The sequence below is a fragment of the Heptranchias perlo genome, chromosome 12, assembly GCF_035084215.1.
Source record: "Heptranchias perlo isolate sHepPer1 chromosome 12, sHepPer1.hap1, whole genome shotgun sequence".
Classification (NCBI taxonomy): Eukaryota; Metazoa; Chordata; class Chondrichthyes; order Hexanchiformes; family Hexanchidae; genus Heptranchias; species Heptranchias perlo.
The window spans coordinates 7,132,263-7,276,441 of record NC_090336.1 but is presented as its reverse complement, the minus strand read 5'-3'; the positions used below and the strand labels follow the sequence as shown (position 1 = coordinate 7,276,441).

Here is a 144,179-nt window from a genome sequence, read left to right as displayed (position 1 = left end):
GTTGGGCGACTGATGGGCGGTGAGCTGGCCAGCTGCCCAATAGTCCTGACCTGTGGCCCGGTCCATTTTGAGGGTCAGGCTTCATTACGGTCGAGCCATAGGGATGCGGGCAGAAAACAAGAACCCCGGGGAATCCCGCCGACTCCAGGTCAGCACAATATCATTTCATATGGCCAGTCTCCCGGAAGATAGGGAGGGGGGGCAAATGCGTGTGGCATGGGCCCAGGTTATTTTCGTGGCACCTGGAGGAACACAGCTGCTCCTCCCAGCCCCACAACAATAAATTAAAACTTACATGCTGGTTTCCTTTTCAGCTGGACCGCCAACTAACACTGTATGGGGCGTGCACAGTAGTGCCCTAATATAGAAATCGGGATCTGATATACCTGATAGGACCCCGATTTGCACATTAAAAGGTCCTACTGCCTGACTCAGGCGGACGTGCTGCCCGTCCAGTGGTAGACTCTTTCAAAGTTGGCGTGTGATTGGAAGTGGATTGGAAGTGGGAACGGAGCAATAAGCTTTGTAAGAATACTGGGTTCCAATATCCCAACAAATATATCCCTAAGAACCAGACGAATTCATAACCCCCTCACTATGGAACCAACTCGTGTTTCCCGCCCAGTTTCAGGTTTAAGAATGAGTAATGCCTGAGTCAGCTCACCAGTTCGGATTAAATTCAAGATTTAGTTCAACCCTGGATTAGGATATCCAGAAGCTACTGAGTGAATAAATAAATACATTAACTCTTGCCAAATCATCAAAGACAGGGTCAGATCACTGGTCATGCAATATAAGACTATTTCTTGGTTATAAACTCACAGAAGTTAAAGTGAGGCACACAAACACAATAGATATTGAAGAGATGTAGTCAGGCTTATTGAGCAGTTTGAATAGCAAATCATTAATGGACGGAATTGCTTAACAAAGAGTATGGTTGACGTTACAAAGGCAATTCCATATCTCGCTGTAAATCAGCATTAACTGAAGCTGAGTATTAATTATAGTCTGAGATTACAAATTGGGGAGATTACTCTAAAAGTAACTCGTTAGTTAACATTGTCATGGGTGCTGTCTTTCGGATTAGACGTTAAACCAAGCCCTGTCTGACCTCTCAGTTGGAAGTAAAAGATTCCATGGCACTATTCGAAGAGCAGGGATGTTCTTCCGACGTCCTGCCCAATATTTATCCCTCAACCAACATCACTAAAACAGGTTATCTTGTCTTTATCTCATTGCTGTATGTGGAATCTTGATGTGCGGAAATTGTCTGCCATGTTTCCCTACATTACAACAGTGACTACACTTCAAAATACTTCATTGGCTGAAAAGCACTTTGGGATGTCCAGAGGTTGTGAAAGGCGCTATATAAATACAAGTCTTTCTTTCTTTTCGACAGCTGATGAGTTAACAGATTTGGAAAACCAGTCCATTGGATAGATTGTTGGCGAGATACTGGTGATTATCAATGTTTCAGAGCTTATACGACCTCGTCCTTATGAGTGGCATGGTTGAGTCAATCAATCTCCTTCTTTCCCTGGGATACAGGTGTTAATTTCTGGAATATCGAGTCGATGAGCCCCTTTTGGCAACAGGGTTATCAGTTCCATAAGACCATAAGAGATATGAGCAGGAGTAGGCCATTGGGCCCTTCGAACCTGCTCCGCCATTTAATTAGATCATGGCTGATCTGATTTTTACCTCAATTCCACTTTCCCGCCTTTTTCCCATATCATTTGACTCTCTTGCTGATCAAAAATTTGTCTAACTCAGCCTTGAATGTATTCAATGACTCAACCTCCACAGCTTTTTGGGGTAAAGAATTCTAAAGATTCACAACCCTCTGGGAGAAGAAATTCCTCCTCGTTTCTGTCTTAAACGGGCAATCCCTTATTCTGAGACTATGCCCCCTTGTTTTAGATTCCCCCATGAGGGGTAACATCCTTTCAGCATCTACCCTATCAAGTCCCCTCAGAATCTTATATGTTTCAATAAGATCTCCTCTCATTCTTCTAAACTCCAATAAGTATAGACCCAACCTGTTCAATCTTTCCTCATAAGACAACCCTTCCATACCAGAATCAAGCTGGTGAACCTTCTCTGAACTGCCTCCAATGCAAGTATATCCTTCCTTAAATAAGGGCAACAGAACTGTACGCAGTACTCCAGGTGTGATCTCACCAGCAACCTTTACAGTTGCAGCATGACTTCCCTGCTTTTATACTTCATTCCCCACAAATAAAGGCCAATATTCCGTTTGCCTTCCAGAATAGATACAGGCGTAGTGCTGGAGGATTGGAGGACTGCTAACGTTGTACCGTTGTTTAAAAAGGGAGCGAAGGATAGACCGAGTAATTACAAGCCAGTCAACCTAACCTCGTTGGTGGGCAAATTAATGGTATCAATTCTGAGGGACAGGATAATCTGTCACTTAGAAAGTCACGGACTGATCAAGGACAGTCAGCACAGATTTGTTAAGGGGACGTCATGTCTGACTAACTTGATTGAATTTTTTGAGGAGGTGACAAGGAGGATCGATGATGGTAGCGCAATTGATGTAGTCTACAAGGGTTTTAGCAAGGCTTTTGACAAGGTCCCACATGGCAGATTGGTCAAAAAAGTAAAGGTCCATGGGATCCAAAGGAATGTGGCAAATTGGATCCAAAATTGGCTGTGGCAAGAAGCAAAGGGTAATGGTCGACGGGTGTTTTTGCGACTGGAAGGCTGTTTCCAGTGGGGTGCCGCAGCGCTCGGTACTAGGTCCTTTGCTTTTTGTGGTATACATTAACGATTTGGACGTAAACATAGGAGGCATGATTAAGAAATTTGCGGATGACACAAAGGTAGGCTGTGTGGTTGATAGTGAGGAGGAAAGCTGTAGACTGCAGGAAAATATCAATGGACTGGTCAAATGGGCAGAAAAGTGACAAATGGAGTTCAATCTGGGGAAGTGTGAGATAATGCATTTCGGGAGAGCAAACAAGGCAAGGGAATGCACAATAAATGGGAGGATACTGAGAGGTGTAGAGGAAGTGAGAGATCTTGCCGTGCATGTCCACAGATCCTTGAAGGTAGCAGGACAGATAGATAAGGTGGCTAAGAAGGCATATGGAATGCTTTCCTTTATAAGCCGAGGCATAGAAAAGCAGGGATGTTATGCTGGAACTGTATAAAACACTAGTTAGGCCACAGCTTGAGTACTGCGCACAGTTCTGGTCACCACATTACAGGAGGGATGTAATTGCACCAGAAAGGGTGCAGAGGAGATTTACAAGGATGTTGCCAGGACTGGAGAATTTTAACTATGATGACAGATTGGATAGGCTGGGGTTGTTTTCCTTGGAACAGAGGAGGCTGAGGGGTGACTTGATTGAGGTGTACAAAATTATAAGGGGCCTATATAGAATGGACAGGAAGGACCTATTTCCCTTTGCGGAGGGGTCAATAACCAGGGAGCACAAATTTAAAGCAATTGGTAGAAGGATAAGAGCGGAAATGAGGAAAAAAATTTTTCACCCAGAGGTTTGGTGGGGGTCTGGAACTCACTGCCTGAGAGGGTGGGAGAGGCAGAAACCCTCAACTCATTTAAAAATACCTGGATGTGCACCTGAAGAGCCGTGACCTGCAGGGCTACGGACCAAATGCGTGAAAGTGGGATTAGGCTGGGTGGCTCATTTCTCAGCCGGCGCGGACACGATTGGCCAAATGGCCTCCTTCTGTGCTGTAAATTTTCTATGATTCTATTACCTGCTGCACCTGTAAGTTGACTTTTTGTGTTTCATATACGAGGACACCCAGATCCCTCTGTACCGCAGCATTTTGTAGTATTTCCCCATTCAAATGATATTTTGATTTTTTATTTTTCCTCCCAAAGTGGATGACTTCACATTTTCCCACATTATATTCCATCTACCAAATTTTTGCCCATTCGCTTAACCTGTCAATATCCCTTTGCAGACATTTTCTGTCCTCCTTGCAACTTGCTTTTCCATCTATCTTTGTATCATCAGCAAATTTGGCCATAATACACTCTGTTCCTTCATCCAAGTCATTGATATATATTGTAAACAGTTGAGGCCCCAGCACTGATCTCTGCGGCACCCCACTAGTTACAGATTGCCATTTTGAAAAGGCTCATCCTCAACTTACCGGCATTTCCTCAGCACTTCCTCACCTCCCCATTACTCACCCCACCACTACCATTCAACCCAATCCTCATACAATGCCATGGCTCTGTCTCACACTCACCCTCCGATGCATCTCTTTCACGGTCAGCCGCACCCAAACCAATGCATTCATCGGTTGGCCACGTCACCGTCACTCACTCACATGTCTGTACTTTCTCCCCTTATTGGAGAAGAGAGCGCAAAATCCACGGGAGAGGACGAGGATCGGAGGGGGGCCGTAACAAATCTTCACAGACACAGAGCAGGAGGCGCTGGAGCTGAGCTGAACCCTCGAGTGCCTGACCGTCAGGGACACCTGGACTGGCAACCCACAAACGGGTACGGTAGCATAGTGGTTATGTTACTGGACTAGTAATCCAGAGGCCTAGACTAAAATCCAGAGTCACTAGTATCAGTAATGATGGCCATGAAACTACCAGATTGTCGTAAAAACCCATCTGGTTCACTAATGTCCTTTAGGGAAGGAAACCTGCTGTCCTTACCTGGTCTGGCCTAAATGTGACTCCAGACCCACAGCAATGTGATTGATTCTTAATTGCCCTCTGAAATGGCCGAGCAAACCACTCAATTGTAAAATCTCGCTACGAAAAGTCATAATAAGAATAAAACCGGACGGACCACTAGGCACCAGACATGACAACGGCAAAACACCAAGCCCAGTCGACCCTGCAAGGTCCTCCTTACTAACATCTGGGGACTTGTGCCAAAATTGGGAGAGCTGTCCCACAGACTGGTCAAGCAACAGCCTGACATTGCCATACTCACAGAATCATATCTTTCAGCCAACGTCCCAGACTCTTCCATCACCATCCCTGGGTATGTCCTGTCCCACCGGCAGGACAGACCCACCAGAGGTGGCGGTACAGTGATATACAGTCAGGAGGGAGTGGTCCTGGGAGTCCTCAACATTGACTCTAGACCTCATGGCATCAGGTCAAACATGGGCAAGGAAACCTCCTGCTGATTACCACCGACCATCCTCCCTCAGCTGATGAATCAGTCCTCCTCCATGTTGAGCACCACTTGGAGGAAGCACTGAGGGTAGCAAGGGCACAGAATGTACTCTGGGTGGGGGACTTCAATGTCCATCACCAAGAGTGGCTCGGTAGCACCACTACTGACCGAGCTGGCCGAGTCCTGAAGGACATAGCTGCTAGACTGGGCCTGCGGCAGATGGTGAGCGAACCAACACGAGGGAAAAACTTACTTGACCTCGTCCTCACCAATCTACCTGTCGCAAATGCATCTGTCCATGACAGTATTGGTAGGAGTGACCACTGCACAGTCCTCGTGGAGATGAAGTCCCATCTTCGCACTGAGGACACCATCCAATGTGTTGTGTGGCACTACCACCGTGCTAAATGGGATAGATTCAGAACGGATCCAGCAGCTCAAAACTGGGCATCCATGAGGCACTGTGGGCCATCAGCAGCAGCAGAATTGTATTCCACCACAATCTCAATCTGTAACCTCATGGCCCGGCATATTCCTCACTCTACCATTACCAACAAGCCAGGGGATCAACCCTGGTTCAATGAGGAGTGTAGAAGAGCATGCCAGGAGCAGCACCAGGCGTACCTAAAAATGAGGTGCCAACCTGGTGAAGCTACAACTCAGGACTACATGCATGCTATAGACAGAGCTAAGCGATTCCACAACCAACGGATCAGATCAAAGCTCTGCAGTCCTGTCGCGAATGGTGGTGGACAATTTAACAACTAATGGGAGGAGGAGGCTCTGCAAACATCCCCATCCTCAATGATGGCGGAGTCCAACACGTGAGTGCAAAAGACAAGGCTGAAGCGTTTGCAACCATCTTCAGCCAGAAGTGCCGAGTGGATGATCCATCTCGGCCTCCTCCCGATATCCCCACCATCACAAAAGCCAGTCTTCGGCCAATTCGATTCACTCCACGTGATATCAAGAAACGGCTGAGAGCACTGGATACAGCAAAGGCTCTGGGCCCCGACAACATCCCAGCTGTCGTGCTGAAGACTTGTGCTCCAGAACTAGCTGCGCCTCTAGCCAAGCTGTTCCAGTGCAGCTACAACACTGGCATCTACCCGACAATGTGGAAAATTGCCCAGGTATGTCCTGTCCACAAAAACCAGGACAAATCCAATCCGGCCAATTACCGCCCCATCAGTCTACTCTCAATCATCAGCAAAGTGATGGAAGGTGTCATCGACAATGCTATCAAGCGGCACTTACTCACCAATAACCTGCTCACCGATGTTCAGTTTGGGTTCCGCCAGGACCACTCGGCTCCAGACCTCATTACAGCCTTGGTCCAAACATGGACAAAAGAGCTGAATTCCAGAGGTGAGGTGAGAGTGACTGCCCTTGACATCAAGGCAGCATTTGACCAAGTGTGGCACCAAGGAGCCCGAGTAAAATTGAAGTCAATGGGAATCAGGGGGAAAACTCTCCAGTGGCTGGAGTCATACCTAGCACAAAGGAAGATGGGAGTGGTTGTTGGAGGCCAATCATCTCAGCCCCAGGACATTGCTGCAGGAGTTCCTCAGGGCAGTGTCCTAGGCCCAACCATCTTCAGCTGCTTCATCAATGATCTTCCCTCCATCATAAGGTCAGAAATGGGGATGTTCGCTGATGACTGCACAGTGTTCAGTTCCATTCGCAACCCCTCAAATAATGAAGCAGTCCGAGCCCGCATGCAGCAAGACCTGGACAACATCCAGGCTTGGGCTCATAAATGGCAAGTAACATTCGCGCCAGATAAGTGCCAGGCAATGACCATCTCCAACAAGAGAGAGTCTAACCACCTCCCCTTGACATTCAACGGCATTACCATCGCCAAATCCCCCACCATCAACATCCTGGGGGTCACCATTGACCAGAAACTTAACTGGACCAGCCATATAAATACTGTGGCTACGAGAGCAGGTCAGAGGCTGGGTCTTCTGCAGCGAGTGACTCACCTCCTGACTCCCCAAAGCCTTTCCACCATCTACAAGGCACAAGTCAGGAGTGTGATGGAATACTCTCCACTTGCTTGGATGAGTGCAGCTCCAACAACACTCAAGAAGCTCGACACCATCCAAGATAAAGCAGCCCGCTTGATTGGCACCCCATCCACCACACTAAACATTCACTCCCTTCACCACCGGTGCACTGTGGCTGCAGTGTGTACCATCCACAGGATGCACTGCAGCAACTCGCCAAGGCTTCTTCGACAACAGCTCCCAAACCCGCGACCTCTACCACCGAGAAGGGCAAGAGCAGCAGGCGCATGGGAACAACACCACCTGCACATTCCCCTCCAAGTCACTCACCATCCCGACTTGGAAATATATCGCCGTTCCTTCATTGTCGCTGGGTCAAAATCCTGGAACTCCCTTCCTAACAGCACTGTGGGAGAACCGACACCACACGGACTGCAGCAGTTCAAGAAGGCGGCTCACCACCACCTTCTCGAGGGCAATTAGGGATGGGCAATAAATGCTGGCCTTGCCAGCGACGCCCACATCCCGTGAACGAATAAAAAAAAACGTCTGGTGACACAACTTTAACGTTCATCACAATATGAATTGATGTTAACATGCCTTGCCATCTTCAGCACCTCAGTATGCTCGTCACAACATGACACCTCTGTGATGATGCTTAATATTGCCTTCTGTTCTCTTACAGGGCCTTCAGCGACCGCTGTGACGGTAAAGGGTGATTCCTCAGAGGACTTGCCGGCTTCTGAGGGTGCACCATCACATCTTAGCGAGCCATCCACCAGCGCAGATCGTCACACCTCGTCATCCACCAGCGCAGAGAATCACACCTCGTTGGGTCCTAGTCCTCATTTAGTTGGGTTGGCACCTGGTGAGTTACCACACATGTGAGCACGAGCAGGCACTGGTGGCAGGGGCAGCTGTGGAGAGTCCGCGTCGGTGGGAGCTCTCCTCTTCAGGCTCTGCTCAGCTGGACCCAGATGCTGAAACCTGAGGGCCATCCATTAAAAGGAGAATGATCGAGGGACAGCAACACATTTGCGAGGTGCTGGAACAGTGCCACACGCACTCTCCACAATAGCGCAGAGGCTGGAGGAGTCCAACTCCTGCATGAGTGGAATGGTGGCTCAGGAATGGGAGGGAATCTCTGAGATACTGTCACAGGGACGTGTGCAACTCTCTGAGATAGTGTCGCTGGGACGTGAGGGCATCTCTGAGATAGTGTCAGAGGGACGTGAGCAACTCTCAGATACTGTCACGGGTAAGTACGGGAATGTCTGCGATGGAGAGAAGGCTAGCCTCCATTGAGCTTCAAGCACGGCTCACAAATGAGTCCATTCAGGCCCTGATAACAGCCGTTTGGACTCACAGTGAACAACATTCTGCCACCTTAAACAGGCAGGCAGATACACTAGCACTGGTCTTACAAGGCTTCACACATATACTCCATACTGTTACCCAGCATGTGTTTTGGCGTGATGTGGGCCTGGCCCCGGGAAGGAATGATGGCGAAAGAGGACATGGAAGTAGCGACGCCACTCAAAGCACTCCCATGTCTCACCCGTTGCATCCCCCTCAACCAGTACCCGCAATGCTGCCTCCTCTCCAGGTGGCCGAGTCAGCCCCTGCACAGGTGCAGGTGGAGCAGTCTTTGGAAGGCCCCTCACAGGCACCAAAACCCAGGCCCAAAGCATCTAAGTGGTTCGGGCATGATCAAGAGCAACCTGCCACTACCTCTGCTGCAGCCACAGGGGAAGCACCACGTAGAAGTAGTCGGAAGAGAAAGGCGAAGGTTTTGTAAGCACCAAGGGGATGCATAAGGGTGTTTCACGGTTGGTCGTTTATGTTTATTTATGTTTACTTTTTATTAAACTCACATTAAATATTATGATTGTCACCACTACTGCCAAGTCTTGGCCATTCTTGACTGGCTTTTGTAATAAAGTCCTTTCATGACGTTCACCATGAACGGTGACACTTGATGACACCCATTGGGTAATTTTACAGTGCGTGCATGTGTAGTTGCAGGATTGTTTTGTGCAGGGAGAGGTGGGGAGGGTGCTAGTGTGGGCACTGCTCTTTCCAGGTGGTGAGGACTGGACTCTTCACACTTTCTGATGTTAGGAGAACCGTTCACATATCAGTGACTCCCTGGCCTCACGAGCAGCCAGGTGAGCCGCAGCTCTGCCCATGGGTTGCTCCTGCTCCTCCTCCTCTTCCTCAATGTGGGAGGCAGATGTCAATGGGGCCTCCTCAAGCAGCACCCCTCTCTGTTGTGCCATCACACCACTATAATGTGTCTGTCTGGTGCGTATTGAAGCACTCCCCCAGAACGATCAAGGCATCTAAATCGCATTTTGAGCAGCCCTATAGCATGCTAGACCTTTGGCGAAGTGGCTATCGTTATATCGATGCTGTTGCTCGGTGATGGTGTTCCTCAGAGGTGTCATGAGCCACGTGTTCAGGGGGTAGCCCCTGTCCCTGAGGAGCCAGCCCTTAAGGGTGTTTGGTGCATGGAAGATGGGCAGGATGATAGATTCCTGGAGGATGAAGGAATCGTGGCAGCTGCCAGGGAATCTAGTGCACATGTGAAGGAATCTTTTGCGGTGGTCACAATCGAGCTGAGTGTTGATGGAAAGTTCTGGCTTGTGTGCAGGTGCTCGTATTGCTATATAGGTGCAATCGATTACACCCTGCACCTATGGGAAGCAAGCCACGGAGTGGAATCCCACTGCCCTCTCCGTCTAACTGAGGTTGTCCATGGGGAAGTTGACGTACTGCGAGGCCCTGCGAAACAAGCTGTCGGCGACCTGCCTTATGCACTTGTGTGCAGACAACTGAGAGACCCCGGCGATATCCCCGGTGGCACCCTGGAATGATCCAGAGGCAAAGAAGTTGAGGCCACTGGTGACTTTGACAGTGACAAGTGAGGAGATGCTGCTCGGCCCAGCCGGGAGCAGCTTGGCACGAAGGAGGCTGCAGATGTCTGTGACTACCTGGCGACTGACTCTGAGCCTCCGCATGCACTGCTCCCCAGAGAGATCCAGGAAGCTGAATCTCGGGCTGTAGACCCTGTGGCAAGGGTAGTGCCTCCTGCGACGTCGCTCTCTCTGTTGGTGCCCTCTGTGCTCTTGTGCAAGTGCCTGTGGCGGAGCACTGTGTTGTCAAGCTCCACGTGGTGCAGCACTGTGTTGTCGAGCTCCACGTGGTGGAGCACTGTGTTGTCGAGCTCCACGTGGCGTAGCACTGTGTTGGCGAGCTCCACGTGGCGGAGCACTGTGTTGTCGAGCTCCACGTGGCGGAGCACTGCGTTGTCGAGCTCCACGTGGCGGAGCACTGCGTTGTCGAGCTCCACGTGGCGGAGCACTGCGTTGTCGAGCTCCACGTGGCGGAGCACTGCGTTGTCGAGCTCCACGTGGCGGAGCACTGCGTTGGCGAGCTCCACGTGGCGGAACACTGTGTTGGCGAGCTCCACGTGGCGGAGCACTGTGTTGTCGAGCTCCACGTGATGGAGGTGAATGCAAGGCTGGTGATATTGCTCGACCTTGGATGTGGTGGTGAATGCAGCCGTGGCGCCCCTCATCCTGACGGTGTGAGTTTGAGGGGGTCCACAAAGTAGTTAAATATGTTTGAACAAAAGAGCTTTGAGTGGAAAGTAAGAATTTTGAGTGAAAACGCAAAGGTCTTGCAGCCAAAACTTTGTCTGACAGAACTGAGTGCCCTGCCCTGCAATAAGTGACCTTTTCTCCCCACCTGTCAAATAAGCATTTGAATGTCCCACTGGCTGCTGGCTGAAACTCGTCTGTTGTAACATGGAGTATTTCCCACAGCAAGGGAAACACGCTGGGGATCCTTCAAAATCGTACCCCTGCCAAAATGTGGAGAAAATTAAGTAGTTCAACTGCTTAAACTATCTGAGCAATTGTGTCAAGTATCATCCTGCTGGCTTTGACTGCCGGTGGGACTTCCGCATTCGGGAGGCCCGCGCACACCCAGACGCATCAGTGGGGAACACGGAAGTCTGCGAGTTGGAGCCGGGCTCTGAACCCAATCGGGATTTCCTCGACTTTCGGAGCCGCCCGCAATTTCCCGGGAAAATTGAGCCCTTTGTTTTCTGTTAGTTAGCCAATCCTCAATCCATGCCAGTATATTACCCCCAACACCATGAGCTCTTATCTTGTACAGTAATCTTTTATGTGGCACCTCATCGAATGCCTTTTGGAAATCCAAATATACTGCATCCATTGGTTCCCCTTTATCCACCTGCCCGTTACTTCCTCAAAGATCTCTAATAAATTTGTCAGACATGATTTCCCCTTCATTAAACCATGTTGACCCTCCTTGATCGTATTATGAGTCTCCAAATGTCCTGCTACTACTTCCTTAATAATGGATTCTAGTATTTTCCCAATGACAGATGTTAGGCTAACTGGTCTATAGTTACCTGCTTTCTGTCTCACTCCCTTCTTGAATCGGGGTGTTACATTTGCGGTTTTCCAATCCGCTGTGAACTTTCCAGAATCTGGTGAATTCTGGAAAATTACAACCAATGCATTCACTATCTCAGTAGCCACTTCCTTTAAGACCCTCGGATGCAAGCCATCAGGTCCAGGGAACTTGTCAGCCTTTAGACCCATTAGTTTACCGAGTACTTTTTCTCCAGTGATAGTGATTGTTTTTAGTTCCTCCCTCCCCTCTGCCCCTTGATTTTCTATTATAATTGGTATGTTATTAGTGTCTTCTACTGTGAAGACAGATACAAAATATCTGTCCAATGCCTCTGCCATTTCCTTGTTTTCCATTATTATTTCCCCAGTCTCATCCTCTAAGGGACCAATGTTTACCTTAGCTACCCTCTTCCTTTTCATAAACTTGTAGAAGCTTTTACTGTCAGTTTTTATATTTCTTACTAGTTTACTCTCATAATTTATTTTCTCCCTCTTTATTATTCTTTTAGTCATCCCTTGTTGGTTTTTAAAGTTTTCCCAATCTTTGGGCTCAGCAGTAATCTTTACCATGTTGTATGCTTTTTCTTTCAACCTAATACCATCCTTGACTTCCTTAAGTTAGCCATGGTTGGTTCACCCTTTTTGTGGCGTCTTTCCTCCTCACAGGGATATATTTTTGTTGCGAGTCATAAAATATCTTTTAAAATGTTTGCCACTGCTTATCCACCATCATACCATCTAATCTGTTTACCCAGTCCAAGTTAACCAATTCCGCCCTCATTCCTTTGTAATTGCCCTTATTTAAGTTTAATACAATAGTTTCAGACCCAAGATCCTCGCTCTCAAACTGGATGTGAAATTCTTTCATGTTATGATCACTGCTTCCCAAGGGATCCTTTACTTTGAGATCATTAATTAATCCTGTTTCTTTAACCATTACCAGATCCAAAATGGCCTGTTCCCTGGTTGGTTCCCCGACGTATTGGTCTGAGAAAGAGTCCCGAATACACTCTATGAATGCTTCTGCAGGGCTACTTTTGCCAATTTGATTTGTCCAATCTATGTGAAAGTTAAAATCGCCCATGATTATTGTATTACCTTTTTTACAAGCCCCCTTATTTCCTGATTTATATTTTGCCCTACAGTGTAGTTACTGTTAGGGGGCCTATATCCTACTCCCACCAGTGATTTCTTTCCCTTGTTATTTCTTACCTCCACCCAAATTGATTTGACATCTTGATCTTCTGAACCAAGGTCATTTCTCACTATTATACCAATTTCATCCTTTATTAACAGAGCTACCCCACCACCTTTACCTTTACCTTTTTTCCTATCCTTCTAAAATGTTAAATAACCCTGAATATTTAGCTCCCAACCTTGGTCACCTTGCAATCACGACTCTGTAATGGCCACGAGATCATACCCATTTGTTTCTATTCGTGCCGTCAATTCATCTATCTTATTATGAATTCAGAGCACATTCAGATAAAAAACCTTTAATTTTGTCTTGTTACCATTCTTTCCTACCCAGGCACCATTTGCTAGTGCACTCTTATGTTGGTACGCTCTGTCCCTTCCTGACACACTCTGTTTACCATTGGTCCCATCACTTTCCTGTACTACTTCCTTGTTTTTTCTCTTTATCAATCTAAACTTCGCCCCACCTGAGCCCTCCCCCACTCTATTTAGTTTAAAGCCTTCTCTACCATCCTAGTTATTCAGTTCACCAGAACACTGGTCCCAGCATGGTTCAGGTGAAGCCCGTCCTAATGGAACAGCTGCCACTTTCCCCAGTACTGGTGCTAGTGCCCCATAAATCGAAACTCACTTCTCCCACACCAATCTTTAAGCCATGCATTCATCTCTCTGATCTGATTTACCCTGTGCCAATTTGCTTGTGGCTCAGGTAGTAATCCGGAGATTATTATCTTTGAGGTTCTGTTTTTTAATTTAGTCCCTAGCCTCTCAAACTCCCTCAGCAGAACCTCTTTCTTAGTCCTACCTATGTCATTGGTACCTAGATGGACCACGACAACTGGATCCTCCCCCTCCCACTCCAAGTTCCTCTCCAGCCCTGAGGAGGTGTCCTTAACCCTGGCACCGGGTAGGCAACGCAGCCTTTGGACTCCCCCTCTTGGCTGCAGAGAACAGTGTCTATCCCTCTAACTATACTGTCGCCCACTACAACCACATTCCTTTTTACTCCCCCCACTTGAATGGCCCCCTGAATCATGGTGCCAAGAGCAGTTTGCTCGTCCTCCCTGCAGTCCCTGCACTCGTCCACAAGGACTGCAAGAACCTCATATCTATTGGACAAGTGCAGAGGCTGAGGCTCCTGCAGTGCGACCTCCTGGATCCCTGTACCTGCCTCATTCGCAGTCACACCCTCCTGTCCCTGACCACGTGCCAATTCTACAGTATTTAGTCTAAGGGGTGTGACTGCCTCCTGGATCGAAGTTTCCAAGTAACTTTCCCCCTCCCTGATGCATCGCAATGTCTGCAGCTCGGACTCCAGCTCCTCAGTTTGGAGCCGAAGTTCCTCGAGCTGCAGACACTTACCGCAGATGTAGTCACCCCGGACAAAACTGTCCAGTAGCTCCCACATATTGGAGCTGCAACGCACCTCCTGCCCTGTCATAAGTATTTTATTTATTTAATTGATTACTTCAATGCCAAACAAATTATTTTTAGGCTGAACCAAGTACTGTCCTTGTTTAATTTATTAAATTAAGTTTAATTTTTTTTAAATTTAGTTTTATGCTATAAGTTACTTAGCCCACAGTCCTAAGAAAGAAGAAAACAGAAGAGATACTCACCATCAATCACCTACCTGCCCTACCTGTGACGTCACACTGCAGTTTTGTTTTGCTGTTGCTGCGGCCCGCTCTCGGTGCGCCCCCCCTCCTCTCTCGGTGCGCCCCCCCTCCGCTCTCGGTGCGCCCCCCCCTCCGCTCTCGGTGCGCCCCCCTCCGCTCTCGGTGCGCCCCCCTCCGCTCTCGGTGCGCCCCCCTCCGCTCTCGGTGCGCCCCCCTCCGCTCTCGGTGCGCCCCCCTCCGCTCTCGGTGCGCCCCCCCTCCGCTCTCGGTGCGCCCCTCCTCCGCTCTCGGTGCGCCCCCCCTCCGCTCTCGGTGCGCCCCCCCTCCGCTCTCGGTGCGCCCCCCCCTCCGCTCTCGGTGCGCCCCCCTCCGCTCTCGGTGCGCCCCCCCTCCGCTCTCGGTGCGCCCCCCCTCCGCTCTCGGTGCGCCCCCCTCCTCTCTCGGTGCGCCCCCCCTCCGCTCTCGGTGCGCCCCCCCCCCTCCGCTCTCGGAGCGCCCCCCTCCGCTCTCGGTGCGCCCCCCCTCCGCTCTCGGTGCGCCCCCCCTCCGCTCTCGGTGCGCCCCCCCCTCCGCTCTCGGTGCGCCCCCCCTCCGCTCTCGGTGCGCCCCCCCTCCGCTCTCGGTGCGCCCCCCCTCCGCTCTCGGTGCGCCCCCCCTCCGCTCTCGGTGCGCCCCCCCTCCGCTCTCGGTGCGCCCCCCCCTCCGCTCTCGGTGCGCCCCCCCTCCGCTCTCGGTGCGCCCCCCTCCTCTCTCGATACGCTCCTCTTCCCTCTCGATACGCTCCCCTCCACTCTCGATATGATCCTCTTCCCTCTCGATACGCTCCCCTCCACTCTCGATACGCTCCTCTTCCCTCTCGGTACGCTCCCCTCCACTCTCGATACGCTCCCCTCCACTCTCGATACGCTCCTCTTCCCTCTCGGTACGCTCCCCTCCACTCTCGGTACGCTCCCCTCCACTCTCGATACGCTCCTCTTCCCTCTCGGTACGCTCCCCTCCACTCTCGATACGCTCCTCTTCCCTCTCGATACGCTCCTCTTCCCTCTCGGTACGCTCCCCTCCACTCTCGATACGCTCCTCTTCCCTCTCGGTACGCTCCCCTCCACTCTCGGTACGCTCCTCTTCCCTCTCGATACGCTCCCCTCCACTCTCGATACGCTCCTCTTCCCTCTCGGTACGCTCCCCTCCACTCTCGGTACGCTCCTCTTCCCTCTCGGTACGCTCCCCTCCACTCTCGATACGCTCCTCTTCCCTCTCGGTACGCTCCCCTCCACTCTCGATACGCTCCTCTTCCCTCTCGGTACGCTCCCCTCCACTCTCGATACGCTCCCCTCCACTCTCGGTACGCTCCCCTCCACTCTCGATACGCTCCTCTTCCCTCTCGGTACGCTCCCCTCCACTCTCGATACGCTCCTCTTCCCTCTCGATACGCTCCCCTCCACTCTCGATACGCTCCTCTTCCCTCTCGGTACGCTCCTCTTCCCTCTCGGTACGCTCCCCTCCACTCTCGATACGCTCCTCTTCCCTCTCGATACGCTCCCCTCCACTCTCGATACGCTCCTCTTCCCTCTCGATACGCTCCCCTCCACTCTCGGTACGCTCCCCTCCACTCTCGATACGCTCCTCTTCCCTCTCGATACGCTCCTCTTCCCTCTCGGTACGCTCCCCTCCACTCTCGATACGCTCCTCTTCCCTCTCGATACGCTCCCCTCCACTCTCGGTACGCTCCTCTTCCCTCTCGATACGCTCCTCTTCCCTCTCGATACGCTCCTCTTCCCTCTCGATACGCTCCTCTTCCCTCTCGGTACGCTCCCCTCCACTCTCGATACGCTCCTCTTCCCTCTCGGTACGCTCCCCTCTACTCTCGATACGCTCCTCTTCCCTCTCGGTACGCTCCCCTCCACTCTCGATATGCTCCTCTTCCCTCTCGATACGCTCCCCTCCACTCTCGGTACGCTCCTCTTCCCTCTCGGTACGCTCCCCTCCACTCTCGATACGCTCCTCTTCCCTCTCGGTACGCTCCCCTCCACTCTCGATACGCTCCTCTTCCCTCTCGATACGCTCCCCTCCACTCTCGGTACGCTCCTCTTCCCTCTCGGTACGCTCCCCTCCACTCTCGATACGCTCCTCTTCCCTCTCGATACGCTCCCCTCCACTCTCGATACGCTCCTCTTCCCTCTCGGTACGCTCCCCTCCACTCTCGATACGCTCCTCTTCCCTCTCGGTACGCTCCCCTCCACTCTCGGTACGCTCCTCTTCCCTCTCGGTACGCTCCCCTCCACTCTCGATACGCTCCTCTTCCCTCTCGATACGCTCCTCTTCCCTCTCGGTACGCTCCCCTCCACTCTCGGTACGCTCCCCTCCACTCTCGATACGCTCCCCTCCACTCTCGATACGCTCCTCTTCCCTCTCGGTACGCTCCCCTCCACTCTCGATACGCTCCTCTTCCCTCTCGATACGCTCCCCTCCACTCTCGGTACGCTCCTCTTCCCTCTCGGTACGCTCCTCTTCCCTCTCGGTACGCTCCCCTCCACTCTCGATACGCTCCTCTTCCCTCTCGGTACGCTCCCCTCCACTCTCGGTACGCTCCTCTTCCCTCTCGGTACGCTCCCCTCCACTCTCGATACGCTCCTCTTCCCTCTCGGTACGCTCCTCTTCCCTCTCGGTACGCTCCCCTCCACTCTCGATACGCTCCTCTTCCCTCTCGGTACGCTCCTCTTCCCTCTCGATACGCTCCCCTCCACTCTCGGTACGCTCCCCTCCACTCTCGATACGCTCCTCTTCCCTCTCGATACGCTCCCCTCCGCTCTCGGTACGCTCCTCTTCCCTCTCGGTACGCTCCCCTCCACTCTCGATACGATCCTCTTCCCTCTCGATACGCTCCCCTCCACTCTCGGTACGCTCCTCTTCCCTCTCGATACGCTCCCCTCCACTCTCGATACGCTCCTCTTCCCTCTCGGTACGCTCCCCTCCACTCTCGATACGCTCCTCTTCCCTCTCGATACGCTCCCCTCCACTCTCGATACGCTCCTCTTCCCTCTCGGTACGCTCCCCTCCACTCTCGATACGCTCCCCTCCACTCTCGATACGCTCCCCTCCACTCTCGATACGCTCCTCTTCCCTCTCGGTACGCTCCCCTCCACTCTCGATACGCTCCTCTTCCCTCTCGATACGCTCCCCTCCACTCTCGATACGCTCCTCTTCCCTCTCGGTACGCTCCCCTCCACTCTCGATACGCTCCTCTTCCCTCTCGGTACGCTCCCCTCCACTCTCGATACGCTCCTCTTCCCTCTCGATACGCTCCCCTCCACTCTCGGTACGCTCCTCTTCCCTCTCGGTACGCTCCCCTCCACTCTCGATACGCTCCTCTTCCCTCTCGGTACGCTCCCCTCCACTCTCGGTACGCTCCTCTTCCCTCTCGATACGCTCCCCTCCACTCTCGGTACGCTCCCCTCCGCTCTCGGTGCGCTCCTCTTCCCTCTCGTTACGCTCCCCTCCGCTCTCGGTATGCTCATCTCCGCTCTGCTGACTAATCAAATGCACCTTACCCCTTACTGCACCGAATCCCCATACTCACCAAATTCCCAATTATAGACTCTGTCGAAACCAGACTCTGTCGATAGCTGCTACTCCGTCCTCCCTCACTCCGTGCCCCCTCACTCTGTGCCCCCTCACTCCATTTGAATCTATGAGCCCTCCTTACATGATAGGGCCGATATCTCAGCTGGCTCCACTCTCACCTTTCTCGATCTCTGCCTTTATCTACCTGATATCGCCATTTAATTTGACTTTGATAATTTGCGATCTGTCCTGAATACTCTTGTAAAAGTGCCCTTTTTAAATCTGCTCGGTAAAAGTTGCTTAAAGGAGACGAGAGAACACAAAAGAGTCTCCTAACTAACAAAGAAAACAACATCTACTGAAGACTTCCCCCAACAAAGACAAAGAGCTTCTGTTTTTGCGACTCTATTCCATTACAGATTGTCACCAAGTGGAGGGTTGAAAAAGCCTTTGATTTTATATCTTAATTTGAAAGGGAAGTCTCCCTACATTCACTTCACCAATCAGGGTGAAACCTGTGCTGGAAGGTCTTGCCACACCCCATTATGCCAATCAAACCTGATAAATGTGGAGTCCTGTGGCTGTCATTGAGTCACTGGAGCATGGCATTCCTTGGAGAGGGGCAGACTTTGTGTCTTGTTATTAGAACCCCCTACTGATCCATTTCACATTTCTTGAGTTTTTTTCACAAAAATGGGGAAATGTGACATGTTTATTTTTCCAGGTTTTACAGCAACACCTTTACTGCTGTGAGGAATGTCTCGTATACGGTCATTTCTGGGGGCCATTACTTAGGACCTTTAATGGCTTTAATTGCTTTATGGCTTTTAGCTTAGAAGACTTTCATTGTTAAATTATTTGGGAACTTCCACGGTTAAGAGCCAGTGTGATGGTTCGAATTAACTTAGAAAGCTGTTAGTTTAATTATTTCCCTGACTTTCAGTTCCACAGCTGAACTGCATTTTAAGTGGGCCGCTTTCAAGCTGAACTCCATTTTAGGCATATTTTAGACAGTTTACAAGTCATTTCCCCGACTAATCATGAAGGCGCCCTCCAGGCAATTTATGGGATACTGTTCCTACAGCTTTTCCCCACCATTTTAGGGGCACTACCACCCTGTTTCCGCCCAGTGGTGCCAGTGAAAATATACCCCATTGATACCTTTCAAACAATGTGCCTAAGTTGCCACCTACTTGTGCTGATACAGAATGCTTAAGTAAGCATTAGAGTCCCACAGTAATGGCTTCCTCCTTCTGGGCTTGAGCCTTTTCTCAAGAAAAAGGTACAAAATGAGCACAAGGGCATAACTGTACATATTGTTATGTGATAATAACGGGGAGATCTCTACTGTATTTCTTACAGTTTTGAAAATAGGTATTTAAAATGGAAGCTGTCCTTCCTTAACTAACTTCAGAATGAAAGTTTGAAGGAAAATTCTCTGTATGCCCAGGCCAGGTTGACCGAGCTGAAAATTGGTCATATACAAGGGCTTTGTACTTCGTCAAATTAGGAATATAGGAACATCGGAACAGGAATAGGCCATTCAGCCCCTGGAATTTGTTCTGCCATTCAATGAGATCATGGCTGATCTGTATCCAAACTTCATCCACCTGCCTTGGCTCCATATCCCTTAATACCCTTGGCTAGCAAAATCTATTGATCTCAGATTTAAAATTATTAATTGAACTAGCATCTACTGCTCCTTGTGGGAGAGAATTCCACACTTCTACCACCCTTTGCATGAAGAAGTGTTTCCTAACTTCTCTCCAGAATGGCCTGGCTTCGATTCCAAGGTTATGTCCCCCTGCCCTAGACTCCCCCACCAGCAGAAAAAGTTTCTCTCGATCGACCCTATCAATTCCTTCCAAAATCCTAAAAACCTCAATCAAATCACCACTCAACCTTCTATACTCTAGGAAATATAAGCCTAGTTTATGTAATCTCGCCTCATAATTTAACCCTTGGAGCCCTGGTGACACTCTGGTGAATCTGCGCTACACTCCTTCCAAGGCCAATATATCCTATCTATGACGCGGTGCCCAGAACTGTACACAGTACTCCAGATGTGGTCTAACCAGGGCTTTGCATAGCTGTAACAAAACTTCAATCCCTTTATATTCCAGCCCTCTAGTTATAAAGGCTAACATTCCAGTAGTTTTTTGATTATTTTTTGTACCTAAGCACATTTTAGTGATCTGTGTATGTGTGTAAATCTGTTTGAACCTCCATTGTTCCTAGCTTTTCCCCATTTAAAAACGACTCAGATCGATCCTTTTTTGGTCCAAAATGGATGACCTCACACTTAAAGTAGTTGAAATCCATCTGCCACAGTTTTGTCCACTCACTTAATCTATCAATGTCTCTTTGTAATTTTATGCTCCCATCTATACTATTTACTATGCCACCAATTTTTGTTAACAATTTTACAACACCAAGTTATAGTCCAACGATTTTTATTTGAAATCTACAAGCTTTCGGAGGCTTCCTCCTTCCTCAGGTAAACGTCAGGAGCTCCTTGACGGTAACGTGTAGCGTGACATGAACCCAAGATCCCGGTTGAGGCCGTCCTCATGGGTGCTGAATGTCCCTGACTGCTGAAGTGTTCCCCGACTGGGAGGGAACCCTCCTGTCTGGCGATATTCCGCGCAACAATAATAAATATAGTGAATAGTTGAGGCCCTAGCACAGATTTTTGTGGGACACCATTAATCACTTCCTTCCAATTTAAGTATATACCCATTAACCCTACTCTCTGTCTTCTACTGCCTAACCAATCTCTAACCCTGCAAACCTTGGCGGGGTCAGCGAAGGAGTCCTGCGGTGAGCCTGATCCCAGCATAAATGCCGCGATCTCACTCCTGCAGATTTTTAAAAATAATTGTTTTTAATTTTTGTGTTAATTCCTTACGTTACTTAATCATTTGGCTTCTGCATGTTAATTAATGACTGACCAAGTAGTTTTAGCCTAAAAGCATTGGTCTTGCAGTGTGGTATTTTCTGCCCTTTTGTGGGTAGTATACCATTATCATAATTAGGGGATAATTGTTCAACTTAGGCATGCTTTGGATGTTTCAATCCAATTCAGTTTGTTTATGGAAACTGCCCATTCACCATGAACAGAAGACAAAGGTGTTGGGGAAAAGCCTGAACCATAACACACAATAAATGCTATGTTTCAAAGTGGAGCACAAACACAACATTGACCTTGATGAGAATGAAAATCTTCATCACATTGCATGCATGCAATTAACATTAACAAAGCAGGGTCATTGCTGTGCTTCCAACAAGGTGCAAGAAGAAATAATACACTTGTATGAAACTAAGATCGTGGTCCATATCGATACCAACGACATCGGTTAAAAAAAGGGATGAGGCCCTGCAAGCAGAATATAGGGAGTTAGGAAATAAATTAGAAAGCAGGACCTCGAAGGTAGTAATCTCAGGATTACTCCCAGTGCCACATGCTAGCAAGAGCAGAAATAGGAAAATAGACCAGATGAATGCGTGGCTTGAGAGATGGTGTCGGAGGGAGGGGTTTAAATTCCTGAGGCATTGGGACCGATTCTGGGAAAGGCGGGACCTGTACAAGCTGGACGGAGTTGCACCCAAGCAGAACCGGAACCAATATCCTCGTGGGGGCATCTGCTAGTTCTGTTGGGGAGGGTTTAAACTAGTATGGCAGGGGGATGGGAACCAAAGGGCAGGTACAGATAGGACAAATTCAGACCAGGAAACGGGAAGTAGAAAAGTAGTTAGTGACGTAGTTAGCGACTCAGAAAGGCAAAAGAAGCAAAGGTTAAATTGTGTTCAGCACAGGAATTTGGCAGGGTTAAAGGGTATATCCTTCAATGCAAGGAGTATTACAAACAAAGCAGATGAGCTAAGGGCACAGATACACACATGGCAGCATGATATCATTGCTATAATGGAAACCTGGCTTAAAGAGGGGGATAATTGGCAGCTCAATATTCCTGGATATCGAGTTTTCAGGCAGGATAGAGTGGGTGATAAAAAAGGAGGTGCATAGCATTATTGGTTAAAGAATCAATTACAGTTGTGAGAAGGGATGATATGCTAAATGGATCATCAATCGAGGCCATGAGCTAAGAAATAAAAAAGGGGCAGTCACACTACTAGGAGTGTACTATAGACTCCCGAATAGCGAAAGGGAGATAGAAGAACAAATATGCAGGCAAATTTCTGAGTACAAAAATAAGAGGGCAATAATAGGAGGGGACTTGAACTACCCTAACATCAACTGGGATTCAAACAGTATGAGGAGCACAGAGGGCGCAAAATTCTTGATCGGTGTGCAGGAGAACTTTTTTAGCCAGTGCGTGACAAGCCCAACAAGAGCGGATGCAATTCTAGATTTAATCCTGGGAAATGAAGATGGGCAAGTGGGTGAAGTGACAGTGGGTGACCATATTAGGGATAGTGACCACAATTCAGTTAGTTTTAACATTATTATGGAAAAGGACAGAGTTAAATCAAGAGAAATCAGTGGCAAGCCAGTGGGAGGCACTAAAAAGTGAAATTCTATGGGTACAATGCAGTCATGTCCCCTCAAAGAAAAAGGGTGGCACTGCCAAATTTAGAGCCCCCTGGTTGTCTAGAAGTATACAAGGCAAGATGGCAGAAGGCTGGAAATTATAGGCCAGTTAGCTTAACATCTGTGGTGGGTAAAATTTTGGAGTCTATTATTAAGGAGACAGTAACGGAACATTTAGATAAGCATAATTTAATAGGACAAAGTCAGCATGGCTTTATGAAGGGGAAGTCATGTCTGACAAATTTGCTTGAGTTCTTCGAGGATATAACGTATAGGGTGGATAAAGGGGAACCAGTGGACGTAGTGTATTTAGACTTCCAGAAGGCATTCGACAAGGTGCCACATAAAAGATTATTACTTAAGATAAAAAATCACGGGATTGGGGGTAATATTCTGGCATGGGTGGAGGATTGGTTATCAAACAGGAAGCAGAGAGTTGGGATAAATGGTTCATTTTCGGACTGGCAACCAGTAACCAGTGGTGTTCCACAGGGGTCGGTGCTGGGTCCCCAACTCTTTACAATCTATATTAACGATTTGGAGGAGGGGACCGAGTGCAACATATCAAAATTTGCAGATGATACAAAGATGGGAGGGAAAGTAGAGAGTGAGGAGGACATAAAAAACCTGCAAGGGGATATAGACAGGCTGGGTGAGTGGGCGGAGATTTGGCAGATGCAATATAATATTGGAAAATGTGAGGTTATGCACTTTGGCAGGAAAAATCAGAGAGCAAGTTATTTTCTTAATGGCGAGAGACTGGAAAGTACTGCAGTACAAAGGGATCTGGGGGTCCTAGTGCAAGAAAATCAAAAAGTTGGTATGCAGGTGCAGCAGGTGATCAAGAAAGCCAACGGAATGTTGGCTTTTATTGCTAGGGGGATAGAATATAAAAACAAGGAGGTATTGCTGCAGTTATATAAGGTATTGGTGAGACCGCACCTGGAATACTGCATACAGTTTTGGTCTCCATACTTAAGAAAAGACATACTTGCTCTCGAGGCAGTACAAAGAAGGTTCACTCGGTTAATCCCGGGGATGAGGGGGCGGACATATGAGGAGAGGTTGAGTAGATTGGGACTCTACTCATTGGAGTTCAGAAGAATGAGAGGTGATCTTATTGAAACATATAAGATTGTGAAGGGTCTTGATCGGGTGGATGCAGTAAGGATGTTCCCAAAGATGGGTGAAACTAGAACTAGGGGGCATAATCTTAGAATAAGGGGCTGCTCTTTCAAAACTGAGATGAGGAGAAACTTCTTCACTCAGAGGGTGGTAGGTCTGTGGAATTTGCTGGCCCAGGAAGCTGTGGAAGCTACATCATTAGATAAATTTAAAACAGAAATAGACAGTTTCCTAGAAGTAAAGGGAATTAGGGGTTATGGGGAGCGGGCAGGAAATTGGACATGAAGCTGAGTTCGGATCGGTCAATGCCCTGTGGGTGGCGGAGAGGGCCCAGGGGCTATGTGGCCGGGTCCTGCTCCGACTTCTTGTGTTCTTTAGATTTGTGGTTGGGATCAGATCAGCCATGATCTTATTGAATGGCGGAGCAGGCTCGAGGGGCCGATTGGCCTACTCCTGCTCCAATTTCTTATGTTCTTATGTTCTTAAGATAAAGCAGAAAAAGAAAGCTTATGACTGTCACAGAAAACTAAATACTGCAGAACGCCTAGAGGAGTATAGAAAGTACAGGGATGACATAAAAAAGGAAATAAGGAAAGCAAAGAGAGGGCATGAAAAAATATTAGCTAGTAAGATTAAAGAAAACCCAAAGATGTTTTATCAGTACATTAAGAACAAGAGGATAGCGAAGGAAAAGGTGGGACCTATCAAGGATGAAAGGATAACTTGTGTGTCAAAGCAGAGGATGTGGGTAGGGTTTTAAATGAATATTTTGTCTCCATATTCACAAAGGACAGGGATGATCCGGATGTAGTAGTTAGAGGAGAGGTGTGAAATATTGGATAAAGTAAACATTACGAGAGAGGAAGTACCAGAGGGACTGGAATCCTTGAAAGTTGATAAGTCACCAGGGCCAGATGGATTGTTTCCTAGCCTATTGAAGGAAGACAGGGAGGAAACAGCGGATGCTGTGAGGATCATTTTCCAATCCTCACTAGATACAGGGGCGGTACTGGAGGACTGGAAGACTGCAAACATGGTACCATTGTTTGAAAAGGGTACGAGGGAAAGGCCGAACAATTATAGGCCGGTCAGTCTTACCTCGGTGGTGGGCAAACTATTAGAATCAATACTGAGAGATAGGATAAACTGTCTCTCGGAAAGGCATGGTTTAATCAGGGATAGTCAGCACGGATTTGTTCAAGGAAGGTCATGCCTTACAAATCTGATTGAATTCTTTGAGGAAGTGACAAGGAGGATTGATGAGGGGAGTGCAGTGGATGTTGTCTACATGGAATTTAGTAAGGCATTGGACAAGGTCCTACATGGCAGACCGGTCAGAAAGGTAAAAACCCATGGGATAGAGGGAAATGTGGCAAATTGGATCCAAAATTGGCTCAGCAACAGGAAACAAAGGGTAAAAGTCGATGGATGTCTTGGCAAATGGAAATCCGTTTCCAGTGGTGTTTTTTTTTATTCGTTCATAGGATGTGGGCGTCGCTGGCAAGGCCGGCATTTATTGCCCATCCCAAATTGCCCTTGAGAAGGTGGTGGTGAGCCGCCTTCTTGAACCGCTGCAGTCCGTGTGGTGAAGGTTCTCCCACAGTGCTGTTAGGAAGGGAGTTCCAGGATTTTGACCCAGCGACGATGAAGGAACGGAGATATATTTCCAAATCGGGATGGTGTGTGACTTGGAGGGGAATGTGCAGATGGTGTTGTTCCGATGTGTCTGCCGCTCTTGTCCTTCTAGGTGGTAGAGGTCGCGGGTTTGGGAGGTGCTGTCGAAGAAGCCTTGGCGAGTTGCTGCAGTGCATCCTGTGGATGGTACACACTGCAGCCACAGTGCGCCGGTGGTGAAGGGGTGCCAATCAAGCGGGCTGCTTTGTCCTGGATGGTGTCGAGCTTCTTGAGTGTTGTTGGAGCTGCACTCATCCAGGCAAGTGGAGAATATTCCATCACACTCCTGACTTGTGCCTTGTAGATGGTGGAAAGGCTTTGGGGAGTCAGGAGGTGAGTCACTCGCCGTAGAATACCCAGCCTCTGACCTGCTCTTGTAGCCACAGTATTTATATGGCTGGTCCAGTTAAGTTTCTGGTCAATGGTGACCCCCAGGATGTTGATGGTGGGGGGTACGGCGATGGTAATGCCGTTGAATGTCAAGGGGAGGTGGTTAGACACTCTTTTGTTGGAGATGGTCATTGCCTGGCACTTGTCTGGCGCGAATGTTACTTGCCACTTATCAGCCCAAGCCTGGATGTTGTCCAGGTCTTGCTGCATGCGGGCTCGGACTGTTTCATTATCTGAGGTGTTGCGAATGGAACTGAACACTGAGCAATCATCAGCGAACATCCCCATTTCTGACTTTATGATGGAGGGAAGGTCATTGATGAAGCAGCTGAAGATGGTTGGGCCGAGGACACTGCCTTGAGGAACTCCTGCAGCAATGTCCTGGGGCTGAGATAATTGGCCTCCAACAACCACTACCATCTTCCCTTGTGCTAGGTATGACTCCAGCCACTGGAGAGTTTTCCCCCTGATTCCCATTGACTTCAATTTTACTCGGGCTCCTTGGTGCCACACTTGGTCAAATGCAACCTTGATATCAAGGGCAGTCACTCTCACCTCACCTCTGGAATTCAGCTCTTTGGTCCATGTTTGGACCAAGGCTGTAATGAGGTCTGGAGCTGAATGGTCCTGGCGGAACCCAAACTGAGCATCGGTGAGCAGGTTATTGGTGAGTAAGTGCTGCTTGATAGCACTGTCAATGACACCTTCCATCACTTTGCTGATGATTGAGAGTAGACTGATGGGGCGGTAATTGGCCGGATTGGATTTGTCCTGGTTTTTGTGGACAGGACATACCTGGGCAATTTTCCACATTGTCGGGTAGATGCCAGTGTTGTAGCTGTACTGGAACAGCTTGGCTAGAGGCGCAGCTAGTTCTGGAGCACAAGTCTTCCGCACTACAGCTGGCATGTTGTCGGGGCCCATAGCCTTTGCTGTATCCAGTGCACTCTGTCGTTTCTTGATATCACGTGGAGTGGATCGAATTGGCTGAAGACTGGCTTTTGTGATGGTGGGGATATCGGGAGGAGGCCGAGATGGATCATCCATTCGGCACTTCTGGCTGAAGATGGTTGCAAACGTTTCAGCCTTTTCTTTTGCACTCACGTGCTGGACTCCGCCATCATTGAGGATGGGGATGTTTACAGAACCTCCTCCTCCCGTTAGTTGTTTAATTGTCCACCACCATTCACGACTGGATATGGCAGGACTGCAGAGCTTTGATCTGATCCGTTGGTTGTAGAATCGCTTAGCTCTGTCTATAGCATGTTGCTTCCGCTGTTTAGCATGCATGTCGTCCTGAGTTGTCGCTTCACCAGGTTGGCACCTCATTTTTAGGTACGCCTGGTGCTGCTCCTGGCATACTCTTCTACAATCTTCATTGAACCAGGGTTGATCCCCTGGCTTGTTGGTAATGGTAGAGTGAGGAATATACCGGGCCATGAGGTTACAGATTGTGCTGGAATACAATTCTGCTGCTGCTGAAGGCCCACAGTGCCTCATGGATGCCCAGTTTTGAGCTGCTGATCTGTTCTGAATCTATCCCATTTAGCACGGTGGTAGTGCCACACAACACGTTGGATGGTGTCCTCAGTGCGAAGACGGGACTTCGTCTCCACGAGGACTGTGCGGTGGTCACTCCTACCAATACTATCATTGACAGATGCATTTGCGACAGGTAGATTGGTGAGGATGAGGCCAAGTAAGTTTTTCCCTCGTGTTGGTTCGCTCACCACCTGCCGCAGGCCCAGTCTGGCAGCTATGTCCTTCAGGACTCGGTCAGCTCGGTCAGTAGTGGTGCTACCGAGCCACTCTTGGTGATGGACATTGAAGTCCCCCACCCAGAGTACATCCTGTGCCCTTGCTACCCTCAGTGCTTCCTCCAAGTGGTGCTCAACATGGAGGAGGACTGATTCATCAGCTGAGAGAGGGCGCTAGGTGGTAATCAGCAGGAGGTTTCCTTGCCCATGTTTGACCTGATGCCATGAGATTTCATGGGGTCCAGAGTCAATGTTGAGGACTCCCAGGACCACTCCCTCTTGACTGTATACCACTGTACCGTCACCTCTGGTGGGTCTGTCCTGCCGGTAGGACAGGACATACCCAGGGATGGTGATGGAAGAGTCTGGGATGTTGGCTGAAAGGTATGATTCTGTGAGTATGGCTATGTCAGGCTGTTGCTTGATTAGTCTGTGGGACAACTCTCCCAATTTTGGCACAAGTGCCCAGATGTTAGTGAGGAGAACTTTGCAGGGTCGCCTGGGCTTGGTTTGCCTTTGTCGTGTCCGGTGCCTGGTGGTCTGATGCCGGGTAGTCCGTCCGGTTTTATTCTTATTGTGACTTTTTTTAGCCACATGGCTCAGTGTTGGGTCCCTTGCTGTTTGTGGTATATATTAATGATTTGGACTTGAATGTAGGGTGCATGATTGGCAAATTTGCAGACAACACAAAAATTGGCCGTGTAGTTGATAGTGAAGAGGATAACTGTCGAGTCCAAGAAGATATCAATGGGTTGGTGGAGTGAGCGGAAAAGTGGCAAATGGAGTTCAACTGGGAGAAGTGTGAGGTAATGCACTTGGGGAGGGCAAACAGTAAAAGGGAATACGCAGTCAACGGGAATATATTGAGAGGGGTAGAGGAAGTGAGAGACCTTGGTGTGCATGTGCACAGGTCCCTGAAGGTGGCAGTACAGGTAGATAAGGTTGTGAGGAAGGCATACGGAATGCTCTCCGTTATTAGCCGAGGTATAGAATACAAACGCAGGGATGTAATGATGGAACTGTATAAAACGCTGGAAAGGCCACAGCTGGAGTATTGTGCGCAGTTCTGGTCACCACATTACAGGAAGGACGTAATTGCTCTGGAGAGAGTGCAGAGAAGATTTACAAGAATGTTGCCAGGGCTTGAAAATTGCAGATACGAGAAGAGATTGGATAGGCTGGGGTTGTTTTCCTTGGAGCAGAGGAGGCTGAGGGGAGACTTGATTGAGGTGTACAAAATTATGAGGGGCCTAGATAGAGTAGACAGGAAGTACCTGTTTCCCGTAGCGGAAAGTTCAAGAACTAGAGGACATAGATTTAAGCTGATTGGCGGAAAGATTAGAGGGGACATGAGGAAAAACTTTTTTACCCAGAGGGTGGTGGGTGTATGGAATTCACTCCCCGAATTGGTGGTCGTGGCAAGGACCCTCAACTCTTTTTTAAAGTACCTGGACCTGCACCTAAAGTGCTGTAAGCTGCAGGACTATGGACCGGGTGCTGGAAGGTCGGATTAGAATGGGCACCTGGTTGTGCTGAATCTTTTCTATGGTTCTATGCTCAGGAAAACAAGGCTGACACCTGAAATGTCTTTGGATAAGCAGTTATACCAATGTTAGTCAATTGGTACTTATGCTCAAATATGGCAATATAAAGTAACTGACATTCATATATAGTTGTGTGTCATAATTGGTAGTGAATGGCTTCTCTTCTCACTCCCACACCGTTACCTCTGGAGTCTCCCAAGATCTATCCTTGGCCCCCTCCTATTTCTCATCTGCATGCTGCCCCTCAGCGACATCATCCAAAAACACGTCAGATTCCACGTGTACGCTAATAACGCCCAGCTCTACCTCCCAACCAACTCCTTCGACCCCTCCATTGTCTCTCATTTGTCACACTGCTTGTCTGACATTCAGTATTGGATAAGCAAAAATTTCCCCCAGCTAAATACTGGGAAGACCGAAGACATGGGGCTCGATTTTCCCGGGAAATTGCAGGTACGTTGGGGACAGGGGGGCTCCGAAAATCAGGGAAATCCCATTCGGGCTCGGAAGCCGGTTCCAACCCGCCGACTTCTGAGTTCTCCACGGATGCACCTGTGTGCGCACGGGTGTCCCGAATCCAGAACTCCCCCGGCAATTAAAGCATCCGGGATGATAATTAAAGAGCCAAATGTAGATCATTGAGGTACTTAAGGCACTTTACTTGTGACATATTAGGTAGTTGGCACAATTTTTAACTTACCTGGGTGGCTTGCCAATCGCTTCTGATTCACAGCTGGTGAAACCAGGCGTGAAGCACCGGATCAGGCAAAAAGAAACTAAATAAATTAAATAAAAAACCATTGCACGAAGTTAAAACACAAAATCAAACTACCTTTCCACCCTGCTCTGATGTCTCCCCCTCCGTTCTCCCCCTCTTAACCTGCCCGATGTCCCCCGATCTCCCCCTTTTCACCCCCCCGATGTCTGCCCGATCTCCCCCTCTTCACCCCCCCGATGTCTGCCCGATCTCCCCCTCTTCACCCCCCCGATGTCCCCCTGATCTTCCCCTCTCCCCCACCTGATCTTCCCCTCTCCCCCCCAACCTGATCTTCCCCTCTCCCCCCCAACCTGATCTTCCCCTCTCCCCCCGAACCTGATCTTCCCCTCTCCCCCCCCAACCTGATCTTCCCCTCTCCCCCCCAACCTGATCTTCCCCTCTCCCCCCCAACCTGATCTGACCCTCTCCCCCCCCAACCTGATCTTCCCCTCTCCACCCCCGATCTTCCCCTCTCCCCCCCACCCCGATCTTCCGTTCTAGCGCCAGATGACGTCTCGCTCTTTCTCTTTTTCTCTCCCCCCTCTCCTTGCATTGCAGCTCCTGACGGAGAGCACGTTACGATGCGATCGAGTTGGAAACAGTAAGTTTTGTTTGTTTGGGTTTGCTACGTGCACCTTCACCTCTGCCCCCCCCCCCCCCCCGCCACCACACCCGCTGTCAACCCGCCACCATTTCAAAATTGAGCCCACTGTTTTTGGTCCCCGCCGCAAACTCCATTTCCTAGCCACGACTCCATCCCTCTCCCTGATCACTGTCTGAGGCTGAACCAGGCCGTTCGCAAACTGGGCGTCCTATTTGACCGTGAGATGAGCTTCCAATCACATATCCGCTCCATCACCAAGGCCGCCTACTTCCACCTCCGTAACTTTGCCCGTCTCCGCCCTTGCCTCAGCTCATCTGCTGCTGAAACCCTCATCCATGCCTTTGTTATCTCTAGACTGGACTCCAATGTTCTCCTGGCTGGCCTTCCATCTTCCACCCTCCATAAACTTCAGCTCATCCAAAACTCTGCTGCCTGTATCCTAACTCGCACCAAGTCCCGTTCTCCCATCATCCCTGTGCTCACTGACCGACATCAGCTCCCTGTCCGGGAACTTCTCAATTTTAAAATTCTTATCCTTGTTTTCAAATCCCTCCATGGCCTCGCCTCTCCCTATCGCTGTAACCTGCTCCAGCCCTGCAAACCTCCGAGATTTCTGCGCTCCTCCAATTCTTGCTTTTTGCGCATCCTCGATTTTAATTGCTCCACCATTGGCAGCCGTGCCTTCAGCTGTCTAGGCCCTAAGCTCTGGAATTCCCAAATTCCCTCCCTAAACCTCTCCGCATCTCTACCTCTCTCTCCTCCTTTACGACGCTCCTTAAAACCTACATCTTTGACCAAGCTTTTGGTCATCTGTCCTAATACCTCCTGATGTGGCTCGGTATCAAATTTTGTTTGATAACGTTCCTGTGAAGCGCCTTGGGATGTTTTACTACATTAAAGGTGCTGTATAAATGCAAGTTGTTGTTGTGATTCTTATGATTTACCATGGCACTTTTCGTTAAATCATTCATTTTCTTTCACATGTCTCTCAAAGCATGGCAGGTTGTGGAGACCATTTTTACTTTCCACGTTATTGCCTTGGATGCCTGATGGACTTTCTGTTTAATAGTGAGTTGCCCTCTCAGCCCAGTTCTCCATTCCATGAATTCAGCCATGATAAACCGAAGGATCTCTTCAGTAAAGACAGCCTTTCTACGAATGGGATAAATATATACCCAGGATTCACAAGCATAGACTAAACTTCTATTAATTTGTTAATCCTAAATGGATCAACAAATTACTTTGAAGCAAAATAAAGAGGAAAGATAAACTTTATAAATCCTTTGCGGAGAAAGGTGAAGGGATCCACTGAGATGAATACAGGAACATGTTAAACAGGTCGTCAGAGCAAGAAAGAGGGACCTAGAAAATTACATAGCTGTAGACAGAAAATATAAGAGTAAGAAATTCTTTCAGGATTATAACAGTGAAAAGATAGTCAGAGAATAGATGAGAACACTCAAACATGCTAACATATCAAAACTTAGGTGGAAGTTAAAATAGACTAAGAGGGCTCCAAATACATAAATGCCCAAGATTAGGTGATATTTATTCCTGAGTAAGAAGAGATACAAAGTATGAGATTTGTGGGATATTGCTGGTTGTTACGATGGAATCAATGAACATTAGGTAGCTTCTGATAGATTGGATAGAGGCTCATGTGGTGCCCATTTACAAAGAGGGTACCGATTCAGGCACCTACAGATCCATTAGTCTTGATATTGAGTAAAAATTACCCCTATAATAGTAACCTGGTAAACAGCAGCCAACATGATATCAGAACAGAAAGATCTTTCCTGACCCGTCTCCTTGACTTTCTTGAGGAAGAGTACTGGTGAGGATAACGATACCTCGAAGGAGTGCAGTCCAGAGCAAATCCATGGCATCATGGGGCAAAGGACTGCACAGGGGGGGCACAGCAAAGTGTAGAAATGCAGTGGTCAAAGGGAATTCGATAGTCAGGGTGATAGACAGGTGTTTCTGCAACCGCTGACGTGAGTCCCGCATGGTGTGTTGCCTCCCTGGTGTAAGGGAAGATGACATAACTGAACGGGTGCAAAACGTTTTGTGGTTGGGGGTGGGAGTGGAAAATAAATGCACTGAGCATGGTAACTAAGGTTGGGGAGCTGCAGGCACAAATTGCCACATGAGGTATGATATAGTGACAATAACGGAGACTTGGATCAAACAAGGAGGATTGGGAACTTAATATTCCTAGCTACAAGATATTCAGGTATAATAGGGAAAGAAGAAAGGAGGGGGTGGCCGTATTAATCAAAGATACTGTTACAGCACTGGAAAGGGATGATGTGCTTGAGGATTCAAAGACAGAATCTATTTGGTTAGAATTAACAATACAGGAGCTATTACACTGCTGGGTGTGTACTGTAGGCAACCAAATAGTGGAGGCCATCAAATAGTGGGAAGGAGATAGAGGAGCAAATTTGCAGAAAGATGCAAAAACTTTAGAATTGTGATAATGGGGAACTTTAATTATCCTAATATAGACTGGGAAATAAGTGTAAAGGCCAAGAGGGGGATGAATTCTTGAAATGTATACAAGGGATCTTTCTTGATCAATATGTTTCCAGCCCAACGAAGAAGGAAGCAGTGCTGGATCTAGTTCTGGGGAATGAAGTGGGGCAAGTGGAGCATGTATCATTGGGGGAGCATTTGGGAAACAGTGATCATAATATCATTAGGTTTACAGTAGTTTTGGAAAAGGACAAGGAAAAATCAAATGTAAAAATGCTGTACTGGAGGAGGGCTAATTTCAGTGAGTTGAAAAGGGAGGATTGAAATCAAAGATTGGCAGGTGAAACAGTAAATGAGCAATGGGAGGATTTCAATGAGGAGAAAGTTCTGGTTCAGACTAGACACATTCCCACGAGGGTGAAAGGAAGGGTATCCAAAGACTAAAGATATAGATTAAAATGAAACTGAAAAAGGAGGCTTATGACAAATGTCAGGTTCATAATACAGTAGAGAACCAAGCTGAATACAGAAAGTACAGAAGAGAACTCAACATGGAAACGAGGGCCAAAGAGAGTGTATGAGAATAGATTAGCGGGTAACATAAAATTTTCTACAAACATATAAACAGTAATCAAAGGAAGGGTGGGGCCGATTAGAGAGCAGAAAGGCAATCTTCTTTTGGAGGCAGAGGGCATGGCTGAGGTACTAAATGAATACTTTGCATCTGTCTTCACTAACAAAGAGGATGTTGCCAATGTTACAGTAAAGGAGGAGGTACTAGAGAAATTGGATACAATGAAAATAGATAAAGAGGAGGTACTGAAAAGGTTGGCAGTGTTCAATGTAGAAAAGTCACCCAGTCTGTATGGGTTGCTGAGGGAAGTAAGGGTGGAAATTGCTGAGGCTCTGGACGCAATCTTCCAATACTCCTTAGATATATGGGAGTGGTGCCAGAGGATTGGAGGATTGCAAATGTTACATCCCTGTTCAAAAAAGGGGAGAGGGATAAACCTGGCAACTGCAGGCCAGTCAGCCTGATGGCAGTGGTGGATAAACTTTGAGAGACAATAATCAAGGATAAAATTAATTGGCACTTGGAAAAATGGGTTATTAAATGAAAGCTAACTTAGATTTATTAAAGGCAATTGTGGTTGACCAACTTGATTGAGTTTTTTGATGAAGTAACAGAAAGGATTGATGAGTGTAGTGCAGTTGATGTTGTGTATATGGATTTTCAAAAGGTGTTTGATAAAGTATCACATAATAGACTTGTTAGCAAAATTGAAGCCCATTGGTTTAAAGTTGCAGTGGCTGCATGAATACAAAAACTGGCTAAGGGACAGAAAGCAAAGAGTCGTGATGAACCGTTGTTTTTCAGACTGGAGGGAAGTATACAGTGATGTCCCCCAGGGGTTGGTGTTTAGGACCACTGCTCTTTTTGATGTATATTAATGACCTGGACTTGGGTATACAGGGCATAATTTCAAAGTTTACAGATGACACGAAACTTGGAGATGTAGTAAACAGTGAAGAGGATAGCAACAGACTTCAGGAAGACGTAGACAGACTGGTGAAATGGGCAGATACACAGCAGATGAAATTTAACACAAAATGTGAAGTGATTAATTTTGATAGAAAGAATGATGAGAGCTAATATAAACTAAACGATACAATTTTAAAAGGGGTACAGGAATAGAGAGACCTGGGGGTGTACATACCCAAATCCTTGAAGATGGCAGTACAAGTTGAGAAGGCTGTTCAAAAAAATCATGTGGGATCTTATTAATACAGGCAGAGTACAAAAGCAAGGAAGTTATGCTAAACCTTTATAAAACACTGGTTAGGCCTCAGCTGGAGTATTGTGGCCAATTCTGGGCACCACACTTTGGGGAGGATGTCAGGCCATGGAAAGGTTGCAGAGGAGATTTACTAGAATGGGATCAGGGATGTCGGACTTCAGTTACGTGGATAGACTGGAGAAGCTGGGATTGTTCTCCTTAGAGCAGAGAAGGATAAGGGGAGATTTGAAAGGTGTTCAAAATGATGAAAAGTTTTGTTCGAGTAAATAAGGACAAACTGTTTCCAGTGGCAGATGGATCGGTGACCAGAAGACACTGATTTAAGATGATTGGCAAAAGAACCAGAGGCGACATGAGGAAAATAACTTTTACGCAGCGAGTTGTTTTGATCTGGAATGCATTGCCTGAAAGTGTGACAGAAACAGATTCATTAGTAACTTTCAAAAGGGAATTGGATAAATACTTGAAGGGGAACATTTTTCAGGGCTATGGGGAAAGAGCTGGGGAGTGGGACTAATCAGACAGCTCATTTTATGATGTGCGTCCCAGGGGAATTAGGAAACAGCCTACGACAAAGTGTTCCTTAACTTCCATGTTCCACATTAAAGCCTACTATTTAAAAGATTAAAGGAGTGAGACTCAGGATAATACTTGGGAATGGATAAGAAATAGCTGACGGGCAGGAAACAGAAATTATATCAGGGTATGGGTGAGGGAAGTGCTGAATGGGATGCTGCAATGGAGTGCTGCAGGATTTGTTGTTTGGACTCCTATTGATTCCAAATTACATTAAAAACGTGGATTCAGAAGCTCAATGCAAACTGGCTAAATTCGTAGACGATACCAAATTAAGAGAGGCAGTTTAATTTGAAGCGGGAGTATGGCAACGACAAAATGTGATAAAATGTGTAAGTTGGCAGAAGAATGACAGATGAAATTTAAAGGATTGCAAATAGGAAGGAAAAAATGGGCAACATCAGTATCCCATGAATTGTGTTGAACTTGCCATGGATGAAGTCAAAAGAGACGTATAAACGTGATTTGCCTGCTATTCGCCCTGGCCAGTATAACTTGGTAGCTCTATTTCAGTAATGAACAAGAATGTTCCTTCTATGTCGCTCCACTCTGATCTGCAGCTTTATTTAAATGGAATACAAACTGTAACCCCACACCACTTAGTGGGCATTAGAAGGTCATAAGTACAGAAACAGTAACTGAACACTAACGAGGCGTTATTTACTTACTTATGTTTGTTCTTGTATTCAGTGCACCTTAACGGGGTGAGAACTAGTATACACAGCTGTTTCTGCCTGAAATAAACGGAGCACTTAAGACACTATAACCAGCAACAGTGCAAGTGGATAATGGTTCTCACTTTTTAGCTGATATAAGCGATGGCCTATTTCAAACATGCACATTTAAAGTGGCGGGAACTGTATAAGGGTTTTTGAAGATTTGTCGTTGAATCACTGTCCAGCTGCAATCAGCAAAGCAAATAGAATACTTGACTATATAATGAAATAATAGAGTACAAGTCAGAGGAAATCATGCTTAAATTGTATGGTACTATATCAAGTTCTTATCACCAAGATGCAAGGGGTAGTGTTAGGAGAAAAGCGATGTAACTGATCCCTAGGGAGAATTTTAAACCCCAAGAATGGGTGACTTGTGAAAATCATTGGTTTTTTCTAGTGCGACCGCAACCCGGCTCCAACACGCCCACTTCCAGGTTTAACGTGGGCACATTTGATTGCATGTGCGCAGCCAAAACACGGAAGTCACGTCCCCAATTACTGCCGGTGGGCGGGTACTTAACATGTCAATTAAGATTGTTGAGGTAGTTCAGGTAGGCATTTTTAAAATTAATTCTTAAACAGAAACAAATTTAACGCCTCCTGCATGGGTTTCCTGGGGCTTCTGAATCTCACCATTGAAACTGAGGCGAGATTCAGCTGAAGTTGATTTGGGCTTTCAAACCTGTGATTGATACATTTCAATAAAAGCTCAGGTATTGCAGCTTGTCTCTTAGTTTTCTCAGGCAAATGTTTGACTGAGAGTTCTTTGTTGAGACATTTTTAGCAAAATTTTAGAGCCCCTCAAACTGACAGCATCAGGATTGGGGGGTGTGCAATGGGTGTATTCCAGAGGACATCTGAGGAGGAGGAAAATGACCATCCACAGCAGCCATGTTGTTCTGTGTTGGGATCTGCAGGTGCACAACAAGGATTTGGAGAACAATAGAGAGGGGAGCAACAGAGGTGCCGAGGTCACAGGAGGCACAACCCACGTGAGAGGGTATACAGGCAGAGGTTGAGCTTCCTGGACCTCTCTGAGGAGCATTGCCTACGCAGGCTCAGCTTGAGTTAAGAACATAAGAACATAAGAAATAGGAGCAGGAGTCGGCCAATCGGCCCCTCGAGCCTGCTCCGCCATTCAATAAGATCATGGCTGATCTGATCCTAACCTCAAATCTAAATTCATGTCCAATTTCCTGCCCGCTCCCCGTAACCCCTGATTCCCTTTACTTCTAGGAAACTGTCTATTTCTGTTTTAAATCTATTTAATGATGTCGCTTCCACAGCTTCCTGGGGCAGCAAATTCCACAGACCTACCACCCTCTGAGTGAAGAAGTTTCCCCTCATCTCAGTTTTGAAAGAGCATCCCCTTATTCTAAGATTATACCCCCTAGTTCTAGTTTCACCCATCCTTGGGAACATCCTCACCGCATCCACCCGATCAAGACCCTTCACAATCTTATATGTTTCAATAAGATCGCCTCTCATTCTTCTGAACTCCAATGAGTAGAGTCCCAATCTACTCAACCTCTCCTCATATTTCCACCCCCTCATCCCCGGGATTAACCGAGTGAACCTTCTTTGTACTGCCTCGAGAGCAAGTATGTCTTTTCTTAAGTATGGACACCAAAACTGTATGCAGTATTCCAGGTGCGGTCTCACCAATACCTTATATAACTGCAGCAATACCTCCCTGTTTTTATATTCTATCCCTCCAGCAATAAAAGCCAACATTCCGTTGGCCTTCTTGATCACCTGCTGCACCTGCATACTAACTTTTTGATTTTCTTGCACTTCGGACCCCCAGATCCCTTTGTACTGCAGTACTTTCCAGTTTCACGCCATTAAGATAATAACTTGCTCTCTGATTTTTCCTGCCAAAGTGCATAACCTCACATTTTCCAATATTGTATTGCATCTGCGAAATCTCCGCCCACTCATCCAGCCTGTCTATATCCCCCTGTAGGTTGGCAGGTAGTCGCAGATATCTGCAGCCTCCTTAAGGAAGAGTTGCTCCCGCTGGACTTGATGGAAGTTGCAGTAAAAGTAACCACTGCCCTCAATTTCTTTGCCTCTGGGTCCTTCCAGGGCTCTGCTGGAGACATCTCCAGGGGTATGTCCCTCATCTGCACATAAGCGTATCAGACAGGTGACAGAAGGGATGTTTGCTGGAATGTCTGATTATGTAAACTTCACGTGCGACGACAACAGCCAGAACGAGCGGGCAGTGGGTTTTGCCTCTCTGGCTGGCTTCCCAATGTGAAGGGTTAGAAACTGACTTTTACCATTATCAGCCCTAACCTCCTCAGTATATTGATAATGTTATCAGCATACCACATGATCCTCAGCTAAAATGACAACTTTACTGTCACGCTGCCAAGTGCGGGCGGGACTCTTGACATTGTATAAATATACAGCTCGAACAAGGGTTCAGGGTCGAGGTCGAGATGTTGTACCAGAAGGGGCCAGATGGACTACGTGCTCTACCCAGAGGAGGAATGGGGTAATATCGTTTTGCTTCTCTGTAAATTACTGCTTAATATTGAAATATATTAGAACTCGCTTGTATTTGAAATAATGAACTGTTGCACCCAACGTGGTACCACTTCTGAATTCCTCCATCACGGGAGGGCGGGGCGGGGCAGGTGAAATGAGGTGCAGCTGGGAGGGGGTGGGAGAGGGGTGGGTCAGGTGGGTGGGGGAGGGGTCTGTCAGGTGGGTGGGGGAGGGGTGGGTCAGGTGGGGAGCGGTTGGTCAGGTGGAGGGGGGCGGTCAGCTGGATGGGGAGGGGTCTGTCAGCTGGATAGGGAGGGGTGGGTCACGTGGTGGGGGGGTCGGCCAGGTGGGTCACGTGGTGGGGGGGGGGTCAGCACTGATGAGCGAGTCGGTTGGGCGCGCGCTGAAAATGGATTTAAAGTGAGCGCGCGCGAGGGTGGAGGAGTCTGGCGGCGGCGGGAGGAGGAGGAGGAGGTCTACAGAACATATCACAGGCCGAGAGAGCCGACAAGGGGCGCTCAGAAAACACCAAAAGATCGCTGAAGGACGCAGCGAAAGTTTGAAGGAAGCTGGAGAAGAGAGCAGCGCGAGAGAGACTGGTAATGGAGCAAATGTTGTCGGTGACGGTGCATGAGGCGGACTCACTTTGAAAAGTATTTGCTGTTAACGGGTCTTCAGTACTTGGAAATAGGTGATATCTTGGAGATTTTCGGGTGACTGTTGACCCCTCAGCTTCCCCGCCGTTCTCCTCTGGTGATGTGGGGATCGTTCATTGAGTTTGATATCTGCGAACTTTGCTTCGCCCAAACCGCCGGTGACCATGGCGACCGCAGCCCTTCCGCGTCATCACTGACCTCACCCCGCATGGCGTCATCACTGACCTCACCCCGCATGGCGTCATCACTGACCTCACCCCGCATGGCGTCATCACTGACCTCACCCCGCATGGCGTCATCACTGACCTCACCCCGCATGGCGTCATCACTGACCTCACCCCGCATGGCGTCATCACTGACCTCACCCCGCATGGCGTCATCACTGACCTCACCCCGCATGGCGTCATCACTGACCTCACCCCGCATGGCGTCATCACTGACAATCAATCGCATGGCGTCATCGGCCGCGCGATGTTCGGCTCAAACCCGAACCCGAGCGGGACGGCGGCGGGTTCAAGAGTCTCTCCCGCGCCTCAATTACGCGCCCAACTCGTTCACTTTTCTTTCTTGATGATGGTAATCGCTGTCCTAGGTTTTGTCAAGCACACTTTTAAATTTTATTTATATTTGTCAAAGAATTAATCCAAATGAAATGTGATGTGCTCCAGGGTTTCTTTATCCCAGCTGATGTCCAGGGTTCTGTGCTGGGTTGTTCTATATTGGTGAAGGTTGGCATTGACCTTCCCATTTGCTGCTGATTGAGGCACCAGTGTTGACTCTTACCACTTGCAGGGCTAGGTTGGTGCAGCTGATGCTGAATCCTCTGCTCTCGTGGGAGCCTTATTATTGTTGATTGAAGTTGGCTGATGCTGTTTGAGAGAAATCATCCCACTCCCACCCCCATCCCCATCCAGCCCCAGTGAAGTTTGCAATCACAGTGACTTAACATTCTGATGCAAGGTCATCGACCTCAAATGTTACCTCTGTTTCTCTCTCCACAGATGCTGCCAGACCTTTGAGTGTTTCCAGCAGTTTCTGTTTCTGTTTTAGTGATTTGACAAAATTTTGTCTAAGAAAGAAAGGCGTTCCTCGGTGCTGGTCATGGTCATTCTTTAACAGCAAAGGAAGACAAAAAAGATAGTAAGTGCTGCAAAAAGGAATATGAAAAGAAACTTGAGGGATATTAAGGTTAACACAAAGTTTTTACAATTATATTGGAAGAAAAAAGGTAGTTGAGGGTAATGTGGGCCCTTTAAAAACAGATGTGAGTAATATTACAAATGAAAATAAGGAAATGGCAGACTTGTTGAATAATTACTTTGTCTCATTCTTCACAGTAAAGGAAAAGGATAATATACCTGACATTCCAGGGAAACGAATAATGAATCAAGGACTGGAATTTGCTAAAGTTAATGTAGACAGGGAAATAGTATTAGATAAAATAATGGCACTAAAGACTGACAAATCCCGAGGACCTGATGATTACCACCCCAGGGTTTTAAATGAATTAGGTAAGGAAATTATAGATGCTTTAGCCATAATCTTCCAAAGCTCTCTTGATTCAGGAATTGTTGTCTTTAGATTGGAAAATTGCAAATGTAACTCCGTTATTTAGGAAAGGTGAGAGAGAAACCAGGAAATTATAGACCTGTTAGCCGAACATCTGTTGTGGGGAAGTTATTTGAATCTATAATTAGAGAAATTTGAGCTGATTAGAGAGCCAACATGGATTTGACAGGGTAGATACTGAGGCTGTTGCACCTGGCTGGAGAGCCTAGAACTAGGGGGCATAGTCTCAGGATAAGGGGTTGGCCATTTAGGACTGAGATGAGGAGGAATTTCTTCACTCAGAAGGTTGTGAATCTTTAGAATTCTCTACCCCAGAGGGCTGTGGATGCTGAGCCGTTCAGAATATTCAATACTGAAATCGATAGATTTTTGGGCACTAAGAGAATTAAGGCATATCGGGATTGGGCGGGAAAGTGGAGTTGAGATAGATGATCAGCCATGATCTTATTGAATGGAGGAGCAGGCTCGAGGGGCCGTATGGCCTACTCCTGTTCCTAGCTCTTATTGTTATTAGAGATAGCAGGAGATCCTTTAATCATTTCTGTTTGGTCACCTTTATTTTCTGACTACGGTCAATCACAAGTTCAAAGGATGCTGTCAGTTTGCTGACAGCTATCACATTCTAGTACAACCAAGATGATTAAAGAAATGGAATCGCCTCAAATGTCACAATGTTAAGATATCAATTCACACTCATATTCAACAAAACTCCAAACATATCAATTCACTTGACATTAACTCCTTAATCCACTTCAAATCATTAAGCATTTAAGAAATTCAAAATGCTAATTTTTAGATGTGATAATCTCATGTCTGGAATTAGAGACTCTGACATTTACAATAACCAGAATTTCAACATGGCCACAATAAAAGTCTATTTTTCACAATTTAATAAGTTAGTTAACCTCTAACTCCAATTTAACTCAGCAATATCTTACACTAAACTGAATACAAAACAGATAAAATTACCAAAATAGCACGTGCTTACAAAAACCCATTAAATTACATAATCTTTCTTTGTGTTGTTCATGCACCTTTCCAAATGACTGTTAATATAACTGAAGAAAAAATTATCCTTCATAGCTAAACAAAAGCTTTGTAACATTACAGAAAAGGGAAAAACACATAACCAGCATTGAAAGGGGGCATAGCCAGCCACAGTGAAAGGAGAGCACTCACACAGACTTTTAAAGAGACACTATGCTGAAAACAAAAATCACTTTCTGTAGCTTGTAACGATCTACTTAACCCCATTCTATACATTTTCAAAATCTCAAGCTCACAGTCTGTATCCTCCCCTCTGGCCCCTCCATCTTTTTGTTCCACTTTTCTTCCTCATCTTTCAACCTACCCTTCAGAACATCAACTGTAGCTGAAACTACAAGACTCCAACTTTCTAATCATCCTCTTTAATTTTCTTCTCCTTTACCAGTTCCTTCATCTTCGTCTCCATCTCACAGAAAGCCTGACAGTTTTTAACTAATAAAGCATAAGTTCCTATTTTCTCCTGGACGTACTTCTTGGTTTTACCCACCAGAGTTTTTATTGGCTTTCCTCCCATCTTCCCACAACTATCAACCTTATCTGCCATGGCTAAACACACTCCCTATTTTTGTTCCTTCAAAATCATGAATCCGTGCGAGGATATAATCTCTCTCCATGTCAAACAACTCACCATGGAAACGCTCCTGGATTATTACATAGGCCTCTCACAACCCTAAACTCATAATCCCAACTTTACCAGTTTAACCAAAATATTTATACTCTTGAGCCCCATGTTGGAGAGCCAATATGTAAGTGATCTATTAAATGGTTCAGTCTTTAATCAAAAAGCCTAGAAGGTGTTTTATTCCAAAGTATAATAGCTTTGTTAAGAAGTTATAATAAGTGGCAAAGATGTTAAAATTCAAGAATATAATTAAATACCAATAAGATATTGGGATACAAACTGTCAAAACTTGTCACTGTACAAGGTGCATATCTCAAAAATCCATGATATTACTTGTGCATGTCCAGCCTCTTTCCGAGAATGTTCTAACAAATACGATTTTAATTCTCGGCTTATATATATTTTCAACACATTAGTTCTACGGGAGCTGTGAGCAAAGCTCTGTTTTGCTCCCTTCACGTTGACTGACTCCCATTGTCGCCATCAAGGACACCATGTTTATCTCATAGCATCCTGTATTCTTACTAAACTATGGCCAACTCCCTTTACCCATCTTATGCACACGAGATAAGAGTTAAGGAAGTGGTATCAGGGCACTTAGAAAATCATAATATGATTAGGCATATTTAACAAAGGTATTAGAGTTCTTTGTCTACCCTGCTCGTTACAGCCTCAAAGGGGAACCTGTGGTTGTAGTATATTGGATTTCTAAAAGGTGCCACATAAAAGGTTACTATGCAAAATAAGGGCTCATGGGGTTGGGGGTAATATATTAGCATGGATAGAGGATTGGTTAACGGACAGAAAACAGAGAGTAGGGATAAACGGGTCATTTTCAGGTGGGCAGGTGATAACTAGTGGGGTGCCACAAGGATCAGTGCTTGGTCCTCAGCTAATTACAACCTACATTAATGACTCAAATGAAGGGACTGAGTGTAATGTATCCAAGTTTGCTAACTTAAGAAAGTAAGCCGTGAGGAGGACACAAAGAATCTGCAAAGGGATGTAGACAGGTTAAGTGAGTGGGCAAGAAGGTGGCAAATGGAGTATAATGTGGGGAAATGTGAAGTTGTTCACTTTGGTAGGAAATAGAAAAGCAGAATATTTTTAAATGGTGAGAAACTATTAAATGTTGGTGTCCAGAGAGATCAGGGTGTTCTCGTACAAGAAACACAAAGTTAGCATATAGGTACAGCAAGCAACTAGGAAGACAAATGGAATGTTGGCCTTTATTGCAAGGGGGTCGAAGTACAAGAGTAAGGAAGAATTGCCAGAATTGTACAGGGCTTTAGTGAGGCCATACCTGGAGTACTATACACAGTTTTGGTCTCCTTTTCTAAGAAAGGACATACTTACCTTAGGGGTTTAATGAAGGTTCACTGGATTGATTCCTGGGATGAGAGGGTTGTCCTATGAGGAGAGGTTGAGTAAAATGGGCCTATATTCTCTGGAGTTTAGAAGAATGAGAGGTGATCTCATTGAAACATAAGATTCTGAGGGGGCTTGACAGGGGAGATGCTGAGGTTGTTTCCCCTGGCTGGAGAGTGTAGATCTTGGGCGCATGGTCACAGGATAAGGGGTCAGCCATTCAGGACTGAGATAAGGAGGAATTTCTTCACTGAAAGGATTGTGAATCTTTGGAATTCTCTACCCTAGAGGGCTGTGGATGCTGAGTCATTGAGTAAATTCAAGGCTGAGATTAATAGATTTTTGGACACGAGGGAAATCAAGGGATATTTGGATCAGGCGGGAAAGTGGAGTTGAGGTCGAAGATCAGCCATGATCTTATTAAATGGCGGTACAGACCCGAGGGGCCCTATGGCCTGCTCCTGCTCCTAAATCTTATGTTTTTATGACACAGGATGCTCATTACTCAAGGGTGCCTCATTTACACAAGGTGACCAAAAGCCTTTCAGGCAGTGCATTCCAGATCATTACAACTTGCTGTGTAATTTTCTTTTTCCTCATGTTGCCTTTGGTTCTTTTGCCAATTACCTTAAATCTGTGTCCTCTGGTTCTTGACCCTTCTACCTTATTTACTCAATCAAAACCCTTCATGATTTTGAACACCTATCAAATCTCCTCTTCTCCTTCTCTGCTCTAAAGAGAACAACCCCAGGTTCTCCATTCTCTCCATGTAACTGAAGTCCCTCATCCCTGGCACCATTCTAGTCAATCTCTTCTGCACATCTAAGGCCTTGACAGCCTAAAGTATGGTGCCCAGAATTGGATGCAATATTCCAGCTGAGGCCTAACCAGAGTTCATAGATGAATAATTCGTTCATACTGAATCTACAAGTTGATAGTAAAGGAAGGAATCTTTTTTACTTTTTTTGTAGTTTCGAAAGAAATCAAGGGAGGGGAGAAGAGGGGTTTCCATCTTAAATTTTTCAAGAGAAAGACTACTCAGGCAGCTTGCTCACTGACTAGCTGGAATGGAACCTCAAGGATATCTACTTTCACTTCGTCATTCAGCCAAGTCACTGAAGGCTACTAAGATTCATCATCTGGGGAAAATTGGGAGGGAGACACTTTCATCCAGTCCAGAACCTCATACTCTACACATTTTTTGAGAGAGACATTCTTTCCTTTTGACCTTTCCTCTGCCCTCTCCCATTCATAAGTTGCAGCAGAAAGGCAATTTATCTACAGTTGCGGAATCTACACATGTGGTACTGAAATTCCTGGAGCTGCAGTCTGCTGCCGTAAATCCAATGGGTCAAAACTTACAGCACCCTGGCATTGACCCTGTCTCAATTTGTGGGGACAGGGTCATTTCCACAGTTGGGGTTTGGTGACCTGTGCCTGTAGAGGCATAGTGGAAGCATCTGCCCTGAGCTGGCAGAAGTCAGAGCAGCATGCTGCTGCTTCAACAGCAATGGGTAAAAATCCCTGGCCCATGGGTCCCTGACCTATATTAAGGGCAGCAGAATTTCGGAATTCCTGTAAACATGTCAAGTTACTACAACTTGATGGAAAAAGGCTATTTACTGAGAAGATGGTTGTGCAGTGTTATACAAAGGTGGTAATTTTTACCTAAATCACAGGTAGGAAAACCGTGCCATCAGGGGGCAATGCCAGTTTTGCACCCCATCTAATATTACTATCCATTGACTTCATTGGAGAGTAAAATCGGGCAGGGCATAAATCCAGCATTGCACCCGGACCCGTAGATTAAAATTACCGCTCAAATATGGTTGTGTTTTTGTTCTGCATACCACTCAGGCTATCTCTTCACACTGCAGTATATTGATTCTCTCTGGTTTTCTTCAAAAATTATTTTTACATTTCCCATTTCTTGTTTTGATATTAATTAATGTGAAGTCTTGACTAACTGTTTCATTGCTGGCTACTGCAGCACTCTGGTAGACACTTGAGTGTGTGAAGTCCAAGTTGTTGATTGATGCATGGTCCAGATCGATGGCTTTGAATACATTTGGCAATGTACAGTGTCCATCCTTAATGCAGCAAAAAGCATCAAGTTTGGCAAAAAATGCAATTATGGGCTTTGTCTGTATCTAGGTGCTTGTCTTTAAAGCATGGCACTTTGTGCTCTGTCTGCCTATGGTTCCTGATCCATATCTACTGGTATATGTTCAAGATGCTTCAGGAGAGATTGATGAGAAAATAAGCCTTCAGTCATGAGTGTCTTCCTACCAGTCCCATCTTGATCCAGACAAGTGCCACCACAAGCTTGGTAATTGCCAGTACTAGTAGGTCTGAAGCAACCCTTGGGCTCCATCCTGACAGTAGTAGGTGACCTGAGTTTTTATTCATTAAGGCTCTGCCCAAAAAGAAATGGAAAAAATGGTGGTAGCTTTTACTTTCCAGCCATTCTGCTGCATTAGAGTTAATGTGGCAATGTTCAGGTGTTCAGACCTCCTTTGAACGGTCCTGAAGTTAGTTGATTTAAAAATTTCCTCCAACTAAATATTGGGAAGACTGAAGCTATTACCTAGGTCCCCACCACAAATTCTATTCCCTAGCCACCGACTGCATCCCTCTCCCTGGCCACTGTCTGAGGCTGAACCAAACCGTTTGCAACCTTGGCATCCTATATGACTCTACTATAGGTCCTCTAATAGTAGCAATACCATTGGACAGAGTATTAATCGAGAAATAATAGGAGCTTGTAACAAAGGTAATGTAATAATCATGGGGGCTTTAATCTACATATAGACTGGACAAATCAAATTGGCAAAAGTAGCCTTGAAGACAAGTTCATGGAATGCATTCGACAGTTTCCTAGAACGATACATCATGGAACCAACCAGGGAACAGGCTATTTTAGATCTTGTACTGTGTAATGGGACAGGGCTAATTAGTAATCTCTCAGTAAAGGATTCCCTGGGAAAAAGTGATCATAATATGATAGAATTTCACATTGAGTTTGAGTGACTTACTTAAGTTAGAAACTAGGGTCTTAAACTTAAATAAAGCCAATTACATAGGCATGAGGGGTGAGTTGGCAAAGGTAGACTGGGAAATTAGATTAAAGGGTATGACGGTAGATAAGCAACGGCAAACATTTAATTAAATATTTCAACATTCTCAAAGAATATATATTCCATTGAGAAATAAAAATTCCACGGGTAAAATGATTTATCCGTGGCTAACTAAAGAAGTTAAGGATAGTATTAGATTAAAAGAAGAGGCTTATAATGTTGCCAAGAAGAGTAGTAAGCCTGAGGATTGGGAGAGTTTTAGAAACCAGCAAAGGATGACCAAAACATTGATTTTAAAAAGGGAGAAAATAGAATACAAAAGTAAACTAGCAAGAAATATAAAAACTGATTGATTGTAACAGCTTTCACAAGTATGTAAAAAGAGAGAATAGCAAAAGTAAATGTTGGTCCCTTGGAGGCTGAGACAGGAAAAATTAGAGTGGGGAATAAAGAAATGGCAGAGACTTTAAACAAATATTTTGTGTCTGTCTTCACAGTAGAAGACACAAAAAGCTTACCAGAAATAGTGGGGAACCAAGGGGCTAATGAGAGTGAGGAACTTAAAGTAATTAATATCGGTAGAGAAAAAGTACTGGAGAAATTAATGGGACTAAAAGCTGATAAATCCTCTGGACCTGATGGCCTACATCCTAGGGTTCTAAAAGAGGCGGCTGCAGAGATAGTGGATGCATTGGTTATGATCTTTCAAAATTCCTTAGATACTAGAACAGTCCCAGCAGATTGGAAGGTAGCAAATGTAACCCCGCTATTTAAGAAAGGAGGGAGAGAAAAAAACAGGGAACTACAGGCCAGTTAGCCTGACATCAGTCGTCAGGAAAATGCTGGAATCCATTAGTAAGGAAGTGGTAACAGGGCACTTAGAAAATCATAATATGATTAGGCAGAGTCAACATGGTTTTATGAAAGGGAAATCGTGTTTTCCAAATCTATTGGCGTTTTTTGAGGATGTAACTAGCAGGGTAGATAAAGGGGAACCAGTGGATGTAGTATATTTGGATTTTCAAATGGCATTTGATAAGGTGCCACAAAAGGTTGTGACACAAGATAAGGGCTCATGGGGTTGAGGGTAATATATTAGCATGGATGGAGGATTGGTTAAAGGGCAGAAAACCGAGTAGGGATAAACGGGTCATTTTCAGGTTGGCAGGTGATAACTAGTGGGGTGCCACAAGGATCAGTGTTTGGGCCTCAGCTATTTACAATCTATATTAATGACTTATGATGAAGAGACCAAGTGTAATGTATCCAAGTTTGCTGACGATACAAAGGTAGGTGGGAAAGTGAGCTGTGAGGAGGACACAAAGTCTGCAAAGGGATATAGACAGGTTAAGGGAGTGGGCAAGAAGGTGGTAAATGAAATGTAATGTAGGGAAAGTGAGGTTATTCACTTTAGTAGGAAGAATAGAAAAACAAAATAATATGTTTTAAATGATGAGAAACTATTAAATGCTGGTCAAAAGCAAAATACCACGGATGCTGGAAATCTGAAATAAAAACAGAAAATGCTGGAGAAGCTCAGCAAGTCAGGCAGCATCTGTGGAGAAAGAAAGTGTTAATGTTTCAGGTCGAAGACCTTTCCTTAGAACTGGAAGATGTTAAGCGTTAGTTTTTGAGCAAGTACAGAGCCAGGGAAAGGAGGGAGGGGAGGAAAGAACAAAAGTGAAGGTCTGTGATGGGGTAGAGTGTAATCAAGCTAGCTGTGGGAATTGTTGGGCTTATAATGGATGTTGGTTGACAGCCTATCCCCAGAAATGGAGATGAAGAGTCGGAGATGGACCATGCGAAGGTGAGGGAAAGGTGGAAATTTGAAGCAAAGTTGACGAAATTTTCCAGTTTGGGGCGAGAGTAGGAAACTACACCAATACAGCCATCAATGTACGGGGCGGGGGGGGGGGAAATAGGTGCGGGAGGGGACCTGAGTAGGACTGGAACAAGGAGTGTTCCACGTATCCCACAAAAAGGCAGGGATAGATGGGACCCATGTGAGTTCCCATAGCGACACCTTTTATTTGGAGGAAGTGAGTGGAGTCAAAGGAGAACTCTTTCCTTCCCTTCCTTGACTTCTCTATCTCCATTTCTGGGGATTGGCTGTCAACCAATATCTATTATGAGCCCACTGACACCCATAGCTACCTTGATTACACTTCCTCCCACCCCGCTTCCTGTAAGGACTTTATTCCCTTCTCCCAGTTTCTCCAGCTCCGTCGCATCTGTTCTGACGATACCACCTTCCACACCAGTGTTTCCGATATGTCTTCCTTTTTCCTCAACCGAGTATTCCCCTCCACTGTAGTTGACGGGGCCCTCGACTGTGTCTGCCCTATTTCTTGCACTTCTGCCCTCACCCCTTCCGTTCCCTCCCAGAACCATGATAGGGTCCCCCTTGTCCTCGCCTTCCACCCCACCAGCCTCCACATTCAACGAATCATCCTCCGCAATTTCCGTCACCTCCAGCGCGATCCCACCACCAAACACATCCTCCTCTCTCCTTTCAACATTCCGAAGGGACTGCTCCCTCCGCGACACCCTGGTCCACTCTTCCAACACCCACTCTCCTCCCCACGGCACCTTCCCGTGCGAGCGCAGGAGATACAACACCTGCCCCTTCACCTCCTCCCTTCCCACCATCCAGGGCCCCAAACACTCCTTCCAGGTGAAACAGCAGTTTACTTGTACTTTCAATTTAGTATACTGTATCCGCTGCACACAATGTGGTCTCCTCTACACTGGGGAGACCAAACGCAGACTGGGTGATTGCTTTGCTGAGCACCTCCGTTCTGTCTGCAAGCATGACCCTGACCTGCCGGTCGCTTGCCATTTTAATTCCCCTTCTCACTCCTATCCTGACCTCTCTGTCCTCAGTCTCTTATTCTGCTCCAATGAAGCTCAACGGAAGTTCGAGGAACAGCACCTTTATCTTTCGTTTGGACACTTTACAACCTTCCGGACTCAACATTGATTTCAGTAAATTCAGATCAAAACCACTGCTCCCATTTTTTCGATCAGCTGGTGCTGGTAATAGTTCTGATGCTGCCATTTACAGTTACTTCTGATCAATCTTTTGTTTCTTAACCTCTCCCGTTACCATCATCCCTTTTGACATTTAATCACTTGTGCCCTTTACTCCATCACAGACCTTCCCTTTTCTGTCCTCCCCGCCGCCCCCCCCCCCCCCCACCCCCAACCCTGGCTCTGTACTTGCTCAAAAACTTTAACTCTTTCAAATCTTCCAGTTCTGATGAAAGGACTTCAACCTGAAACATTGGGCCCGATATTCGGAGGGAGAGGGGTTGCCAGTTGGGGGGTGGGTCAACTGGGCTCGTGGGTAACCCACCCAGTAAAATTGGTGTGTTCCCCATGCGATTGTAAGTAAATTGAAGCCACTTACTTTGGCGTCCGGGTTTCGCGCTGTAAAGCGGGCAGACTGCGTACCCGCATTATAGGCTGTCAGCTGGAGGAGCCCTATTTACTGATCAGCCCTATGACTGATGCTTGCAGAAAGGAGCCAAAATTACAGCATGGAGCAGTGCAGGGGGAAGCTGCTCCCAGGTTTAATGATGCCTTATTCCAGATCCTACTGGATGGGGTGAGGAGGACAGAGATCTTCTCTCCAGCAGACGGGAGGAAGTGGCCTGCCTTTGCCACCACGAAGGCCTGGCTCGAGGTGGCAGAGGAGGTCACCAGCACCATCAATATATCACGCACCTGCATACAGTGGAGGAGGCGCTTCAATGATCTAAGTCGGTCAGCGGAAGTGAGTACACTTACTCATTCCCCTACACTCCGTCTGCCACATCACCGCCCCCACCCCACATGTCCTTCTGCACTGCCAACACTACTCTATCACATCACTCCTCACACCCACTCAAAACTCATCCTCATCTTACCTGCACTTACTCACCTCGCCAGTACTCATCCCGCCACTACCACTCAACCCAATCCTCATACAATCTCATGGCTTTATCTCATACTCACCCTATTATGCATCTCTTTCACGGTTAGCCTCACCCAACCTGCCACTACCTGTGCTGCAGCCACAGGGCATGCATCACATATGTGCAGTAGGAAGCGTAAGGCAAACGTGTCGTGAGCATGGAGGGGATGCACAAGGGTGTATGAGGGTTTGTAATGGTTTTTACTTATCTGATTTCTGATCAACTCACATTACATATTATATTGTCACCACTACAGCCACGTCTTGGCCATTCTTGACAGGCTTGTGCAATAATGCTCTTTCATGAGGTTCTCCATGAACACCCTTGATGCCACCCATTGGGTCACCCTACAGTGGGTGTATGTGTAGTTGCACGACTACTTTGTGCAGGTGCCTGTTGCGCAGCGCTGTGGTGTGTAGCTCCACGTGGCGGAGTTGGACGGCATGCCTGGTGATGTTGGTCGTCCTCCAATGGAGTGATGAATGCAGCAATGGAATCCCGCCCCCCCCCCCCCCCCAATCCTGTCGGTGTGAGGGGGTCCACAAAGTAGGTAAATGTGTTTGGACATCAGAGTTTAGGGTATGATTTAATAATTTGGAGCGTGGCGACAATGGTGTGGCAGGCAAAACTTTGTCTGAGGTGACAGAGTGCCCTGCTGCAATGAATGAGGGTTTACCCCGCACCTGCTAAATGGACCTTTGCAGCTGCCACTGGCTGCAACACGTCAGTTTAAACAGGGAGTGTTTTCCCCAGCATGAGAAACACACTCTGGGTAGTCCAAAATCCTCCTAAAATCTCCAACTAACGTGGTCTGTAAACGACCTCAAGTACCCAGATAATGATCTTAAGTGGGATCCCACCGGCTTTGATTGCCGGTGGGAGTCCTGCATGCGGGGGCTGCACGTGCACCGATTTGCGTCATTGGGGAATCTGGAAGTGGGCGGGTTGGAGTTGGGCTCCGGACCCGCTCCGGGAATCCCCAATTTTAGGAGCCCCCCCGCCACGAATGCACCCGCTTGGCCATCCGAAAATTGACCCCATTAATTCTGTTTCTTTCTCCACAGATGCTGCCTGTACTTGCTGAGCTTCTCCAGCATTTTCTGTTTTTATTAAATCTCTGTATTCAGAGGGATTTGGGTGTCATCGTAAAAGAAACAAGAAGTTAGCATGCAGGTATAGCAAGCAATTAGGAAGGCAAATGGAATGTTGGCCTTTATTGCAAGGTGGTTGGAGTACAAGAATAAGGAAGAGTTACTACAATTGTACAGGGCTTTGGTGAGACGACACCTGGAGTACTGTGTGCAGTTTTGGTCTCCTTATCTAAGGAAGGATCTACTTGCCTTGAAGGCGGTGCAACGAAGGTGCACTAGATTGATTCCTGGGATGAAAGGGTCGTCCTACGAGGAGAGATTGAAAAGAATGGGCCTATACTCTTGAGTTTAGAAGAATGAGAGGTGATCTAATTGAAACATATAAGATTCTGAGGGGGCTTGACAGGGTAGGAGCTGAGAGGTTGTTTCCCCTGGCTGGAGAGTCTAGAACTAGGGGGCATAGTCTCAGGATAAGGGGTGGTCATTTATGACTTGGATGAGGAGGAATTTCTTCACGCACAGGGTTGTGAATCTTTGGAATTCTCTACCGTAGAGGGCTGTGGATGCTGAGTTGTTGAGTATATTCAATTGTAAACAATTTTACAACACCAAGTTATAGTCCAACGATTTTATTTTTAATCCCACAAGCTTTCGGGGGCTTTCCCCTTCCTCAGGTGGTGTGGAAGTGACAATTTTGAATCCTTTGCATTTTAAGATCACATAACAAAGCCTGGTGATTACTGCCCGTTGCCAAGGCAATCACAGTGAGCAGACAGAAAGGTGTCATCTAAAAGGCAATTTAGATGACACCTTTCTGTCTGCTCACTGTGATTGCCTTGGCAACGGGCAGTAATCACCAGGCTTTGTTATGTGATCTTAAAATGCAAAGGATTCGAAATTGTCACTTCCACACCGCCTGAGGAAGGGGAAAGCCCCCGAAAGCTTGTGGGATTAAAAATAAAATTGTTGGACTATAACTTGGTGTTGTAAAATTGTTTACAATTGTTAACCCCAGTCCATCACCGGCATCTCCACATCATGAGTATATTCAAGGCTGAGATCGATAGATTTTTGGACCCTAAGGGAATCGAGGGATATAGGGATCGGACTGAAAAGTGGAGTTGAAGTCGAAGATCAGCCATGATCTTATTGAATGGTGGAGCAGGCTCGAGGGGCCATATGGCCTACTCCTGCTCCTAATTCCTACGTTCTCTTATGTTCTGAGCTGAGCTGAGATTCCGACCATCAACCCACTTCATCGCCAATTCCCCCAATTCCACATCCGTAACACCGTCTGTCTCCACCCCTGTCTCAGCTCATCTGCTGAAACCCTCATCCATGCCTTTGTTACCTCTAGACTTGACTGTTCCAATGCTCTCCTTGCCGGCTTCCCATCTTCCACCCTCCATAAACTTGAGCTCATCCAAAACTTTTCTGCCTGTATCCTAACTCGCACCAAGTCCCGTTCTCCCTTCGCCCCTCTGCTCGCTGACCTACATTGGCACCCGGTCCGGGATCACCTCAATTTATAAAATCTCATCCTTGTTTTCAAATCCCTCCCTATCTCTGTAACCTCCTGCAGCCCTACAACTCTCCGCGATGTCTGTGCCACTCCAATTCTGGCCTCTTGCACATCCCCGATTTTAATTGCTCCACCAGTGGTGACCATACCTTCAGCTGCCTAGGCCCTAAGCTCTGGAATTCCCTCCCCAAACCTCTCTGCCTCTCTACCTCTCTCTCCTCCTTTAAGATTCTCCTTAAAATCTACTTCTTTGACCAAGCTTTTGGCCACCTGTCCTAATATCTCCTTATATGGTACAGTGTCAAATTTTGTTTGATAACCTTCCTGTGAAGCGCCTCGGAACATTTTACTATGTTAAAGGCGCTATGTAAATGAAACTTTTTGATGATAGCAGCACTACCAGTAAAAGGAGAAGTCTTCCAGCATTGGCCGGTGCTGAAATATCCTCATTGGCTGTTGCCAATTGAGCTAGATTACCCCATAATGCACTCTTCTGTCAGTGAGTCCCTCACCACCATATGGCACCCTAACCACATCTGATCTGAGTTAGACCATCAGCGCTTAGGTGTTCCTGTTAAGGATGATTATTGTGGCTGTGGGGTGAGTTCCATGTCCTCTGTTATGTTACAGGTCTGGGTTCCTGCTCATACCTCTTAGGACAGCCTTTCATATGGTCTCTGCATATCCTAGAGTTGTCCTGGTGCAATGGATTTTGACACCCAATAAACATCAGGGTTCCCCCCCTTTTGTCCCAGCAGAGTGACAGGAATTCATGATTAGTAGTTTTGAGTCTCAGTTCCTCTATTTACAAGCTCATACCAGTAGTAGTCATCATCATCACTAGTCCCCTTGAGATCACCGGATACAGTCCCATCCATGGCAAATGAATGGGAGGGAGTGTTGATGCATGGAGAGGAGGAGAATGAGTACATGCTCAAAGACATTATGGAGCTAATGCTCCTTTGTTTTCCTCCTTCCACTTGCACATTCACTCTTGCTGTTCCATTTCAACCTCTTTTAAGTGTTTCTGGCTGCTGCGCGTGGGCCTTATCCTCCATCACTGGCATGCGATCCACCTCACTCAGTATTCCTCTGTGTTCCACCCAGGCCCTATGTTGTGTCCAAGCAGTAAGGAGGAAAATCTGCACCAAAGTCTCTGAAACTTATTAGAAAGAGTTCTGTCCTGAATGACGCATCCAGTCTATTAACATCCTCTACTACTTTTACTGAGGGTATGTTGCTTTGAACTCTCTCTCAAACCAGGAATTAAAAATGTTTCCCATCTGAAACAATTGACAGAATTTTAGAAACACAGCTAAACTGAAACAACTCTGCAATTTTTTAACCTCTTAATTCCTTTGAAGTCAGAACTTTCAGATAAATTTAATGATAGGCCTGAGGATTTACGTACACAAATCTTTGAAGGTGGTAGCACAAGTTGAGGCGGCTAGTAAAAAAACCATATGGGATCCTTGGCTTTATAAGCAGAGGCATAGGAGTCAATTTTGAAATGGGACCAGGAAGGCGGTGGTGGGGGGTGGTCATTAGTACAGGTTTCCTGGACTACCGTACCATTTTGACCTAAGGATTTTTTTGTCGGTTTCCTTTCCAACTGACCGGCCTGATTGACAGTCATATGGGAGACCAGCCAGGGAGAGGACGTCTGCGGGTTAGTCTTTGTTTGCACGGTGGGGGGGAAACTGGGGGCATGGGTGGGCAAGGAGCATAGGTGCATAAGTCTCAGGCCTTCTCGCCTCCCTTCACGAGGCGTAAAACAGAGAGCCCGGAATAAAATCATAAGAAATAGGAGCAGGAGTAGGCCAATCGGCCCTTCGAGCCTACTCCGCCATTTAATAAGATCATGGCTGATCTAATCCTAACCTCAAATCTAAATTCATGCCCAATTTCCTGCCTGCTCCCCGTAACCCCTAATTCCCTTTACTTCTAGGAAACTGTCTATTTCTGTTTTAAATTTATTCAATGATTTAGCTTCCACAGCTTCCTGGGGCAGCAAATTCCACAGACCTACCACCCTCTCAGTGAAGAAGTTTCTCCTCATCTCAGTTTTGAAAGAGCAGCCCCTTATTCTAAGATTATGCCCCCTAGTTCTAGTTTCACCCATCCTTGGGAACATCCTCACCGCATCCACCCGATCAAGCCCCTTCACAATCTTATGTTTCAATAAGATCGCCTCTCATTCTTCTGAACTCCAATGAGTAGAGTCCCAATCTACTCAACCTCTCCTCATATGTCCACCCCCTCATCCCCGGGATTAACCGAGTGAACCTTCTTTGTACTGCCTCGAGAGCAAGTATGTCTTTTCTTAAGTATGGACACCAAAACTGTATGCAGTATTCCAGGTGCGGCCTCACCAATACCTTTATATAACTGCAGCAATAACTCCCTGTTTTTATATTCTATCCCCCTAGCAATAAACGCCAACATTCCGTTGGCCTTCTTGATCACCTGCTGCACCTGCATACTAACTTTTTGATTTTCTTGCACTAGGACCCCCAGATCCCTTTGTACTGCAGTACTTTCCAGTTTCTTGCCATTAAGATAATAACTTGCTCTCTGATTTTTCCTGCCAAAGTGCATAACCTCACATTTTCCAATATTGTATTGCATCTGCCAAATCTCCGCCCACTCACCCAGCCTGTCTATATCCCCCTGTAGGTTTTTTATGTCCTCCTCACTCTCCACTTTCCCTCCCATCTTTGTATCATCTGCAAACTTTGATATGTTACACTTTGTCCCCTCCTCCAAATCGTTAATATAGGTTGTAAAGAGTTGGGGACCCAGCACCTGCGGAACACCACTGGCTACTGGTTGCCAGTCCGAGAATGAACCATTTATCCCAACTCTCTGCTTCCTGTTAGATAACCAATCCTCCACCCATGCCAGAATATTACCCCCAATCCAGTGATTCTTTATTTTGAGCAATAATCTTTTATTGCTCAAGATAATCCTGGTCCCCGGGGTTGGAATTGGGAATTAGTTAAAAATGGATGCCTGAAGCCTCCTTGAAAGGTTTTAAGACCCAACCTGTCTCCTGGGAGTGGGTTGGCAGCCTGCCCCTTGTCCCGCCCCCATGAAAACCAGAAATGGGCAGGTCTGAAATGGTGGCAATTTTCAATGCCCCCCTGCCCCTAACCCACCTGTTATTTACTTTTAAAATTGAGCCCATAAGAGTACAAAAGCAAGGCAGCTATGCTAAACCTTTATAAATCACTGGTTAGGCCTTAACTGGAATATTGTGTCCAATTCTGGGCACCATACTTTAGGAAGGATGTCAAGGCTTTAGAGAGGGTGCAGAGGAGGTTTACTAGAATGCTATCAGGGATGAGGGACTCCAGTTATGTGGAGAGACTAGAGAAGCTGGAATTGTTCTCCTTAAGGGGAGATTTAATGTGGGTGTTCAAAATTACAAGGGGTTTTAGTAGAGTAGATAGGGAGAAACTGGCAAAAGAACCAGAGGTGACTTGAGGATAAACATTTTTACGCAGCAAATCTAGAATCCACTGCCTGAAAGGGTGGTGGAAGCAGATTCAATGGCAGCTTTCAAAATGGAATTGGATAAATGCTTGAAAAGGAAAAATATGCAGAGTTAAGGGGAAAGAGTGGGGGAGTGGGACCAATTGGATAACTCTTTCAAAGAGCCGGCACAGGCACGATGAGCCAAATGGCCTCCTTCTGTGCTGTACAATTCTATGATCTTGCACACAAATATGCAATGGACTCTGCTGTATACAGAGATCCAAATTTCTGTTAAGTGAGTAACTAGATATGATTGGCATGACCCAGTTAGAAGAACACCCCTACTTTCCCATCAACACTTCAGTCTGTCACTAAAATAGACAGTTTTGAACTTTTGATCAAAAGGCACTCTTTGCTTCTTTGATTAAAAAGAAAACAAAGCAATTCAGATATTGTGGCATCATTCTCCCAACTTCCTGACCAGATTTCTGATGGGTGGCTACCGTACGGGGCCCACTTAAATAGATTCCATTTTTTCCAATAGCTTATCTGCATTACCATTTGCTCTTCCCATTTAGTATATGACTACCTTATAAATACAGGCAAATCAATACTCCAGTGTAGTTACCACTTATTTTTGTTTATTATTGAATTTAGCTATAACAGAAGACTGTGGTCAGAATATGTTGTGACTAAAGTTCCTCAGGCATTGCTTGCGGTATTTGCAGCCCTGGTTCAGCATTAAAGAAAAAGATGGAGGACGGGTGGGGAATAAAATTTGTCAGCTGGGGATTAAAAAAAAAAGAATGGATTCATAACTGGGGGTTAAAGATTATGACAGCAATTGGAAAAAAATAAAGAAACGGAACAGGCTGTTTATTGAAGTCAGTTGATAATTTAACAAGAGGCACATTTAGGGGTTAAAGGACAGGATGGAGAATAAAAGAAAAAGGTGCAATGGAGGGGGGCTGGAGAAAATACTGAAGTTGAAGAAAAATTAGAAGGGGAAAGTGAAAGTAAAGAAATATAAAACTATCATCATAAAAAGATGCAAGTTCTGAAAATGAAGAACTTTTATAATTGCAATAGAGAGTGCTGAGTAGGGCTGTAGGCCCAAATTTAAATTTTATCAGGGCTGACGAGCAGGGAGCGCTGAGGGATACTGAGCTAAAATTTTCATAGAGACAGGCAAATTGAGAGTAGAGAGCAAGGCCGGAGGCCCAAAGTTCAGATTTTGGAGGAGTTGGACAGGCCACATTGGGGCTGGAGGTAGGCAGGAAATATCAATAAATATATGAAAACATTAAAATTTAATCAAATATGGTAATTTAATTTAAGGTTATGCAAAGAGGCTGAAGTGTTGTGATGGCTGTGCTGCAGATTAACGTGTTTTTTAAATTTTCAAGAATTTTGATAGACTGAACAGGGAAAGACTGTTTCTCTGGTTGAAGAGTTGGTGAGAAGGGGTCATCAATTTAAAATTGTCAGTTAGGAGAGAGGTTGGGAGAAATTTCTTCACGCAGCATGTTGCTGGAGCATAGAATGCTGTCACTGGCACTGGTTGAGGCAGAGACCATCGTGTCTTTCAAGGGAAAATTGAATAAATATTTTGAAGCAGAATAATCAGGACTATGGAGAGAAAGTGGAGCTGAGCGATTAGTTTTTGATTACTCTAGCAAAGAGCCAGACACAATGGTGTGAATAGGGAGTGAGGTCCACTTACACTATTATCATCCCGACAGTCAGAGTTTGGACCCTTTATCCCTAATCTCTGACTCTTACCCCTCCACCAATGTCCAACCCATGTTGCAAGGTGGCTTCCAAATCTGTGCGTTTTCATTTTTGCCAATAATGTGTGGAACCTTATCAAATACCTTCATGAAGTCCATATAGATAACATCCATAGACACTTCCCTGTCCACCTTGTTAGTGACCTACTCAAAAAAAAAAAAAAAAAGTTCAACTAGATTAGTCAGACCACGCCAGCAGAGAAACTATGGGTTGAATGGCCTCCTTCTGTGCGGTATGATTATATGAATTACCCTTCACAAATCCATGTTGATTCTTTCTGATCAGCTTATAGTTGTCCAAGTGCTCAGTCACTCTGTCCCTAATGATAGATTCTAATAACTTCTCCATAACTGACGTTAGACTGAGGTCTGTAGGTACCTGGTTCTCCCGACCACCCTTCTTAAATAATGGGTGACATTTGCGATCCAACGGCAGAGTTTCTGAATCAAGAGAGATTTAGAAGATTATAACTATTGCAACTGCAATTTCCTCACCACCTTCTTTTAATATTCTGATGTAGAAATAATCAGGTCCTAGAGATTTGCCTGTATTAAGTTCCATTATTTTCTCCAATACCATTTTTTAAAAACTTATATTCAATCCAATAAGTTTCTCTCCTTGATTTATTTTAGTTTCCCTTGTACCACTGGTATTTTGTCTTCTTCCTCATGAACATAGGAACAGGAGTAGGCCTTGAGCCTGTTCTGCCATTCAATGTGATCATGGCTGATCTGTGACCTAACTCCATATACTCTCCTTAGCCCCATACACCTTAACACCTTTTGGATAACACAAATCTATTAATTTCAGATTTAAATTTAACAATTGAGCTAGCATCAACTGCCATTTGAGGAAGAGGGTTCCAAACTTCTACCACCCTTTGCGCGTAGGGATGTTTCCTAACTTCGTTCCTAAACGTCCTGGCTCTAATTTTTAGGCTATGTGTCCTAGTTCTGGACTCCCCAACCAGCGGAAATAGTTTCTCCCTATCTACCCTGTCAGTTCTCCTTTTAATATCTTGAAAACTTCAATCCAATCACCCCTTAATCTTCTAAATTCCAGGGAATACAGCCCGAGTTTGTGTAATCTCTTCTTGTAATTTAACACTTGGAGTCCAGGTATCATTCTAGTAAATCTGTGCTGCACTCCCTCAAAGGCCAATATATCCTTCCTATGGTGGTGTGCTCAGAACTGAAAATAGTACTCCAGCAGTAGTCTAACCAGGGCTTTGTATAGCTGTAGCATAACTTCTACTCCCTTGTATTCTAGTCCTCTAAATATAAAGGCCAACATTCCATTAGCCGTTTTGATTATTTTCTGTAACTGTCCATGACATTTTAATGATCTATGTACATGGTCCCCTAAGTCTCTTTGGACCTCCACTGTTTCGCGCTTTTGACCATTTAGAAAGTACTCTGATCTATCCTTTTTAGGTCCAAAGTCAATGACCTCACACTTGCCGACATTGAAATCCATTTGCCACAGTTTTGCCCATTCACTTAATCTATTATTTCTCTCTCTAATTTTATGCTTCCATCTACACTGCTGACAATGCTGCCTATCTTTGTGTCATCGGCAAACTTGGATATGTGGCTCTCTATCCCGTCATCTAAGTCGTTAATAAATACAGTGAATTCTTGAGGCCCCAACACATATCCCTGTGGGACACCACTAGCCACATCCTGCCAATTTGAGTACCTGCCCATTATCCCTACTCTCTGTCTCCTGCCACTCAGCCAATTTCCTAACCAGGTCAATAATTTGCCCACAATTCCATTAGCTTCAACTTTAGCTAACAGTCTCTTATGAGGGACTTTATCGAATGCCTTCTCGAAGTCCATATAAACAACATCCATAGACTTTCCCCTATCCACTACTTTCGTCACCTCTTCAAAAAATTCAATCAGGTTCGTCAGGGATGACCAATCCATGGTGTTCTCTGATCAGCTGAAAATTTTCAAGGTGTTAAATCGCTCTATCCTTAACTTTTTTTTTATTCGTTCACGGGATGTGGGCGAGGCCAGCATTTATTGCCCATCCCGAATTGCCCCCGAGAGGGTGGTGGTGAGCCGCCGCCTTGAACCGCTGCAGTCCGTGTGGTGACGGTTCTCCCACAGTGCTGTTAGGAAGGGAGTTCCAGGATTTTGACCCTGCGACAATGAAGGAACGGCGATATATTTCCAAGTCGGGATGGTGTGTGACTTGGAGGGGAACGTGCAGGTGGTGTTGTTCCCATGCGCCTGCTGCTCTTGTCCTTCTAGGTGGTAGAGGTCGCGGGTTTGGGAGGTGCTGTCGAAGAAGCCTTGGCGAGTTGCTGCAGTGCATCCTGTGGATGGTGCACACTGCAGCCACAGTGCGCCGGTGGTGAAGGGAGTGAATGTTTAGGGTGGTGGATAGGGTGCCAATCAAGCGGGCTGCTTTATCTTTGATGGTGTCGAGCTTCTTGAGTGTTGTTGGAGCTGCACTCATCCAGGCAAATGGAGAGTATGCCATCACACTCCTGACTTGTGCCTTGTAGATGGTGGAAAGGCTTTGGGGAGTCAGGAGGTGAGTCACTCGCTGCAGAATACCCAGCCTCTGACCTGCTCTCGTAGCCACAGTATTTATATGGCTGGTCCAGTTAAGTTTCTGGTCAATGGTGACCCCCAGGATGTTGATGGTGGGGGATTCGGCGATGGTAATGCCGTTGAATGTCAAGGGGAGGTGGTTGGACTCTCTTGTTGGAGATGGTCATTGCCTGGCACTTATCTGGCACAAATGTTACTTGCCACTTATGAACCCAAGCCTGGACGTTGTCCAGGTCTTGCTGCATGCAGGCTCGGACTGCTTCATTATCTGAGGGGTTGCGAATGGAACTGAACACTGTGCAGTCATCAGCGAACATCCCCATTTCTGACCTTATGATGGAGGGAAGGTCATTGATGAAGCAGCTGAAGATGGTTGGGCCTCGGACACTGCCCTGAGGAACTCCTGCAGCAATGTCCTGGGGCTGAGATGATTGGCCGCCAACAACCACTACCATCTTCCTTTGTGCTCGGTATGACTCCAGCCACTGGAGAGTTTTCCCCCTGATTCCCATTGACTTCAATTTTACTAGGGCTCCTTGGTGCCACACTCGGTCAAATGCTGCCTTGAAGTCAAGGGCAGTCAGTTTCACCTCACCTCTGGAATTCAGCTCTTTTGTCCATGTTTGGACCAAGGCTGTAATGAGGTCTGGAGCCGAGTGGTCCTGGCGGAACCCAAACTGAGCATCGGTGAGCAGGTTATTGGTGAGTAAGTGCAGCTTGATAGCACTGTCGACGACACCTTCCATCACTTTGCTGATGATTGAGAGTAGACTGTTGGGGCGGTAATTGGCCGGATTGGGTTTGTCCTGCTTTTTGTGGACAGGACATACCTGGGCAATTTTCCACATTGTCGGGTGGATGCCAGTGTTGCAGCTGTACTGGAACAGCTTGGCTAGAGGCGCAGCTAGTTCTGGAGCACAAGTCTTCAGCACTACAGCTGGGATGTTGTCGGGGCCCATAGCCTTTGCTGTATCCAGTGCACTCAGCCGTTTCTTGATATCACGTGGAGTGAATCGAATTGGCCGAAGACTGGCTTCCGTGATGGTGGGGATATCTGGAGGAGGCTGAGATGGATCATCCACTCGGCACTTCTCGCTGAAGATGGTTGCAAACGCTTCAGCCTTGTCTTTTGCACTCACGTGCTGGACTCCGCCATCATTGAGAATGGGGATGTTTGCAGAGCCGCCTCCTCCTCCCGTTAGTTGTTTAATTGTCCACCACCATTCACGACTGGATGTGGCAGGACTGCAGAGCTTTGATCTGATCCGTTGGTTGTGGAATCGCTTAGCTCTGTCTATAGCATGTTGCTTCCGCTGTTTAGCATGCATGTAGTCCTGAGTTGTAGCTTCACCAGGTTGGCACCTCATTTTTAGGTACTCCTGGCATGCTCTTCTACACTCCTCATTGAACCAGGGTTGATCCCCTGGCTTGTTGGTAATGGTAGAGTGAGGAATATGCCGGGCCATGAGGTTACAGATTGTGCTGGAATACAATTCTGCAGCTGCTGATGGCCCACAGTGCCTTGTGGATGCCCAGTTTTGAGCTGCTAGATCCATTCTGAATCTATCCCATTTAGCACGGTGGTCGTGCCACACAACACGTTGGATGGTGTCCTCAGTGCGAAGACGGGACTTCATCTCCACGAGGACTGTGCGGTGGTCACTCCTACCAATACTGTCATGGACAGATGCATTTGCGACAGGTAGATTGGTGAGGACGAGGTCAAGTAAGTTTTTCCCTCGTGTTGGTTCGCTCACCACCTGCCGCAGGCCCAGTCTAGCAGCTACGTCCTTCAGGACTCGGCCAGCTCGGTCAGTAGTGGTGCTACCGAGCCACTCTTTGTGATGGACATTGAAGTCCCCCACCCAGAGTACATTTTGTGCCCTTGCTACCCTCAGTGCTTCCTCCAAGTGGTGCTCAACATGGAGGAGGACTGATTCATCAGCTGAGGGAGGACGGTAGGTGGTAATCAGCAGGAGGTATCCTTGCCCATGTTTGACCTGATGCCATGAGATCTCATGGGGTCCAGAGTCGATGTTGAGGACTCCCAGGACCACTCCCTCCTGACTGTATATCACTGTACCGCCACCTCTGGTGGGTCTGTCCTGCCGGTGGGACAGGACATACCCAGGGATGGTGATGGAAGAGTCTGGGACGTTGGCTGAAAGATATGATTCTGTAAGTATGGCTATGTCAGGCTGTTGCTTGACTAGTCTGTGGGACAGCTCTCCCAATTTTGGCACAAGTCCCCAGATGTTAGTAAGGAGGACCTTGCAGGGTCGACTGGGCTTGGTGTTTTGCCGTTGTCGTGTCCAGTGCCTAGTGGTCCGATGCCGGGTGGTCCGTCCGGTTTTATTCTTATGACTTTTCGTAGCGAGATTTTACAACTGAGTGGCTTGCTGGACCATTTCAGAGGGCAATTAAGAATCAACCACATTGCTGTGGGTCTGGAGTCACATCTGGGCCAGACCGGGTAAGGACGGCAGGTTTCCTTCCCTAAAGGACATTCGTGAACCAGATGGGTTTTTACGACAATCCGGTAGTTTCATGGCCATCATTACTGATACTAGTATTTTAATTCCAGATTTTATTTAATTAATTGAATTTTTAATTAATTGAATTTTTAATTAATTGAATTTTTAATTAATTGAATTTTTAATTAATTGAATTTAAATTCGCCAGCTGCCATGGCGGGATTTGAACTCATGACTCTGGATTTTAGTCCAGGCCTCTGGATTACTAGCCCAGTAACATAACCACTATGCTTACTAATTATAGACTCTAGTAATTTCCCAACAACAGATGTTAGGCTAACTGGTCTTTAATTCCCTGATTTCCCTCTGTCTGACTAACGAATGAATTTTTTGAGGAGGTAACAAGGAGGGTCGATGAGGGTAGCGCATTTGATGTAGTCTAAATGGATTTTAGCAAGGCTTTTGACAAGGTCCCATGTGACTGGTCAGAAAAGTAAAAGCCCATAGGATCTAAGGGAAAGTGGTAAGTTGGATCCAAAATTGGCTCGGTGGCAGGAAGCAAAGGGTAATAGTGACTGGAAGTGTGTTTTCAGTGGGGTTCCACAGGATTCAGTATTGGTCTCTTGCCTTTTGTGGTATATATTAATGATTTAGACCTAAATGTAAGGGGCATGATTAAGAATGATGATACAAAAAATTGGCCGTATAGTTGATAGTGAAGAAGATAGCTATAGACTCCAAGAAGATATCATTGGGTTGGTGGAGTGGGCGGAAAAGTGGCAAATGGAGTTCAACCCAGAGAAGTGTGAGGTAATGCACTTGGGGAGGGCAAGCAGTAAATGGGAATATATTGAGAGGGGTGGAGGAAGTGAGAGACCTTGGTGTGCATGTGCACAGGTCCCTGAAGGTGGCAGTACAGGTAGATAAGGTTGTGAAGAAGGCATACGGAATGCTTTTCGTTATTAGCCAAGGTATAGAATACAAACGCAGAGATGTAATGATGGATCTGTATAAAATGCTGGTAAGGCCACAGCTGGAGTATTGTGTGCAGTTCTGGTCACTACATTACAGGAAGGATGTAATTGCTCTGGAGAGAGTGCAGAGAAGATTTACAAGAATGTTGCCAGGGCTTGAAAATTGCTGCCACGAGGAGAGATTGGATAGTCTGGGGTTGTTTTCCTTGGAGCAGAGGAGGCTGAGGGGAGACTTGATGGAGGTGTACAAAATTATGAGGGGCCTGGATAGAGTAGACAGGAAGTACCTGTTTCCCCTAGCGGAGAGTTCAAGAACTGGAGGACATAGATTTAAGCTGATTGGCGGAAGGATTAGAGGGGACATGAGGAAAAACCTTTTTACCCAGAGGGTGGTGGATGTATGGAATTTGCTGCCTGAATTGGTGTTAGAGGTAGGGACCCTCAACTCTTTTTTTTAAGTAGTACCTGGACCGGCATCTAAAGTGCTGTAAGCTGCAGGGCTACGGACCAGGTGCTAGAAGGTTGGATTAGAATGGGCACCTGGTTGTTCTTCGGGCCGGCATGGACAAGATGGGCTGAATGGCCCCCTTCTGTGCTGTATCTTTTCTATGGTTCTAGTTTATATCGCCTCTCTTTCTTATTTTGACAATGTATCATTTCACAGTCTGTCTATGTCCTCCTGAAGTATGTTACTATCCTCCTCATTGTTTACTACATTTGAGCTTTGTGTCATCAGAAAACTTTGAAATTATGCCCTGTAGACACAAGTCCAGGTCACTAAAATATATATTCAAAAGAGCAGTGGTCCTAACACTGACCCCTGGGGAATACCACTGTATACTTCACTCCAGTCTGAAAAATAACGGTTCATCTCTGCTTTCTGTCCCTTAGCCAATTTTGTACTAATGCTGCCATGTCCCTTTAATCCCATTGGCTTGAATTTTGCTTACAAGTCTATTGTGTGGTACTTTGGCAAACACCATTTGAAAATCCATATACACAATATGAATCACACTATATCTCCATTACTTCATCAACGAACTCAATCAAGTTAGTCAAACATGATTTGCCTTTAACAAACGCATGCTGACTTTCATTTATTAGCCTATCATTTTCTAACTGCCAAATAATTTTGACCCAGATTATTGTCTGTAAAAGTTTCTCCACCACAACGTGGCAATCTGAGCACCACCAGATCAAATAGGAGTATTGGTCAACCACAAGGGATTTCATTCCATCAATGTTCAGCTGGTGTGCAACCACAAGAAAAGGTTTATGCAGGTCTGCACCTGATTCCTTGGTAGCTGCCATGATGCTTTCACACTGCAGCAATCCAACATCCCTGAATTGTTCATATCTGGAACCACCCTTAAGAGGTGGCTGCTGGGCGACAAAGGATACCCCTTGTAAACCTGATGAACACCATCAATGAACCCCAAGAGCGCTACAACGACTGCCATATGACAACCAGATGCGCCATTGACATGCTCAAGATGCGCTTCAGATGCCTGGACAGGTCTGGAGTACTCACCAGCGACAGTCTCTAGAATAATCGTGGTGTGCTGCATTGTGCACAACGTAGTGTAGCAGCAAGGACTAGAGATGGAGGAGGAACAAGCTGCTCATCACTTTTCATCTGATGAGGATTCTAGTGGAGAGGAGGAGGAGGAGGACGATGAAGATGGTGCCCCCAATGCTAGACCACCTGATCACATTGCTGCTCAGATACCAGGGATGCCCTAATAATCAAAGGTTCAGTTAGTCACTCTCACTGGACCAAATGAACAATCACATCCCCACCCCCCTTCACCCCCACTGACACAAAGCAGTCCTGTAAGATACCATCCACCCAATGCCCATGCACCAATTAGTCTCCATCAATTCATGTCTTCACATTCATCACCAACCAACTGAAAAGCTGAGTTGCCACTTGGCAGGCAAGAGTGGTGCACAAGGGAAAGTGGTGCAAATTAATAAATTTAATGGAAGTTAATCAATAAATCAATTTTCCCCTGGCTGGAGAGTCTAGAACCAGGGATCACAGTCTCAGAATAGGGGTAGGCTATTTCGGACTGAGATGAAGAGAAATTTCTTCACTCAGGGTGGTGAATCTTTAGAATTCTCTACCCCAGAGGGCTGTGGCGGCTCAGTCATTGAGTACATTCAAAACAGAGATCGATAGATTTCTAGATATTAAAGGCATCAAGGGATATTCCCTCAGCAGGAATCAGCCCCTCTAAGGCAACATTGTCCGGAAGGGCTGCTGTTCTTCGTGTGAAGAACTTTTCCTTTTCCTTCTTCAGCTGTTCATCAGTTCTTTGAAGTAACGGAGAGGGTTGATGAGGTTAGTGCGGTTTATGTTGTGTACATGGACTTTCAAAGGGCATTTGATAATGTACCACACGATAGCAAAATTAAAACCCAGTGGATTAAAAGGACTGTGGCAGCATGGATACAAAATTGGCTAGGGAACAGAAAGCAGAGCGTAGTGATGAACTGTTGTTTTTCAGACTGGACGGAAGTATACAGTGGTGTTTCCCAGGGGTCAGCATTAGGACCACTGCTCTTTTTGGTATATATTAATAACCTGTACATTGATATAGAGGGTATAATTTTAAAGTTTGCGGATGACACGAAACTCAGAAATGTAGTAAACAATGCGGAGGATAGTAACAGATTTCAGGAAGACATAGTCTGGTGAAATGGGCAGACACATGGCAGATGAAATTTAACGCAGAGAAGTACGAGGTGATACATTTTCATAATAAGAATGAGGAGAGGCAATATAAACTAAATGGTACAATTTTAAAGGGGGTGCAGGAACAGAGAGACCTGGGGTTGTATGTAAACAAATCTTTGAAGTTGGCAGGACAAGTTAAGAAGGCTGTTTAAAAAGTATTTTTTTTATTCATTCATGGGATGTGGGCGTCGCTGGCGAGGCCGGCATTTATTGCCCATCCCTAATTGCCCTTGAGAAGGTGGTGGTGAGCCGCCGCCTTGAACCGCTGCAGTCCGTGTGGTGACTGTTCTCCCACAGTACTGTTAGGAAGGGAGTTGCAGGATTTTGACCCAGCGACGATGAAGGAACGACGATATATTTCCAAGTCGGGATGGTGTGTGACTTGGAGGGGAACGTGCAGGTGGTGGTGTTCCCACGTGACTGCTGCTCTTGTCCTTCTAGATGGTAGAGGTCGCGGGTTTGGGAGGTGCTGTCGAAGAAGCCTTGGCGAGTAACTGCAGTGCATCCTGTAGATGGTACACACTGCAGCCACAGTGCGCCGGTGGTGAAGGGAGTGAATGTTTAGGGTGGTGGATGGGGTGCCAATCAAGCGGGCTGCTTTCTCTTGGATGGTGTCGAGCTTCTTGAGTGCTGTTGGAGCTGCACTCATCCAAGCAAGTGGAGAGTATTCCATCACACTCCTGACTTGTGCCTTGTGGATGGTGGAAAGGCTTTGGGGAGTCAGGAGGTGAGTCACTCGCCGCAGAATACCCAGCCCCTGACCTGCTCTCGTATATGGGATCTTGGGCTTTATTAATAGAGGCATAGAGTACAAAAGCAAGGAAGTTATGCTACTGCTTCTAAACACTGATTAGGCCTCAGCTGGAGTATTGTGTTCAATTCTGAGCACTACACTTTAGGAAGGATGTCAAGGCCTTAGACAGGGTGCAGAAGAGATTTGCTAGAATGGTGCCAGCGATGAGGGACTTCATTTATCTGGAGAAACTGGGGTTGTTCTCCTTTAGAACAGAGAAGGTTAAGAGGAGATTTGATAGAGGTGTTCAAAATCATGACTGGTTTTGACAGAGTAAATAAGGAGGAACTGGTTCCAGTGGCAGAAGGGTTGGTAACCAGAGGACCCAGATTTAAATTGATCAGCAAAGGAGCCAGAGGCGACATGAGGAATCATTTTTTTTTACGCAGCGAGTTGTGATCTGGAATGCACTGCTTGAAAATGTGGTGAAAGCAGATTCAATAGTAACTTTCAAAAGGGGATTGGATAAATACTTGAAAGGAAATAATTTACAGGGCTATGGGGAAAGACAGGGGAATGGGAGTAATTAGATAGCTCTTTCAAAGAACCAGCACAGGCACAATAGGCCAAATGGCCTCCTCCAGTGCTGTGCCTACCATGATGACAGGAGTGTCTGTAAGGCATATGTTCACCTGATGGATGCAGTGCATTCGGTGAGGGTGACGATCAGGCAGATGCATCACCATTGCCACTGCTATGCATTTGAGGATGTGTGTTTACAATCTGGTAAGCTGACTCATGTGGCATCACATTGCATAAGGATTGGGGTGAGAGGCAGTGGTGGATGGATAAATGGGGACGTGAATAATTGCATAGAAAGTGAACGATGGGTGCTCTTGAAACTTAAATGGCTGTGAGGAGTGATGTGATGGAGTACGCTTCACAAGATGGAGTGAGAGATGGGGGGGGGGGGGTGCATTGCAGGATGTCAGTGAATCTGCAACCAGGCTCACTTTTTCTGACCTGGTTAGGTCATTAAACCGCTTCCAGTGCTGGGTTCAGTTAAGGGACACGATATTCCTGCTGCTGACCTCCTCAGCCACCTCTAACCATGCCGCCTTGGTGACAGCAGCAGGTTTCTTCTTGCTGTTGCTTGGAAATATTCCTGCTCCTTACTGCACTCAGCAGTACATCAAGTGCTGCAGCCTTTGACCTTCGAATTTTTTGTTCGAATTTTTTCGTCTCTCTATAAATGCTCCCAAATCCTCCAAATTCTATCTTTACATTGGCCATTTAAATAGTCGCGTTCAGATCGTGTCATGCAGGTGCAGAACCTGGAAGTAAAATGATAATGAGGTATCCATGTTGAAACTGGACATTCCCACGCATCCAAACATATTCCGGGTTTTGCATCTGCTATCGCCACCTCTACTCTGAACCCGCCTCTGCGTTATTATCGGGCCCCAAGTGGTTATTTTTAGTAAATTACATTATGTACTTGATTGTCTGTCTACAGCATTTAACAAACTCTGCCTTTCACTATGTTCAGGTAAGGCTAGAGGCTCACGTAGCACTAAGAGCAGAAGATGGACTTCACTATTGCAGTGCTGTTGACCTTATCCCTGACGTGCGTCCATTTAGTATTGGTAAGCGACAATCAAGATAAAATATTCTTCACTTATTCGTATTTACTTACCCTCGTAACACATTTTTCTTTTCATGCAGGTGGACAATATGAATTCAACCTTACAAGGTTTGTTTCTTGCATAAATTCTTACTTCCATTTATTGTTAAATTCGAAAACAAAACTAAATATGTATGAATGAATTGAAAAGTGAAGATAAAAGGAGAATGGCTGAAACAATTAATTAGACATTGGCATTTGACCTCTGAGACCTGGGTTCCAATCCACCTACACTACTGGAATGAAAATTGTCTTTGTCTGCTGCCTATAAGTACCTCAGTTTGTGTAGTCCTAATAGTAAGGATGGTCCCAGGACAAACTGATCCAAAATTGCCACAAAATTAGCAATCTTAGCAAAGCTCTGGATGGGGGTTCATGTGAGAAGTGGAAAATACTCTTCTGAGGTTGGAGCTGAGACATCCAGGACAAAGCAGCCTGCTTGATTGGCACCCCATCCACCATCCTAAACATTCACTCCCTTCACCACCGGCGCACTGTGGCTGCAGTGTGTACCATCCACAGGATGCACTGCAGCAACTCGCCAAGGCTTTTTCGACAGCACCTCCCAAACCCGCGACCTCTACCACCTAGAAGGACAAGGACAGCAGGCACATGGGAACAACACCACCTGCACGTTCCCCCTCCAAGTCACGTTCCCCCTCCAAGTCACGTTCCCCCTCCAAGTCACGTTCCCCCTCCAAGTCTCACACCATCCTGACTTGGAAATATATCGCCATTCCTTCGTCACTGGGTCAAAATCCTGGAACTCCCTTCCTAACAGCACTGTGGGAGAACCTTCACCATACAGACTGCAGTGGTTCAAGAAGGTGGCTCACCACCACCTTCTCAAGGGCAATTATGCATGGGCAATAAATGCCGGCCTCGCCAGCGACACCCACATCCCATGAACGAATGAAAAAAATGTTAGGAAAAAATAAGTATCTTTACAGGGTTATAACTGACCTGGGAGTGCTTGCTATAGGTGCTGAGTAACTGAAATGGACAGTGTCCCAGTCCTCTCTTTGTGTACAAAATTCACGGCCCCGATATTGGCAAGGAGGGAGTGGTGGGGTCACAGCGGCTGGGTAACCCAGAAATACAGGTAACCCCGAGGTCCTGCCGAATTTAACAGCAGGACCTCATTTAAATTTTTTGTCGCCGTTTCCTGGCCGGCAGCCAGCCAGATTGAAGGGCTGACTGCCGTGCAGCAAGGCATGTGGCACCAGGCTGCAGCCGGGGTGTGGAGAGGAGGAAGGGAGTGAGAGAGAGATCAGAAAGGCTGGGGGTTTAGAACAGAAATCGGGGGCCTCGTGGAGATCGGGAGTTCAAAGGTTCGGGGTGGTCCAATGGCGGTGAGGGAAGCAGGTTAGCTTGGGAGGCCAGGGGGGAGCACTCTTGATCCTCCTGACCCACAAGCAGTGCTGGGAAGGCACTTTCCTGCTGGATCAGGCCATTCTCGCCTCCCTCCAGCTGCCGGGTTTCTCGAGCTCTGCGAAACCCGGCCTGCAGCCGTTAAATCTAAAACTCTGCTACGATTTGAGGCATGCAGTTAAAATATTTAAATTATGGACCCACCTCTGGAGAACAGGTTAGTTCTCCAACCCGCCACTGTTAAAACCGGAAGGAGGCGGGTTGGGGTCGGGTTTCCGATTTTTGAAATTTTAACCTCCTGCCCTTCCTCGGGGTTTAAATTACCTCCCATATATTTTTAAAAAAATCAGAAATGAAAATAGAAGCACTCCTCCAATCATCCAAACTCCTGATACAAATAGGATATTGCTAACATTTGGGGATGGGAGAAACATCTTAGCACAGTGTCTCTTAAAGAAATTAATATTGTGTATGTTTGGTGATATTTTCCTCATTATGTTATATATAAGGCCTCATTCTGGATCTCAATCTTAGTGCTGTTTCCCCTTCATCAGCAACCGTAGATATCTAGGCCCCAAATTTTCTCTGGGCCTGTTGAGAGTTCAGAACGCTGCTGGGGCGGGACTTCCGCCTATACGTGATGTGTTCTGCTGATTCTATCTATTTGTGAGATTAGCTAATTAGCGTACTCATGGGTGGTCCAGGCATACAACTGCTGTGTAAAATGGGAGAGATGCGAGAGGGAGCAGGAAATTTATTGCTGCAGGATTTATAAACCTGCAGTAACTTAAAGTGGCAACAGCTTCTTGGAGGGCAAGCAGGTAAGAAAATGTGCTTGCAGTTTTTGACGCATCTTCAACTCAAGTGATTACTTACCTAGCTTTTTCCTGCTTCTGCAAGAAGTGATTCAGAAGAGGCAAAAGTATTTCCAAGTGTGTAATGACTTCTTAGCAGCCTTCTCAGCACAAGAGATAGCAGTCCCAGCCAATTCCCTTGCACAAAGACAAAAGCATACAGCTCACATGTTCTCTGATGCTGACGGAGAGGCGTTGATGGAGCAGATAAAGATGTGGGAATTGTTGCTGGGTACTCATGGGAGGAAACCAGTGAAAGGAGTCATGAGAGCCCTGTGGAGGCTCTGGGTGCCATCTCTCTCCACTCAGGACTGCAAACCAATGCAAAAATAAATTCAATGACCTGATGAGGGCAGGTAAGAAAACTGCCATCTCACCCTATTCACTAGAACACCAAGTGAACCCTCTCTCCAATGCTTATTCTCACTTCTTAAATGGGATGAAAATTCATCATACAGAGCGCACCATTGCTTAATAGCTTACTAACTCTTTCACCTATGGCATGTGGTTGGAACTTCCCTCACAAAACTTTCTTGCAAGCAGTACTTGAAATTCCACCCTTCTATGTTACAGGATCCTTCTAGCATTTGTTATTCCTATAACATTAGCTTTCTGCTGAGACAAGCTTATCACACAATAGGAGAGGTAGGCCATTGGGGGAGGGAGAAGAGTCCCTAACATAAAATGGCTCACTTCTTACAAGGAGCAGACAGTGGAGCTGCTGGGGAGGCACTTTGCATTGTCTCAGTGATGGAGAGATTGGTGGGCCTGTCCCAACTGCAGGTGATTGAGTTAAAGCATTAACAGCACCTGTAGTTTACTGTACCCATCAGGCAGAAAACTCCAGAATATTGCTGTCTGAGTGGTGCACACCCATCCTAACCTTTCCCTCTGCTTATGCAGATCAATCATATCGTAGAGATGGAGAAGGAGGATGATGATGGTGATGATGATCAGACTGGTCCCTCTGCTTTTGGGTATGGTCCATTTCTTTTATCCTCTGCACACTTGCCCTCTCTTTCACACTCGCCAGCTCACAGACCTCCCAGGATGGAAGAAATATATGGTTGAGCAATTTATACTGGGAGAGTTAAGAACATGAGAGATTTGGAGAATTGGAAGAGGATTCAGTCATTCGTGAATGGACGCTGTCAAGGTGGCTGTTCCGGGCTGAGAAGCCAGTAGTCTCAAATATCAGAGGTTCTGCTCTGAAAGGAATGATCTTTGACAAGAATCACACCTGTGGACAAGTATTGAGGTCCATCCACCAAGATTTGCAGCTGATCATAGGGATCACAGTGGTGTGCACTGCCCTCATATGTGGCACCAGCAGGTGAGCATTTTCTTTGTTGTGGATCTCAATTGGCAGCTTCATTGCAGTCCGTAACTGTACGCCACCATAGAAGTAATGCAGGATAAATTGGTGCCTGGAAGCATGTAAAGCTTGAGAACTATATTCACTTTGACTGTAACTGGTTGAACTGTAAAGGCACTTACTCTGGGTTTCAAGTTAGGGGGCAGAAACTGGCACATGTCATCTAGGGCTTTCTTGGTGAATTTAAGTCACGTAGGCTCATCTCTTCACTCATGCCCTTGAAAGATAGATTAATGGGGAGAGGGGAAGTAGGGTAAAAGTGGGTTGGACTCATCTTCTTATGCTGTCACACTCTCCTTTGCTTCCTGCAGGTCATCTCCTCCTCTCTGATCAACGTGGCAATCAGAGGAATTCCTGTCGGGAAACCATAGTTTTAAATGGTATCGTTTTTGGGGGTTGGAGGTCAGAAAGTTGCAGGTGGCCAGAGTCCTTCACTCTGTCAGCTTGAAGTCTCTCCAGGAGAAAATGAATTGATCACAGTCTATGAAGAATTTTTTATTTGGGTCATGAAAATAAACAAATAGGGCCTGAAAATCCACAGGATGCGATCGTGGCTGTTGCACTGGGATCGTGCCTGCTGGTGCCTACAGAGTTGACTCTGCCAAGTTTGTGGGATCAGTGGGAAGGCACCTCATTTGCATGGGGTAGTTAGGTGCCTGTATCACTACTGGTGAATCTTGGACTTCCATCTGCCCCACACTGCCACTCACTCCAGCACCTGCCATCTATCCAGAGTGGGTGCCCAGGACCTATCCAGAATGGGTGCCCAGGACCCTTCCAGGTGACTCCATTTAATACCCACTGCAGCTCTGTGTATAAAAGAGCTGATACAGAAATTCTGGGGAAAAAATTGCCATCTCGGGAATCCAGGCTGCTTACCCAGTCTCTCTACCCCCTCCCAGTAAGGCCTATTTGTGCCTTTCTGGAAGCTGGTATGCCCCACCTCACTCAGCATAACAGCCTTCAGACTTATGCAAGGTCTCTTGTGGGCCAGAGAAGGGTATCTCATCGTAGGGAGTCCCTGCCCCCTCTGCATCACTGGTCTTGTAAGGGAAGTTAAATGCCTCGTCCCTTACAAAGCTGAATGGGAAATCCCAATTCAGGTTGGAAACCGATGTACCCTGATCCAGGCTTTTTTCCCTGGCATTCCGCCTAACTCCTACCAGAGTTATGGCAGGTGTCTAGCAGAACGGTGGAAGAAATTTGGCCCCTTATTGTTTTGGTTACATTCTGCACATAGGTAACCAAGTAGATATTGCAGCAAAAATAAATTGTTGTGAACAATGGTTATTTTCTAAGCACTTGAAAATAGTTCCCAGTCAAATCTTACCTGAAAAAGATTCTTAAATTCATGATCCAGCTTGTTTTCAAATCAGCACATGACAACGGTTCTGAACATGGTGGCTGGGGGCAGGTCGACGATCGGGAGGGCTCGGGTGAGGCTGGCGATTGGGAGGAGGTTTGAGATCAGGAGGGCTCGGGGGATGTTGATGATCTGGAGAACTGGGGGTTAGGGTGGGGGTGGGGTTGGTGTTGAGGCTGAGGGGTGGCCGCAGGCTTCCTTGATTCACTCCAGCTACTCCTGGCCCACAATGAGTGCTAAAAGAGCCTTGGATCAGCTGCCGGGAATCCCACCGGTCACTCCCTCACTTACTATCAAATTTAAGTTGTGGCTTTGAAGATGTCATCAGGCTGCAACTTTGGACTGTTAATTAGGCCCCTGACTAACTTCTACGGGGGTCTATTTAAGTGGTATCAATTTAAAGACACCACCTCACCACAGCCGTGGGTTTCTTGACACAGTTCCTTCTGATAATCGTCTGGGCCATTGCGTTATTGTGTGTGGCTTCGACACCTATTTGCTTTGAGGTCTCCGCTCTCTGATACTGATTTTGCTTTGAAGTCCCATGACCTTGTGACAAGAAGCTTCTGCACATTGCGGACAAGCAGTCCATCATGCTCTCTGATGTTACTTAAGGACCAGAATCTCTTCACCTGCCTTCTTTCAGCCTTTTGTTTTATTCGTTCATGGGATGTGGGCATCGCTGGCGAGGCCGGCATTTATTGCCCATCCCTAATTGCCCTTGAGAAGGTGGTGGTGAGCAGCCTTCTTGAACTGCTGCAGTCTGTGTGGTGACGGTTCTCCCACAGTGTTGTTAGGAAGGGAGTTCCAGGATTTTGGCCCAGCGATGATGAAGGAACGGCGATATATTTCCAAGTCGGGATGGTGTGTGACTTGGAGGGGAACGTGCAGGTGGTGGTGTTCCCATGTGCCTGCTGCTCTTGTCCTTCTAGGTGGTAGAGGTCGCGGGTTTGGGAGGTGCTGTCGAAAAAGCCTTGGCGAGTTGCTGCAGTGCATCCTGTGGATGGTACACACTGGAGCAACTGTGGGCTGGTGGTGAAGGGAGTGAATGTTTAGGGTGGTGGAGGGGGTGCCGATCAAGCGGGCTGCTTTGTCCTGGATGGTGTTGAGCTTCTTGAGTGTTGTTGGAGCTGCACTCATTCAAGCAAGTGGAGAGTATTCCATCACACTCCTGACTTGTGCCTTGTAGATGGTGGAAAGGCTTTGGGGAGTCAGGAGGTGAGTCATTCGTCGCAGAATACCCAGCCTCTGACCTGCTCTTGTAGCCACAGTATTTATATGGCTGGTCCAGTTAAGTTTCTGGTCAATGGTGACCCCCAGGATGTTGATGGTGGGGGATTCGGCGATGGTAATGCCGTTGAATGTCAAGGGGAGGTGGTTAGACTCTCTCTTGTTGGAGATGGTCATTGCCTGGCACTTATCTGGCGCGAATGTTACTTGCCACTTATGAGCCCAAGCCTGGATGTTGTCCAGGTCTTGCTGCATGCGGGCTCGGACTGCTTCATTATTTGAGGGGTTGCGAATGGAACTGAACACTGTGCAATCATCAGCGAACATCCCCATTTCTGACCTTATGATGGAGGGAAGGTCATTGATGAAGCAGCTGAAAATGGTTAGGCCTAGGACACTGCCCTGAGGAACTCCTGCAGCAATGTCCTGGGGCTGAGATGATTGGCCTCCAACAACCACTACCATCTTCCTTTGTGCCAGGTATAACTCCAGCCACTGGAGAGTTTTCCCCCTGATTCCCATTGACTTCAATTTTACTGGGGCTCCTTGGTGCCACACTCGGTCAAATGCTGCCTTGATGTCAAGGGCAGTCACTCTCACCTCACCTCTGGAATTCAGCTCTTTTGTCCATGTTTGGACCAAGGCTGTAATGAGGTCTGGAGCCGAGTGGTCCTGGCGGCACCCAAACTGAGCATCGGTGAGCAGGTTATTGGTGAGTAATTGCCGCTTGATAGCACTGTCGACGACACCTTCCATCACTTTGCTGATGATTGAGAGTAGACTGATGGGGCGGTAATTGGCCGGATTGGATTTGTCCTGCTTTTTGTGGACAGGACATACCTGGGCAATTTTCCACATTGTCTGGTAGATGCCAGTGTTGTAGCTGTACTGAAACAGCTTGGCTAGAGGCGCAGCTAGTTCTGGAGCACAAGTCTTCAGCACTACAGCTGGGATGTTGTCGGGGCCCATAGCCTTTGCTGTATCCAGTGCACTCAGCCGTTTCTTGATATCACATGGAGTGAATCGAATTGGCTGAAGACTGGCTTCTGTGATGGTGGGGATATCGGGAGGAGGCCGAGATGGATCATCCACTCGGCACTTCTGGCTGAAGATGGTTGCAGACGCTTCAGACTTGTCTTTTGCATTCATATGCTGGACTCCTCCATTATTGAGGATGGGGATGTTTGCAGAGCCTCCTCCTCCCATTAGTTGTTTAATTGTCCACCACCATTCACGACTGGATGTGGCAGGACTGCAGAGCTTTGATCTGATCAGTTGGTTGTGGAATCGCTTAGCTCTGTCTATAGCATGCTGCTTCCGCTGTTCAGCATGCATGTCGTCCTGAGTTGTAGCTTCACCAGGTTGGCACCTCATTTTTAGTGTACGCCTGGTGCTGCTCCTGGCATGCTGTTCTACACTCCTCATTGAACCAGGGTTGATCCCCTGGCTTGTTGGTAATGGTAGAGTGAGGAATATGCCGGGCCATGAGGTTACAGGTTGTGCTGGAATACAATTCTGCTGCTGCTGATGGCCCACAGCGCCTCATGGATGCCCAGTTTTGAGCTGCTAGATCTGTTCTGAATCTATCCCTTTTAGCACGGTGGTAGTGCCACACGACACGTTGGATGGTGTCCTCAGTGCGAAGACGGGACTTCATCTCCACGAGGACTGTGCGGTGGTCACTCCTACCAATACTGTCATGGACAGATGCATTTGCGACAGGTAGATTGGTGAGGACGAGGTCAAGTAAGTTTTTCCCTCGTGTTGGTTCGCTCACCACCTGCCGCAGGCCCAGTCTGGCAGCTATGTCCTTCAGGACTCGGCCAGTAGTGGTGCTACCAAGCTACTCTTGGTGATGGACATTGAAGCCCCCCACCCAGAGTACATCCTGTGCCCTTGCTACCCTCAGTGCTTCCTCCAAGTGGTGCTCAACATGGAGGAGGACTGATTTCATCAGCTGAGGGAGGACGGTAGGTGGTAATCAGCAGGAAGTTTCCTTGCCCATGTTTGACCTGATGCCATGAGATTTCATGGGGTCCAGAGTCAATGTTAAGGTCTCCCAGGGCCACTCCCTCCTGACTGTATATCACTGTACCGCCACCTCTGGTGGGTCTATCCTGCCGGTGGGACAGGACATACCCAGGGATGGTGATGGAAGTGTCTGGGATGTTTGGCTGAAGGGTATGATTCTGTGACTATGGCTATGTCAGGCTGTTGCTTGACTGGTCTGTGGGACAGCTCTCCCAATTTTGGCACAAGTCCCCAGATGTTACTGAGGAGGACTTTGCAGGGTCGACTGGGCTTGGTTTGCAGTTGTCGTGTCCAGTGCCTAGTGGTCCGTCCGGTTTTATTCTTTTGAATTTTCGTAGCGAGATTTTACAACAGAGTGGCTTGCTAGGCCATTTCAGAGGGCAATTAAGAATCAACCACATTGCTGTGGGTCAGGGGTCACATATCGGCCAGACCGGGTAAGGATGGCAGGTTTCCTTCCCTAAAGGACATTAGTGAACCAGATGGGTTTTTACGATAATCCGGTACTTTTCATGGCCACCATTACTGATACTAGTATTTTAATTCCAGATTTAAAAATTTTTTTTAATTAATTGAATTGAATTTAAATTCGCCAGCTGCCATGGTGGGATTTGAACTCATGACTCCGGATCTTTCGTCCGGGCTTCTGGATTACTAGTCCAGTAACATAACCATTATGCTTCCGTACCCTGCTTTGTTAGACCTACCTAACCCTGAACATGGTTTTTTTTCTCCTTTTCTCCTTTTTGTGAATTCTGACCCCAAGAGATGGAATCTCACCCCTAGCAGCTATCCTCCCTGCTGCACTCACATGAATTGATTCATCTTAATCAGAGCAGGCATGAATAGTCACTGAAACAATCCAAATTAACTTTTTTAATATCTGAAGCACGCTGATTCAGACTCTCCATCTTAACCTTAATCTATAGCTCCCAGCCCTGCTGTCCTGTGAATTTAATCCCACGAGAGCTACTTTTAACTCAATAGTGGTATTTTTAAAATATGGTACAGCAAACTGAGTCACCCCCTGCCCCCCACCCCCCAATCCTATGACAGCATAGTCAGAAACTATCAAATAGACTTTGTAGGTTTTTTTGTTCTGCACATCTCTCCCAACCAATCCCAACACGGGGAAATTTCCTTTTGCATATCTTTGGGCATCCTAGAAAGCAATAAAAAAAATTCTTATCCATTATTTCTTGAATCCCTCCAATCAGGTTTCTGCTCCTGCCAAACCACTAAAACGGCCCTTATCAAAGTCACAAATGTGACTGTAGTAAACTTTCCCTTCTCGTCCTTTCTGTAGCCTTTGAAACGGTTGACCACACCATCCTCCTCCGTCATCCAGCTGGGTGGGACTGCCCTCGCCTGGTTCCAATCCTATCGAGCCATAGGCAAAGAATCACCTGCAATTGCTAATCTTCCTGCTCCCACAACGTTATCTCGAGTCCCCCCAGGATCTGTCCTTGGCCTCCTCCTATTTCTCATCTATATGCTGCCCCCCCAGCGTCATCATCCGAAAACACAATGTCAGGTTCCACATGTCTGCCGACGACACTCAGCTCTACCTCACCACCAGCTCTCTGGATCCCTGCACTGCCTCTGATTTGTCAAGCTGTTTGTCCGACATCCAATATTGGATGAGCAGAATTTCCTCCAACTAAATATTGGGAAGACCGAAGCTATTATCTTCGGTCCCTGCCACAAACTCCGTTCCCTAGCCACCGACTCCATCCCTCTCCCTGGCCACTGTCTGAGGCTGAACCAGACTGTTTGCAACCTTGGTACCCCTGTTTGACCCCGAGATGAACTTCTGACCCCATATCTGCTCCATCACCAAGATCGCTTACCTCCACCTCAGTAACATCGCCCGTCTCCGCCCTTGCCTCAGCTCATCTGTTGCTGAAATTCTCATCCATCCCTTTATTGCCTCTAGAATCGACTGATGCTCATCACTCCTTACAATCCTCCGAGATCTCCAATTCTGGCCTCTTGCACATCTCCGATTTTCATTGCTCCACCTTTGGTGGCTGTGCCTTCATTTGCCCAAGCTCTAAGCTCTGCAATTCCCTCTCTAAACCTTTCCACCTCTCTACCTCTCTCTCCTCCTGTAAGACTGTCCTTAAAATCTCCCTCTTTGACCAAGCTTTTGGTCACCTGTTCTGATATCTCCTTATGTGGTTTGGTGCCAAATTTTGTTTGATAATTGCTCCTGTGAAGCGCCTTGGGACGACATTTTAATTTGTTAAAGGCACTATATAAATGCAAGTTGTTGTTCTTGATTGATATTATTATGTGCTGCCTGTATTGAGCTGGGATGATTCAGGAGTTTTGAACAATTGTATTGATTTCAAATTTGCACCAGCTTCAAATTTGATTCCGCCTGCTCTCATTAGCTGAATCATGAGAAACATGCTATGTAGATCCGCTAAACATATGTAGCCACTTAAACATAATTTAGGTATTGGCAGTGTGTGCATTCACAGAGGGATGTGCCAGTGGAAATGCAGAATACTGTTGTTGGGAAAATGTATTGGGATCATAACTGCTGCAAGGTTGAGACTAGCAAGGGGATTGGGAATAGAATCTGGACTGGCAGTGGGAAGTGCCAGAGAGTGGTATATTTGGCTATTGGGTCATGGGTTTAGGTGGCACACTCTTTTAATACTCCAAATCACTTTACCACAAAGTGCTAGGACATTGGTGTCAAGCATATTGTAAGGAGGTGACACCAGATAGAGTCTGGACTTTTGCCCTGAGAGAGGGATAGAACTCTAGCAGGCAAAGTCACCTAAAACTATTCTTATACAGCATCCAGGAGCTGACAAATAGCACTGACAGAGTGATGAGAGCTAGCATGTTTCTCTCACTAGGAGGGAATGGTCTGTTGTGTGTAGATGTTGTAAAATTAGAAATTAATTAATTAAATGACATTTTAAACTTTGACTCATTTTCAGATGGCTTGAAAAGGGAACAAAGGGACACGAGTGAACCAAATGTGTTTAGTATCATTTTGAAAGCCAACGAAGAACTGTGTAAGAAAAGTTTTGGATTAAAATTTTTAGCAATTTGTAAAGTATTTAGATATTTAAATGATGCTATTTTAACAATAGATTGAAAGGTATTGCGATATTATAAGGTAGTATTTGCATTGCTCAACTTTAGGAATGATGTCAAGGCTGTGGAAGGTACAAAAATGATTCACTAAGATGATAAGGATGAGAAGAAAGAAAAGGAACTGGGGCTGTTTGCATTACAACAGAGAAGGTCGAGAGGATATCTGAAGAAGTATTAACAATTCTGAAAGGGTTTTAATAAGGAAATTAATGAAAGATCACTTCCACTAGTTGGTGAATCAGCAACTCGAGGGCATAGATTTAAGATTATCGCCAAAAGAGTTAAGGTAGCGGTTAAGAGATTTTTTTCTAATGTAAATGATTTTTGGGACATGGAATGCCCTACCAGAAACGGTGGTGGAAGTAGAAACTGTAATTGTTTTTAAAAGGGAAGTAGACAGATACAGAAAAATAAAAATTTGTAGGGATTTGGAGAGAGGGAGACAAATGGGACTAAATGGACGACAGCTCTTTCAGAGAGTTGGCACAGGACAATGGACCAAATGGCTTCTTTCTATGCTGTAAAATTCTTTGATTCTAAGTTTCATTGTTCACAAGTTAAACATTGATTGTTACAAATAAAAATATTCAAATGGTGTGCATGCATGGCAAGAACTGCAAGGATTTGGGATTTTGCTTTCTTTTAAAACAATTCATATTGTGTAACATTGGATACTGTGGTCTTTTAGTACTTTGCTGTCTTTTTGCTTGTGCATTTTTCACCTTGGCATACATTGGTCTGGCAGTGTATTTTCCATCTTCTGAGATGTGAGGAGAATGTTGTAGGCAGCCCATGTATTTCTAGTTAACAATATATGCAATGAAGAGTTAATTGTTAAGGTGAGGCATGCTAATCCACACATAATGGTGAATAAGGACATAGATTTTGGTTCATAAAGGTTCTGTCTGTCTGTGGAAACTGCAGTGTAGCCATGAACATAAGAACAAATGCTGGGTAAAAGCCCAAATAGCAACACTGGGTTCTTAAAATTTTTTCCCTTGCTGGCAGGATAGTTCCTGTTACCGTTCCTACCTGTTTTTGCTGAGTGTTCCCTGCTTAGTGATTTTATTTCTGAAAAAATCTTTTAAAAATTGACTCCAGTGGCCTTCTATCCTGGCTGCCTAGCATTAGCTTTGAACATTTGTTTTTTTTCTTTGTTTTGTTACAACCTTAAGTCTCAAAAAAAAAGTCTAAAACGCCACCCAAAATGGAAGAATGTTGAGCCTCCATTTTTTTTTCCCTCATCTGTTTTCTTCCCTCACCACCTCCTTATTAAGGCATTGACTGCTTGCAAGCGTGTTTCCATAAGCGCAGGTCACCCTCCTGTACCTTGCTCAAGTGACCATTCTTCACATGTAGACACTGAAAGTTTGCCAGCTGTTCACGCAAGGGGTCATCACATGGAGCCTGATCCTGTCCTCACCTGCTGTCTATGTAGCATTTCCATCAGGCGTTGCTAGATATCAATCAAGAACAGAAACTCTAGTCAATGTTTCCCCTTTCTAACCCAGAGACAGAGACCATTTGTGGTCTCCCAACTGCCTCCTACCTAAGATCAGCACAGATAGGTGATCAGCTGAGCAATTAGCAGTGGTGAAAATCACTTCTTACAGGTGTAAACATCTCTTAAAGTTCAGCTTTGCATATGCAATTTGGTGTCAAGTTTTGGTCCTGTCACATTATAGGTGGTAGAGAGGCCCTGGAAAGGTTCAGAGGAGGGCCACTGGATTGATACCTACTTTAAAGGTCCTTACTTACCATGATGGGCTTAGAGAACTGATTTTTTACTCTTTTTAAAAAAAAAAAACTAGAATTTGACTATGTTTGATTGAGATCTTTAAAACAATGAATGATTAGACTTAGTCCATGTGGTTCGCTGTTTGAGTTAGGTAAATTAATTACCTGCAGACGTGAATATAAGTTACGTAAGCATAGAACTAGGTTCGATGTTGAGGGATACTTCTTTTCACAGAGAAACATCAACCTATGGAACAAGTTGTCAGCTTGTGCAGTGAGTGCAGATTTACCACAAACATTCAAAAAGGAGCTGGACGAGTTCCTGAGAGTGGCCAACGTAACTATGGCCCATAAATTGTTCCAAGCGGTGAACCAGCAGTGCTCACCACTCATTAGATTTAAATTTACCCACGAACATCTTTTTGATGGCAACATCCTTGAACTGCGAGTTCAACTAACATCAGCGTTCTTTCCTGGGCGCTGTGAGTGGTGAAAGGAGCGCTAAGGCCCCTCAACCAAGTAGCTTGAAGCAAGCCATGCTTTTTGAACCAGGAAGTGCAGTTCATAGACAAACAGCGTAAACTAAAAACCCGGATGTGCATGATAAGGTATTATAAAATGACATAGAGAAAGCAAAAAAAAGAGAGGATCAGAATAAAAGACTGAGATAAAAGACAGAAGGAAAAAGTACAAAAAAATATTTTTTAAATTTAACTTTTTTTAATTGTCCAAAAACTATTAAAATCAGGAGTAATGAGATTCCACGTTTTTAAAAGTTATTTTTTTAGTGCCAAAGAGGTTGTTTGGCGATCATTAAGACTTACCACGCTGTTAAAACTCAGTTTAGACTTAAAAAATGTACCTGTTTTGTGGTGAGATTAGTTAGTTTCTAGCTGGGCAGGAGAGCAAGTTGGCGCTGGTCCATTGATTCGATTGATTGCAGCCGGCAATGTCCCTTCATGGCGAAGCTGTCAGATCACCGCGAACCAGAAGAGCAAGTTCTGGATTTCCGTGTTTGACTGCGTATGTGTGGCCACCGGAATTTGCTCTTCGACTCTGCCACAAATAACGGTGGGCGCTGTTGGACTCACTATTATTTTTTGCCTCTTCTAGGAGATAGTGTGGGTGGGGAGAGGGCAGATGGGGATCATGGCGTACATAAGTTGCACTATGACCGAATGGGACAAGCCTGATAGACCAGCTGATCTTTTCCTGTCCTTAGTTTTTGTATGTTCATAATTCTGAAAGGGACTGATGCATAGGAAAATAGCAGTTGCAAGACTTTTACTTTGGAGATGCACCGACATAGCTGCGTTGTGTGTTTGCTAACAAAGCCAGAGAGGAGAAAGTTTGGTGGGAGAAGGCCATCACAACGTTTCTTGATGTCAGACCATAAGTTGAGCTATGGGCTGTGGCGCTTGTTAATCTATGCTAGAGGAGTCTCTGTGGAATGGTGGGAGAGGTCGAGCTGCTTCAGCATACTTGAGAAAGCTGCCCCCATATCCGCGGATGCTGTCGCCAAGAGGCAACGTACAGATGCAGAAGAGGAGGGATCAAGGATAGATGCTTCAGAGACTCCAGAGGTAACAGTGTGGGGGCAGGAAGTGAAGCCATTGCTGGAGATGCTTCGGTAATGATCAGATAAGTGGAACCAAACGAGTCCAATTCCAGTTAGCTGGAAAACAGAAGAGAGGTGTTGGCGGAAGATGGTGTGGTCAACCATGTCAAAGCTGTACAGAGGTTGAGCAGGAATAATACACCATGGTCACTGAACTATACTTGTCATCATCCCACTTGAAAAGCAAACCTTTTCCTAGTAAACCTAGTTAACACAACCTTAAAATGTCGTCTTTCAGTTTAACAGGATGATGCCACCAGATCTCTTACATCAGCTGTCTAGTGCCACCTGGGTGACAATCCTCAATTGCTAGCCTTCACCTAATTCACTCAGCCTTGTTGCAGGAGGAACTTGCTCATGATGTCTGGGAAAAGTGGGGCAGCAGATGGAGCATCTCCAACAATAAAGAATAAACTCCCTACAAGGAATAGACTGTGAAGCTGCTGGAGAGGTGCTCTTCTCTAGCTGCAGGAGATGGCAAAGTCAGTGGCATATTGCCGGCACCAGGTTAATGTGTGCACATCAACACCGTCATTATAGCACCCAGGCACAAGGTTCCACATCTTACTCTGTCTCCTTAACCCCAAGGGGGTAACGCTTACCCATTTTTAACTTGAATCTTCCTTTCAGGTTGATCTATCACTGCAATTTTTTTTTATTCGTTCATGGGATGTGGGCGTCGCTGGCAAGGCCAGCATTTATTGCCCATCCCTAATTGCCCTTGAGAAGGTGGTGGTGAGCTGCCTTCTTGAACCGCTGCAGTCCATGTGGTGAAGGTTCTCCCAGTGCTGTTAGGTAGGGAGTTCCAGGATTTTGACCCAGCGATGATGAAGGAACAGCGATATATTTCCAAGTCGGAATGGTGGTGACTTGGAGGGGAATGTGCAGGTGGCGGTGTTCCCATGTGCCTGTTGCCCTTGTCCTTCTAGATGGTAGAGGTCGCGGGTTTGGGAAGTGCCGACTAAGAAGCCTTGGCGAGTTGCTGCAGTGCATCCTGTGGATGGTACACACTGCAGCCTCGGTGCGCCGGTGGTGAAGGGCAGGAATATTTCAGTTGATGTATGGGGTGCCAATCAAGCGGGCTGCTTTGTCCTGGATGGTGTCGAGCTTCTTGAGTGTTGTTGGAGCTGCACTCATCCAAGCAAGTGGAGAGTATTCCATCACACTCCTGACTTGTGCCTTGTAGATGGTGGAAAGGCTTTGGGGAGTCAGGAGGTGAGTCACTCGCCGCAGAATACCCAGCCTCTGACCTGCCCTTGTAGCCACAGTATTTACGTGGCTGGTCCAGTTAAGTTTCTGGTCAATGGTGACCCCCAGGATATGTTGATGGTGGGGGGTTCGGCGATGGTAATGCTGTTGAATGTCAAGGGGAGGTGGTTAGACTCTCTCTTGTTGGAGATGGTCATTGCTTGGCACTTGTCTGGCGTGAATGTTACTTGCCACTTATGAGCCCAAGCCTGGATGTTGTCCAGGTCTTGCTGCATGCGGGCATGGACTGCTTCATCTTCTGAGGGGTTGCGAATGGAACTGAACACTGTGCAATCATCAGCGAATATCCCCATTTCTGACCTTATGATGGAGGGAAGGTCATTCATGAAGCAGCTGAAGATGGTTGGGCCTGGGACACTGCCCTGATGAACTCTTGCAGCAATGTCCTGGGGCTGAGATGATTGGCCTCCAACAACCACTACTATCTTCCTTTGTGCTAGGTATGACTCCAGCCACTGGAGAGTTTTCCCCCTGATTCCCATTGACATCAATTTTACTCGGGCTCCTTGGTGCCACACTCTGTTAAATGCTGCCTTGATGTCAAGATGTGGAGATGCCGGTGATGGACTGGGGTTAACAATTGTAAACAATTTTACAACACCAAGTTATAGTCCAACGATTTTATTTTTAATCCCACAAGCTTTCGGGGGCTTTCCCCTTCCTCAGGCGGTGTGGAAATGACAATTTCGAATCCTTTGCATTTTAAGATCACATAACAAAGCCTGGTGATTACTGCCCGTTGCCAAGGCAATCACAGTGAGCAGACAGAAAGGTGTCATCTAAAAGACCACTGAATATACAACCCCCCAAAAAAAAAGAGAGAGACAGAACGAAGACAGTCAATGACCCGTTATATTAAAAACAGATAACATTTGTTCGCTGGTGGGGTTACGTGTAGTGTGACATGAACCCAAGATCCCGGTTGAGGCCGTCCTCATGGGTGCGGAACTTGGCTATTAATTTCTGCTCGACGATTTTGCGTTGTCGTGTGTCTCGAAGGCCGCCTTGGAGTATGTTCACCCGAAGGTCGGTGGCTGAATGTCCATGACTGCTGAAGTGTTCCCCGACAGGGAGAGAACCCTCCTGTTTGGCGATTGTTGCGCGGTGTCCGTTCATCCGTTGTCGCAGCGTCTGCATGCTCTCGCCAATGTACCATGCTCTGGGGCATCCTTTCCTGCAACGTATGAGGTAGACAACGTTGGCCGAGTCACAGGAGTATGAACCGTGCACCTGGTGGGTGGTGTCCTCTCGTGTGATGGTGGTATCTGTGTCGATGATCTGGCATGTCTTGCAGAGGTTACCGTGGCAGGGTTGTGGGGTGTCGTGGACGCTGTTCTCCTGAAGGCTGGGTAATTTGCTGCGAACGATGGTTTGTTTGAGGTTGGGTGGCTGTTTAAAGGCGAGTAGTGGAGGTGTGGGCAAGGCCAGCATTTATTGCCCATCCCTAATTGCCCTCGAGAAGGTGGTGGTGAGCCGCCTTCTTGAACCGCTGCAGTCCGTGTGGTGACGGTTCTCCCACAATGCTGTTAGGAAGGGAGTTCCAGGATTTTGACCCAGCGACAATGAAGGAACGGCGATATATTTCCAAGTCGGGATGGTGTGTGACTTGGAGGGGAACGTGCAGGTGGTGTTGTTCCCATGCGCCTGCTGCCCTTGTTCTTCTAGGTGGTAGAGGTCGCGGGTTTGGGAGGTGCTGTCGAAGAAGCCTTGGCGAGTTGCTGCAGTGCACCCTGTGGATGGTGCACACTGCAGCCACAGTGCACCGGTGGTGAAGGGAGTGAATGTTTAGGGTGGTGGATGGGGTGCCAATCAAGCGGGCTGCTTTATCTTGGATGGTGTCGAGCTTCTTGAGTGTTGTTGGAGCTGCACTCATCCAGGCAAGTGGAGAGTATTTCATCACACTCCTGACTTGTGCCTTTGTAGATGGTGGAAAGGCTTTGGGGAGTCAGGAGGTGAGTCATTCGTCGCAGAATACCCAGCCTCTGACCTGCTCTCGTAGCCACAGTATTTATATGGCTGGTCCAGTTAAGTTTCTGGTCAATGGTGACCCCCAGGATGTTGATGGTGGGGGATTCGGCGATGGTAATGCCGTTGAATGTCAAGGGGAGGTGGTTAGACTCTCTCTTGTTGGAGATGGCCATTGCCTGGCACTTATCTGGCGCGAATGTTACTTGCCACTTATGAGCCCAAGCCTGGATGTTGTCCAGGTCTTGCTGCATGCAGGCTCGGACTGCTTCTTTATCTGAGGGGTTGCGAATGGAACTGAACACTGTGCAGTCATCAGCGAACATCCCCATTTCTGACCTTATGATGGAGGGAAGGTCATTGATGAAGCAGCTGAAGGTGGTTGGGCCAAGGACACTGCCCTGAGGAACTCCTGCAGCAATGCCCTGGGGCTGAGATGACTGGCCTCCAACAACCACTACCATCTTCCTTTGTGCCAGGTATGACTCCAGCCACTGGAGAGTTTTCCCCCTGATTCCCATTGACTTCAATTTTACTAGGGCTCCTTGGTGCCACACTCGGTCAAATGCTGCCTTGATGTCAAGGGCAGTCACTCTCACCTCACCTCTGGAATTCAGCTCTTTTGTCCATGTTTGGACCAAGGCTGTAATGAGGTCTGGAGCCGAGTGGTCCTGGCGGCACCCAAACTGAGCATCGGTGAGCAGGTTATTGGTGAGTAATTGCCGCTTGATAGCACTGTCGACGACACCTTCCATCACTTTGCTGATGATTGAGAGTAGACTGATGGGGCGGTAATTGGCCGGATTGGATTTGTCCTGCTTTTTGTGGACAGGACATACCTGGGCAATTTTCCACATTGTCGGGTGGATGCCAGTGTTGTAGCTGTACTGGAACAGTTTGGCTAGAGGCGCAGCTAGTTCTGGAGCACAAGTCTTCAGCACTACAGCTGGGATGTTGTCGGGGCCCATAGCCTTTGCTGTATCCAGTGCACTCAGCCGTTTCTTGATATCACGTGGAGTGAATCAAATTGGCCGAAGACTGGCTTCCGTGATGGTGGGGATATCGGGAGGAGGCTGAGATGGATTATCCACTCGGCACTTCTGGCTGAAGATGGTTGCAAACGCTTCAGCCTTGTCTTTTGCACTCACGTGCTGGACTCCGCCATCATTGAGAATGGGGATGTTTGCAGAGCCTCCTCCTCCCGTTAGTTGTTTAATTGTCCACCACCATTCACGACTGGATGTGGCAGGACTGCAGAGCTTTGATCTGATCCGTTGGTTGTGGAATCGCTTAGCTCTGTCTATAGCATGTTGCTTCCGCTGTTTAGCATGCATGTAGTCCTAAGTTGTAGCTTCACCAGGTTGGCACCTCATTTTTAGGTACGCCTGGTGCTGCTCCTGGCATGCTCTTCTACACTCCTCATTGAACCAGGGTTGATCCCCTGGCTTGTTGGTAATGGTAGAGTGAGGAATATGCCGGGCCATGAGGTTACAGATTGTGCTGGAATACAATTCTGCTGCTGCTGATGGCCCACAGCACGTCATGGATGCCCAGTTTTGAGCTGGTAGATCCATTCTGAATCTATCCCATTTAGCACGGTGGTAGTGCCACACAACACGTTGGATGGTGTCCTCAGTGCGAAGACGGGATTTCATCTCCACGAGGACTGTGCGGTGGTCACTCCTACCAATACTGTCATGGACAGATGCATTTGCGACAGGTAGATTGGTGAGGACGAGGTCAAGTAGATTTTTCCCTCGTGTTGGTTCGCTCACCACCTGCCGCAGGCCCAGTCTAGCAGCTATGTCCTTCAGGACTCGGTCAGTAGTGGTGCTACCGAGCCACTCTTGGTGATGGACGTTGAAGTCCCCCACCCAGAGTACATTTTGTGCCCTTGCTACCCTCAGTGCTTCCTCCAAGTGGTGTTCAACATGGAGGAGGACTGATTCATCAGCTGAGGGAGGATGGTAGGTGGTAATCAGCAGGTTTCCTTGCCCATGTTTGACCTGATGCCATGAGATTTCATGGGGTCCAGAGTCAATGTTGAGGACTCCCAGGGCCACTCCCTCCTGACTGTATATCACTGTACCGCCACCTCTGGTGGGTCTGTCCTGCCGGTGGGACAGGACATACCCAGGGATGGCGATGGAAGTGTCTGGGACGTTGGCTGAAAGATATGATTCTGTGAGTATGGCTATGTCAGGCTGTTGCTTGACTAGTCTGTGGGACAGCTCTCCCAATTTTGGCACAAGTCCCCAGATGTTGGTAAGGAGGACCTTGCAGGGTCGACTGGGCTTGGTGTTTTGCCGTTGTCGTGTCCGGTGCCTAGTGGTCCGATGCCGGGTGGTCCGTCTGGTTTTATTCTTATGACTTTTCGTAGCGAGATTTTACAACTGAGTGGCTTGCTAGGCCATTTCAGAGGGCAATTAAGAATCAACCACATTGCTGTGGGTCTGGAGTCACATTTCGGCCAGACCGGGTAAGGGCGGCAGGCTTCCTTCCCTAAAGGACATTAGTGAACCAGATGGGTTTTTACGACAATCCGGTAGTTTCATGGCCATCATTACTGATGCTAGTATTTTAATTCCAGATTTTTATTTAATTAATTGAATTTAATTAATTAATTGAATTTAAATTCGCCAGCTGCCGTGGCGGGATTTGAACTCATGACTCTGAATTTTAGTCCAGGCCTCTGGATTACTAGCCCAGTAACATAACCACCATGCTACCGTACCCCACCCCACCCCACCCCACCCCACCTGCCCTCACAAAAGTACTCACTGTCAAAGGCTTCTGCTAAGTTCCTTTATGATCGAAGTCTACATTTCCCCTGCCAGCATCTGAATCCCTAAAAACCAAAAGTACACACAGAAATGAATGCAGAACTTTGTGTGCACAAGCCATGATTAGTGCACACAACAACATAATCGTCAAAAAGTGCCAAAAATTCCAATCACCTTAATCTACAACTATTTCATAGCACCATTTCTACCCTTTGTGCCAGCTAACTTACCTGCTCATGCTCCTAATCTACCACTTCTACAAGGTGCTTCCTAAGTGAGATGAGACTGAGAGGTGAGTGGCTGGGATGGTCTCCCGGATCTGTTGACGTTTGAGGTGACTCTTACACAAGTAAGATGGCATGATGCAATTGGTGATGAAGTGGCATCAGTTGAGGCAGTGATCCTGGCACTTAATTCCCTAGTGAAGTTGCCAGGGTGGTCATCAACATGACTGGCCTCTTCCTGTAAGGAAACACAGAAAAGCTTGTTTAGCTGCACACACAGTGATAGTCTCCCTTGAAAAAATAGTTGCTCAGTGTAAGGATATTGCATTACTTTGAGAAAGCACATAAAACTAAAATTACCTATGCTGAGCATTTCCCAGCTTTTACCAAACTTCTGCTGACATCTTGCCTCCTACCTTACCCTCTCTTCTCTGCCTGCCCACAATGTGTAGTGTCATCTCTTCATGTGCACTTGGGGTTTATCAGTGCTTCTGCTCCTTTCCTAGTTGTATTTCAATGATGGTAGTTGTGGACCATCTTTTCCTTTGGAGGGAGAGTAGACAACTTAAAGGGCATGTGAGTAGAATAGACACTTAACCCTCCTAATGAGAGCATGCATCCTATGATGATGAGATATGGAGGTGCATTGTCCCTTTAAATCAAGTATTCTTGAAGATTAGCTGTAGCCTTTGAGGCAGGTAATGTGAGTTGGCAAAGTGGTTTGGAGTAAGGTGCTTGAGTGTTGCAGAGGCTGCTTTTTGCAGAAGTGAGTTCCCTTGACACCCAGATATTAAGAGGGGGAGTATGACATAATGAGGTGAGCGAAGATTGTCTGAGTGGTAGAGGATGTGTATTGGTCCTTGTGTCTAGACTTACCTTCGCTACACTTGTGAGATCATTGAATCTCTTCCGTCATTCTATGGCAGTTATTAGGTCATGTAGGTAGCACAGATTATCTCTGCCATCTCCCTCCAGCCTCCACCACACTCCTATGGGCTTCCTGCCTTCAGTGCCCAACAGTTTTGATCTTCTGGTCTTGATTTCTGCCAAGTGGAATTCTAAGGATGAATTCAAAACTCTGTGAGCCCACCTAGCTGTTGACACCCTTGAGGCTGTTGCTGCTTCAGCCATTCTTGCAGAAAAATGATGCTGCCCTTTAATTGGCTGCAGCCTTTTAACAGCTTGCACTACAACTGTATTTCCCTCCCTCCCAGCAGTAGGAAACCAAAGGCAAAGGAATGCCATGAATGGAAGAATGGTAACCATCAGGCTCTTGAGTGTAAATGAGGAGAAATCTCTACAATTCTTTGACAGACAATTCCTTCAGTATGAAACAAAAGGTTGGGGATTCTATCGGGCACACTTGGTCGTTATGCTCATATGTGAATTTTGTGGTAGTCAGACAATATTCCCCTCATCCTAGATAGACACTTTTCACCTGGTGGGCATCCCATGTCTGTAGTTGCATTGTATACATAGGAGACTGGCCATCCATTGTAAACCCACAGGCAGGAATGACTGGGATTGTGCTATCACATCTACATTTCTAGGATCCTCTTGACCTGGTACAACAGCCCAGCTTAGGGGCCTTCCATGTGGCTCCTTTTTTCATAACCTGTTCAGGAAATCGTATAAATTCCTTATGCACATCCCCTTCAATAGTTCCGATGGATTCTACCTTAAACACTTCCCATTTATCCTTTTTTATTAACCATGGTAACCACATAACCACCGGTACCAACCCACACTCTGTTTTATGCTCTGCATTTATTTTACACGGTCACCGGGCATAATAGGTCGACCCATATCTCCTAATTTTGCAACAGTCGGTGCTATTCACATTTTTATGGTGTTTTAACCAATCCTTAAGGGTTTTATCACATTCAAAGTTGGGTACTCAATTATTTTCAATATCCTACAAGCCCTGTTGTCCTCCATACATAGCACAGGTAATGGCCTTTGACACGTTCTGATCGTGTAATTCGTTATTATGTTGCTGGATTATTTCATTAATCTTCCCTCTTAAGCATTCCATCCACCATTTCCTTTATGGACCTCAGTCCTACTTGTTGTTCAAGAAATTCATCTCTCTGCCCTTTATTGGTTTTACTCAGGATTCCCTTCATTTGCTGTCTCATATCCTCATTGTGTTCCCACATGCTCTCTATGTCTGTCCGGCTCGAGGCTGCTGTTCCAACCGTGACTCTGATCCCTAACCATTCTCCTAATTCTCACCTCTTTCTATTGTGGGACCCTATTGGTAATTGGGGTGGTTGTAATGTTGTCCCAGACAACATGAGTCAAGAGTTCTTGAATGTCCGGGGGCCAAGGCTCATCCAAATCCCTGCCTGCATTTCTCCGGACAAAATCTAACAATTGTTGATAAAATTCTTTGTATTTTGGGTGACATAGCCCCGGGGACATGTGTACGGTACTAAGATTAAATACCATTGGTATATTCTCGTACCTCACATTATTATATTGTGCCTCGTGGGTGCGGGTTACTACCAGACCATTCTTGGGGCCTGACTTCTGTGGAGGGCACAAGATTTTGGTCGACCTCCATCGAAGGGGCTTTGCTAGCCCTCCCCTATCGCCTTGGGCATCTACATTGTACTTGACCTGTTCCATAGGTGCCATTGGAGGGGCCACTGGTTCTGTGGGAGGAGAATGCTCGTCCCATGACTGATCTTTCTTTAACGCACCCCAATTCTTTCTTTGGCAGTCCCTCAGGGTTGAGGATGACTTGCTTCCACTCCGGGAGAGCGGGTTCTGCGGTGGCTGAATAGTCCAATCCTGGAGCCGCAGACTCTGCCACAGGTGGGGCAGGTAGTGTTTAATAAGGCGGGCGGGTGAGACGCTCTGGATTCTGCGCGCTCTTTCCGCTGCTTACGCTTGGCCTCCATGTGCTCCACTCGGTGACGTTCGAGGTGATTGGCACCTTCGCAGATGCTTCTTCTCCAGTTTGGGTGTTCTAGGGAAAGCGATTCCCATATGTCGGTGGGGATGTTGCATTTTTTTAGGGAGGCTTTGAGAGTGTCCCTATAGCGTTTCCTCTGCCCTTCTAGTGATCGCCTGCCATTGCGGAGCTCGGAGTAGGGCACTTGTTTAGGGAATCTTGAGTCGGGCATGCGGACAATGTGGCCCGCCCATCGCAGCTGGTTGAGCGTGACCAGTGCCTCGATACTGGGGATGTTAGCCTGGGACAGAACGTTCACGTTGGTACGCGTATCCTGCCAGTGAATTTGCAGGATTTTGTGGAGGCAACGTTGGTGATATCTCTCCAGGTATTTGAGGTGTCTGCTGTACATTGTTTCTGATGCGTACAGGAGGGCGGGGACCACGGCTGCTCTGTAGCTTGACCATGAGCTTGGTGCTGGATTTGAGGTCTCAGTCTTCGAACAGTCTGTTCCTCTGGCATCCGAAGGCTACACTAGCGCATTGGAGTCGATGTTGAATTTCATCGTTGATGTCTGCTCGCACTGAGAGGAGGCTCCCGAGGTATGGGAAATGATCCACGCAGTCCAGAGGCTCACCGTTGATCTTGATAGTCGGGGGGGTCAGTGTTGTGTGGCAGGAGCGGGCTGGTAGAGGACCTTTGTTTTCCAGATGTTTAGCCTGAGGCCCATTTTCTCATATGCCTCGGTGAATGTGTCGATGATGATTTGTAGCTCGGCCTCTGAGTGTGCGCACACGCAGGCGTCGTCTGCGAACTGCAGCTCGATGACAGAAGTCGTGGTGGTCTTGGTTCCGGCCTGGAAGTGTCGAAGGTTGAACAGTTTCCTGCTTGTCCTGTAAGTTAGCTCCACTCCGGCGGGGAGCTTCATGGTGATGGGGTGGAGTGTTGCAGCAAGGAAGATGGAGAAGAGCGTTGGTGCAATGACGCAGCCCTGCTTGACCCCAGTTTGCACTCGTATTGGGTCTGTGGTGGATCTGTTGGAGAGGATCACGGCTTGCATGTCATCGTGGAGCAGGTGGAGAACGGTGATGAATTGCTGCAGGCAGCTGAATTTGAGGAGGATGCTCCACAATCCCTCACGGTTGACAGAGTCGAAGGACTTTGCGAGATCAAAAAAGGCCATGTACAGAGGTTGATGCTGCTCCCTGAACTTTTCCTGGACTTGTCACGCGCTAAAGATCATGTCCATTGTGCCTCTTGACGGGCGTAAGCCGCATTGAGACTCAGGGAGGAGCTCTTCGGCCACTGGAAGGAGGCGGTTGAGGAGGATCCTCGCGATGACCTTTCCCGTGGCGGACAGTAGGGAAATCCCTCTGTAATTTCTGCAGTCGGACCTATCTCCTTTCTTGAAGATGGTCACAATTACGGCGTCACTGAGATCTCCCGGCATGCACTCTTCCTTCTAGACAAGGTTGATAAGGTCGTGTATTCGTGTCAAGAGTGCCTCTCCGCTGTATTTTAGTACTTCAGCGGGGCTTCCATCTGCGCCGGGGGCCTTGTTTTTCAGCTGTTGAATGGCTTTTTCGACCTCACAGCGGGCTGGGATTGTGCTGAGATGGTGGCAGGTAGCATGTTGCGGGATGGTGTCGAGGGCACTTGCGTCGAGGACTGCGTCTTGGTTGAGGAGGTCCTTGAAGTGCTCTCTCCAGCAGACGTTGACTGCCTCTCTGTCTTTGAGCGCCTCTCCATTTTTGGCGCTCAGTTGGGTAGGTCCCTGGGTACTTGGACCATAGATGGCTTTAATTACGCTGAATAAGCCGCACACGTTGTTGTTGTTGGTGAGTTGCTGAGTCTCCTGCGCTCTTTCCACCCACCATCTGTTCTTTAGGTCACGGGTTCTTTGTTGCACGTCGGTCTTCAGTTGCCTGTAGGCTTGTTTCCTCTCGCTCGAGTTTTGGTGGAGCTGCCAATTCAGGAACGCCTCGCATTTGCGGTATAGGAGATCCTGGATCTCCTGATCGTTCTCATTGAACCAGTCTTGGTGTTTCCTGGTCAAGAGACTGAGTGTCTCCTTGCAGGTGCTGACCAGACGCTGTAGGCACTCTGCGGCTCTGGTTTGTCGGTCATCGCCAGGTTGGTTGTAAGGCGACGGCTGAGTCGGTCTTTCTTCTCAGGGTCTTTGAGTCCAGCGACATTAAGTTTCCTGCGGCAGAGTTTTTTCTGCCGCTGCCGGTTTGGGGCCAAGTTGATGGAGATGGTAGAGCGGATTAGTCGATGGTCAGTCCAGCGGTCGTCGGCTCTGGTCGTGGCGCGGGTGATGCAGACATCTTTGCAGTCCCTCGCTCGGACGATGATGTAGTCTATTAGGTGCTCGTGCTTAGAGCAGGGGTGTGGCCATGAGGTCTTGTACTTGTCCCTCTAGCGGAACAGGGTGTTCGTTATGACGAGGTCATGTTCTAGGCATTTCATCAGGAGGAGGACTCCATTGGGGTTTGCTTTCCCTACGCTTTCCTTGCCTAACACGCCTTTCCAAAGGTTTGCGTCCCTTCCGACTCTGGCATTGAAGTCACCAAGGAGAATCAGCTTGTCTCCCTTTGGAATACGGGACAGTGATTGGTCAAGGCTAGAGTAGAATGCCTCTTTTATCTCATCCGTTGCGTCTAGGGTCGGGGCGTAAGCACTGACAACTGTGGTGTGCTGCTTCTAGGCCAGGGTGAGCCGTAGGGTCATGAGGCATTCATTTACCCCGCAGGGGGAGTCGTTGAGACGTCCAACCAATTCATTTCTTACGGCAAAGCCGACCCCATAGAGACGGCGTTCTTCTTCTGGTTTGCCTTTCCAGAAGAAGGTGTATCCGCCACCTTGTTCTTTAAGTTGGCCTTCTCCTGCCAGCCATGTCTTGCTCAAGGTGTTGGGATTTTCATAACGGTCCTGACGTTCCAGGTCCCGAAATTCATTTTAGTGGGTAGGGTGGGGTTGGGGTGGAAGATACCTGTGCGTGGATTCTTTTAACGTGGGGTGGTCATTGCACACCAACCTCCACACGCATCCCAATCCTGGTCTTCTAACTCACTATCACTATCATCTCCCTTCCTTGTTTTACAATTCGGCTATTTTACGTCTACAATGGGAATGAGATATTTCTGCTCCTCTTTGACTTTCTTTATTGGCGTTTATCTGTACTCGTATAGCTGCATTTATATCATCTCATTCCATGACTATTTTCCACAGTTGTTGTAATAGCTCATTTTGAGTTTTCTGCATGCAACCCAATTCCGTTTCCTTAACTACTGCCTGGGCTTAAAAGCACTCTACGTAGCCTTGTAGGGTTTGGATACGTGTTTCGCTGTTTTGTTCTTCTCTTTTCACATTATTAAGTGTCTTTTCTAATTGTTCCTCTACCTCATCCAGTGCCCAATTTAGTTCGGATACATCTGTGTCTAAACCTGCCTTTTCTGTCGTAGCGCTCCCCAACTGTTCCTTTCCCTCTTCTAAGTCCCGCTTTGGATCAGATACTTCTGTTTCTAGCCCTGCCTTTTGCTTCTCATTAGTCTTTTTTTGTTTACTGAAGGCAAGGAGCCATACGGCTTTAGCCTTTTAAAAAAATTTCAGCCTCTCTGCTAACGTGTATCCACATATCATCGTGCGCTTTGAAGGGGTCTACCTGTTGGTCTTCAACTGGGAACCATTCCTCACTCTTTGGCAACTTCTTTGCTATGTATTTTTGAACTGCCGCTTCCATTTTATATTCTACCTGCCTTACTTAACCTGCAGAATAATTTCTGTGACAACTCTCCAACGCCTCTCCCCAGAAAAACGCTTTTGTCTGGATGCTGGGCAAGGATTTGTTTTTATACCTTCTACCCATACCTGCCCAGATTACCCTGTTTTCTGTCTAAACTTGGCTCCAATATATAGTCCGCCAGCTTCCACCCAGAAAACCCTGTTCTCTGTCTAAGTGTTGGACACAGCCCTTTACCCTGCCTGATGTACCCTCCTATGCCGCTCTGGTGGACAAGGATTTGCTCTGTGGGATCATTTCATATGAACTTGTATGCTTTCTTTGTTGAACTATGTTAGGTCCTGGTTCGGGCATCACTATAGGGGAATTTGGGTCTTTCCCAGAGATTCGTGGACCTGGTCAATAGTTCAGACAAAGAAAGACACCCTTATGCGGTAGTTTTGTTAATCAAAGTGATTATTTAATGATTTGAAAAGGAGTACATCAGCATGAGGCAATTCAGTCAATATGTGGATTACTCTACCTGATTCCTACAAGCAGACATAAAGCAAAAGCAAGTAGCACATACGACCTTTATCAAACATCAAGGCAGCCAGCTAGGTCTAGAAGCAGGGTGTCGATTGCTGCGGTAACAGGTGCGTCGTTGAGTGTTGTGCCGAGTGTTGTGCCGAGTGTTGTGCCGTTCTCATCAAGGTTTGCCTCTTTGTCGAAGTTCAGAAGTAAAATATCGAAGGTCTTTGTCATAGAATCATTGAATTGTGAGAGCAATCCAGTTCGTCCCATGCCTCGCTCTTTCCCTGTAGCCCTGCAAATTTTATCCTTTCTAGTATTTATCGAATTCCTTTTGAAAGCCACAATTGAATCTGCTTCCACCACCCTTTCAGGCAGCGCATTCCAGATCATAACCACTCGCTGCGTTAAAGTTTTTCCTCATATCACCTTTGGTACTTTTGCCAATCACCTCAAATCTGTGTCCTCTGGTTTTCGACCAATGGGAACAGTTTCTCTTTATTTACTTTAGGAGGCATTGCTGGATCTGGTTCTGGGAAATGAGGTGGACTAAGTGGAGCAAGTGTCAGAGGGCGAACATTTAGGGAACAGGAATCATAGTATCATAAGATTTAGATTAGCTATGGAAAAGGACAAGGACCATACTAAAGTAAAAATACTCAATTAGAGGACGGTCAATTTCAATGGGATGAGAATGGATCTTGCCCGGATAAATTGGAATCAAAGATTGGCAGGCAAAATTGTAATTGAACAATGGGCAGCCTTTAAGGAGGAGATGGTTCGGGTACAGTATAGGTGCTTTCCCATGAGGGGGAAAGGTAGGGCAACTAAAGCCAGAGCTCCCTGGATGACAAAGGAAATAGAGAGTAAGATAAAACAGAAAAAAAGGGTGTATAACAGATGTCAGGTTGATAATACAATGAGAACCAGGCTGAATATAGAAAGTTCAGAGGGGAGGCGAAAAAGGAAATAAGAGGGGCAAAAACAGTGTATGAGGATAGACTGGTTGTCAACATAAAAAGGAATCCAAAAGTCTTCTATAAGCATGTAAACAGTAAAAGGGTAGTATGAGGAGGGATGGGGGTGATTAGCGACCAAAAAGGAGATCTACAAATGGAGGCAGAGGACATGGCTGAGGTACTAAATAAATACTTTGCATCTGTCTGTACCAAAGACGAAGATGCTACCAAAGTCACAGTAAGTGAAGAGGTAGTTTAGATACTGGATGGGCTAAAAACTGATAAAGAGGTGGTACTAGAAAGGCTAGCTATACTTAAAGTAGATGTCACCCAGTCCGGATGGGATGCATCCTAGGTTGCTGAGGGAAGTAAGGATAGAAATTGCGGAGGTACTGGCCATAATCTTCCAATCTTCCTTAGATACAGGCGTGGTGCCAGAGGACTGGAGAATTGCAATTGTTACACCTTTGTTCAAAAAAGCGTGTAAGGATAAACCCAGCAAATACAGGCCAGTCAGTTTAACCTCAGTAGTGGGGAAACTTTTAGAAACGATAATCTGGGACAAAATTAACAGTCACTTGGATAAGTGTGGATTAATTATGGAAAGCCAGCACGGATTTGTTAAAGGCAAATCGTGTTTAACCAACTTGATTGAGTCTTTTGATGAGGTAACAGAGCGGGTCGATGAGGGCAATGCGGTTGATGTGGTGTATATGGACTTCCAAAAGGCGTTTGATAAAGTGACAGATAATAGGCTTGTCATCAAAGTTGCAGCCCATGGAATAAAGGGGACAGTGGCAGGATGGATACGAAATTGACTAAGTAATAGGAAACAGTGAGTAGTGGTGTACGGTTGTTTTTCGGACTGGAGGGAGCTATACAGTGGTGTTCCCCAGGGGTTGGTACTAGGACCATTGCTTTTCTTGATATATATTAATAACTTAGACTTGGGTGTACAGGGCACAATTTCAAAATTTGCAGATGACTCAAAACTTGGAAGTGTAGTGAACAGTGAGGAGGATAGTGATAGACTTCAAGAGGACATAGACAGGCTGGTGGAATGGGTGGACACATGGCAGATGAAATTCAACACAGAAAAGTGTGAAGTGATACGTTTCAGTTGGAAGAACGAAATGGGACAATATAAACTAAAGGGTACAATTCTAAAAGGGTTGCAGGAACAGAGAGAATCGTTGAAGGTGGCAGGGCAGGTTGAGAAAGCGGTTAAGAAGGCATATGGGTTCCTGGGCTTTATAAATAGAGGCATAGAGTACAAAAGCAAGGCAACTATGATGAATCTTTATAAAACACTGGTTTGGCCACAACTGAAGTATTGTGTCCAGTTCTGGGCACCACACTTTAGGAAGAATGTGAAGACCTTAGAGAGGGTGCAGAAGAGATTTACTAGACTGATTACAGGGATGATGGACTTCAGTTACGTGGATAGACTGGAGAAGCTGGGGTTGTTCTCCTTAGAGCACAGAAGGTTGAGAGGAGATTTGATAGAGGTATTCAAAATCATGAAGGGTCTAAACAGAGTAGATGGAGAGAAACTGTTCCCATTGTCAGAAGGGTCAAGAACCAAAGAACATAGATTTAAGGTGATTGGCAAAAGAACTAAAGGCGACATGAGAAAAAACTTTTTTACGCAGCGAGTGGTTATGATTTGGAATGCATTGCCTGAGGGGGTGGTGGAGGCAGATTCAATCGTGGCTTTCAAAAGGGAATTGGATTTAATACTTGAAGGGAAAAAATTTGCAGGGCTATGGGGATAGGGCAGGGGAGTGGGACTAATTGGATTGCGCTTGTAGAGAGCTGGTACAGACACAACGAGCCGAATGGCCTCCTTCTGTGCTGTAACCATTCTATAATTCTATGATTTTATAATTCTACCTAAACCCTTCATGATTTCGAACACTTCTATCAAATTTCCTCTCAACTTTCTCTGCTCTAAGGAGAACAACCCCAGCTTCTCCAGTCTGTCCATGTAACCGAAGTCCCTCATCCCTGGAATCATTCTAGTACATCTTTTCTGCACCCTCTCTAAGGCCTTCACATCCTTCCTAAAGTGCGTTGCCCAGAATTGGACACAATACTCCAGTTGTGGCCGAACCAGTGTTTTACAAAGGTTCAATATAACCTTCTTGCTTTTGTATTCTATGGTGTAAATTTTAACAATGAGGCGGGATCTCAGCAGGGTTGGCGGGGGGGGGGTCAATAAGTGGGTGAGAAACCTGGAAAAATTTTTCGTGTATGTTCCCGAGCGATCGCGACTCAATTGAATCCACTTCACTCAACTTCCGGGTTTCGAGTCCTCAAGCTACGGAGTGAGCGTACTACGCACCTGCATGACATGATTTAAAGCCAACTGTTTAAAGGGCCAATGCAACAATGCGCTTTGAAGGTGAAAGGAGGAAAAAGCAGAATGGAATGTCATAGAGCAAAGTCAGCACCAAGGTTCTCGGACGCCGCCCTGGAGATACTACTAACTGCTGTGAGAAACAGGAGGCAGGAGCTATACCCACCTGACAGGAGGAAGACACCTGATTCTGCTACCAAGAAGGCGTGGCTGGAGGTGGCAGAATATGTTAGCAGCAGGGACACGGTGCCCCGGTCGTGGCCGCAATGCAGGAAGCGATTTAATTTTTTTAGTGACCTAACCAGGTCAGGAAAAGTGAGTACAGTTGCTGATCCACCTGCATTCTGTGGTGAACATTACCCACACCCCACCTCACACTGCCATGCAAAGCCTACTCCATCACATCACCCTTCATACCCACTTAAGGCTTAGTGTCAAGTTACCTTCACTTCCTGTGCAATTCTTCACCCTCCCATTTGTGCTCCCACCTCTCCCACTTACCCCAATCTGTCCGATAGTCACCCTCTGATGCATCTCATTCATTGTCAGCCTGACCCAGAGCAGTGCATCTATTGGGTGACCCCGATACCCTCACTAACACACATCTGTACTTTCTCCCCTTGTAGGAGAAGAGAGTGCAAAATGCAAGGGAGAGGAGTCGGACTGGAGGGGGGGCCTCTACAAATCGTGGCCTTTACAAAGGTGGAGGAGGATGCCTTGGAAATAAGCCAAACGCTGGAGTGCCTGGCCGTGGGGGGATGCCGAGGCTGGCTCTCCGCAAACATCTGGTGACAGAGCTTTGACATCCCTCACACACAACATGGGTTGATGTTATCAATGATTGACCTGTTGCACACCTCACTATGCTCATCGCAACATTACTTCTGCGATGATTATTAATATTGACGTATGTTCTCTTCCAGGGCCATCAAGGACTGAAGACACAGGCGAGGGCAATTCCTCAGAGGAGCTCCCTGCCTCTGAGGGCGCACCGACACAGCTTAGTGAGCCATGCACCAGCGCAGATACTCACACCTCAGTGAGTCCTATTAGAGAGCTGGTTGGGTTGTCACCTGGTGAGTCACCACACACAAGTGAGCTCGAGCAGACGGTGGTGGCAGGGGCAGTGGTGGAATGTCCCCATCGGTGCGTGCAATCCTCTCCTCTGCTCAACTTGGCACAGATGCTGAACCCCGGGGGCCATCCTTGAAAAGGAGAATGATCGAGGTACAGACGCGCCTTTGCAATGTACTGGAAGATGTGTCATGCTCACTCACCACAATAGCGGAGAGGATGGAGGAGTCCACCTCCAGCATTAGTGGACTGGTGGCGTAGGTAAGTGCGGGAATGTCTGCAATGGAGAGAATGGCAGCCTCCATTGAACTTTAAGCACGGCTCACAAAAGGGTCCATTCAGGCCATGACAACGACGGTGTGGATTCAGGGTGAACAACATTCTGCCACCTTATACAGGCAGACAGATACATTAGCACTGGCCTTACAAGGCAACACACATGTCCTCCGAGCTGTTGTCCAGCAGAGTGGTAGGAGTGATGTGGCCCTGGCACAGGAGAGGGATGATAGCGAAAGAGGACATGGAAGCGGGGTCTCCACTCAAAGCGCTCCCATGTCCCGCCTTAACCAGTACCTGCAATGCTGCCCCCTCTCCAGATGGCCGAGTCTGCCCTGCACAGGTGGAGCAGTCTTCGGTGAGGCCTTCACGGGCTCCAAAACCCAGAGATCGTAGGCCAAAAGCATCTAAGCAGTCCGGGCCTGAATAGGAACAACCTGCCACTACTTCTACTGAAGCCAAGGTGGATGCACCACATAGAAGTGGTAGGAAGAGGAAGGCTAAGGTTTTATAATCACCAAGGGAATGTACAATGGTGTCTGACAAAATGTCATGTTTTTCATTTATATTTGTTGTATGTTAAATGCACATTAAATGTTAAGAGTCTCACCACCACTGCCACGTCTTGCCCATTCTTGAGTCCCTTTTGTGAAATCTCTCTGTCATGTGCTTCATCATGAACGGCGAGACTGATACCACCCATTTGGTACGTTTACAATGAGTGTATGTGTGGTTGTAGGACTGTTTTGTGCAACCTGGGGGGTGGTGGGTGCTGGTGTTGGTGGTTGTGGTGGTCTGAGTACTTGACTGTCAGATTCTTATATGGAGATCTGCAAAGTACTATCAAGTATGAGTGATTCCCTGGTATCACGAGCAGCCAGGTGAGACGCTGCTCTGTCGATGGTTCACCCATTGTCCTCCTTCTCCTCCTCCTCCTGCTTCTCCTCCTCATCTTCTTCAATATCATGAGCCACTTCTGCAGGGGGTATCCCTGGTCTCCAAGGAGCTAGCCCTCAAGTCGTTTTGTGCGAGGAAGTGGGCCGGGAAGTTGGATTCGCACAGAATGAAGGAATCACAGCAGCTGCCAGGGAATTTGGCATACACCTGCAGAAACCTCTTTTGGTGGTCGCAAACCAGCTGCGCATTGATGGAGTGATATCCCTTTTGGTTGATAAGCATTCCTGGCTCATGTGGAGGTGCTCGGATTGCTATGTCTGTGCAATCAATTGTACCCTGTATCTGTGGGAAGCCAGCCAGCGAGTGAAAACCCACTGCCCTCTCAGTCTGGCTGATGTCAACGATGGGGAAGTTGACGTAGTGGGATGCCCTGGCAAACAAGCCATTTGTGACCTGTCATATACACTTATATGCAGACGACTGAAAGATCCTGGTGATGCCACCGCTGGTGCCTTGGAATGATAAGAGCATAAGAAATAGGAGCAGGAGTTGGCCAATCGGCCCCTCGAGCCTGCTCCGCCATTCAATAAGATCATGGCTGATCTGATCCGAACCTCAAATCTAAATTCATGTCCAATTTCCTGCCCGCTCCCCATAACCCCTAATTCCCTTTACTTCTAGGAAACTGTCTATTTCTGTTTTAAATTTATTTAATTATGTAGCTTCCACAGCTTCCTGGGGCAGCAAATTCCACAGACCTACTACCCTCTGAGTGAAGAAGTTTCTCCTCATCTCAGTTTTGAAAGAGCAGCCCCTTATTCTAAGATTATGCCCCCTAGTTCTAGTTTCACTAATCCTTGGGAACATCCTCACCGCATCCACCCGATCAAGCCCCTTCACAATCTTATATGTTTCAATAAGATCGCCTCTCATTCTTCTGAACTCCAATGAGTAGAGTCCCAATCTACTCAACCTCTCCTCATATGTCCACCCCCTCATCCCCGGGATTAACCGAGTGAACCTTCTTTGTACTGCCTCGAGAGCAAGTATGTCTTTTCTTAAGTATGGACACCAAAACTGTATGCAGTATTCCAGGTGCGGTCTCACCAATACCTTATGTAACTGCAGCAATACCTCCCTGTTTTTATATTCTATCCCCCAGCAATAAACACCAACATTCCGTTGGCCTTCTTGATCACCTGCTGCACCTGCATACTAACTTTTTGATTTTCTTGCACTAGGACACCCAGATCCCTTTGTACTGCAGTACTTTCCACTTTCTCGCCATTAAGATAATAACTTGCTCTCTGATTTTTCCTGCCAAAGTGCATAACCTCACATTTTCCAATATTGTATTGCATCTGCCAAATCTCCGCCCACTCACCCAGCCTGTCTATATCCCCTTGTAGGTTTTTTATGTCCTCCTCACTCTCCACTTTCCCTCCCATCTTTGTATCATCTGCAAACTTTGATATGTTACACTCGGTCCCCTCCTCCAAATCGTTAATATAGATTGTAAAGAGTTGGGCACCCAGCACCGACCCCTGCGGAACACCACTGGCTACCGATTGCCAGTCTGAGAATGAACCATTTATCCCAACTCTCTGCTTCCTGTTAGATAACCAATCCTCCACCCACACTAGAATATTACCCCCAATCCAGTGATTCTTTATCTTGAGCAATAATCTTTTATGTGACACCTTGTTGAATGCCTTCTGGAAGTCTAAATACACTACGTCCACTGGTTCCCCTTTATCCACCCTGTACGTTATGTCCTCAAAGAACTCAAGCAAATGTGTCAGACATGACTTCCCCTTCTGCAGGCAAAGAAGTTGAGGGCAGAGTTGACTTTAACTGCGACAGGCAATGGGTGCCCACCAGGCCCATCCGGGAGCAGCTCTGCATGAAGGAACCTGCAGATATCTGTGACCACCTGGCGAGTTTAAACTGAGCCTTTGTCGGCACTGCTGCTCAGAGAGGTCCAGGAAGCTCAGCCTCAGCTTGTTGACGCTCTCACGAGGGTAGTGCGTTCTGCGACATCAGACCCTCTGTTGGTTCCCTCTTTGCTCTTCTGCAGGTTCTTGTGGCGCACCTTTGTCTTGTGGAGCTGCAACTCCCAGAACTGCTGCCAAGGATGCTGATGTGCCTCCTCCTCAGATGTAGTGCTGCATACATCCCCCATCCTAATGGTGTCAGTTTGAGGGGGCCCAAAATGTAGGTAAATATGTGTGAACACAAGAATTCTGAGTGTGAACAAAGAAATCTCCATCTTAACACAAAGAACTCCCGGCCAAATGTTTTTATGAGAGAACTGACTGCCCTGCTGCAAAAGCTCACCTTTTCTTCACATGTGTCAATCACTGGTTTCAAGGTCCAAATGGCTGCCAGCTGTAGCTCACCTCTGTTTCCATTGCATGTTTCAGAGGCCATGGGAGACAGTTTAAGGTAGAGTTAAAATAATTTGTCTGCCTCAAGTATACTGCAAGTTAATTCACTTAACTACTTCAAATACCTTAATTGTCCCTTTAAATGTCATCCCGCCGGATTTAAGTGCCAGCCAGACTTCCAGGTTTCTGAAACGCGGAATTTTGTGGGTTGGAGGCGGGATTCGATCCTGAACCAAACTTTTAAAATTTTTACTGCCCCACCCCAATTCCCAACCCATCCAATCTTCCGGGTTAATATTTATCCTTATGCCTCTATTTATAAAGCCCAGGATCCCATATGCTTTTTTAACTGCTCAACCTGCCCTGCCACCTTCAAAGATTTGTGCACATATACCCCCCCAGTCTCTCTGTCCCTGTACCCCCTTTAGAATTGAACCATTTAGTTTATATTGCCTCTCATCATAATCTCCCTACTTTACATGTTGCCAGCGATCGTTAAGAGCGCATGCACAAATGCCTTTGGCGTCCTGCGTACTTCATGACGGAATTTTCGGGGCTTAGGAGTCCGTGTAGTGCCTACACAATGGGCGCGACGCAGCCCAATTTAGCCCCCAACAGCTTTTAAAACACAAGCTTTTGATACAGCAGGGGTTAGTGTAAGAAAGTAGAGTGCTGCAATATAAAAGGCATAGGCTGCTACAGAGCATACATACATCAAAGATTTTGTACAACAAAGCTATGGTTCGGGAAAAACAATGATAAGAAGTAACAGTACGGTTTGAGAAGACATGAGGCCCCTCATCCCTATCTGGTAATCTGTTCAAAGAACTTCAGATATTTTGCATCCAGCAGGAAGCAGACCATAAAAGCAAATGGTATAAGAAGAGATGCCATGTTTTACTATGATAGGAAGACATTCAAGACCAGGTAGCGTGAACAGGCTTGGAGAAGCTATTTTCACGGTTCCTCACCAAATACCATGCACGTGAATGTTTGACATAAGGCTGAAGAGTATTGCTCGGTACGGGGTTCGAAGATTAAAGTTTTGTAACAATAATAAATGAAGTTAATTATCAGACATATTACTGTCTCTAGCTTTTTGAATCTGTTAAAAGGATAAGGAAGGAATTACCCAATGGGTTGCATTTGTACGGATTCTTTCTTAACAGTTTAATCTGCCAAATCATAAAGTCATTTATGTGTTTTCTGTGAGGAATATCGTACCTTTAATATTCAAATTGTGGAAACTAACTAGCACGACCACGTAATTTATTTCCATTTTTGAGATGACAGGACAAACACAGATCTGATGGTTTCCACTTTTAGATGACATTGTTTAGAAGGTTGGATCAACTTGTTGAATTGATGGTGTGACCTAATATAAAGTTAGTTATTATTTCATAACTTGGGTAAGAGGTATTGAATGTTTAATATTTTTAACAGCTGTAGATATTTTTTAACTTGAGATTTTGTCTTTCTCATTTTTCAGTAAATCGTACAGGAAATAAAATAATTCAATATGGAGACGTTCTAGTTGGTACTTCTAGAAATGCTATGATATGTAAACAAGAACCAAGAAGCTGCTTATGGCCTTCTTCAAAAGATGGGAATGTTTATGTACCATATAAGATCCATAAAGACTACAGTAAGTTACTTTCATTAATATTTGTCCCTGGTAATAGTCAAATATAACAACTTATAGAAGCTTATCGTGGATCTGGGTGCACTCATGATTATTTATGTATCTTATCAAGAAGCTGGATAAAGGGCTTCTCTGAAGATCCAGTTAAGTCAATGAGTAGCTAAGACGTACAGACCAAGACGGCTTGTAGCTTTGAACTCCAGTCAGTGTGAATTAGATCACTTAGCTGGGACTGTGGTAGTGGGTCTACAATAGCCCTGATTCAGGTAGGGGGAAATTGAGCAGAGATTCTGTTCCTGATTGCTGTTCCTGATTCCTGTCCAGCGACTTCTGTTTGAAGTGTGGACATCGGATGAGGGAGGATCAAGTTCAACTGTGATGCCCCTCCACAAGCAAATAGCCTGCAGTTCACACTTGAAGAATAGCTAGTTGGGCAAGATACTGGAGGGTGACCAGTGTCCATGGAACTGTACTGCTGCAAAGAATCATGTTTCAAGAGAGGATAGAAAATTGTCACGAAAAGGTGGCGGAAAAAAATGAGTAATCTAAATATTAAATACATCTAGAAAATACATATTATACTACAATGCCTGTTTCTGCTTTGTGTTTATTTGTCATATAAGCACATTGAGGTCATCAACCTGTGTAACCATTAGGGCTACTTGACTTGCATCGAATTACATAGCGTCTACAGCACAGAAACAGGCCATTTGGCCCAGCTGGTCTTTGTCGGCATGTATGCTCTACACGAGCCTCCTCCAACCCCTCTTCATCTAACCCTATCAGCATATCCTTCTATTCCTTTCTCCCTCATGTGCTTATCTAGCTTCCCCTTAAATGCATCTATGTTATTCCCCTCAACTACTCCTTGTGGTAGCGAGTTCCACGTTCTTACCACTCTTTGAGTAAAGAATTTTCTCCTAAATTCTCTATTGGATTTATCAGTGACAATCTTATATTTATGACCTATAGTTTTGGTCTCCCCCATGAGTTATTATTCGTCATACTCAGAATCCATGGAGAGCTCGACACCTGGAACCAGAAGACCCCTGTGGGAAACTTTTGGTCCATTAAACAGCACCAGATGCTGAGAGAACTGCTGCTTTACTTTCATTCAAAGTGCACCTGCTCAATCTCGAATCTTGAGTTTGACTCTGATAAATCCACTTCCTTTTCTGGATTAAATAATCTTTGATTGAGCGTAAACATGGGATTCAAAAGAATCATATTGAAAATGCAGCCTTTTTTTCAATTCCTATCTTAGGTAAATAGCTGGAGCTTTGACTGTTTTGGTTCCTATGGTCATTTAGGTTTTGTCAATTTTGTTCCTCCAGGTTCTCCCTGAATATTCCATGTGTGTTGTACGATTATGTGGTCTGCAGTCTGTATTGTGTCATTTGAGTACCTTTTACATTGATCCTGAACCCAACTCCTAAGTCATCCAGTTTGTCTCTCTATGAATTCAGGATGTTGCAAACTTAGGGGAATTTTAACAAAGAGCAGGTTTCGGGTGGGTGAGGAGTGGGGTGAGTGTGAAATGCATTTGCTCTCATAAATTTCAGACCTGAAGTATTTTAACTTCTTGGCCTCAATTACAATCACACTTGTTAAAATCATACGGCCCAGGGGTCATCCATTGGCTGGAAGGGAAGTGGTGGCGAGGGGGTTTTGGAACAGCCTCATGGGTCGGAAGGTGAGTGGGAACCTGGGGAATCAAAAGCCGAGAATTTACTTGTGGGGCCCAGAGGAGCCTTTTGTGGCCTCTTCAGTCTTCTGAGCAGCTTTCATTTAACTGAACGGCGAGCGGCAGGTGCCCCACGCAGACTGTGATTAAATGGCCATCTGTGTCCTAGTGATGTAATAGGACTGCAATTTGCATACACATCTGATTTAGGCAGGCACCTCGCCGCCGGCAAAAACAGCTGGTTAAAATCCCTGCAAAGCGGGAACGGAGTGAGAAATTAATCTGTACCTTTTTAACTGCCTCCCAGTCAAGTGTCCGCCAGGTGAAGGAGTTATAATCCCCCCGATAATTACAGATGAAGAATACCCACTCATTTACTCGGGGAAGAAGAACACAGAAATAGTGTTGGGGATGATGTAGTTAAGGGGCTGTAAGATTAATTGTGTTTTTTCTGACCGAATACATTTAATAAAGTTGGAAACAATTCCATTTAATTTTAATACAATTCAACTGTAGTCAACAATAATATCATTCAATTGAAAAAACCCATATGACAGGGACCAAAATAGTCCAAACAGCCAACAGTACTCAATGACAGATCATGAAGACGTGGTGACAGACCAATTTTTTGAGAAGGTAAAGTTGTCATTAAAAATAGTACAATGGCAATGAGATACTATGAATACTATGGATGGGTGAGGCACAAAAGCACGAAAATCAGAGAATCGTAGAATCATAAAATGGTTACAGCACAGAAGGAGGCCATTCGGTCCATCAAGCCCATTCCGGCTCTTTGTAAGAGCAATCCAGTTAGTCCCATTCCCCTGCTCTTTCCCCACAGCCCAGCAATTTTTTTCCTTCAAGTATTTATCCAATTCCTTTTTGAAAGCCACGATTGAATCTGCTTCCACCATCCTTTCAGGCACAGCATTCCAGATCATAACTACTCGCTGCATAAAAAAGTTTTTCCTTATGTCGCCTTTGGTTCTTTTGCCAATCACCTTAAATCTGTGTCCTCTGGTTCTCGACCCTTCTGCCAAGGGGAACAGCTTCTGTTCATTTACTTTATCCAAACCCTTCATGGTTTTGAACACTTCTAATCAAATCTCCTCTCAGTCTTCTCTGCTGTAAGGATAACAACCCCAGCTTCTCCAATCTATCCACGTACCTGAAGTCCCTCATCCCTGGGACCGTTCTAGTAAATCTTTTCTGCACCCTCTCTAAGACCTTCACATCCTTCCAAAAGTGCGGTGCCCAGAACTGGACACAGTACTCCAGTTGTGGTTCACTATAACTTCCTTGCTTTTGTACTCTATGGTTCCGATATTACCAGGGAGGCGGGATGGCAGTGGGTTACCCGCCCAATGAAATCTGTCCGTTCCCGATGTGATCGCGGGTAAATTGAAGCCACTTAATGTGGCTTCCGGGTTTCCCGTTGGAAACCTGCACAGCGGGCAGACTACGCACCCGCATCACAGGCTGTCAGCTGGAGGAGCTCCAATGCTGCTCCTGCAGCAAAGAACCAAAATTATCGAATGGAGCAGCTCAGTGGAAAGCCATTGTGGGATGCCTCACTCCAGGTTTTACTGGATGGGGTGAGGAGGAGGAGGGATATTTTCTACCCGGCAGAAGGGAGGAAGTGGCCTGTCTCTGCCACCAAGAAGACCTGGCACGAGGTGGCAGAGGAGGTCACCAGCAGCAGCAACGTCTTCCGCATATGAATCCTTTTTTTTTGTTCGTTCCTGGTAAGTGGGCGCGGCTGGCAAGGCCAGCATTTATTGCCCATCCCTAATTGCCCTTGAGAAGGTGGTGGTGAGCCGCCTTCTTGAACCGCTGCAGTCCGTGTTGTGAAGGTTCTCCCACAGTGCTGTTAGGAAGGGAGTTCCAGGATCTTGACCCAGCGACGATGAAGGAACGGCGATATATTTCCAAGTCGGGATGGTCTGTGACTTGGAGGGGAACATGCATGTGGTGTTGTTCCCATGTGCCTGGTGCCCTTGTCCTTCTAGGTAGTAGAGGTCGCAGGATTGGGAGGTGCTGTCGAAGAAGCCTTGGCGAGTTGCTGCAGTGCATCCTGTGGATGATACACACTGCATCTACGGTGCGCCGGTGGTGTAGGGAGTGAATGTTTAGGGTGGTGGATGGCGGATGCCAATCAACTGGGCTGCTTTGTCCTGGATGGTGTCGAGCTTCTTGAGTGTTGTTGGAGCTGCACTCATCCAGGCAAGTGGACGGTATTCCATTACACTCCTGACCTGTGCCTTGTAGATGGTGGAACGGCTTTGGGGAGTCAGGAGGTGAGTCACTCGCCGCAGAATACCCAGCCTCTGACCTGCTGTTGTAGCCACAGTATTTATATGGCTGGTCCAGTTAAGTTTCTGGTCAATGGTGACCCCCAGGATGTTGATGGTAGGGGATTCGGTGATGGTAATGCCATTGAATGTCTTGGGGAGGTGGTTAGACTCTCTCTTGTTGGAGATGGTCATTGCCTGGCACTTGTCTGGTGCGAATATTACTTGCCACTTATTAGCCCAAAGCTAGATGTCCAGGTCTTGCTGCATGCAGGCACGGACTGCTTCATTATCTGAGGGGTTGCAAATGGAACTGAACACCGTGCAATCATCAGCGAACATCCCCATTTCTGACCTTATGATGGAGGGAAGGTCATTGATGAAGCAGCTGAAGATGGTTGGGCCTAGGACACTGTCCTGAGGAACTCCTGCAGCAATGTCCTGGGGCTGAGATGATTGGCCTCCAACAACCACTTCCATCTTCCTTTGTGCTCGATATGACTCCAGCCACTGGAGAGTTTTCCCCCTGATTCCCATTGACTTCAATTTTACTAAGGGTCCTTGGTGCCACACTCGGTCAAATGCTGCCTTGATGTCAAGGACAGTCACTCTCACTTCACCTCTGGAATTCAGCTCTTTTTCCATGTTTGGACCAAGGCTGCTCCTTGCAGGGAGCGCTTCAATGACCTAACTAGGTCAGCCAAAGTGAGTACACTTACTCATTCTCCTGCACTCCGTCTTCCACATCACCGTTCCCACCCCCCAACTCATACTGTATATGCCAACACTACTCTGTCACATCACTCCTCACACCCACTCAAAGCTCATCCTCAACTTACCTGCACATACTCACCTCCCCAGTACTCATCCCACCACTACCACTCAACCCAATCCACATACAATGTCATGGCTCTGTCTCATACTCACCCTCTGATGCATCTCTTTCACAGTCAGCCTCACCCAAACCAATGCATTCAGCGATTGGCCATGTCACCATCCCTCACTCATGCCTCTCTACTTTCTCCCCTTACAGGAGAAGAGAGCCCAGAATGCACGGGAGAGGGCAAAGACCGGAGGGGGGCCACAACATCAGGTCGTCCTCACGGACACGGAGCAGGAGGCTCTTGAAGTGAGCCGCACCCTCGAGTGCCTGTCCGTCAGGGACACCGAGACTGCCACCCGACAAACGGCTGGTGACAGAACTTTAACATTCAGCGCTCACAATAGGAAATGATGTTAACATGCCTTGCCATCTTCAGCACCTCAACATCTGTCAACATGCTTAATATTGCCTTCTGTTCTCTTACAGGGCCTTTAGCGACCGTCGTGACGGCGGAGGGCGATTCCTCACAGGACCTGCCAGCCTCTGAGGGGGCACCATCACATCTGAGTGAGCCATCCACCAGCGCAGATATGCACACCTCGGTGGGTCCCCGTCCTCACTTAGTTGGGGTCACACGTGGTGAGTCACCACACACATGTGAGCACGAGCAGACACTGGTGGCAGGGGCAGCTGTGGAGAGTCCATGTCGGTGGGAGCACACTTCTCCAGCCTCTGCTCAGCTGGACACGGATGCTGAATCCCAGGGGCCATCCTTTAAAAGGAGAATGATCGAGGGGCAGCAGCACATTTGCGAGGTGCTGGAACAGGTGCCACGCGCACTCTCCACAATTGCGCAGAGGATGGAGGAGTCCAACTCCTGCATGAGTGGAATGGTGGCACAGCAACAGGAGAGAATCTCTGAGATACTGTCACAGGGACGTGAGGGCATCTCTGAGATAGTGTTGTGGGTAAGTGCAGGAATGTCTGCAATGGAGGGAAGGCTAGCCTCCATCGAGCTTCAAGCATGGCTCACCAATGAGCCCTGACAATGGCTCTTCGGACTCAGGGTGAGCAACTTTCTGCCGCCTTAAACAGGCAGGCAGATACATTAGCACTGGCCTTACAAGGCTTCACACATGTCGTCCAAACTGTCGTCCAGCAGGGTGGTAGGAGTGATGTGGGCCTGGCCCAGGAGAGGGATGATGGAAAAAGGGGACATGGAAGTGGGGACGCCACTCAAAGCACTCCCACGTCTCACCCGTTGCCGCCCTCTCAACCAGTACCCGCAATGCTGCCACCTATCCAGGTGGTTGAGTCCGTCCCTGCACAGGTGCAGGTGGAGCAGTCTTTGGAGGGGCCTGAAACCCAGAGGGCGTAGGCCTAAAGCATCTAAGCAGTCAGGGCATGAACAAGAGCAACCTGCCATTACCTCTGCTGCAGCCACAGGGGAAGCACCACTTTTGAGAAGTCGGAAGCGTAAGGCAAAGGATTTTTGAGCACAAAGGGGATGTACAAGGGTGTTTGACGGTCGGTCATGTTTTTTATTTATATATGATTTTATTATTAATATTATTATTGTCACCACTACTGCCATGTCTTGGCCATTCTTGACTGGCTTGTGTAATATGTCCCTTTCATGAGGTTCACCATGAACACCCACACTTGATGCCACCCATTGGGTCACTCTACAGTGGGTGTATGTGTAGTTGCAGGACTGTTTTGTGCAGGTGCCTGTGGCGCAGTACTGTGTTGTGGAGCTTCACGTGGCGGAGGTGGATGACCTGCCTGGCGAGGCTGGTGATGTTGCTCGTCCTCGGATGAAGTGATGAATGTAGCCATGGCACCCCCCTATCCTGACGGTTTGAGTTTGAGGGGGTCCGTAGGTAAATGTGTTTGAGCAGCAGAGTTTTGGGTATAAATTAAGAATTTTGAGTGGAAAGACAAAGGTCTTGCAGCCAAAACTTTGTCTGAAGTGACAGAGTGCCCTGCTGCAATAAATAACGTTTTCTCCCCAACTGTCAAATAATCCTTTGCATCTCCCACTGGCTGCTGGCTGAAACACATCTGCTCCAACAGGGAATGTTCCCCACAGCACGAGAAACACGCTGAGGATCCTTCAAAATTGCACCCCTGCCAAAATCTCCAGTCATTGAGGTCTGTCAAGTACCTCAACTAGCTAAATAACTATCTAAATTATCATCCCGCCGGCTTTAATTGCCGGTGGGAGTCCCGCTCCGAGATTCCACCATTTTCGGAGCCCCCCCTACCCCCAACACACCCGCTTGACCATCCGAAAATCGGCCCCTAAACCTCTATTTATAAAGCCCAGGGTCCCGTATGCTTTTTTAACCACTTTCTCAACCTGTCCTGCCACCTTCAAAGATTTGTGCACATATACCGCCAGGTCTCTCTGTTCCTGCACCCCCTTTAGAACTGTACCATTTAGTTTATATTGCCTCTCCTCGTTCTTCCTGCCAAAATGTATCACTTCGCACTTCTCTGCCTTAAATTTCATCTGCCATGTGTCCGCCCATTCTGCAAGTCTGTCTGTGTCCTCTTGAAGTCTATTACTATCTTCCCCATTGTTTACTACACTTCCAAGTTTTATGTCCTCTGTAAATTTTGAAAGTGTGCCCTGTACATCCAAGTCCAAGTCATCAATATATATCAAAAAACTAAAAGAAATAGATGAAAATGTGACAGAACAGGGTCATGTTAGAAAGTCCTGAATTATAGACCTAGGTTTTTCTCTCTTCACCAGCAATTTGTGGCAGATTCTGGGCAGACAATCGAGGAAAATAAAGTAGAGATGCCGAGTGCTGATTCCGCACCAGTTCAAAACCCCGTTACAGTTTTCCTCCATCCTCGATGTGGGCAGCCTGCAGCACCCACCGCATGTGAATGAGATTTAAATAAGCCGCTGAAGTCCAGTGTTGGATTTTGCTCCTCTACTGCCTGTGGACTGCGTCAAAAAAACACCTGTACTAAAAAAGGGCATTGTGAGCTGCTGTTTGCTCGGTGGCAATAGCCAGGCAGAAGTATTGCTAAAGGCCACCTAGTTAACATCGTCTATTTGTCAAACTTTGCTGTTGAATATTTTTTCTGGAGGCCATTCCATCTGCAGCTTGCTAATAGCTTCTGCATTGCTGCTGATGCTGTGGAGATTCTTTTGGAACTTCAGCCATGAAACACTGTACACAATGGTGTTTCATTAGTGATTCCTCTGTACCTTTGTTATGAAAAGGAAGAGGAAAGTGAAGAAGGTTTAGAGGAAACCATGGCTTCATTTCAGGAAGAGATCACCCAGGCAAACCTGCTGTTGGCAGCTGTCCATCTGCAGATTTAGTTCATGAGAGACATGTTGACCTAATAAGGTCCATAACAACAGCAGATTCAATCTTGTATTAATTTGTTCTCAGGATGTGGGTGACACTGGCAAGACCCCGATTATTGCGCATTCTTAGTTGCCCTCAGAAGTTGGTGGTGGGCTGCCCCCTTGAACCATTGTAATTCTTGAGGTTATAGTGCTCCCATAATTGTATTTGGTAGAGAATTCCAGGATTTTGACCCAGGTTCGAAGAAGGAATGGCAATATATGTCAGGATTGTGGGTAACTCAGAGGTGATGGTGTTCCTGTGATCTTGTGGCCCTTGTCCTTGTTGGTGCTAGATGTCATAGGGCTGGGCGACGTTATCAAAGTAAGCGAGGTGAAAGGCTACATTTCATCCTGTAGATGGTATATACTGCATCACAGCGTGCAAGTAGTGGAGGTACGGTGTCAAGTGGGCTATTCTGCTCTATATGGTGTTAAGTTTCTTGAGTATTGTTTTGGTGGCACCCATCCAGGCAAGTGGTTATTATTCCATCCCACTTCAGACTTGTGCCTTGTAGGTGGTGATGAGGCTTTAAGGGGTGAAGAGGTGAGCTGCTCATCGCAGAGACCCAATCTCTGTCACACTCTTATAGCCATAGCGTTGATATGACTGGTCCAGTTAAGCTTCTGATCAATGGTGATGTTGATGGTGGAGTACTCAGCGATGGTGGTACCATTGAAGGCCGGAGTTGCTCATTGTCTGCTGCTCACTTATGGCAAGTATCATCTGCAGCTTGATGTTGCCCAGGTTCTGCTATAGACAGGCAAAGGAGTTGTGAATGGAGTTGAACACTATGGAATTCTCAATGAATAGCCCCACTCCTGACCTTATAATGGAGGAAAGTTCACTGATGAATATGCTGAAGATGGTTAGGCCAAGGACGCTGCCCTGAAGAACTCCTGCAGTGATGTCCTGGGGTTACAATGATTGGTCTTCTACAACTACAATCATATTCCTGTGGGTCTGCTCTGAGTCTAGCTATTGGATGGTTTTCCCTTTGACCTGCAATTAATCTCCGTTGCCCTTGGTGCTGCTTGATAGCACCAATGTTTACTCCTTCCATCACCTTTCTTATGATAGGGAGGAGACTGATAGAGTAGTAATTGGCCAGGTTATGTTTGTACTTTTTTTATTGTTGATGGGAGATACGTGGGCAATTATCCACGATCCACATTGCTAGTGTAGTAGCTGCATGCGAACAGTTTTACTGGGACGGTGAGTATTAAGAAGCAACATAGACTGGGCTAGAGTTACATGCAGGCTAGACTGGGTAGAGGTGGCATTAGCAAACCATATATGTTTTTCTACCAATTCAGCAGCTTTTATGTCATTTTCACAGAGATAGGGAGGGGTAAGGCCATGGAGGGATTTATGAAACCATCCAGTTGTATGAGGTTGCTGGCTTTCCCAAGGTCCAAGGTGCAATAGATGGCACACACATTGCTTTGCAATCTCCTACAGTCAACCCCTCAACCTCCTCTGTAGGAAAGGCTTCCATTCTCTAAATGTCTAGATTGTGTGTGACAAAATGCAAAGGATCCTTCTGGCATGTTAACACAAGATTTGTTGGAAGTTGTCACAATGCATTCATCCTTTGAAATTCAAACTACCCTGACCTCTTCAAAGAAGAAAATCATCAATAAATGACTTGTGAGTGATAAGGGTTATCCCCTGCTCCCGTGGATATTGATCCCACAAAGAGCTGCCTGAACAGTAACAGAGTGCCTTTAACATGCCTTTAACCACAATGATCATCCATTGAGGAGGCAGCACAGAAATTACAGTGGACAAAATATATAAGCGGGCAGTACAATTGGGGATGAAATTTATTACAGACAAATGTAAAGTTTCTCATAAAGGAAGGAAAAATGAACTGCACTCGTACTCCATGAATGGTGTTGAAATAACTAAGGAGGAAGTTAAAAAAGACCTCAGTAGACTTGACCCTCAATATGTCCAACTAACATAGAACGGCAATAAAGGATGTTAAACTACATAGCTAAAATAGTCGAATAAAACTGTATATATGCTTTCGCCAAATCGTACCTTGAGTATTGTGTCCAGGTTTAGTTACTGAGATGATGTGGAGATGCCGGTGATGGACTGGGGTTGACAATTGTAAATAATTTTACAACACCAAGTTATAGTCCAGCAATTTTATTTTAAATTCACAAGCTTTCGGAGACTTCCTCCTTCCTCAGGTAAATGTTTCAGGAGCTCCTTGAAGCCTACGCATTTATACATATAGAACAATACATGGTGTTTACAGACTGCCCCTGCAACTGCCCGTTGCCAAGGCAATCACCGTGTTCAGACAGAGAGGTGTCACCTGCAGAACCCCCGGATACACATTCAACAAAAAAACAAACAGGGAAAAAAAAACAGAGAAAAAAAAAACAGAGAGAGGCAGAAACATCCGGAAGGCAGAGAGAGCCAGCAAATGACCCATTATATTAAAAACAGATAACATTTGTTCGCTGGTGGGGTAACGTGTAGCGTGACATGAACCCAAGATCCCGGTTGAGGCCGTCCTCATGGGTGCGGAACTTGGCTATCAATTTCTGCTCGACGATTTTGCGTTGTCATGTGTCTCGAAGGCCGCCTTGGAGTACGCTTACCCGAAGGTCGGTGGATGAATGTCCATGACTGCTGAAGTGTTCCCCGACTGGGAGGGAACCCTCCTGTTTGGCGATTGTTGCGCGGTGTCCGTTCATCCGTTGTCGCAGCGTCTGCATGGTCTCGCCAATGTACCATGCTCTGGGGCATCCTTTCCTGCAACGTATGAGGTAGACAACGTTGGCCGAGTCACAGGAGTATGAACCATGCACCTGGTGGGTGGTGTCCTCTCGTGTGATGGTGGTATCTGTGTCGATGATCTGGCATGTCTTGCAGAGGTTACCGTGGCAGGGTTGTGTGGCGTCGTGGACGCTGTTCTCTTGAAAGCTAGGTAATTTGCTGCGAACGATGGTCTGTTTGAGGTTGGGTGGCTGTTTAAAGGCGAGTAGTGGAGGTGTGGGGATGGCCATAGCGAGGTGTTTGTCCTCATTGATGACATGTTGAAGGCTGCGGAGAACATGGCGTAGTTTCTCCGCTCCGGGGAAGTACTGGACGACAAAGGGTACTCTGTTGGTTGCGTCCCGTGTTAGTCTCCTGAGGAGGTCTATGCGATTTTTTGCTGTGGCCCGTCGGAACTGTCGATCGATGAGTCGAGCGTCATATCCCGTTCTTACTAGGGCGTCTTTCAGCGTCTGTAGGTGTCCATCGCGTTCCTCCTCGTCTGAGCAGACCCTGTGTATTCGCAGGGCCTGTCCATAGGGGATGGCCTCTTTGACGTGGTTAGGGTGGAAACTGGAAAAGTGGAGCATCGTGAGGTTGTCCGTGGGCTTGCGGTAGAGTGAGGTGCTGAGGTGCCCGTCTTTGATGGAGATTCGTGTGTCCAAGAAAGAAACTGATTCTGAGGAGTAGTCCATGGTGAGCTTGATGGTGGGATGGAACTTGTTGATGTTATCGTGTAGTCTCTTTAGTGATTCCTTGCCGTGGGTCCATAGAAAGAAAATGTCGTCGATGTATCTGGTGTATAGTGTTGGTTGGAGGTCTTGTGCAGTGAAGAAGTCCTGCTCGAACTTGTGCATGAAAATGTTGGCGTATTGGGGTGCGAATTTGGTGCCCATGGCTGTTCCGTGTGTTTGGGTAAAGAACTGGTTATCGAAGGTGAAGACATTGTGATCCAGGATGAAGCGGATGAGTTGTAGGATGGCTTCCGGAGATTGGCTGTTGTTGGTGTTGAGTATTGATGCTGTCGCAGCGATGCCGTCATCGTGGGGGATACTGGTGTAGAGTGCCGAGACGTCCATCGTGGTGAGAAGTGTTCCTGGTTCAACTGGTCCGTGGGTACTGAGTTTTTGTAGGAAGTCTGTAGTGTCGCGACAGAAGCTGGGGGTTCCCTGTACGATGGGTTTCAGGATGCCCTCGATGTATCCAGAGAGGTTCTCACACAGGGTTCCGTTGCCTGATACGATGGGACGTCCGGGTGTGTTGGCTTTGTGTATCTTTGGGAGGCAGTAGAAGTCTCCCACGCGGGGATTACGTGGGATGAGAGTGCGTAGGATGCTTTGAAGGTCTGGATCGAAGGTCTTGATCAGTTTGTTGAGCTGGTGGGTGTGTTCTTTGGTCGGATCTGCGGGTAACCGTCTGTAGTGTTCCTGGTTGTCCAGTTGTCGGTATGCTTCTTTGCAATAGTCTGTTCTGTTCTGTATGACTATGGCTCCTCCTTTGTCCGCTGGTTTGATGACGATGTTGCGGTTGGTCTTGAGAGCGTTGATGGCGTTGCGTTGTGCTCGGGTGACATTCTGGACTGTCTTCTGAGTGCGGCTGATGAATCTGGCATTGACGCATTTCCTGACAGCTTGAGCATACATGTCCAGCTGAGGGCAGCGACCCTCCGGAGGAGTCCAGTTTGACTCTTTCTGATCAAGACCTTCGATCCAGACCTTCAAAGCATCCTACGCACTCTCATCCCACGTAATCCCCGCGTGGGAGACTTCTACTGCCTCCCAAAGATACACAAAGCCAACACACCCGGACGTCCCATCGTATCAGGCAACGGAACCCTGTGTGAGAACCTCTCTGGATACATCGAGGGCATCCTGAAACCCATCGTACAGGGAACCCCCAGCTTCTGTCGCGACACTACAGACTTCCTACAAAAACTCAGTACCCACGGACCAGTTGAACCAGGAACACTTCTCACCACGATGGACGTCTCGGCACTCTACACCAGTATCCCCCACGATGACGGCATCGCTGCGACAGCATCAATACTCAACACCAACAACAGCCAATCTCCGGAAGCCATCCTACAACTCATCCGCTTCATCCTGGATCACAATGTCTTCACCTTCGATAACCAGTTCTTTACCCAAACACACGGAACAGCCATGGGCACCAAATTCGCACCCCAATACGCCAACATTTTCATGCACAAGTTCGAGCAGGACTTCTTCACTGCACAAGACCTCCAACCAACACTATACACCAGATACATCGACGACATTTTCTTTCTATGGACCCACGGCAAGGAATCACTAAAGAGACTACACGATAACATCAACAAGTTCCATCCCACCATCAAGCTCACCATGGACTACTCCTCAGAATCAGTTTCTTTCTTGGACACACGAATCTCCATCAAAGACGGGCACCTCAGCACCTCACTCTACCGCAAGCCCACGGACAACCTCACGATGCTCCACTTTTCCAGTTTCCACCCTAACCACGTCAAAGAGGCCATCCCCTATGGACAGGCCCTGCGAATACACAGGGTCTGCTCAGACGAGGAGGAACGCGATGGACACCTACAGACGCTGAAAGACGCCCTAGTAAGAACGGGATATGACGCTCGACTCATCGATCGACAGTTCCGACGGGCCACAGCAAAAAATCGCATAGACCTCCTCAGGAGACTAACACGGGACGCAACCAACAGAGTACCCTTTGTCGTCCAGTACTTCCCCGGAGCGGAGAAACTACGCCATGTTCTCCGCAGCCTTCAACATGTCATCAATGAGGACAAACACCTCGCTATGGCCATCCCCACACCTCCACTACTCGCCTTTAAACAGCCACCCAACCTCAAACAGACCATCGTTCGCAGCAAATTACCTAGCTTTCAAGAGAACAGCGTCCACGACGCCACACAACCCTGCCACGGTAACCTCTGCAAGACATGCCAGATCATCGACACAGATACCACCATCACACGAGAGGACACCACCCACCAGGTGCATGGTTCATACTCCTGTGACTCGGCCAACGTTGTCTACCTCATACGTTGCAGGAAAGGATGCCCCAGAGCATGGTACATTGGCGAGACCATGCAGACGCTGCGACAACGGATGAACGGACACCGCGCAACAATCGCCAAACAGGAGGGTTCCCTCCCAGTCGGGGAACACTTCAGCAGTCATGGACATTCATCCACCGACCTTCGGGTAAGCGTACTCCAAGGCGGCCTTCGAGACACATGACAACGCAAAATCGTCGAGCAGAAATTGATAGCCAAGTTCCGCACCCATGAGGACGGCCTCAACCGGGATCTTGGGTTCATGTCACGCTACACGTTACCCCACCAGCGAACAAATGTTATCTGTTTTTAATATAATGGGTCATTTGCTGGCTCTCTCTGCCTTCCGGATGTTTCTGCCTCTCTCTGTTTTTTTTTTCTCTGTTTTTTTTTCCCTGTTTGTTTTTTTGTTGAATGTGTATCCGGGGGTTCTGCAGGTGACACCTCTCTGTCTGAACACGGTGATTGCCTTGGCAACGGGCAGTTGCAGGGGCAGTCTGTAAACACCATGTATTGTTCTATATGTATAAATGCGTAGGCTTCAAGGAGCTCCTGAAACATTTACCTGAGGAAGGAGGAAGTCTCCGAAAGCTTGTGAATTTAAAATAAAATTGCTGGACTATAACTTGGTGTTGTAAAATTATTTACAATAGTTACTGAGACACAGGGAAGATATTCAAGCATTGGAAAGAGTGCAGAGAAGAGCCACAAAGCTAATCCCTGGTCCTGGAAATCTGAGTTAAAGAAAGACTGGAGAAACTTAAGCTTTTCAGTCTGGAAAGGAGACATATGAGAGGTGATATAACCTAGGTATTTAAAATATCACAGTGTGAAGAAGGTATATCTGGAAAATTACATTAAATTAAACTGCAAGCTTAGGACAAGGAGCCACGGGTTCAAATCAATAAAAGGCAAATTTAGGACTGATATCAGGAAGTTTTTATTCACATTAAGAGAGGTTAATATGTTGAATGGACTCCTGGATAAAGAAGTGGAGACAAAAAGCCTGGAATCATTTAAGAACCAATTGGGTGCTGAAATGGGGGGACTTTAGGAACATTATGGAGGGATAAACTAAGATAGGCCAAATAGTAAGGAATGGGGTGCAGAGTGTTGTGGTACATTCTGTCCATTGCTGGTAAGTTGTAAAGGGTGTTCAATGCAGTGAGGCCAAGGTGTCTGCAACTGGGAAACAGCTTATTTAAGTATATTATTACAAGTGCCTTCAGATATCTTGACCACCCTGGAGGTGACAATTAATTTTGTCCAGGGTTGAGTAGCCATGTGGGGTTGTTGGAAGCAGCACTCATGCCAAGGCTCCCTCCTTCCATTATGCTTGGATCATGCCCTTAATGGGCATTCTTCCCATGGTGCCAAAACGCTGTGAATAATAATTCAACTGAAGCCCCTGTAAATTTGGCAAGTTGATATTCTGAAGAAGCAGCAACCTCAGAAATTGCAATGAGCCACATTATTACACACACAAAATGGCTCTTTCTGCTGCTGCAGCCCGTTTAATTCTGCAGCAGCACTAGACTTTGCTCATTCCCCTCAAAGGTGGGCTCGCAATAGAGAGTGCAGATAGCACTGTGAGCCTGCCCTTAATATTAATTAGGATCCATTTAAGATCAATGGCATCGTGGTGGCTTCACACAAGCGGAGAGATATGTACTTCCAGCACTAAACCCACCATGGAGGAAAATCTAGCCCATAGAGTTCATTCAAGATCATAATTTGATTGCAGTCAACACTTGGTTTAACCATTTTGCCAAAAGATTAGGTACATGTAAAGGACTAAAGGAATTAAGTGGGCTGGCATGGAGTTCCCCCATTTAAATTATCATAGAGCCCTCTCACCACTGATTGGGCCATGCAGGGAAGCATGGTGGTCAAAGGGGTGGGAAATTCAGAAAGAGCTGCTGCTGCACCACCTCCAGTTCTTATTGTGGTTCAAAGTTCACTGTTGGACAATGATTTTTGGCTGCAACTTTCAGCATGTCTGAGGAGACTGCAAGGACCCAGGAAGGAGAGAGGACTGCTTTCTTTACCTTTAAATGTTGTCTTCTAAAGCATGATGGCCTGAAATTCTATTGTGTTGCGCTCGCATTACAGGTGTAAAACGGATGCCTAAGGGTCCTAAATGGCAGGCGGCCCTTAATCTGCACCAGAAGTGCACCACCTGCCATATTGGATCAGGCAGTTCAGTTGGCATCAAATGCGCACGCTGGAAACATTTAAAAGCATCTATAATATTTAAATAAGCGTCCAACGCTTATTGTAGTGTCCTTTTCTGAAATTGGCCTGCCCCAATGCCTGGCTCACCACATGATAAACTTGCCCAGCAAATCACGGCGCTAACAGGCAGCAAGGACCCTGCAGGGGCTTTATTTAAATGGCTCATCCGCTCCATACATGTTAGTTGCTGGTTTGTCCTCAGGCTGCTGGTTAACTTCTGGGCCTTTTTTGACAATTTTCTCCATTTCACAAATGAATTCTGACTTTTCGGAGCAACTTTGTGCTGGTGCTAGTCTGCTTTGCGAACAGTTTTATTGCCGTAATGGTAGGTCTGGTAGGTCTGCTTTTGGGGCTGGAGGACGAGGAGGAGCAATGAAGAAAAGAGAGAGTAGATGCAGCTGGGGTAAGAGGGAGGAAGAGGGCACTGCGCAAGAGGCCATACCCAAAGCATGCCTCCTCATTCAGCTTCACTGAGGAGCAATGTGTGAGGCACCTATGCTTCACCAAGGAGGTTATCACCAAGCTATGACACCTGCTGCAGCTACAACTGGAGCCCCAAACAAGGCCATGGAGAGCACTTTCTGTGGCTGTCAACGTCACGGTAGACCACAAATTTTAAGCCACGGGGTCGTTCCAGGCTGCAGCAGGTGACATCAGCGATATACTGTAGTTTGCTATGCACCGTTGTATTAGGGAGATCACCGAGGCTCTTTACGCCACGAGGAACACCGACATCTCTTTTCCCTTGAACAGAGCGAAGCAGAACGAGAGAGCAGTAGACTTTGCCCGCATTGCAGGCTTCCCCAGGTGTCATGAACTACACCCACATTGCCTTGCATGCTCCCCATCACCAGCCTGGTATCTTTCTCAATAGAAAGGGATTCCACTCCATGGATGTCCAGCTTGTTTGCGACCACTGGCAGCGCATCACGCAGGTCTCTAACCAGTTTCCTGGCAACAGTCATAATTCATTCATCCTGCGCCAGTCCTCTGTGTTGCCTTTATTCCAACCAGGCCGTTCGGTCACTAGCTGGCTACTGGACAACAAGGGGTAAACCCTCCAGACAAGGCTCATGTCTCCTGTTAGGTACCCAGGCACAGACACAGAGCTGACCGACGACAAGAGCCATGTCGCAAATAGATATATAATTGATCACACCATCGGTGTGCTCAAACAACGCTTCCGCTGCCTGGGACCATTCAGGAGGAGCTCTGCAGTACAGCCTTGACCATGTTTCCAGATTTGTGGTCATATGCTGCATGCAGTATAATTTTACAATACTGAGGGATCAGCCCTTACCACCACTTGGCAGCAGTGTGAGCTGCCTTTGTAGCTGTCTGAGCTTCCGTGGCAGCAGTGTGTGCTGCCATGGAAGCTGTCAGAGCTATCAGTATGGACTCCATCATAGTGGGTGCTACTGCCATGTTGATGAAGGTGACCGTTCATTTCATGTTGGGCAGAATGGTCACCATACTCTGCATAAATCCTTGAGACAAGATGGAGCCGGACTCCTCCATGATCTGCGACATTGTGCGTAAGCTCGCTGGCAGGCTGCCCAGTGCACCTAGCCTTTCCTGGTGAACGCCCATCAACCTCCTCCAGTAGTCTCGGCCCTCGAAGTCAGCATCTTCATCCTCTGTCCTCCTGTTCCCCAATTGGCACAAGGGTTCCACATTTTCAGCACTTGAAATGAGAGAGGGACAATGGTTAGCTTGTGGTGTGAAGGGTGAGCAGAGAGAGCAAAGTTAGTGGTGAAAGCCTCTACAGCTTGTCACGAAGAGTGTGTGGGGCAAGATAGAAGTCAAAAGTGACAAAGAGGATTAGGTATGAAGAAATCCTGCATGTTGTCTCCTCCAGCATTGCCAGCCGCCACGGTCACGACTCTCCTACCCATGATGACTAGCACGCTTTCCTTGCAGCTGGACTCTTCCTCCTCTGGTCGCAGCTCATTAATAATCTAATCACGTAGATCCCTGACAGAAAGTGCCTGTCTACACTGTAGTCTCCCTTCCTCTTCCCCCTCCTCCACTTTCTCTTGCACTTTCTCCTCCTCCTCCACTTCTTCCTTCTTCTCCTCCTCCTCCTCCTCCTCCTCTTCCTCCTCTTGCTCGTGCTCCTCAGGTTATCGCCTGATAGGAGGTAGCAAGGGCTGTTCCCTCATAATGGCCAGGTTTTGCAACATGCAGCATACTACTGCAAATCTCGATACCCGCTCAGCTGAGTACTGCAGGGCTCCTCCAGAGTGATCCAGGCAGTGGAAGCGTTGCTCGAGAACGCCCATATTGTGCTCTATGTCGGGAGATTATCCCCGTTAAGCTCGTGATCCTAGAATTATGGCGAGTAGGACAAGATTCAACACCCAACAGAACAACACGAATGCACGATTTTAAAAGTCAACTCTCACTCTTAATTGAACAGTTCCCACTTTACTTCCGACTTACAGTAAGCTTACACTCAGCTGCATGTGTGATCCATATGAGGAGAAAGTCCCTAGACTATCCCCCTCTTAGCTAGCTATTCCCAAAGTTCCTAGTATAATACTTACAATTATCCCTCGGTTGGTCTTCCGATGGCGATGTCGGTCCGAGTAGAGCTGACCGGACTCTACCTGCTTCCTGTGAGTGGCTGTGGTTCCAGTCCTACACTGCAGATCTCCGTTCATATTTATACAGCCTTTCGCACGCAATGTTGATTTCCATATTATCCCTTCAAGCTGGCGGCCAACTTGGCTGATCTCGTTAAGTTATGCCTTCATTCCTTTTAAACAGGTTTTAATCTTTCTGTAAGAGGCACAAAAGCCATCTATACCTGCTGATGGTTGACCGCACACAGGCTTATCTCGCCCCATTGTCTAATAATAAGCTTAGCAGATGACAAACATGTTTTCCTATGCTCAGGTGTTAATGGTCACTTCAAACAGTTCATTTTTTCTTGACCACATCCTTGTCCCTTGTTCTTGCAGCGAGATCCCTTCGTACTGCGGTTTGGCTCTCAGCAAGCAAAGTCTCACACCAGAAGTTAATTCATTGTTGTCCTTCATCTATGATGTTCCTTGTGGCAGCATGGCTCTCATTGTAGGCCTGCTGTGCATGTGTGCATGGGTTGCTGACCAGAGTCATAAGCCCTGCCATGAGGGGATAACCCTTGTCACCCAGTAGCCAGCCTTTGACTTGCTGTGCTGGTTCAAGTACTGGTGGAACAGAGGACTGCCACAGAATGAACGAATGCCAGGATAGCAGGCATTCACCCGCATGATGCGCTGCATGAGGTCGCACACCAGCCGCACATTGAGCAGGTGGAATTCCTTTCTGTTGATGAATATGGCCGAGTTTAGATAAAGAGCACGCGCAGCAAAGTGCGTACAGTCAATTGCACCCTGCACCATGGGGAAGCCTGCAATCCGTGCAACACCTCGTGCTTGCTCCTCCTGCTTGTCTCTGGCAAGAGGGAATGAGATGAATGTGTTTCTCATTGTATAGAGAGCCTCAGTGACCTCCTTTATACTGCAGTGTGCTGCAAAATGTGAGATGTTGCTTATATCTCCAGCAGCAGCCAGAGGCATAAAAATTAAGAGCCACGGTGACCTTGAGAGCCACAAGCAATGCTATCCTTGCCCTGCTTTGAATCTGCAGTTGTGGCTGCAGCAGTTGACAAATTTCAGTTATGATCTCTTTAGTGAACCAAAGTCATCTCATGCATTGTTCGTCGTTGAAGTTGAGGTAAGAGAATTGCTCCGTGAAGACCTTTCGCGGATATAACCTCCTGCTGATTGCCCTGCTCCTCTTCCTCCCTCCTCTAGCAGCTTGTCCAGCTCTGCATGGCCTCTCTTCATTCTCCCAGTCATTTTCAATTCCCGGAGGAAACCTTACCAGGCCACCCATGTCTGGAAGCAACTTTTTTCAGCACAATATTTTAAATGCTACTAAAAGTACTGCAAGACCAGCCAGACCACTCCCTGTAGTGTATTGAAACTTTTGGAAAGTATAGGAAACCTCCAAAATCGCGTGTAATAGCACCAGCAGCCAGAAGAAATAATCCAGCAACAAACCTGTAAGTACTTCATGATCCCTTTAAATAGCGCTGGTCGGGGCGGGGGGGGGGGGGGGTCCTTCATGCCGTTTAACGTCGTGTTCAGCTATGCAAGGTTAAGACATGGTGCTGGCTAGAGTGTAGAAGTGCAAAATGGCAGCGGTGGCTTCAAATCAGCATTGCACACTGTTTCGTGTCATATTCTCCCAACTGCATGCTGCTGGCATTCGTTCTTCCAGTCAGGGGTGTGCATGTGCATCACAGATCCATTTTCGAGTCTTAGTTGTCTGTGTAGTGCCTAATAGATGGGTGCTGCATGGCCCAATTTCACCCCTCGATATATTTTGTATTCTGCATAAGTTACATTTATTTTGTTTTTCTAACTAATTTTGCTATACTGGGATATCTCACGGAGAGACTATAAGATAAACGTACGAAGTGGCTGGGACTTCAGGGTAGATGTTTAACTCTCTCAAATAAACTATTTTGCTAGCGAAGTTATATGTTTTTTTTCGGCAGTTGCACAGTATCACAACAATGTCCGGTTAAGAATTACACTTCATGGCCTACAAATTTGATGGGGCTACATCTGTTTTTCGGCTGCAAAATGGGCGCCTAAGCCTCCAATATGGCAGGCAGGGCATTTGCACCGACACGCACCAGAAGGGTGCTGCCCGCCATAACGGTACAGCCAAAAAAAAGGCATCTTTTGAATGTGCAAATAATGGGCCTTAATGCCTGTAAAATTGGGCTAACCTGAACACAGTCTCTGCTTCTCCCCCTCCCGATTGCCCCACTCTCCTGATTTCTGCCTCCCTGCCACTCCCGATTGCTGACTCCTCCACTCTCGGGCTTCCCCCCTCTTGATCACATAACCTCTTTCCCTATTGCCTCCTCTTCCTCTCGATCGCACTCCCCCTCTCTTGCTCACCCCCCTCCCATAAGCATTCCACCCTCTCCAAGTCACCCCCCCTTCCTCACAATCGTATCCACCCCTCTCCCAGCCGTCCCCTCCTGATCGTATCCTCCCTCCGATCGCCTCGCCTTGTCTTTTAAGGACCTACCTTACGACTGCTGCTGGTGACGTTGCAGCCCGAAATTCAAATCCTCTTCGCCGCTGGGCTGCCTGTGGATTCACAGCAGGTGCCCATAGCTCGCAGGTCTCATTTAAATGGGACCCGAGGCCCAATATTGGGTGGACCTTGGGCCTACCCGTTCTGGCGCAGGAATCGTTCCCTGCACCCAGTTCATGCCGGCAGAACAGTGCGAACCAATTTCCAGTGCCAGGCATTAAGGTAATTCTTTCCTAACAAATAGCAATTTGACAAAGTTTGAACACTGTTCAACTTCTCAAATGATCATTGCCCATGCACAAAACTTTACTTCAGAAGTTGATGGTAACATGATTGTACCTAGGAAAGGATGGTAATGTTTGACAAGGTAAATAATTTGTGCTCTTCTATTCTATGTTGTACCAGCAATGTATGATGTCCACATTCATTATATTCATTACCTTACACTATAATGTATAAAGAGACTTACATTTATATAGCACCTTGCACGATCTCAGCATGTTCCAAAGCATTTTACAGCCAATGAAGAACTTTCAAAGAGTAGTCACTATTGTAATATAGGGAAACGTAGCAGCATATTTATGCACAGCATGGACCCAAGAACAGCAATAAGATAAATCTATTTTTAATCATGTCAGTTGAGGGATAAATGTTTGCCAGGATACTGGGAGAACTTCCCTGCTCTTCTTGAATAATGCCATGGGATCTTTTATGTCCACCTGAGAGGGCAGATGGGGCCTCGGTTTAATGTTTCATCTGAACGACGGCACCTCTGACAGAGCAGCACTCACTCTAACTCCATAAAAGTTTGAAACAAAAGCTCTGTATTTCTTCACACAGGTTTCTCCAGTTCCTTTAGTTTCATTTTTGTAAATTATCTTGTAGACTGTGAATAATATGTCTGTTTAGTCAAGTTTGTAGTAAAGCTGTTAAAGTAAATGTAATCTATTGCTTTGTTTTGTTTTGTTCTTTAACTGTAGCTGAACAGCAGAAACGTGTAATAAAAAAATCTGTGGACGAAATTAGTTCTCTAACATGTGTAAAGTTTTACTATATGCAACAAAATGAACCCGCCTATATTTCTGTTCGTTCACAAAAAGGGTGAGTAGTAAAATACAGGTATGTAATTTGCTTGTTAACGCAGTCGGTGAAGCCTGATAGAGTTTAAGATGGCATATGTGTTACTGCTGTCTCTACAGTCTAGCATAAAGCAGGGCTAGGTTAAAGCAGGGGGGAATGAAACTGCACAGAGGCAATGTATTTGCTGATGTCCAGTGAATCAGTGCCTCCTTGCATCAGGAAACAGGCAAATCAAATAACAAGCAATCTGGATAGATTGGGAGAGTGGGCAGATGAGTGTCAAATGCATTTTAATTTGGACAAATGAAAAAATAATGAGACCAAAGAAGGGAAATAAATAGTGGGAATCTAAACTAAATGACATTAGGCTGCAGTACATCGCACATTGGAGTGATCTGAGGGTATTAGTTAAAAGCTCACTGAGACTAACAACACATTGCGTGGCAGCAATAAGGAAAACTAACCAGGTTTTGGGATGTATAGCCAAAGGGATAGAGCACAACTCCTAGGAGGTGAAAATGGGGATAATTTTGATATTGTGTGATAGTTTTAAAAGGGGTGATAGTGAATCAGCAGCCTGAATTACATCTCTTCCAATTTTCATTTCCATTGAAGTCAACGGAAATAAAAATTGGGAGATATTACCCCCAACGAGTCTGCCGAAAAGGCTGCAACAACAACAACTTGCATTTATATAGCGCCTTTAACATAGTAAAACGTCCCAAGGCACTTCACTGGAGCAAGTATCATACAATATTTGACACAGAGCCACTTAAGGAGATATTAGGACAGGGGACCAAAAGCTTGGTCAGAGAGGTAGGTTTTAAGGAGCATTTTAAAGGAGAAGAGAGAGGTATAGAGGCAGAGAGGTTTAGGGAGGGAATTCCAGAGCTTAGGGCCTAGGCAGCTGAAGGCACAGCCACAAATGGTGGAGCGATTGAAATTGGAGATGCACACAAGGCAAGGATTGGAGGAGTGCAGAGATCTCGGTGGATTGTCGGGCTGGAGGAGGTTATAGAGATAGGGAGGGACAAGGCCATAGAGGGATTTGAAAACAAGGATGAGAAACCGGGAGCCAATGTAGGTCAGAGAGCACAGGGTGATGGGTGAATGGGACTTGGTACGAGTTAGGATACGGGCAGCAGAGTTTTGGATGAGCTCAAATTTATGGAGGGTGGAAGATGGGAGGCCAGACAGTATTGGAATAGTCAAGTCAGGAGGTAACAAAGGCATGGATGAAGGTTTCAGCCACAGGTTAGCTGAGGCGGGGCGGAGACGGGCGATGTTACGGAGGTGGAAGTAGGCGGTCTTGGTGTTGGAGCGAATATGTGGTCGGAAGCTCATCTTAGGATCAAATAGGACGCCAAAATTGTGAACAATCTGATTCGGCCTCTGATAATGGCCAGGGAGAGGAATGGAGAGAATACACAGGAGTATCCAGGTATTGGAGGCAGTGCAGAAAAGGGCAACAGAGCTGATACCTAGCTTTAGGCATCTGGGCTATAAGAAGAGATTAAAGAGCATGGGACTGTTTACTCTGGAGACGATAAGCCTCAGGACAGATATTATTCAAGATTCCTAAGGGAATAGATCAATTGAATACCAATAATATGTTTGAGATTGCCACAAACTCTGGAACCAGGGGACATGGGCTCAGGCTTAGAAGAGGGAAAGTGCACGGACAGTTTAGATTTAACTACACAGAGAGTGGTGAACATGTGGAATGGATTGCCCAGGGAGGAAGTAGAGGCAGATAGTGTAGAAGAATTTAAGGGTGAAATGAATTGATTTTGAGGGAGTCGATGATTGAGAGTAATTAGTTCCCAGAACGGTCAGATGGATTGCAGTCTATTGCACAGTATACTCGTAGTCCTGTACTAATTCTGCACAGGCATCCTTACGTCACATTGGTTACTGAGAATATTACAGAGTCAAGAGTAGCTAAAATTTTAAACAAGTAACTAAACCTGGCATTTCAACAGAATGGGCCAGAAATTGCTGGGAAAATAAAGGCAAGTTTAGTACACATACTGTTATTAGTGTGTAAATAACCCGGCAATTTGTGGCGAGGAAAAGATACGCTGTGAGATGCAAATCACCACAAATTGCTGGACGATTTGCGCCACTTCACCGTTAGCCCTAGTTAGAATTTGCGAGCATACAGTTTAGATCAGTTCTGTCCACATCAGCTGCTCTGTACTGTGCTGTATTAAAGTAATGCAAGAACAGATCTATATTCTTACAGTTCCCTCTCCTCAGGTACTGTCCCCCTCCCTTTCAAATCTGCCATCATCACCCACTCCTCAAGAAACCACCCTTGATCCCACTGACTTTGCGAACTATCACTCCATCTCCAATCTCCCTTTCCCCTCCAAAGTACTTGAATGTGGTGTCGCCTCCCAAATCCGTGCACATCTTTCCCACAACTCCATGTTTGAACCTCTCCAATCAGGTTTCCACCCTTACCATGGTACTGAAATGGCCCTAAACAAAGTAAAAAATGACATTCTATATGACTGTGATTGTCTATCACTCTTCATCCTTCTCAATCTAGCTGAAGCCTTTGACACGGTTGACCAGCATCACTCCTATGTTGTTCATGTGAGTGTGATTGCCCTCACCTGGTTCCACTCTTACCTATCCAGTTGTAGCCAGAGAATCTGCTGTAATGGCTTCTCTTCCCGCTCCTGCACCATTACCTCTGGAGTCCTCAGGATCTATCCTTAGCCCCCTTCTATTTCTCATCTGTGACTCAACTTGCCACATGGCGACATCATCCGAAAACATGTCAGTTACCACATGTACGCTGACGACACCTAGCTCTACCTCACTACCATCTCTCTCGATGTCTCCACTGCCTCTGATTTGTTATGCTGCTTGTCCGACATCTGTGCTGGATGAGCAGAAATTTTCTCCAACTAGATATTGGGAAGACTGAAGCCATTGTCTTCAGTCCCTGCCTCAAATTCTGTTCCCTAGCCACTGACTGCATCCCTCTCCCTGGCCACTATCTGAGGCTGAACCAGAATATTCGCAACCTCGGCATCCTGTTTGACCCTAAGTTCAGCTTCTGACCTTATATCCTCTCCATCACCAAAACTGCCGACTTCCACCTCCATAATATCTCCCATCTCTGCCTCTGCCTCAGCCCATCTGCTTCTGAAACCTTCATTCCGGTTTTTGTTACCTCCAGACTTGACTATTGCAATGTTCTCCTGCACGGCTCCCATCTTCCACCCTCTGTAAACATAAGCTCAACCAAAACTCTGCTGCCCGTATTCTAACTCAAACCAAGTCCCGCTCACTCATCACCCCTTTACTCGCTGACCTACATTGACTCCCAGTCCCCGAACCCCTCCATTTTAAAATTCTCATCCTCGTGTTCAAATCTATCCATGGCCTCGCTCCTTCCTATTTTTGTAACCTCTTCCACCCCTACAAGCCTCTGAAAACTCTGTGTACCTCCAACTATGGTCTCTTGTTCATCCCCCACCACCTTCACCCCACCACTGGCGGCCGTGGCTTCAGCTGTCTAGATCCTAAGCTCTGGAATTCCCTCCCTAAACCTCTCCACCTCTCTCTCCTCCTTTAAGACCCTTTTTAAAACCTACCTCTTTGACCAAGCTTTTGGTCATCTGTCCTAACGTCGCCTTCTCTGACTCGTGTCAATTTTTGTCTGATTGTGCTCCTGTGATTCGCCATTGAATGTTTTACTACATTAAAGGCTCTATTTAAATGCAAGTTGTTATTGTTATTGATTCCCCCACAAGAGGAAATATTTTCTCTGTACCTACCCTATTGATTCCCTCAATTAGATCACTCTTCAACCTTCCAAACTCAAGGGAATACAGTTACTCCAACCTGTCCCCATAATTTAACCCTTCCTGGTATCATTCTGGTGAATCTGCAACTGTATTCCTTCCAAGGGTAATAAATCTTTCCTGAGGTTTGGGCCCACAACTGAACGCAGTACTTCAGATGTCACCTGACTAAGACCAAGGCGCTGTACAACTGAAGCATCACTTCCTCACTTTTGAATTCTTTGAGATAAAGGCCAACATTCCATTATCCTTTTTGATTACTTTTTGTACCTGTGCACTAGCTTATAGTGATTTCTGTACATGGACACCTAAATCGCTTTGCTCCTCCACAGCTCCTAGTTTATCACCATTAAGAAAATATTTCACTTTGTCTTTTTCAGATCCAAATGGATGACCTCACACTTCCCCGCATTGAACTCTATGTACCATAGTTTTGCCCACTCAGTTAGACTGTGTATGTCCCTTTGTAACTTCCTACTCCCATCCACACAACTTACTGGATGTAAAAGTTCCCATGGCACTATTCGAAGAAGAACAGGGAAATTCTCCCTGGTATCCTGGGCAATATTTATCCCTCAACCAACATCAATAGAACAGATTATCTGATCATTCTCATTGCTGTTTGTGGGACCTTGCTGCCATGTTTCCTACATTACAACAGTGACTGCACTTCAAAAGTACTTCAGTGTCTATAATGTGCTTTTGAATATCCTGAGGTCATATAAATGCAAGTTCTTTCTTTTACTGTGCCTCTTAACTTCGTGTCATCTGCAAACTCTCTATTCCTTCATCCAAGTCATTAATATATATGATGAAAAGTTGCAATCCCAGCACAAATCCGTGAGGAACAACACTTGTCACAACCTGCCAATCGGAGAATGAACCCTTTATTCCTACTCTCTGTCTCCTACCTCCCAATCAATTACCAACCCATGTCACAGGCTTACCTCCAATTCCATGCATTCTCATTTTTGCTAATAATTTCTTGTGCAGAACCTTATCAAAGCCTTCTGGAAGTTCATATCGACAACATCCATAGACACTCCCCTATCTGTTATGCTAGCAACCTTCTCAAAAAGTTAAATTAGATTAGTCTGACATGACCTACCCCTCACAAATCCATGCTGACTCTCTTTGATCATCTGATATCTGTTCAAGCGCTTAGCCACTCTGCCTCTGATTAGTTGTGGAAAGTTACTAACAACTATAATGTTAGAGACAGGTCTGTCGTTACCTGGGGCATGATTTTAACATGGCGGCCGGATCTCAGCGGCGGGGGGGGGTCAATAATCGTGTGGGAAATACGGAGAAAAATATCACGCGGTTTCCCGAGCGATCACGACTCAATTGAAAGCCACTTAACTCAACTTCCGGGTTCATGTCCTCAAGCTGCGCAGCGGGTGGACTGCGCACACACATGATGCGTTTAAAGCCCACTATTTAAAAGGCCACTCCAACATTGCATTTTGAAGAAGACAGGAGGCTACAATAACTATGCAACGTTCCAGAACCAAGCCAGAACGTAGGTTCTCCGACACCGCCCTGGAGACATTGCTGGGCGCAGTGAGAAGCAGGAAGGAGGTTCTTTATCCACCAGATAGGAGTAAGAAACCTGGCTCTGTCATAAAGAAGGCGTGGCTGGAGGTGGCAGAACAGGTCAGCAGCAGAAGCATGGTGTCTCGGTCATGGCTGCAATGCGGAAAGAGATTTATTGATCTAACCAGGTCAGGAAAAGTGAGTACAGTTACTGATTGACCCTCATTCTATGGTGAACATTACCCCCCCCCCAACACTGCCCTGCGAGGCCTACTCCATCACATCAGTCCTCACACCCGCTTAAGGCTCACTGTCAAGTTACCTTCACTTTCTATGCAATTTTTCACCCCCAATTTGTGCACCCACCTCTCCCACTCACCCCAATCCTGATCCAATGTTTGATAGTCACCTTTTGATGCATCTGCTTCACTGTTATCCTGACCCAGAGCAATGCATCTTTTGGGTGACCCCGTCACCCTTACTCACGTCTGTACTTTCTACCCTTGTAGGAGAAGAGAGTGCAAAATGCACGGGAGAGGGAGAGGGCGAGGACTGGAGGGGGGGCCTCCACAATTAGTGATCCTCACAGAGGCGGAGGAGGAGGCGTTGGAGATAAGCCAGACGGTGGAATGCCTGGCCGTCAGGGATGCCGAGACTGACACCCCCAAACGTCTGGTGACAGAACTTTAACATCCTTCACACACAACATGGACTGACGTTATCAACGATTGACCTGTTGCACACCTCATTGTGCTCATCACAACATTACTTCTGTGATGATTATTAATATTGCTGTATGTTCTCTTCCAGGGGCGTCATGGACTGAAGATGTGGATGAGGGTGATTCCTCAGAGGAGCTCCCTGCCTCTGAGGGCGCACCGTCACATCTTAACGACCCATCCACCAGCGCAGATACTCACACCTCGGTGGGTCCTATTAGAGGGGTAGTTGGGTTGTCATCTCGTGAGTCAACACACACAAGTGAGCTCGAGCAGACACTGGTGGCAAGGGCGGTGGAGAGTCTGCGTCAGTGGGCGCACTCCTTTCCAAGCCCTGCTCAACTTGGCATAGATGCTGAACCCCGGGGGGCCACCCTTGAGAAGGAGAATGATAGAGGTACAGGAGCAACTTTGCGAGGGGGTGGAAAACGTGCCACGCACACTCTCCACAATAGCGGAGAGGATGGTGGAGTCCAACTCTATCGTTAGTGGATTGGTGACACAGGTAAGTGCGGGAATGCCTGCGACAGAGAGAATGGCAGCCTCCATTGAGCTTCAAGCACGGCTCACAAGTGAGTCCATTCAGGCCCTGGCAACGGCCGTGTGGACTCAGAGCAAACTACGTTCTGCTGCCTTAGGCAGGCAGGCAGATACATTAGCACTGGCCTTACAAGGCATTACACATGTCCTCCAAATTGTTGTCCAGCAGAGTGGTCGGAGTGATGTGGCCCTGGCCCAGGAGAAGGATGATGGCGAAAGGGGACATGGAAGTGGGGACACCACTCAAAGCACTCTGACGTCTCACCCGTTATCCTCACCTCAACTGGTACCGGCAATGCTGCCTCCTTTCCAGATAGCCGAGTCTGCCCCTGCACTGGTCTAGGTGGAGCAGTCTTTGGAGGGGCCCTCACGGTCTCCAAAACCGAGAGGTCGTAGGCCAAAAGCATCTAAGCAGTCCGGGCATAAATCCGAGCAACCTGCCACTACATCTGCTGCAGCCAAAGGAAGCCTTAGGAAGAGGAAGTCAAAGGTTTTGTAATCACCAAGGGTATGCACAAGGGTGTCTGACAGACTGTCATGTTTTTCATTTATCTTTGGTTCATGTTAAATTCACTTTAAATGTTATGATTATCACCACCACTGCCACGACATGCCCATTCTTGAGTCCCTTTTGTAAAAGCGCCTTTACATGTGGTTGCTCATGAACGGCGAGACTTGATGCCAACCATTGGGTGCATATGCAATGGGTGTATGTGTCATTGTATGACTGTTTTGTGCAACCTGTGGGGTGGGGGGGGATTGTGGTTGCGGTGGTCCTTTCAGGTGGTCTGAGTACTTGGCTCTGGTTACTTTGCAGATCTCACTATGAGAATCTATCAAATATGAGTGACTCCCTGGCATGACGAGCAGCCAGGTGAGACACTGCTCTGCCGATGGTTCACCTATCGTTGTCATCCTCCTCCTACTTGTCTTGTTCTTCAATGTTGGTGGCAGGTGCGGCTGCTTTTGGAGCACAAGGGACCTCATCCATCTGTAACCCTCTCTATTTAGCGATGTTGTGCAGGACGCAACACATGACTATTATTCTACACACCCTTGCCAGTGAGTACTGAAGGGCTCTCCCAGATCGATCAAGGCACGTGAAGTGCATCTCCAGCATTCCTATGGCTTGTCAGTGACAGGCCTGGTGATGTGACTGTTGTTGTACCACTGTTGTGCCTCCCTGGTGTGGTTTCTCAGAGGTGTCATGAGCCACGTCTGCAGGGGGTATCCCTCGTCTCCAAGGAGCCAGCCCTTTGGCCGTTTTGTGCATGGAAGAGGGCCGGGATGTTGGATTCGGGCAGAATGAAGGAATCATGGCTGCTGCCAGGGAATTTGCGACACACCTGCAGAAACCTCTTCCGGTGGTCGCAAACCAGATGCGCATTGATGGAGTGACATCCCTTTTGGTTGATCAACATTCCTGGCTCATGCGAGGTTACTTGGTTCGCTATGTGTGTGCAATTAATTGTGTCCTGTACCCATGGGAAGCCAGCCAGAAAGTGGAAACCCACTGCCCTTTCAGGCTGGCTGATGTCATCGATGGGGAAGTTGAAATAGTGGGATGCCCTGGCAAACAAGCTATCTGTGACCTGTCGTATATACTTATGGGCAGACGACTGAGAGATCCTGTTGATGTCACCAGTGGTGCCCTGGAAGGATCCAGAGGCAGAGAAATTGAGAGCAGTGGTGACTTTAACTGCGATGGGCAATGCATGGCCATCAGGCCCAGCCGGGAGCAGCTCTGCGTGAAGGAGCCTGCAGATGTCTGAGACCTACTGGCGACTCAATCTGAGCATTCATGTTGGCTAATTAACATTGCTCCTCGAAAACAATAAAATGATTTAAGTAAGGGAGTTTTCTTTTGATCACACTGTGCTTGTACAAGATGCTGATGACACTTAGGCTAGCCACATGCATGGGTGTATATATACAAATATCAACCAATATCCAAGATGAAAATTTGGTAACAAATATTTTTGAAATATCTCAGAATCCCTTTTAAATGTAAATAATGCTATATTTATTTTGGAAGAATGGAACAGAAGAAAATAGGTACAATTATGAGTTGACAACATTTTCCGATAGAATGGGACATTTCTCTGAAATCATTAGCCTAACTCTCTGCTATGATCTTGAAAAGTTGTAGTTATCCCATGATCTCTCAATGCTGATATTAATGGATTTCTTCATTACTAAGATCCATGGAGCTGCCTCTGTTCTATCCTTCATATGTCCTCAATCACACCAATCCCCAACTTACTCCAACTCGGAACGCCAGTTTCTCTCACATCTCCCCCTGCTCTCTCCAAGATTATCTCATCTATGTTACCCACATTTTACTCCCTGATCCCATTCCCATTCAGCTGCTGATTGCCCACCTTCCCTTCCTGGTACCCAAGCGAGCTGACATTTGCAGTGGTTCCCTCTCCTCAACCACTGTCTGTCTCCCCTTCAAACCCACCATTATCAACCCCTCCTCAAATAGCCCTGCATCGATCCTTCTGTCCTCACTAACAACTGCCCTATTTACTCTTCCAGTTTAGGGTCCTTGAAGGTATTATCATCTCCAAACATTTCTCCCGTAACTCCCTACTCAAATCGTTCCATTTCAGATTTTGCCTCTCCCAGAGCACCAAATTGATTTAACTAATGTCACAAACAATATCTTATGTGACTGATCATGGTGAATTATTTCCTTTTGTCTTCTTTCTCTCTTCAGTGTTTAACACAGTCAACCATGTCATTATCCTCCTCCAACATCTCTCCTCCGTGGTCAAGCTCTGCCCTCATGATTCCACTGCTACCTATCGAAACATAACCAGTGTATCTCCAGCAATGGTTTCTGTTCCCACCCCAACCCAGTGACCATCAGAATCCAGCAAGGATCTATCCTTGGCCCTCTCCTTTTCCGCTTCTACTGTCCCTTGGTGACATCGTCCACAGGCTTTCACATATAAACCAATAATGCCAAGATCTACCTCTCCACCACCTTTCTCAATCATGTCTGTGCTGTCAGACTGCTTGTCTGACCTCCAGTCTTGGATGATTCTTGAATTCTTCCAGCTCAACATCGGAATGACTGAAGCCATCAACTTCGGCCATACCACAAACTCTGCTCTGTTGCAACTAATTACATACCCCTTCCTGACTGCTGTCTCAGGCTGAACCAAACAACACAGTTCTAGTACAGCCTTTGAAAGGCTGCAGTCATTTAACAGGATGCCTTACATTTACAGCTGCAGAAGCTGCAAGATGGCTAAAGGAGCAAAGTCTCTAGTCTGGCAGCAAAGTTTTCAGATGTGTTTGTGGAGGTACTACTGGGAGAAGTCAGGGCAAAGAGGGATATTTCATGGGCACTGAAGGCAGAACGTCCCCTAAGAGGGTGGTACAGCTGTTTGGAGGGAGGTGGCAGAGGCAGTCAGTACAACCTCCACCACTCAGTGCCAAAAAAATTTCTCAGTTGAATCATCTCACAACGGTGGTCAAGGTAAGTCATGGCAGCTGTACCAACACATATTCTCCTCCACAAATGGAGCCTTCTGTCACCTCCTGACCTCTCACATTCCTTGGGAGTTAATTTGGATAACCCCCGAAAACGGGCGCTGGGATTGTAGTGCACGATTAATCCGTGCCTGTTGGTTGCAATGCAGGCAGCACGAATGTTGCGTGCTGCCTGCTGTTTTACATGATTGCTGCATGCAGCCAGCCCTATCTGCGCTGTTGAGTGGCTGCAGGCACCAGCAGGGGACCCCGACATCGGGAGTGGCTAGCACCACTTAAAGGGGAGGTGCACTATGGATGCAGGAAGTGCTTTAAGTCCATTGGGAAGTAAATCTCTACTGGATTATAGTGAAGAATGGTGACAATGGGAACGCTGGAATTTTTCAGAAGCAACAACTTGGCAGCTCAAAGTTTGCGGGTCTCTTATATTTTCAAAATATAAGATGGGGTCTGAACGGAGATCAGAAATCGCACACATGAAACACAGATTCAGATCTTGTCCTTATGTTTAAAAACTGTTGTTTTCATTTAAAATGTTGAATAAAGGTTTCACAAAACTACATCCCACATCCTCCAATCTGCATGCCAGACCTCACCAATTTGCCAATCTGAGTTTGTACCAGGCCTGCGAGAGAGCGTGCATCAAGGTTCTCTGATGATGCACGAGAGGCCTTGTTGCAAGAGCTGGACAGAAGGAGGAACATCCTATATATCCGCAGGGGGGCAAGAGGCTCTCCAGACATATGCTTCCGAGGCAGTGCGAGGCAATAGGGGACAAAGTCAATGCCAGGCGCACACGAAAATGGATGCAGTGCAGGAAGAAATGCAATGATTTGACACGAGTGGTAAAGGTGTGTGAGGTAAACTGTCAAGTGGCATCTTCAACCAACTGCACCACTAGCCTCATCCACTGCTCCATGCACTACATCCCCCATCACCCACCTACCAATAAACTCAATCAGTACTCAACTCTTCCAATCAGATGCTTCCTCACACCCTTACACATTACCACTGTTACAAGCCGCACACTCACAGGACACACACACTGGCAACTATTCAACCACATCACTCAGACATCTTGCAGGACACTCACCAACACACTTCCTGCTTTCTTGCAGGAGAAGATGGCACATAACAGGAGGCAACAAGTGGCAGTGGCTTCATGGAACATGAACCTGCTGTCCTCTCTTAGGACGACAGCATTCATGTCCCACCTCTGCCTTGCTTTTGCCTGTCAGTTAGCCCGCCCACTCCCTGTAGAGTATTGAAACTTTATTTTAAAAATATAGAAACAGGAGTAGGCCATTTACCCCCTCGAGCCTGTTCCGCCATTCAGTGAGATCATGGCTGATCTGTGACCTAACTCCATATACCTGCCTTAGCCCCATATCCCTTAATACTTTTGGTTTACAAAAATCTATCAATCTCAGATTTAAAATTAACAATTGAGCTAGCATCAACTGCCGTTTGCAGAAGAGAGTTCCAAACTTCTACCACCTTTTGTGTGTAGAAGTGTTTCCTAACTTCACTCCTGAAAGCCCGGGCTCTAATTTTTAGGCTATGTCCGCTAGTCCCAGTATTGAGGTATAGGAGACCTCCTAAAACAGGTACAAATGCATCAGCAGCCAGAATAATCCAGCAACTAACCTGTAACTCCTGCATGATCCCTTTAAATAGCGCTGGTGGGGTGTCCTCCATGCCGTTTAAGACCTGTTCAGTTGTGCAAGGTTAAGACAGTGCGTTGGCTGGAGTGTGGAGTTCTAAAATAGCAGCGATCCTTTTAAATTAGCGTTGCACACTGATTTACATCATAATCTCCTTACTCTACATGCTGCCGGCATTTGTTAGGTGCGCGTACGCAACCACCTTTATCAAGGTGGCGTTTGGCGCGTGTCACACCAGAAGCGCCTACAGAACAGGCACTATGTGGCCTAATTTAGCCCCCTTTCTCTCTTAACACTTGGATTTCATTAATGCAAAGGGCAACCTCTGTTTGACCACCATCTACACTCATCAGCTGTCAACTCACTTTACCATCCACAAGGGTGTAGGTGGTTTTCTCAGGCGTGCCGAAAACACACCTCTGACCAAAAGCTCTGGAACGATACGGATTATAAGGACAGGTCAGACTCAGACACACAATTTTTCGGGCTCAACCATATTGTGTTTAATAAGATTAACAATGACACTAGTAAACAGTACAAACAGCACAACCTTGGCGTGTCCAATAAGCCCTACCGTGCTAAATTACCACGGCCTAATAAGAGAAACCCCCCCCCAAAAAATAAACTAACACAGGACCCCCCAGCACTAAAACCTTCTAAGGTTTGTTTGGGACTTACAATCATCCCCTCACACAGTTAAGTGGTCTTGTGGATGTGTAGGCGCAGGCAATATGCTCACCCCGATTGCCCGTTGTCTTGCTTGCAGCTTCTTCCTGCACGTCTCGCTCCTGGTTCCGTACTGCCGATGCAGTATCCAAGTTCCAGTTTGAGTGGCGGTCCATTGATGAGGGATGAAGAGCAGTGCTCAACTTCTGGCAGTGTTCCGTTGAATCGAGCCGAGCCCCACTCAGGAGACTCGTTGTAGATTGATGCCGAGGAGCAGGGAGAAGAGAGCAGAGAGCAGAACCCAGCAGATCCTATACTGATTGATGCATTGACTCAGGTGATCTGTCTGGACACCACCACCTCCCCCCGCCCCCCGCCACAGTGGCCTGGAGTAACTCATAACCTTTGAAATCTTTGTGAAAAATGCTATTTCGTTTCCGTGCTCCCAGGCCTTGCACCTGGAGAGTCAATGGGAGCTGATTACTGTGTGTCTGTTGTTTTCTGCTTGCTTAACTGGCTTCTCCCCTGGAAGACAATGGCCCGGCCATCTCCTTTCCATCAGGAGACTGAGTGTCTCTGAGTTACCTCTCGGGCTGTTGTTTCCAATAATCATGTTAAATGGTGATGACGTCAATCGGCCTGGGTTCCCTTCCACCCAGCTTGTCAGTGTGAAATGTTCATTTGCATATGAATGCACCTTAGTCAGGTTAGCCTGGCTTGAAACTCCTGCCAGTCAATCCTGTTGTCTAAGCCACTCCCACAAGCTTGCCAAACAGTACAGTTCTTTCTTGGGGGTATTGGATTTAAAATATGATTCATAAAAATGGCCAGAACGCTGGTGTTACAAGGGCTACTGCTATTTTTGAAGGACACTTCATTAAAAGGGACAATGCACCTCAAATTCTCATCATGAGATGCATATGCTCATATGGAGGGTATGTATCCAGGCCACTCACAGGCCTGTAACATTGTCTTCTCTCCCTCCTAAGGAAAAACAGGCCTACAACCAGCACCAGAGAAAGATAATTGGGGGAAGAACTACCGTGATGGAAGATCCTGAGTCTGCAGGAAAAGGAAGCTCTTCAAATTCTGGGCTGACACACAAAAGAGCCTGTAGGAGAGGACGAGTCTAGTGGCCAGTTGGCAGAATGTTGGTGAAGGCAGGGCAGAGTTCATCAGAACTCCTGTCAGCTCATGTGCTGCTACTCTGATGACCACCCTCACATGTCCACAATAATTGCTATTGCCATTCCCAGGTCAGCCATTCTTGTCACTTCCTCATCATAAGACCATAAGAGATAGGAGCAGAAGTAGGCCATTCAGCCCCTCGAGCCTGCTTCACCATTTAATGAGATCATGGCTGATCTGATTTTTACCTCAACTCCACTTTCCCGCCCTTTCCCTATATCCTTTGATTCCCTTGCTGATCAAAAATTTGTCTAACTCAGCCTTGAATGTATTCAATGACTCAGCCTCCACAGCTTTTTGGGGTAAAGAATTCCAAACATTCACGACCCTCCAGGAGAAGCAATTCCTCCTAATTTCCGTCTTAAACGGGCGACCCCTTATTCTGAGACTATGCCCCCTCGTTTTAGATTCCCCCATGAGGGGTAACATCCTCTCAGCATCTACCCTATCGAGTCTCCTCAGAATCTTGTATGTTTCAATAAGATCTCCTCTCATTCTTCTAAACTCCAATGAATATAGACCCAGCCTGTTCAATCTTTCCTCATTAGACAACCGTTCCATACCCGGAATCAAGCTAGTGAACCTTCTCTGAACTGCCTCCAATGCAAGTATGTCCTTCCTTAAATAAAGGCACCAGAA

At 46.8% G+C, this 144,179-nt stretch overlaps 1 protein-coding gene across 1 annotated transcript; it reads left to right on the top strand.

The window, feature by feature from the left end:
• Positions 1-40,169: 40,169 nt before the first annotated feature.
• LOC137328126 (low choriolytic enzyme-like) lies at positions 40,170-115,614 on the top strand. Its single transcript, XM_067994305.1, has 7 exons — positions 40,170-40,236; positions 69,654-69,750; positions 69,830-69,857; positions 80,970-81,047; positions 107,318-107,473; positions 112,755-112,835; positions 115,484-115,614. Exons 2-7 carry the CDS (start codon positions 69,691-69,693, stop codon positions 115,612-115,614), a joined length of 534 nt encoding a protein of 177 aa, XP_067850406.1. The 5' UTR covers positions 40,170-40,236; positions 69,654-69,690.
• The last annotated feature ends 28,565 nt before the right edge of the window (positions 115,615-144,179 follow it).

What these genes read in the sequence shown, in the direction of transcription:
- LOC137328126 (XM_067994305.1), top strand. Translation starts at nt 69,691, where the DNA reads ATGGACTTCACTATTGCAGTGCTGTTGACCTTATCCCTGACGTGCGTC. An exon ending in TATGAATTCAACCTTACAAG is followed by an intron (nt 69,858 to 80,969) that starts GTTTGTTTCTTG and finishes ACTCATTTTCAG; the next exon opens with ATGGCTTGAAAAGGGAACAA. An exon ending in GAAAGCCAACGAAGAACTGT is followed by an intron (nt 81,048 to 107,317) that starts GTAAGAAAAGTT and finishes CTCATTTTTCAG; the next exon opens with TAAATCGTACAGGAAATAAA.